Genomic DNA, 138,195 nt, shown 5'->3' on the forward strand with positions numbered 1-138,195 from the left:
GAGCTAGACCTGGGCACTCGGAGGCTCCCTGCTCCCTCCCTCGTCCATGGAATGTGGGAATATAGCTTGCCTTTCCCGCTCCCAGAGGCTGCCCCATGGACACGGCCTTGAGATAGTGATGTGGAGTTGAGAACACCCACACGGTATATGTGACGGAACCCCGTTAAGGGCTCTTTATCAACTTTTACAACCTGGAGGCTGGGCACCGGGATCCATTCATCTTTGTTGCCACCCAAGACAAGCCTCGTATATAAGTTCCCTTTGCTTATTAAAACTGCCACCTACCAACCTGGAGCGGCCTTTCTCTTCAGTCTCTCCCTGCCCTCCTGCGAGGGGGCCAGTTTCAGATTCCACCCGGGGAATCTCCTGAGATGGTTACTAACACACATGACCTTGCATGGACCCTGACTGTAGCAAACAGCTCAGTAGATGTATCTGCTCTGATACAATGAGCCCTGGAGCCAGGCCGATGACCACCGTCTCAATACTGTCCTTAGTGACAGCTTGATCTCTGATAAAACTTCAGAGACATGTCTGTGAAAGTCCACAGTGCTGGCGGTGAAGCAGAACCCTAGAGGTCAGCAGAGAAAGCCTGGTCATCAACACAGGTGAAGCCAGAGTGTATTTAAAATACATCACTGATGGGGCGCCTGGGTGGCTCAGTTGGTTAAGCGGCTGACTTTGGCTCAGGTCATGATCTCGCGGTCCGTGAGTTCGAGCCCCGCGTCGGGCTCTGTGCTGACAGCTCGGAACCTGGAGCCTGTTTTGGATTCTGTGTCTCCCTCTCTCCCTCCCTCCTTCTCTGACCCTCCCCTGCTCATGATCTGTCTCTGTCTCAAAAATAAATGTTAAAAATAAATAAATAAATAAACATTAAAAAAAAAAAACAACAACACATCACTGATTCACCACAGATGGACACAACCCAGTCTGTAAGCAGAGGGCTGCCCACAAGTCATAAAGCAGCCTAATAAATAAATTCTAATTCCCTTTGAGAAGATTTTTTTAAAATTAGCTAAAGTAGAATAAAAGTGGTATTAACTTGTGTTATCAGTTAATCATATTCCTTTGGAAACTTAAAATAGGTGAAACATAAAATCAATTCTCAAACATCATTAGTGATGCCCGTTGGAACTTGAGGGCACCTCTCATTTGCTGCCTGGCCACTAAATGACAGAATGGGGGCTCTGGGATCCGTATAAGGTAGAAATATGGGGAAATAAGATCTGGAAGAGACTTGAGGGTCAGAGAGAAATCTGCTTCCTGACAGAGGAGGAAATGGGGGAGCACAGAAGGAAGAAAGCTGACTCGAGACTACACAGAGGCCAACATACTAGAACCCAGGTCTCCCGACTCCTAGCTCACTGAGAATTTTCTGATGGCAGTAAAAAGCCAGCTGCTATACATTTTTATAATACTTACATCTCGTCCCTGTGGCAGCCAAGTTGACTGTCCTTTTGAATAACTGCTTTTCCAAAAGCTGGTACCATTGTATACGTTGTTCCCAGGGCAGGGATGGGGGTGGCTTCCAGAAAGGGACCCAACCTCTGGTTTAATACAGAAGGGCGTAGGTTTTAGTCACCACTCGGCCCACCATCAAACTGCCCGCCTTCAGAGAAGCCACTCTTCCTCCAGGTATCAGCTTCCTCTTTTGTAAAATCAGGAAGTTGGATTAGACTGTGTTTACAGTCGGAATAACCTCCACTGGAGAAGAACTAGAAAAACCCATCATTGGACTTAATCAGTTTCAGGGAGGGTAATCTAACTAAAATAAAACACAAACTATTTTCTTACATGAAGAGATGATTATGGGGGAAATGCCATCTCTGAATACATAGCAGTTCTTCTGAAACACCGAGGAAACGTCCGGGTGATACCTATGCCAAAATGTGCATAAACTAAGAAAATGATCTTCTTTTTTTATTATTTTTTTTATTTAAAAAAAAATTTTTTTTAATGTTTATTTATTTTTGAGACAGAGGGAGACAGAGCATGAGCAGGGGAGGGGCATAGAGAGAGGGAGACACAGAATCGGAAACAGGCTCCGGGCTCTGAGCTGTCAGCACAGAGCCCGATGCAGGGCTCGAACCCACGAACCGTGAGATCATGACCCGAGCTGAAGTCGGACGCTTAACTGACTGAGCCACCCAGGCACCCCGAAAATGATCTTCTTAAGAGTGGCAAAGCAACTGGGAGAGAATGACAAATAAAACCCTGTTACAAAAATAAGAGCAGTGTAACTTTCTCCCCAGACATCTATCAGCAATTACAGTTAGAAGCATGTGAATAAAGGGACGCCTGGGTGGCTCAGTCAGTTAAGCATCTGACTTCGGCTCAGGTCACGATCTCATGGTTTGTGAGTTCGAGCCCCACATCAGGGTCTGCGCTTACACTGCAGAGCCTGCCAGGGATTCTCTCTCTCTCCTTCTCTCTGTCCCTCCCCCACTCTCTCTGTTTCTCTCTCTCTCTCTCAAAATAAATAAACTTAAAAAAAAAAAGAACACACTTCTTTAAAAAAAAAAAAAAAGCTTATGAATAAAAAAAAATCCAGGAACAAGACAAACGAACACACAGCAACAAAAAAAAAAAACAGCGACAGACTCCTAGATACAGAGAACAAATGGGTGGCTGCCAGAGGGGGTGGGCGTGGGGAGATGGGAGGAAATAGGTAAAGGGGATTAAGAGGTATAAAATAAATAAACAAGTTGTAAAATAAAGAAGTCATGGGGATGAAAAGTACAGCACAGGGAACATGGTCGCCAATAGCATAATAACGCTATATGGTGACTATACTTACCGTGAGCGTCTTATAATATACATTATTGTCTAATCACTAGGCTGTACATCTGAAACTAATATAGGTCAACTATCAAAAAAAACCCACAAAAAAACCAAAAAACCCGAGCCTCTCTTCCTTCTGCCCCCCTACACTTTCTGCTCCCCACCGGAGAGGTGGTGGAGAGGTCAGGGAACAGGACAGGCACCTCCTCAGGGCCCCCCTGCCCATGCGACACCATGCCTGCACATGTGGGGCCTTCAACTACCCAATCCAACACTAACCTATGTTTTGATTTGTCTCAAACACAGGGCATGTAACTTAATTTTTAACTCATTAATTATTTTCCCCCGGCGGATCTTCTAAAAGAAAAATCCATTCTGTTTTGGGTTGGCTTCCTCAGGTTTCAAAGAATTAAAAACGTACCTAGTAAACTATCTAGAATGCAGAATACCGTGACTTGAACTATTAAATGTTCTTCAGATTCCTTCTCAAATTATTTGAATACTTAGACTGAAACAATTGGGATTAATCAAAGGATAAAACCCTTTGAGGGCAGGGGCCGTGTGTCTTATAACGATGCCTTGTAAGAGCGTGAAAACACAGCAAACGCCTGTTGAATGAATGATACGTTTTTCCAGGGAGTTCACTTTGTGATTAAGAAAATAGAGAAAAGTTAACTTGACGGTCTCTTTTTCATTACAATGGTAAAACTGCAAACCCATCAAGTGATAATGACTTAAATGAGAGGAAATGAGAGGAATCTGTCCAAATAAAAGCAAACGGAACTAGGCATAAGCGCCATACTCTAATCGGTAACGTTTTGCACACGGATTCAGGCTAACAATTCTGCAGCTGCTGGAGTGCTGGAATTGAACGATGAAGTAAATGGATGGTGAACGGTGGGAGCCAAGTTTCTCACTGTTGGGGTGGGAGGTTACAGACAAGCAAGGGAAGCCTAGAATGATCCATAGGTAATGGATTCAAGTTGGAGATATCAGTATGAACTTATGTTAAACTTACTTTATAGAGAGATGTTTAAGACACATGTATCTACATGGTTAGTATACACACACATCTATTTCCTTGCTCTGTCAGTTGAGATCTAGAAGCAACGACGCCCCACTCTCAGTGTCCAGATCTTGCTAACACCATTCGTCAGTAAAAGGAACCAAGACTCCGCGGAGGAATGGCTGAATTTAGGACGGGGCAGGAACCTCACAAGATGAACCTACAGCCGCTGGACGTGCTAGAAAGGAAGGAAGGGCTCGAAAGAAACCACAAGGATGAGCCAAGAAAGGGACACAGGAGACAGCTGAAAGTTTCCCATGGCCAAATCTGGAACAACTGGAGAAAAAAAAATAAGAAGGCATTAGATAATAACCCAAAGTGTAAGAGTCCAAGTCGACACGGACATAAGTTATTAAGTAAATAAATAAGGGCGAATAGATCAATCCGCACAGAGTAATCACAAGTCATTTATGTGGAACACTTGGCCCATAAGGTGGAGAATAATGGTCTCCTCAGGTCTTCCTTCCAAAGAGTCCAGTAGGAAGAGGAGGAAAAAGAGTAGCTCTGCATTAACCCGACACAGAGTACCTCAGCCAGGTGACCAAGACTAACACCGCAAAAGCAGTTACGTCACGTTGACAGCACGTACCCTTAACGTGGGATGACAGTGGAGCTTTACCTCGGTGATGTTGCCTCCCAAATCCATAACCCCGGTCTAGTCATGAGAAGAACACGAGACAAATTTGAACGGAGGGACCTTCCACACCTATCTAACCAGCATGCCTCAAAACAGTCAAGGTCATCCAAAATCTAAGGAGAATCTGAGCAACTGTCACAGCCAAGAGGAGTCTAAGGAGACCCGACGGAGGAGTCTATACATATTCCTAATGTATGCAGGGTATCAGATACTACAGATAAGGTGGGGTCCTGGATGCGATTCTGGGACAGAAAAATAACATTAGGTAAAAAATTAAGCAAATATGAATAAACTTATGGACTTCAGCTAACAGTAACGGACTGGTATTGACGGGAAGCCCACAAACGTACCAGACTGATGTCGATCAGTAATAGGGAAAACTGGGTGTGCAGTATACGGGAAGTCTCTATCCTTTCCTGGCGATTTTTCTACAAATCTCGAACGTTCCTAAAATAAAAGGTTGACTTTTTAAAAGTTTATTAAAAAAAAAAAATCCTATAGCAGGGCAGGACGGACGTAACAGAAAGCTTGGCTAGATACGGTGTTTCTACATTTACAAAAAATCTCTTTTGCCACAAGTGGTGTTTTAGTCTCTTAAGGTTTAATCATTAGCCAAAGAAACAAATATTTTAGTTCAAATGGACTGAAAAACAAAATGAAAAAACTTGGATAATTTTACTAGAGAAAAAGATGCTTAGAGCTATTACATACTTTATTGAGCCAGTCTTATTTCTGTCTTTTGGCTAAATGCTTGGTCAAGTCTGAACAGTTGACGGCTTCCAGTTGCTCTTAGAATCGAACCCAAAGTCCTTAGCGTGGCCCACAGAATCCGGCTCCTGCCTACCTGCTTTGGCTGCATTTTAAATTTTTTTTTTTTTAACATTTATTTATTTTTGGGACAGAGAGAGACAGAGCATGAACAGGGAGGGTCAGAGAAAGAGGGAGACACAGAATCCGAAACAGGCTCCAGGCTCTGAGCAGTCAGCACAGAGCCCGACGCGGGGCTCGAACTCACATACCGCGAGATCGTGACCTGAGCCGAAGTCGGCAGCTCAACTGACTGAGCCACCCAGGCGCCCCTTTGGCTGCATTTTAAACTACGCTTCCTGCTATTTTCACTGATTGGAGCTGCACAGTCTTTCTATTCTGAAATCCTTTTTTTTTTCGTTCTAAAATCCTATTAAGTCTCTCTGCTTTCACTCTTCTTGTCCGGTATCTGTTATCTAATGCCGGGCAGCAAACCATCCGCGACACTTGGTGTGGCTTTAATGTAGCCCCTATTCTGTTCACTCAGGATGTTCAGAGTCTATCTGGGCTGGTCTCACCTTGGACACTCATGGGGCAGCTGGAGCGGGGACGGGGGATTAAGTCACACCTGGTGGTCAGTGCTGTTGGCTAGTATGTTTTTCTAGCATACTAGAAAAGTGGCTCTCTCAGGGGGCTGCAGTAGGGGTCCCAGAGTGAGAGGAGCATTCATCTGATGAAAGCAAATCACAAGACCAATCTATATTTGAGCAGCAGGGAACAGACTCCATGTCTGACAGAAGGAGCAATAAAGAATATGTAGACATTTATTTATTTTTTTTTTAATTTTTTTTTTTTTTAACGTTTATTTATTTTTGAGACAGAGAGAGACAGAGCATGAACGGGGGAGGGTCACAGAGAGAAGGAGACACAGAATCCCAAACAGGCTCCAGGCTCTGAGCTGTCAGCACAGAGCCTGATGCGGGGCTTGAACCCACGGACCGTGAGATCATGACCTGAGCCGAAGTCGGACGCTTAACTGACTGAGCCACCCAGGCGCCCCAAGAATATGTAGACATTTAAAATCTATCACGTGTACAATGCTTTTCCTGAAAGCTTTCCTTAACTGTCCCCTTAAAAATAATCTCTTTGGCGGGCACCTGGCTGGCTGCCCATAGAGCACGCAACTCTCAATCTTGGAGTCGTGAGTCGGAGCCCCATGTTGGGTGGAGTTTACTTAAAATTAAAAGAGAATTTAAAAAATGTTTTTAAATTTCTTCAGAGGTCTTTCCTAACATACATTTCTTTCTTCTTTTTTCTTTCTTTCTCTCTCTCTGTTTTTTTTTCCTTTTGAGAGAGCTAGAGCACAAGCCGGGGAGGGGGCAGAGGGAGACAGAGAATCTTAAGCGGGCTCCACACACGGCTCGATCCCACAACCCTGTGATCATGACCGGAGTTGAAGTCAAGAGTCAGATGCTCAAGTGTCTGAGCCACCCAGGCACCCCGCAACCACTATATTTAAAGCAGCTCTTCACCCTACATTCCCCATCTCTCACAATTTCATTTCTCGGTTTGATTTTCTTTCTGTCATTACGATCATCCATTATTTCATTGAGCAGGAACATAATTAACTCACACCTTTGTCCTTTCTGCCACAACACTACAGACAACCAGGTTTAACAGCTGGAAAAGCAGAGCACTTCAGTAAATAGCACTTTAGTAAAAACAAGGTAAATGAACATAAATTTGTCTCTTCTGTCCCCTCCCCAAAAATGACCTATTTTTTAAAATTCAAGGTAGATAAAGTAACCTGAGGTGTTTTTACAAGTCAGTTAATTTAGAGCTTCGGTTTCCAACATTAAGATGACCAGTTTAGAGATTTACTCTTTAAAGACCACCCCACACGCAAATAATCCTTTCGCCTGAACCTCTGGTTTGTTCCAGTTTGTTAAGAAAGCTTACACAGGATAAGGTCTGAGGGACTTGTTTCCATCTACCAAAGAATAGTGGCAGTCGGTGTGTCAGCCCCTGTGGCATCAGGCTCTCCTGAACGCCAGGCCACTGTAGCCCCCAGCACTTCACGGTAGGGTCCCCAAGACGTGGCTGGACTATGGGGATCATGCCTGATCCCAGTCAAGTCTGGTACAGAAGGTCGTACTATAAAGAATGACACTTTTCCACTGGATAGTCTGCTCAAATAAAGGGAGACCAAGTCATTACAGAATGTTTTTCCACTTTATTTTTTTATGAATGACAGACCTACTCAATAATTTTATTCAGTTTATTTAAATAAGGATAAGGCTACTTAAAAGACCTTTACATACAAAAATGTACATTACAAGGTTAAACTCTCTGTACTGAATTACAAAACCTGCACAAGCATTTAATAAAAGAGCACGCTTAAAAACATTTTGACCGTTTTGTAACCTCTTAAAATTACTGAAGTTCCACAGTAGTAAATAGAGGAAGCTCTTACACATGTATGATTTAAGCTACTGGCAGTTTTACTTAATGTAAGTTTTTAAAAGGTCATTGCTATTGAATGAGTCTCTAGACCAGTTTTAGAATCATCTCTCAGAAAACTAAGTCAACCAAAATATTATTTCAAATAATAATTACAATTCTGAGGAATTTTAATACTAGCAAAAATATTATGGCCTCATAGTGGTAGTTGAACCAACTTTCCAAAGTGTCTGGTAGCTGTCTAGATTAATAAAGCTATTTTGGTAAACTGTACTGCCTTTACGGCCACTGGGAAGCAATTTAGGGCCTTTGGTGCTGCAGGGGCTGGAGACTTCCAGAATTCACGCGGCAGTCTATGATCCCTCAAATGTAAGAGGAACGGGGGTTATCCTATCTTCACTCCTCAAAGAATGCGTAGGGCCAGGCATTATGACCCGCAAACCTAAGCCTGATGCTTAGGGTCTGCAGAAAGGAGGATGGAGAATAGAAGCAAAGAAAGTTAAAATATGGGAAAGGAGAGTAAGAAAAAAGAAACCGAGAACAAAGAAGTAGGGGAAGAAAAGAGCAAGACCACCTGCCAGTGGCAGAAGTGGTCAAGTGCTCATAACTACACCTCAGAAGCCACTCACTGACTCGAATGCCATTCGTCTGCCTACCACCACCCCCCCCCCCAAAAAGCTGGCTCTGTTGAAACAGGAAATCGATAGTAACAATATTACAATGATCGTGAGTCAAGAGTATTCCAAAGTCGTTTGCCATTCAACTCAATTCCTTGTAAGCTCTAAAGCACACCAAAGCAACCCTTCAAAACCTAAGATTCCCGACACTTCTGCCTCAAAGTCCCATCATTCAGTAGGCTCCGTCATGTGGAGGAAGACATCTCAAGACTGTATGTAAACACCTTGAGAAGGCACAGCGCTCTGAGATGTCAGCATTAGGTAATACACAGTCCAGGGTTTCCCACTTCTCCACATTTCAAACTCAAAATAGCCCAATAATATGCTGCTATATGAGCATTGATTCTGAATGTTCATAATATAAACTTCAATTTGAAGCAACAATGTTACACAGTTCAGCTGTTATTACCAACCTACTCTGTAAGTTAAATATACAAATTAAAAATTAATTTTCTTGAGTAACTAAAAATAAGTTTCCACTGACTTAAAACTGTCAAATGGCTAACTCTCTCTTAACTAAGAGAGAATGCAGATGGGAGCAGCAGGGACAACTGAATACAAAAATCTGTCATTCTACTCTAAAATCTGCACTTTTAAAATCTCCCTTTACAGTTATGTAGAGGGTTACAGTTGTCCTTCAACAGTATTACATGCATCAGCCCCGCAGGTAACTATGTAGTTACTGATTTAGCACAACATGCAACACATCGTATGTACCAATTTTCTCTCGTATGTATAGATTTATCGACTGGATAAAGGCAGAACGGCTAAAAACCGTAGGGTTAAAGTTTTAGTACCATATGTACCTGCAAGGCTGAATGAATTTTTTGTAAGGCTATTTGAGAGCTGAACTAAAATACTTGCGTTAACAAATCAAAAGAGGAACGAGACTGCTGTCAAAAGTAAAGAAAAGGCAAACCCCAATTTGAAGATCGATCACGTAAGAAAAAAGTATAAAGTATCCTCTGCACTTGGTTAGAAATACAAGGCAAAACGTGGACATGAGAACTCACGGCTCTAAGGTATACCCTACTTTCCCACTGATTCCCACCGTACAAATGGGATGGTGACACCATTCCAACAGGAACACACAACTTCAGTGGATAACTTGTGCGTGTGACAGACAGTCCTGCGGGGAGCTGTCCCCGTCACCCCAGCAGGGAGCCCCGTCCAGCTGGTACTCGTCTCCCATGCTGCCACTCTGGGGTGACTTGTGGCTTCAGTATCTTCTCGTCTTCTGCCTACTCCAGATGACGCTAAGCTTCCCTCTCACCGCTATCCTTCCCGGACTCTCTGAAGTTCTAGAATTCCATCCCCCTCTTCCTACTCTCTAAACCTTCTGCCATCGGGTGCCATCTTGAACAGGACCACACCTGAAGGTTTTACAGTTGGCTTCTTTTTGAAAAGCTGCAGCACCTGGGAAGGAGCGATCCCTGCGCTCAGAGTGAGATCACAGACTGCTCACGAAAACAGCAGGTAGGGCTACTACACGGCCAGGACCTCTTAAAGGGCAGACCAGCTGTGAGAACGACCAGTCGGCTCCTAACAGACCAATCCTGTCGGGACTTCAAGGGAAGGAGCAACAGCAAGCACTGATTTACCTTTTGATTTTTATGGGGAAAGGCAATGTAAGCACTTGGAGAACAGCAGTTTCATCTGTATATTCTGAATAGTTTATCGGCAGCACTACAAATATGCTTTATTGGTGAACCTTGAGGAGTGTGGCAGTATTTACTAAAATGTTGGGATAAACTGTCAAATTCTTTTGCTAGGGAAAAGAAATAAAAATGGTGAACTTCCAGAAGATTTGAGCTTAAACAAAACCTCAAATTTCCCCAAAGACTAAAACAGGCTAATGAGAATAATTCTTAAAAGTCATCAGATGCTTTATACCAGACTTGCAGCTAATAATTGACTAGGATCGCTATAAATGACAAACACTAAGCCACTTGTTGAAAAAGAAATTCCTCCTAAATCAGGGAACAGAATGCAAAAATTAAAAAAAACAAAAAAGGAGGGAGGGAAAAGGAAAGACTTTTTTCAAACCTAATTTGAAACCTCTTTGGAAAATTCCACAATAATCAGGATCTCTGTAAATACTGTCAATATATGTGAACTTGCTTGAAAAACTACAGTTACAGTTATATTTACATTTTTGGAAACTTTCCTTCACGGCCATGTAACATGCTGTATCTTCCTCTTTGCTTCTGGGGGCTTCAGGTTATTCTGAAAAGACATGAACAGAAATCAGTATATACTTGCAGAAATGTCAGAGAATAACTTCAAATGAGCACTCTAAACCACCAAAGTGTACTACTAATCTATGCACAGTAGATCACTGCTGCCATCTGGTGGGAAAAGACTTTAGGAGCTTGGGGAAAAAAAGCAAGCCCCCGGCCACCCTTTTTTCTAGCTGTGGTTCTAACGTCTGCAAATTAGAATCGCCCACGGCACTCACAAACATGCCCAGACCGGGGCCTTATCCCACAACCAATTAAATCAGAATCCACAGGAGGTGGCAGGAATGAAGCTCTGACGTCTGTCTGGGTTTTCAGGAAGCTCCTCCAGGTAATTCTAAGGTGCATTCTGAAAAGCACTGAAGGCTCCAGACCTGCTTCCTTCCTGCCTGCCCCATCGCCTTCCTCAAATTCACAATCCAAGATCTTAACACTCATAAATTAAAAAAATAAATAAAACAAACCTCTGAAGGAGTAAAATTTTTGAGTAGAAAAATGCTTTCTAACAGACCGAAAGAAAAGATCCTCGAGGCTAAGTCTTTATTGTAATATTTGAGGTCTGGATTCTTCCTCCTACCTTTTCTCTTATTCTTCCCTCTCTTATCTGACACCCTCCTCCCACTTCCCACAGAAGTGACTGAAGTCCGTCAGTCTAGAGGCAGCCCGGTGTCAAAGGTGCATGCACTGAGGTGAGACAGACCTGAATTCCAACTGCAGCCTGGCCACTTAGTAACTCTGACACCCTGGACAACTTTATTTAAATTATCTGAGCTTCTATTTCCTCATCTGCGAGATGAGAAAAAGACCTGTGCTATGTCACAGGGTCACTGAAAGGATGAACTAACGTTAAGAAGCATGAGCTGGTCACACTCACAATAGTTTTCTTTTTTCAGGGTCTACTATTTTAGAATGTTGGAACTAGTCTGAGTCTTGATCCTTTGGACACACAATTCCAAGAGGATAATAAAGTCACCGTATACTACAGGAATACTACAGAGACTGAATGCCTGTGTCCCCTCGGAAGTCCCATTTTGAAACCTAACCCCCAAGGTGATGGTGTGAGGAGGCACGGCCTTTAGGAGGTGCTTAAATAACAAGGAGGAGCTCTGATGAATGGGCCCTCATAAAAGAGACCTCAGAGAGCTTACTAGCCCCTTCCACCAGGTGAGAACACAGCGAAAAGCAGCCAGCTATGAACCAGGAAGTGGGCCCTCACCAGACACTAAACCTGTCAGCACCTTGATTCTGGACTTCCCAGCCTCTAGAACTATAAAAAATAAATGTTTGCTGTGTAAGCCACCCAATCAAAGTTGTTTTTTTGTCATACCAGCCTAAATAGACTAAGACAAGAAATAAAAGCTACAAAACTGGATATTTAAAAGTAAAATAATTTTCTGACAAGTCTAGGGAAGGATCAAATACACACACACACACACACACACACACACACAATCTCAACAATTAAACCCTAAGTAAACTCTAAATATATTGCCTATCTCTACCAAATTTGCCAGTATATGAAATCCAAGCATCTAAATGGTTAACTATAACACAGTCCAACACAGTAGATTCCCCTAAACTTCCTCTACCCTCCAAGGATAGGTAAATTTGAGAAGGGGAGGTAAGTGATAAATCCTAAACACTCTAGGGTGGTTTAAATTAAGTGCAAAACAGACAGACTAAAGGTCAAGCTCTAAAACGCTACTTAATAAATATGTGACCCTGGGCAAATTGTTTAACATTCTGAGCTTTGCTAACAAAGGAATATTTTCTTCTTTTAGTTCCAAGATAAAGGATCTAAATGAGAAAACGCTAGGAAAAGTGCCTAAGACACTCTCTTTACACATTTTAAGCAGAAAGAAATCGAGTGTACACAGACTTCAAGCTGTATTACAAAGCTGTAATCAAGACAGTATGGTACTGGCATAAGAACACACTCAGATCAATGGAATGGAATAGAGAACCCAGAAATGGACCCACAAACGTATGGCCAACTAATCTTTGACAAAGCAGGAAAGAGTATCCAATGGAATAAAGACAGTCTCTTCAGCAAGTGGTGCTGGGAGAACTGGACAGCGACATGCAGAAAAATCAACCTGGACCACTTTCTTACACTATACACAAAAATAAACTCAAAATGGATGAAAGGCCTATGCAAGAGAGGAAGCCATCAAAATCCTTGAGGAGAAAGCAGGCAAAAACCTCTTTGACCTCGGCTGCAGCAACTTCTTACTCAACTTGTCCCCAGAGGCAAGGGAAACAAAAACAAAAAGGAACTATTGGGACCTCATCAAAATAAAAAGCTTCTGTACAGTGAAGGAAACAATCAGCAAAACTAAAAGGCAACCGACAGGATGGGAGAAGACATTTGCAAACGACATATCAAACAAAGGGCTAGTATCCAAAATCTATAAAGAACTTATCAAACTCAACACCCAAAAAACAAATAATCCAGTGAAGAAATGGGCAAAAGACATGAATAGACACTTCTCCAAAGAAGACATCCAGATGGCTAACTGACACATGAAAAAACGCTCAACATCACTCATCATCAGGGAAATATATATCAAAACCACAATGAAATAACCACCTCACACCTGTCAGAATGGCTTACATTAACAACTCAGGCAACAACAGATGTTGGTGAGGATGCAGAGAAAGAGGATCTCTTTTGCGCTATTGGTGGGAATGTGAACCAGGTGCAGGCAGTCTGGAAAATAGTATGGAGGTTCCTCAAAATATTAAAAATAGAACTACCCTAAGGGTCAGTAATTGTACTAGAAGGAATTGATCCATGGGATATAAAAATGCTGATTTGAAGGGGCACATGCACCCCAATGTTTATAGCAGCATTATCAACAAAAGCCAAATTATGGAAAGAGTCCAAATGTCCATCAACGGATGAGTGGATAAATAAGATGTGGTGTGTATATGTATGTATGTATGTGTGTGTGTGTGTATATATCTATATATATCTATATATAGATACATATACATATATATATAGACACATGTGTGTATATACACACAATGGAATATTACTCAGCAATCAAAAAGATTGCAATCTTGCCATTTGCAATGATGAGGATGGAACTAGAGGGTATTATGCTAAGCAAAATTAGAGAAAGACAGTATGACTTCACTTATGTGAGGGCTTTTACATACAAAACAGATGAACATAAGGGAAGGGAAGCAAAAATAATATAAAAACAGGGAGGGGGACAAAACATAAGACTCTTAAATATGCAGAACAAACATAGGGTTACTGGAGGGGTTGTGGGAGGGGGGATGGGCTAAATGGGTAAGGGGCATAAAGGAATCTACTCCTGAAATCATTGTTGCACTATATGCTAACTAACTCAGATGTAGATTAAAAAATAAGTTAAATAAATATAGAAAAAAAAAAAAAAGAAAGAAATCGAGTAGACTTTAAAAAATGTTAACTTATCATCATGGATTTTATACTTCCAGGATTCAAACACGAGAAAGGACATGTAAAAAGTAAGATCATTTAAGAGTTCAAGATCTGCTTGTAGCACTGCTCTCCCACCTCAGCTATGAGGCAGACTGCTCAAAGATTTCATTCACATCTCCCATGAGCCCAGAAACTTTTGCACACTTACCACGGCCTCCGCTTCTTCCTTAGGAGCAGCTCGCTTTAACTTCACTGGAGTAGTTCCAACAGGGGACAAAGGTGGGGACTTTGCAGGACCCAAAGGACTTTTCCTATGCGTTAAGTCATGGTTCTGTTTAGTGTCATTATTATTGTGTTCCGTTTTATTGTTCACAGGCAAATTGGAAGACAAAATTAGGGGTGAAACACTGGAAGACGAATTTGGTAATTTTCGAAAGGCATTACTGGTAAAGCTTGCCTGAGGGGGAGGCTTGAGTCGATCATTATCTCCATTCTCTGTCTTTTTCACTTTGATGCTTGTTCTGGTTGAACTTCCATCAAACACAATGAGGGGCCTTTTCCTTAACCCATCCACAGTGCCACTCCTGCAATCACAGAGATGTATTCACGGAAAACATAATTGGAACAGCAAACCCATTCGTTCACAGGAACTCAAAGCTAAAACAATGGCCAAAAAAACATTGCTAAGACTAATCTATTTTAAGTAAGACTACTGGGAATCAAATTTTCTATGTTCACCCTAAATGAAATGGTAATATTCTAGGGCTTTGACGTTTAAAGTATTTACTGACAAGAAACGTAAGTTAGCTTTAATGTACACACAAGATACAAATATTTTGAAAACATCAGCCGACAAATTAACCCTAGGACTTAAAAACAAGATTCCTAAGTAACTAAAAAAAATTTTTTTAAGTTTTAAAAATCACCCTCTAATTGACAGAATTATCTTGACTATGTATCAATTATTACTTTAAAAAGGATAATAACCTAGAAAACTATAGCAAGACTACTACAGTAGCAGTCTACAAACAACGAGACAGAACATTCTGTTCTATTCATTAAAGATCTCTAAAGCCAAGGCATTTTCTAAACTGTAACTATAACATTTATAAAGTTTTAATGTTAAAATTCAGCAAGTCTTCACATTTAGCTTCTGAAAACCAAATTTCCACTCTGAATCACAAAGACAAATGATAAGAGCGTTCATTTGTCCATTATTCATGACACCTCGGGACACAACACATTTGTTCTTGGGGGGGAAAGAAACAAAACCTTTTAATTAAACACGTAAGAATTTGAGCGGCCATTTATTAGGAAGAACACTTTAGTCTTACATCTCCAAGTGTGGTCCAGGGACCAGGGGCACTAAGCATCCTCTGGGGAGCCTGTTAAGAAATGCAGAATCTGGATGTGAGGGCGATCTGGCTGCGACATCTGTCACCCCATCGATCGCCAGGGTTGATTCGGCTGATCTGGCTGGCTAGGCAGGTGTCCCCTTCCTCCTTCACCGCTCCATGTGCGTCCCTCCCGAAGCTGCGCGCTCGAAGAGGATGACCTTCCCCGATAGAGGAGGACCGTTCTTCGGTCAAGGGTATACGAGTAGCTGCGCTCCCCTGCTAGAACCTCCAAACAAGCTCTCAAGAAATGCAGAATCTGAGGCTTCAACCTGTACTGATTCAGAATCTGCATTTTAACCAGAGCCTAGGTGATTCTCCAAACTCACCAATTCTCAGGTCACCACTGAACATTATTTGGTAGAAGGTAAAAAATAAGCTCACTATACACCCACTGTCACCACAGAAGGGAAACAGCGCGTCAGCTTGTGAGAGTTCAACCTAAGAGCCCAGAGGCCCGCTCCGGCTTGGGCACCGTGCTGTAGATCTGGTCCCAGCTCTGTGTGGTCTGGAGGACGTCACAGGAGCTCAGTCCGTCCACAAAAAAATTAATAAACAATTCAACAATACCTGATTGTCTCTTAGATGCTTCCAGCTTTAATGTTTTGATTCTAAAGTCAAATTGTGGTTTTTTTGTTTTTTTGTTTTTTTTAAAGAGCCAAAGATGTCTTCCAAAAGGATACTGAGGGGTTAAAGGAATTTTTATATGAAGTATAACAGTATTGAAAGCTTTGCTTAGAACAGTGTGCCTGAATGTGCAGAGCAAGAAGAAAATACTTTCTTATTAAGAATCAACAGAAGTAAATTGAAAATATATTTGGCCTAACCCAAAGATTTACAAAAGCTAACTCTAATAAGTAGCCTATCCCAGTATATAACCATCAAGCTAAAAGGATCCTCGATCTGAACTGAATGTGTTCCTCATCAAAAAGTGACTGTATTTTCCAAAAGACTAAGAGCATACATGTTACATTCTTCAACAGTTTCCACACTTGGGGGAATAATCTCCTGGTCAATCATGAGTTTTTCTTCATAACTACAAATTAAAACCTCTATTCAACTCACCACTAGCATTTTCCCTCGCTCCCACCCTTCACTGCATCTTTTTCCACAATCACTGGTGTACTGCCTATAGACACTACCTTACAAACAGAAACCTCCAAAAATAAGTTCAGTAGTTAATCAATAGCACTCACATGGGATACAACAGACACAGGAAGAGAAATACACTCAGGGATGTTAGGACACCTTGTCCTCATTAAGCTATCACTGTTAAAGAAAGGTAGCCTTCTTTTAAAAAGGAAATTTATTTGCTGTGGTTTTATCAAGTATTTTCTGAAATTTAAAAACTGTAAATAGTGCCCCCGAAGCTACATGACAGTTCCTTCATTCCTGCATCATTCAAAGACCTTAACGTCTTAACTTGACTCTACCTTTTCTCCCATTTCAGCAAATCTTGTTGGCTCTACCTCCAAAATAAATCCAGACTCTGACCACGTCTTACCAAATTCACTACCTCACTGAAAGTCACCACCATCTACTGCCTGGATCACAGTACAGTCTCCTGTTTGACTTCCCTATCTCCTTCCCCCCACCTTAAGTTACAGCCAGGGTGATGCTGTTGAAATGTACATCATATGGTGTCATCATTCTGCTCAGAATCTTCCAATGGGTCCTCATCTCAGAGCAAAGCCAAAGTTCTTACAACGACTTACACAGCTTTATGGGATCTAGCCAACAATTTCTGCTACTCCCCTCCAATAAACCTCTTTTCTCTACTCTCCCTCAGATTCTCTCCACACCAGCCTTGATAGCCTCTTTATTGTTCTTGGTCTATGATGGGCACACTCCTGACTCTTGTATTCTGCCTGGAATGCCAGCTTGCTCTCTAACTTGTAGGTTTCTCTGCTGCAATGTCTTTTCTCAGTGAGGTTGTTCTTGGCCACTTTACCTAAAATGGTAATCTCTCTCCCTGTTGTCCTTTTCTCCTTAGCATTTATCACTACGTAACATACCGTATATTTTATTTCACTTTCTAAATTCTGTTTCTCCCAATTAAAATACGAGCAGGGAATTCTGTCAGTTTTATTTGTGCTATAAGCACAGTGCCTGGTGCTCAATAAATAGTTGTTGAGCAAATGAATTTTTCTTACCTAAGTTTACCTGGAGAAAAAGAAGAAACACAACACTGTTAAGTCATATAAACCAGAACCACTGAAAAGTACCTTTTAGTCTCATTTTTCGTCTCATGTTGCTCTCTTTTCTTTTCCATCATTTTCCCCCATCTATTCTTTGGCAAATCTCTCTGAGGCAATGGTATTGCATGCTGAACATAAAGATCAGTAAGATTGTCTTTGTTTATTCTTACATCATTTTCAACAGCTATGTTCTTCTGTGGAGAAGGAAACAAAAGTAATTTCAAAATAACATCCTTTGTTTTAATTACTACCTACATAACACGGTAGAACGTTTCTGTTTAAACAACAAAATTTTATAATAATAAAATTTAGTAATTATATAATTTATAGTTTATTTATAATCATAAAATGTATAATATATAATCTTATTTATAATTTATAACCATAAAAATCAATATAATATACTCATAATTTAAATTTCCAATTATTATATATTTAATGTAATTACAAAATTTGTTATTTAAGTCAGAGATTGTTATCTAAGTCTTACACGGACTTACAGGTACTTCAAGTACACCGCAGTCCTATACAGTTCTTTAAGAAGTACTATTACTAAGAGATTCAGCTCTGCAAACATCAGGTTCAGCCGCATCTTAAAGACAATGGCCACACGTTCAGTGTGACAAGGACTGCAGCTCACATCTAGTCAGCCAGCATACCAGGCACGAAGACCATTTCCAGCAGCATCATCTTTTTTTTTTTTTTTTCAACATTTATTTATTTTTGAGACAGAGAGAGACAGAGCAGGAACAGGGGAGGGGCAGAGAGAGAGGGAGACACAGAATCTGAAACAGGCTGCAGGCTCTGAGCGGTCAGCACAGAGCCCGACGCGGGGATCGAACTCACGGGCCGTGAGATCATGACCTGAGCCGAAGTCGGACGCCCAACCGACCAAGCCACCCAGGCGCCCCCCAGCAGCATCATCTTAATCTAGGACGTAAACTGAAAATGGGAGACTGCCTGGGGAAACCAGACAAAAGAATTCCAACAGTGATGACAATTTACTACCTGCTGTCAAAGGTCACCCAGAGTGTTACCATCACGATCAAAGTGTGGGCTGTATATTGTCTCCCATGTCTCCCTAATAATGCTTAAGTTGAAGTTAACCACCAAGATTTCAGATAGCCCTACAGATGGAAACTGCAGTCCCTTACTGATGACCATCATAACAGTGCATCATTACAACCCCCCTTTTACGTTTTCATCAGTCCTTTCTTTATTTTTATTACTTAATTTTTTTTTCATGTTTATTTATTTGAGAGAGAGAGAGAGAGAGAGAGAGAGAGAGAGAGAGGCCCTACTTACTGAGCCACTCAGGTGCCCATCACCAGTCCTTTCGAGTAGCTTTCAGTCACTGTCCATCAACCTTGTCAATATTACCTCATTCTCCCTCATTTTCCAATTTGCTCTCAACATCACGGAAAACATATAGCATAAAGAGGAGTAGCTATGGATAGAGTTTGGATTTAGGAAGGAAAACAAAGATGGTAATGAGATCATGGACTCCTCAACTGCAATTCAGAAAAGCTTGGAAACATGTGCTCAGCTTAACTGGCAAAACAAGCCCAATCTTTGTGCTCTGATAAACTTATCCCACTTACTGTTTCCTTCCAAATTTAAAAGCACAAGTAGTACTTTTCTCTCTTATACTTGACCACCCTTTGTTATCAATTTTCACCCTCTATACACTTAGAGATACAGAAAAACCCTGGAGGGTCTCTTGGATAACATTCCTAGGGAATTCATAGGCACGTTAGTTTGGGACGCACTGCTCCAGGGTGGTGATTCTCAAACTGTGGTCCCTGGACAAGCAGCAAGAACTTGTTAAAAATGCCAATATTCAGGCCACACCCCGGACCTACTCAATCAGACACCCTGGGGATGGAGCCCAGCAATCTGTATTTTAATGAACCCTAGAGTGATTCTGATGTACCTAAAAAGTTTGAGAACTGCAGGTGAAAGGTAACTGATATCAATACATCTGCAGGGCACTTGAGGAAGTTAGAGAAAGAGTACTGAGGAGAAAACACAAGGAAAACTACAAAACAAGCTACTTGAAACCACAAGGAAACTTTCAGTAATTCTCTACCACTTTAAACCAAACTCATCACTTCTTTTGTCTTATCTTTTGTTGACTATCAGAGGCCACATTAGCTCGAAAAGAGGATATGCTACATTGAGGGCCAGGAGTCCTGGTTTCTCCTCCTGGCTGCACCACTTACCGGTGGTGCGACCTTAAATATGTCACTTCACCTCTCCGAGACTCAGTTTCATCTTTAAACGAGGTGACACTATGAAAAAAGGGCGATTTCTCCGATGCTTTCCAGCCCTGACAGTCTCTGATTACTACCCTTCATTGCTACTACGATTCTTCCCCAGGCCCTTGCTCACATCCAGGCCGCGGGGGTCGCCTAGGACTTCTGTGTCAGAGCCATCAAAGACCCCAAAAAAGAGAAGTCCTAATTCCCAGGAATCCCTGATAGTCTAAGGACGTCTCTTTCCCGGATAGGGGCGTGGGGAGACCTGGTCGGTCCGTGTGGAGTGGACGCTGACACAAACCAGGCGGGACAAGCGACGGCGGCGGGTGTGTCCGCTGCCACTCAGGATTACTTGGGGCCGGCTCAAGTCCGAACCTCTCTCCCAAACAGGCCCACCCGCCTCGGCGCGCCCGACCTGCTCCAGGGTGAGGAGAAGGAACTCCTGGGACAGCAGCTCCGGGTGCAGCAGCAGCTCCGAATCAGTGCAACTGCGACCGCCCACATCCCCCGCCATCGTTGTCGCCAGGAGACCCCGGCCGGCTACCCACAAGGCTCCGCGAAGGAAGCGTCCCGGAAGTGATGTAACGGGCGGGGCCTCGTTTGACGTCACTCTTAGTGCGCCAGGCGTCCGCTCCGCTTTTCGCGGCCGGCCGGGGTGCTGGGAGAGATCTTGCGGAGGGGACACTCCTGGGGGCGGTAGGAGCGAAAGGGACGTCCGCAGAGGAGACGACTGGCGTTTGACGCCTTGCAAGAAGAGAGGGGAAAACCAAGTTCCCAGAGAGGGTCACGATTGGTCGCGCTTCTTGTGACGTCCAATGGCAGAGGCCAAAGGGATTCCGAGGGCAGTCTCGCGGGAAAGAGGCGAGGCAGCCTGACGTCCGTTACCCAAAGTATAGCTCTGGTCGCCTCTGAAATTGTCTTAGTTTTTCTTTTTGACCTCTTTGTCCCCTAATCCTCTTCCAATATGATGTAAGGCCAGAGACTTTAATTCCTTGTAACCGCATGGCCTCCCACATAGTAGGCGCTCAAGTATTCACCGAAATAATAATACTCCGAGCTGACCTCGCATATGAAAATAAGGAAACCGCAGGTGACAGACAACAGCTAAACATTTGTTAGACATTTACGATGTGCCAGGTACTGGATTTTATATGGATAATCTTGCTCCTCAGAACAGCACGATGAGGTGTATATTACTAGAATGCTTATTTTCCAGGTGAGGAAACAGGGTAATTTGCTCAAGATCAGAGATTGAGGAAGTAGCAACACTGACAAGTACATTTTCTCTGCACTAATTTCTCTACACTTATGTATATTATTATACATTTGCTCTGCACAAATGACAAGTACAGTTTCTCTGTACTTGTAACTACAATGAAGGAACAGTTTTAGTTTAAATAGATTGTTGCAGGTTCAAATATGATCTAAACCTTGATAATTCAAGAAGTCTTTTCTACTTCTTTCATCTTTTGTGGAAGAGATACATGTTCCAAAACATTAGGCACATCTAACACTTAAACTTGCAGGCATGTTGTAAATGCTTATTCTAAATACTCTATGATGTATCATTTTATTGGAAATTATTGCAGTATAAAATGTGACCAAATCTGAGGATGTTAAAAGATAAACCTTGAAAAAGTTGGGAAATAAATGAGGTGCCAGCTTAAAAAGATAAGGTAAAGCTGAGAACTGTTTTGCAATTTTTCTTAATCATTTATGTATATGATACTTCCGTCTAGAAATTGAATTTCAGAGCTGGGCAGAAACTTAAACGTTAGCCCAGTCCTTTCATATTAGTGATGAGGAAGCTGATCTAAATGAAAGACATTTAAGATGACTTGCCCAAAATAGAACAGAGTTTAGACCCGAGTTGAGGCAGGCATTTGGATGTTCTAATTTGGAGTTAAGTGCATTAACTTCATGGTATTAGGATCATGGTATTTTATAACCAAAATCTGAATACATTTCTTTTTTTTAAAATATTTTGTAAAAACTATTTTAGAGACAGAGAGAGCGCGTGAACAGGGGACGGGCTGAGAGAGAGGGAGACACAGAATCCAAAGCAGGCTCCAGGCTCTGGGCTGTCAGCACAGAGCCCGACACGGGGCTCGAACCCACGAACTGTGAGATCATGACCTAAGCCAAAGTCGGAGGCTCAACTGACTAAGCCACCCAGGCACCCCTACATTTCCCTAACAATAGTGAAATTAGTGTGACTGGTATCCCCATTTCCTTCACCGGAAAGCACATTGTTTTAATGGCAAAAGCAGTTGTCTTGGAAGGAACCTGGCCTTGAAAACTAGAACTTAGTTCAGATTTTGTTCTGCTGCAAAACGAGACGTTGGGTGAGTTACTCAAGTCTCTCAGCCTCAGTCTTATCAGAAACAAACGCTGTGCTAACATCTGTGAAGAATTATCAAAGGAGTACAGATTATATAACACACTTGGCACAGAGCAGGGTACTCATTAACTGGTAGCTGGTTTTTAGAAAGTATTCGACCGTAATTATGGGGCAGTCTAGCAAATTGGACCAAGGGAAGGCTTTGGAGTGGCTCAGACTTGGGTTCTAGCCTGGCTTCAGCACTCACCTAGGACAGATATTCCATGTCTTTCCGCTGCAGTGTCCTCACCTGTAAAATGGAAATTTTAAGGCCACCCCACATTGTGCTGAGATTGGAGCTAGAGTCTGTAAAGTGCCTCCTCTGTAGCCACTACCTGGAGATTTGTTGTAGCCTATTGACTGTCAGCGAAGGAGGCATGTGGCATGATGGTGGTGTAGGTGGGGAAAAAATTGAGTTTAAGAGTCTGAAAATGTGATTATAGGTTCTTGCTGGGCTCTTTCTCCCTGTGGTTTGCTGAACCAATCACCTAACCCAAAGCCTCAAGCTTTTAATCAGCAAAAATGTTTTGCAGGAGGTAAGATCTGTTCTTTTCTCTCCCTCTCTGTTTTTCCTAATTTCCCAGAAGTACTTCTCTGCTTTAAAAATAATCCGTTAAGATAATTCCAGTTGCCTCGGAATCAAAAATCTCTAGAGGGGGTGTCCCCTGGGGCAGAAATAAAACCATCGAGATTCAGAGTGGAGGAAGTAGAATGAGATTCTAACACTCCCCAAAGGAAGGAGAGACTATTTGGTAAAGCCTGCCACACTCCATCCTGGGCAGAGCCTGGGAGAGTGGAGCCTCGGAGAATTTGTGGTCAGGTGACTGTGCTTTAATCCGAGTCTCTGATGTAGGAAGTTGGGGTAGGGGAGAATTAGCATTTCTGACAAGTTCTGATGTGATGTTTCCAATATGTCCAGGCTGAAGAGCCACCTCACAGAGATTTCTGCCTCATCCCAGAACAAGAAAACCCAGACATTCCCTGACCCTCAAGCCAGGCCTGTCAATACGGAAGCCATAAAACTGAAAACCAAATATCCCAGTGGACAAAGAACATCTCCAAGTCCCCGTGATGCTAGGACCTGACATCTCTTGCTTCCCCTGTTGGCACTTCAGAAATTCCCCAACCTGATTAACACAGCCCTGGGAAAGGGAGAGGGCCTCAGTTGGTAAGATTACTGTCACTGCAGCTGAGTGAGGGCTTGAAAAAGAAAGAAAGCTCAGTTACAGAAAAACTTCTATTTGTTACCTATTTGAGTTTGTAGACTGAAGTTCATTCCTGCTATGCTGTTACCTGTGAGTGTGAACTAGTAGCCACTAGTTTTTAAGTTCAGTAATATAAGAATTTTCCCTTTACTCAAAGATCATAGGGTTTTATTCTTTAACATTTTTACTTGGTGCCTATAGTTGACAAGAACAAACTGAGGGAAATCAACAAACACTTCCCTGCCTGGCATCATCACCTCACTGGGTTATGAGTTCTTCTGGGACAAGGTCCATACATTTCCTTTGAATCTCTTACCTGGTCATTAGCACACACGATGCCTGCACTTAGTAGGTACTCAGTAAATGTTGAATGAATGGGTCATGAACAAAATATGGACTGAAAACTTTGGGTGTTGACTCTTCTTGTTGGTAGTGTAATATTTAAGATACTTATGTTCCAGGGGCACCTGGGTGGCTCAGTTGGTTGAGCGTCCAACTTCAGCCCAGGTCATGATCTCCCGGTTTGTGAGTTCAAGCTCCACATTGGACTCCCTGCTGTCAGCGCAGAGCCTGCTTCAGATCCTTTGTCCCTCTCTCTCTGTCCCTCCCACGCTTGCACTGTTTCAAAAATAAAACATTAAAAAAGAAATAAGATACTTATGTTCCAAATATTTTAGTTGTCAAAAATATATTTGAGCACAAATAAAATTAAGGAGCTTCAAAGTGAATGTAACAATTTAAAGAATACTTCACATTTTGACCTGTGTTTTTGTAGGTATTTAAAACCCCAGTTTTGCTTTGAATTTCAAGTAACTACCTTCAGTACCACAAGAATAATGACTATAGTTTTATTGTCACTTCTATTCCTTTTACGATCAGATCATAATTAAGATGCGTTTGCATACTTAAACTACTCATCTCATAGGTCACCCCTTCATGAGCTCCTTGAAACAGTGTTTCATTTTTGGGTTCTCTCCTGTCACCCAACTTCTAGAACACATTATTTTTTGCGTTAGGGGCTGTTTAGATGGGTATTTCTTCCACATGTTCTACTAACTCAGGGTTTCTCAAAATTGAGAGAGTATTAGAGTGACCTGGAGAGCTTATGAAAAACAGTTTGCTGGGCCCTGTCCTGCAGTTTCTGATTTAGGAATTTTGGAGTAGGGACCCAAGAATTTGCATTTGCAGGTTTGGAGATGATGTGGGTACCGTTGAGTATCGACCATACTTTATAAACCATCGCACTAAATTAAGCTGCTTGAGGGTGGGGGCTGTGCCTTTTTCATTCCAGGATCCCCTGCAGCTTCTACCATAGTACCTGGCACATAGGAGTTGCTCAAGAAATAGCTGACTTGAATAATAGTTCAAAAAGTTTGTTGTACTGAATCTAGATTATAGGTATATGAATGTATGTGCATGTATCCTTAAATGAGCTGATACATAGTATAGTGAGCTCTGTCTGCTAAAATTAAAAAAAAATCATTATTGTAACCTTTCTTTGCTTAACTTCATCTTCTAAAATGATACCCAAACATTCGAGAGGTGTACGCAGCAAGTCTGCTTATAAATGAGAGCGACAGAATCTTTGCAGTAAGAGCCTCTTTTAAAAATAACGTAATTTATTAATATTGAGCATCAGGAATTAAAAAAAACTTTTTTTAATGTTTATTTTTAAGAGAGAGAGAGAGAGACAGAGACAGAGCATGAGCGGAGGAGGGGCAGAGACGGAGGGAGACACAGAATCCGAAGCAGGCTCCAGGCTCTGAGCGGTCAGCACAGAGCCTGAGGCGGGTCTTGAACCCAGCCCCGAGCATCAGGAATTTTCAAAATTGGTTGAGTGCTTCCCACATGCAGACAGACACAGCAAGAACATGGTAGCCACATTAGTTGCCCTCAGGAGCTTATAGCCAGTGAGGAAGTAAGGAACCGAGAGGAAGTGTGAGGAGGTGTAATAGGGGATATTAAATTTGGGGAGTAGCTGGGAACTATGAAAGGAGTCAGTTGTATCTATTCAACTCTTAATCGTCATTAATCTGTTAGAATTCATCTTTTGTATATTCTATGAAATACGCCTAACGTGTTTGGTATGGGCCCTAGGGATATTTACTAAATATTAATAAATGAGGTTAATAATTCCTTTGCAAAACTTACGACTTTGATATTTCTTCTTCAGTGTAACCAATCAAAGCAACATGAGGAATTTAGAATTAGTCTGATGCAGATACTTGCATACTTATGAAACAGCTATTTATATCCAGGTATCTGTCATATGTGAAACGGACTTTTCAGAAAGTTCCAGAGCAAATGTTATTAGATGGAATAATGTGCGCATGTGGAGCTTGCCATTTTAAGAATCCTATGGTAAACCTTTCATAAAGGAAATAATTATTTCGGAATTGCCCTTTTCCCCTCTTTTTTGTTAATACACGTTTTCACTTCTACATCGAGGCAGAACATAGGGGTTCCATAAACTGCTCAATCAATAGAATTTAATTTTATATATACGAACGTTCACTATGTTGTTGAATTTTGGGTTCTTAGGCCCGCTCTACTCTTACTACCATGGAATTTGGGACAAATCATTCCGTTTTCTTCGCCTCAGGCAACTCATCTATAAAATGGAGACATTAACAGTGCCCACTTTATAAGGATATGGCAAGGCTTAAATGAGATCATTGCTGTTAGGCCAGTATCTGGCAGTCAGGAGATAGTTTTGTGCAGTCAGGAGATAGTTTTGTGCAGCTCTCTGTACTATGGTAGATTAAAATGGAGAAGCACAAATTCTAGGCCCAGCTGGGTCAGTGATGAGCTGACGACCACTCACATTTTCTTCGTGGGCCTGGGCAAAATGAGACTGGGCTGCATTTGCTCTGATGCCTTCCTGCTCCTGGGTTCCCCTGGCTGCTGGCCTCCTTAGACTTGAATCCGTCCCTTCACTACCGCTTGCCCTTGAAGTGCACTTGCTGGCCACAGCTCTACACTTCTGGGGAACCCGTTCCCCATCTGGACATGGGTACCACTGAGCAGAACAAGCACTGTTTGGGGTTGGGGCATGTGTGTGGCCATGAACTCACAAGGGAAAGGTGAAGGACAGGTCGCAGAACATTGCTTCTTGATGGTTCCTTATTTCCTTCATTTAACTTTATTGCGAGGTCATTTGTTCCCCTTTGAAAAAGAAGAATCCAGTATTTGCCTCCCGGTTCAGGATAACATCTTTGTTTTACAATCCCTGGGAGGCCAGAAGAAAGCTGAGGCCACAGGTCACTGGTGGGTTCTAAAGTAGGGGAAAATCACTGAGAAAATGTGCCTTTTATATGCTAATAATTGAACGCTGACAAATCTGGAGGGAGCTTCTTTATTCATCTTAAAATTGGATTGTATATGTTGAAAAGAGAGGTTCATGGATTCATGGTACCCCAGGATACTTCATTGTGGCTGGAAGAGCTGATGGACTTTGCTAAAAAGATTGGGTAAAATAGACCCAGGACTCCCTTTTAAAATAAATACCTCATGCAAATATACTGCTCTCTCTAGGGATTCCTTTTCGGCCCCAGGGGCCCTGTATTAGCTGTGGGCTCGGGGTGGGCAGCGCAGGCCCAACGGGACATTTCAGCCCCACAGGGAACACCACCAGCCAGTCAACTCAAGCCCAACTTTGTCAGATGATAGCGTGGTCAGGCCTTTCCTAGGACTCCTTGATTGATTGCTTCATTCATTCATTCAGCAGGATTTCCCGAGAGCCTACAGTCCGCCCAGCGCCCAGCGCCGTGTCGGTGTCCGACATTGAGCGGTGAGCAAATCAGGCAAGGCCTGGGTTTTCCTGAAGCTCTGCGTGCCGGTGGGGGAGGAGAAAATACATTAACAACAGTCCCGGGCCAGCATTTGTGGAGCACCCGCTCTGTGCCAGGCAGTGTTCTAAGCGCTTTACACGAATTAACTCCTCTGACCCTGCGCACCGCCCCGAGGCAGGAGCCGTTGTGATCCCGGCAGGTTGGAAGAAACGGGCCCAGGGGGGCAGTCCCACGTGGGCGTCGCGCGCTGAGCCGGGTCGCTCCAGGCCCGGGGGCGGATGGGCGGCAGGGGCCGCAGACCGGGCTGGACGGCGCGGGGACGGCCGCGCTCCCGCCCTCTGCCGGCGCCGGGCGGCCGCCCCACGTGACGGGAAGCGGCGGCGGCGGCGGGGCCGGGCCAGCCCAGGAGCGGCGGGCCGGGAGCGGGCGGCGGGCGGCACGGGGCCCCAGGCCCCAGGGTCTGCGCGGGACGGCGGAGGCCGACGGGCGCTGCGCCGGTGAGTGCGGAGGGAGACGGCAGGGCCGGGCGCGGGGTGCGGCGAGGCGCGCGCGGAGCGGGGTGGGCTGGAGGGCAGGGGCCTTGCGGGGGGGGGGGGGCAGCGAGGTGGTGCCTGGCGGGGGGGCGCGAGCCGGCAGAGGGGTGTTAGTGTGTGTGTGCACGCGTGTGCGGGGAGCAGGTGTGCAGGCTTGGGGGGCCGGGGGCTTGTTGGGGTGAGCAGGTGTGCACGTGCGTGTGGGCTGGGGCAGGTGTGCCCAAGCGTGGGGTCAACGGGTGTGGATGGTGTGGGGTGTGCGTGTGTTTGGGGTAGGGACAGATCGAAAAAGACCCAGTCCCGGGTTTGGGGTAGGCTTTCGGTTTTCCGAGGGGAGGAGCCCAGGACTCCACCCCTGCGCCCCAAGCCCCGCCACCCGGTGTAAGGAATGGTTTTGTCGCTTTAATAGATGTTTCCTGGAGCTCTTGGGATTTGAGAGTTCAAATTCCGGGTCACGTTCGGGCCTGAATTTTTGCCCTGCAGTGGGAGACTGGGCAGGGGTGTGTCGGGGAGGAGGGAAGAGACCACAGGTGCTGGAAGCTGCCATCCCTGTGGGAGTTTTCCTTTCCATTGCTGTCTGGAGGTGCAGGTTGAAGTTGGGTTCTCCACCAGCCTCCTGTGCGTTATATGGGGACGACTTTCAAGACAGAAGCTGTGGTCTTCAGTTGTGTGCACCTGTCATTCCTTCTGTCCAGGGCCTGTTGGGTGACCCTGAGAAAGCCCCCCAGGCTAGTCGCCCTGGGGATTCTATCTGGCTGCTGGAAATGGGGGTTCCTACAGTGCTTTTTATTGCTAATGGACTGTGTTGGGCGCTGGGGTCAAAACGTGTCCCATCAGGATTTAATCCTGGATGAAGTGCTTGTGGGTAGGCACCTGTCCATCCAGAGTGAGGGCAGGCAGCTGCCATTGTGATTCTAGTGACACGTTAAGACACTGACAGAAGTGGGTGAGGAGGGTCCTAGGGCAGTATGAGCTGGCCAATCCCGAGTCAGAACCAGAATGGAGGTCGTGGAGGGGCCTGCCAGTGCCCTCTGCTCCCTCCTGATGGACTTGCTTCTCTCTGCTGCTCAGCTGGAAGCTCCCAGAGCTGGGGTCAGATAGGAAGGAACTTCTGGCTGGCTGCTTCCTTTGCTTTTTTCCTTCCATTTCTGCTAGCTGGGCAGATTCAGCAGTCATTGAAGTGGCCTCTTTGATGTGTGGCACCAGGAAGAGTACTGACCAGAATCCCCTGGAACTTGTCTACAACTAGCCTTCCCCGGCTCTAGTTCCTCTCCGAAATGGGGACAGAGCTGCTCCATGATGGTAATGAGTATGGAGCTGCCGCTGGGAGCTGCCGCTGCCCTGCGCCTGCTGCTTCCTAACTGTGAGCCTTGGACAATTTACTGGTTGTTCTGTGTCTCGATTTCGTCAATCAAAATAGTGGTAATATTGGAAAGCTTGCATGCGTTCTGACAAGAAAATGTGCGTTTGGCACAGGGCCTGGCACTTAGTAGGTGCTCGATAAATTATTAAGAAATATAAATAAGGATCTGGAGCTGTAGGTCTCTCAGCTCTGGGAAGCAGTGGTTTTATGCTCTGAGAAATTGTCAACCCAATGAGTATTGTACTCTGGGTTAGGCTCCTTGTGGGTTCTGAATTCCCAGTTTTGCTGTACACATCACAGGATACGTTTTACAAAGAAATCAGATGAGAGGTGTGCCCCTCGCCTTCGAGTCCTCTGCCTTTCCTCCTCTACTCATGACCATGAACGGCAGCCCTGTGGTCTGACAGTCAGCGGGGATCTTGTCCAACCACCACGAGCTCCTGGGCTGCTTCAGCCTCACCTGACCCTCCAGCCACAGCAGCTTGTAACAGGGCATCTTCCTCTAGTTGACAAGTTTTAAAAGCACAGAGCTCACTATTCTAAAAATGCTACATTTTCTAGGCCTGATTTGCGGCTAGCATTTGTAGTCAGGGAGAAAGAAAAAAAAAAGGAGTTACTGTGGCTTCTTCACGCTGATATTAAACATTTGTGATCCTTTAAGAAAACTTGAGCGAATTTTCCTTATTGGCTTAAGCATCTTCAACTTGGTCTGAATCCAGTCCTCATTAGAAATACATTAAAGTAATCATTGGTGGTGGCCAGGTGTTTGGATACTGCTGGAATAATTTGGCCGGGACTTTACAACTCATCTCCTCTGTGGCAAACCTGACCCGTTTTTCTTTATTAAAAAATGCGTGGCTACTAAATGAATGTAGAAGTAACAAGTTAATTTGGGGCTGCCCCAGACGAGCTTGGGTGCTTCGTGCAAAAGAACAGGCACACTCATTGAGCATTTTGTGAAATGTTGCAGAATTGAGAGCAAGATCTAGTCTCGATAGTCCACCACTGTTGAGTAAATTGAAGACTCAGGAAAATAAGGTATGTGAAAGAGACCAACTGCCTAGCTTCCAGCAGGCGCTTGGTAATTCTTTATGGCTGTTTAAAGGTATTGAGGAAGTGCTCTAAAGGAGATGCCCTTGAGACCCATACTCCCACTCTGGTCCTCTTCCCCCCACCTTCCCCTCCCAAATCCCTTCAGTTATAACTGTTGATGGTAGGATGTATACATATATACATATATATACACACACCACGTGTATGCACAATGGTGTGTGTGTGTAACTGCATACATAGATACCTATATGTTTGTAGTATATATATACACGTATGACGTCTATATACCATATATGTGCATATAGGGCGTGTGGGTGTATGTGGTATATATAAGTAGTTATGTATGTATATACTTTTGTATGTTATGTTTACATGTATCTAAATAATTTTGATTAGTATTGCCAAGGAAAAGGATACCAACTATGAATAGTTACATATAGGTATGTGCCAGGATAATATCAAGGTGACAAGTTAGATGTTAGACCTTAGCTGTGTTTTTTGTTTTTTTTGTTTGTTTCTCCTTTTGTCAGGTACACTTTTGGGTCACTGGAGCAGGTTTACTGTGCTATAGCTAGTCTTACGCTATCTCTGTCAGATGAGTGCAAAGATAACATGAAATGGTTGTCAGGTAGTGTCCTGACTGATAGCAGGAAACATTGTGGCACAAGTCAGTAAATTTGCTGTTGATTCCTGGCAGATTTCACGTTTGGGTCATTCAGCAGATGGCCATGAGAACTTGGTGAAGAATTCAGGGGCCAGCATGGGGTGCCGTTGCAGAAGAACAATTTACGTCACACGAACACATACCCTGTTTTCCTAAGATTACTAGGTTAGTGGAGAAAAGTGTAAAGATATCATATCTGTGTCTGAAATGTAGCAAGGCAGTGCTGAGACTGAACCCCATTTGGTAGGAGTCAGTTATTTGTGACAAAAGTTGTTTAGGGTGCCGTAGAGCAGGTGCCCGTCCTCAGTCCAGACATGGAGCAGTCATTACCCCTGGGCAGGCTGTGTGCGCGGTGCTTCTGGGTGTGGGCTCTTGAGTCAAACTGCCTGGGTTGGAATCAGCTCTCCATGGTCGTTTAACCTTTCTAAGCCTGTTTGCTCTCCTGCAGAATGGAATAACGATAGTACTTGCCTGTAGGCTCCTTGTGAGTATGGAGATAGCACTTGATACACAGTCTGGCACCCATTGCGCATTCTGGAAGTCTTCTCTCCCCTACGGTATTCACCTACAGTACTGTTATTAATACCCTTCCTCCAGAGGAGCTTGAGAATAGTACAGCATAAGTATGTAGTCCAGTCCAAATTCCTATTTTTACAAGGACGCATTGGGCCCAGAAGTTTTAAGATCGTCAACAGGTACCCAAGCCATGAGAGCTCAGGATCCCCAGATTAACACTGAGAATGCCTGCCTTGGATCAGGCTTGCCTTACCACTGTTCGCTGGGTTAGCCCTGGAGTCTCAGTTCTTACAGAGGGCATTGGAAGGTTACATTTCTGCTCTTTTCCAGCTCTGCTGACCCAAAGCCCTACTGTTCTCTATCAGAGTCCTTCGCCTGCCTGCTTCTCCTGAAGCTCATAGGATATCAGATTTTGGACCCAGTGGGAATCAGCTCACATTTACCCCAGTTCTGAACTTGTCTATGGGAAGAAGTACTTCAAATGAGCAAAAGTCCAAAACTCTCCTTTTTGAAATGTATTCTCAGGACAAAACCAAACCAAAACAAAACTTAATTTGTAGGTATTATTCCATACCTGTCATTTTAAGCTAGGACACCAAACTTGAGAAAAATCGTTTCCAAAAGTAACTGCATAAAACAGCTGGTAAAATCGCCCCAGTAACCTGAGGCACGCAGGGTATTCTGCTGGAGTGCTGCCCATTGTGTGCTCCTTTTGGTCCTGTTTGGTTACAGACACTCAAGAGCATTCTGAGCGTCTCCTTTCCTGCTAGAAAAAGGACATTATTGGAGGTCTCTCATTCTCTGTTAGATTAAGGCAAGATAATAAACCAATAAACTGGGATTACATTTGTCTTTTCAACTTCCTGTTTTGAAGGTGACTCTGGGCTTACTGAAGAGTGAGAAAATAGTACAGATCTCACATGCACCCTTCCCCAACGTCCACTTTTGTTAACACCTTGTGTGACCATGGTACAGTGATCAAAACTGGTATGTTAACATCAGTGCTATTAACCAAACTACATGCTCTACTTATGTTCAGTTTTTCCCCTGACATCTGTTTTCTGTTCCATGGTCCTGCTTCTGATCCCATTTCCCCACATTGCACTTAGTTGTCGTGTCTCCTTGGTCTCAGTCTTCATTTTTTATGACCTTAACACTCTCAAAGTGTCAGGGATTTTGTAGACTGTCCCTCTGTGGGCTTGTTGGTGTTGTCTCACACTTAGGTTGCAGTGATAGATGTTTGTGTAGAATACCACAGTGGTGACGTGCCTCAATTACATTTTGACTTAATGTTGGGATGCACTCCATGTTTCCACCTCCCACCCCCGAAACAGCAGGAGAAACTATGCTGAAACTTTACTGGATCCCTCGCACTCTGCCCAGGCTCCAGTACACGATTCCCCTTGCCCGTGTCCCTCGTGAGCCAGGACAGAAATGTCTTCTTTGTCCCCATCGTGCCTCTCTTGCTTCTACATGTACAGTCCCCTGATTACCCTGTTATATTCCTTGAGGATTTGGGGGAGATTGTCAGAGGAGCCAATTTGCAGTTTAAAAAACAAAAATGTCAAGATTTCTTTTCATTAAAAAATTGTTGTACGTAAGCAATGAATCATGGGAATCTATTCCTGAAGCCGAGAGCCCACTGTATACACTGTCTGTTAGCTAACTTGACAATAACTTATATTAAAAAAGTAAAAAATAAGTAAATAAAGTCATTGTCAAGGAGCTTTTGAGCCCTATCAAAGCTCATCTGACTCTAGAGTGGTCAGTAAGATAAGTCATATATTTTTCTTGATCTCAATTGTAGTAAGAGTCAATTTATATCCCAAGAAGAATGCTGATTGGCCCACAAGGCTACCAACATTCATCTTTCAGGTGTGAACTAAAGTTTGGAAACACCGGTGTGTTTTAATTGAACGTCTTACGTCTGCGGACTAAAGGCGATTGTCAGCGCCCATAGGAATTGGGGGTGTTTAGCACTTTATTTTTAGTGGGGGACTTCAATTAACATTTTATTTTGCCAGTTCAGCACTAAGAAAGCATCTGAAGGTAGCTTGCAGTGGAAGAACTTTGGCTAGCAAGATTTGCCTTTTCCCACCCAAGAGAGACTTTTTCAGTCTGTGACTTCGCTGTTCATTCGTTCAGGAACATAACATAGGAAATAGACGTTTCCAGGCCAGAGGAGAAGTGAGTGTCCAGTCCCACCTACCTGCTCTGCCTGATGGCCACGATGAGTGTGGGGTGGGAGGGAGGAGGATGGGCGGGTCAGGGTTGGTGTTCAGTGCCACCAGGTACAGAGACAGAGGCTGGACACTGAACAGCAGGTCCCAAGCCACTGCCCACACTTTTCTGCTTTAGGTAGCAAGCTGACCCGAGTGGGGCTGGCACCGGCACGTGCCCTCCACCCACCCAAGTCCATCTCTTAATGTTTCTGGCTGGCCCAGTCCAGGCATCAGGTCAGCCTCCATGGCTGGGACCAAGAAAATGGGCCTCTGCACTGGCTTCTAACTTTTCCCACCTGAAATATCCCTCAGGACCAGCCTGAAACATCACAGGAATCAGGCAGAGTGTTTTGCTGTGTTGCAGAGCACTCCCTTCTGGACCCTTCCTCCCCTCCACGATGCTGTGCTGTCAGCTCTGCCCTCTGCACTTCCACTGTGTCTCCTGACCACAGGGGACCAACGTCATGACCCGTTGACATGGAGCTGAAAACAGCTGATGAAGCCTGGAAGGCTCTGTGTTCCCTCCCACCCCCTCTCCAAGAGTGTGAGAATGGATGATGGCTTTGCTTAACTCCCTTGTAGGTTTGGTTTTTAGAGCTGATTTTTTTTTTTTATTTTTCGCAGATTTTTCCCCTGTAATAGGTATTGGCTATAGCCTATGGCTTCAGTTTTAATAAGTATGTTTACCTAGGATGAGTGAGAAACTTCTTAAGAAACATTCCCCCCCCCCCCCGTAAAAGGAAAGACCTTTATTAAAATGGCAAAATACAAACTTTTTATAAGTTCTTGTTTTTTATAGAAATACTGCAAATCACAGGGATATTCAGGAAAGCAGGCGCACTTCGACCTGATGCCTGAATTCCTGTGGTCAGCCAGTGAAGGGCTGCGGGTAAGTCTGCAGTCCCCCCATGCACAGGTCCGACACCAACTTGACCCCTGTATTACTTCTTTGCATGTGTGCAAATGACTAGATTTGGCCAATGGGAATGAGGCAGTGTTTTCTACCTTACGGATTATTATGTTGTTAAATTCAAACAAACCACTGTAGTTAATGATAACTATTTTCTAACTAATGGTTTCAGTCCCTTGGAAAGGTACCCAGAGAGTAGTTTGGGCTCAGGATCCCTCTTCACAACTGGTTGGTTTGTAGAGCACCTTGGACACTCGCAGCAGCTAGCAGACTCAAGAATTCAGAACCGAATGTAGCTACATAATAATAAAACAAGAGACTAATGTGGATAATATGAAGAGGTTAATAGCTATAACTTTATAAATAAGAGCAGAAAGGTTGGCTGGAGTTGGATTTTTAAGGGCTGCTTATCTTATGCTGAGTTTGGAGTTCATGTTTTAGGCAGTGGTATACTCTGTGAAGTGTTTTAAGGACAGTATAGTGATGTTTTAGGCATGAGATCCACGTCCCTGCCCTTCCTCATGTATGACGTCAGACCTGCCCTGACTTCGGCCCAAACATAAGGATGACCGCTGGATCTCTGTTCACTCACGATGGACCATCAGACACTCAAAAGAAATTAATATGAATTGAGAAAAATAGCAAATCTGAGTTTAGGTAGAGTGTCCTTTTTAAAATGTAGATGAAGAATTAATCCTTAGCTTGTTCATAGGAAAGCATCTCCTGTTAAAGGCTGTCATACACGTTGGTGAGTTTTTGAGTTTTTACCCTCTAAAGTGATGGCTCCTTGGGGCACATTTAGCCGCACTCAAGAGTTTGCTTCGTTTTCAAGTGTGGACGTCACCCTCCAATGTGAGATTTTTTTTTTTTTGTAGACACACAGGACACCGTCACCACCTTGAGGCTGCACTCCTGTGCACATTCTGTGACCGGAGATAACAGAGCGTCATTCTTTTGGCTCAAGAATAATAATTACTGGAAAAGATCTCATCTTAGCAAGTGTCCCTTTGTCATGGCCTTCTTGTGGCAGAATGTATTTCTTTCTGGCTCAGGTCAGGGGTCTCTATGTGTGTTTTGTTTTTGTTTTTGTTTTTTTATTTAATCTTGTAATGTGGGACCTACAAGCCACTCTCTACATCTAGATGATCTGCTTCAAACCTGGCTTTTGTTCCATGCTTATTCTTTCTGTTTGACTTTTTAAAATGAGGCCTGGCCTTGGTGAGACTTAGTGCAGAGAAAAAGAAAAGGGGAATGAGGCAGTTAGTAATACCAGCCTTCAACCAGTTGAAAAATAAGAGTGGAGTTACAGGTGACCCTTGAAAAGCACAGGTTTGAACTACACAGTTCCACTTACGCTCAGATGGTTTCCCACAAATACAGTGCCCTAGTGTAAATGTTATTTCGTCTTCCTTATGATTTTCTTAGTAACATTTTCTTTTCTCTAGCCTACTTGATTGTAAGAGTCCAGTATATAACACATATACCATACAAAATATGTGTTCATCTGCTGAGTATGTTATCTGTAAGCCTTCCTTCCGGTCACCAGTAGGCTGCTAGTAATTCAGTTTTGTGGGGAGTCAAAAGTTCCACATGGATTTTGGGTTGTGCTGGCGTGGGGGGAGGGTAGCACCTGGGTTATTCAAGCGTCAACTGTACTTGTATGAAAACTGAGGCTAGGGAGAGGTCCAGAAGGTAAGAGGCTGGCCTCTTGGAAGCTGGGACCCCAGAAGGTACAAATACCAACCCTGTCCAGGGCATTTACCTTCTTGGGCATTCCATCACATGTTAGTATTTTCCTCTGCCTTCTAAGAATCCAGGGGGATTTGTGGAAAATACCTGATAGGTTGCCCTCGATTGAACTTTGTAAATATGGGTACAGTAAAGTAAGCACTGGGTTTAGATGAACTGAGAAACTGTAAGTAAACCACTTACATCTGTGATAAATGTTTTCATTGGTGCCATTTTAAACAAGGAACATGCATGCTGTGAATCTTACCGAATTTATTAAGCTGATGTTCTATATCTATTTCCACAGTAAGCTGGTTTGAGGCAATCAGAATTTTAGTGTGTGTGTGTGTGTGTGTGTGTGTGTGTGTGTGTGTGTGTGTATACACATGTAATTTAATTACTATTTAATGACCTTAAAGAAATAGTTACAGTCTGGATTAGGATATAGGGAGTAATAATAAAAGCAACCTCAGCGTAAGAAACAGAACATCGTTAATACCTTTGAAACCCAGCCTATCCTTATTTTCCATGCAGCCTCCCTAGATTTGTGTTTATCATTCCCTTACGTTGCTTTATGGTCTGACTATGTAGGGCTGAGACCCTAAACATTTTATTAGATGGATGGTCAGGTTTTTGAGTCATACAGAGCCTTGTCTATCATTCAGTGTAGAGTGTTCGGCGACTTGCCCTTGAGCTTGAGATCGATGTCTGTGGATAGCTGCACCTCTGGCTGTCCAGCTGTTGAGTATTCCACCCTGTCCAGGGAATGTGAGTAGTTCCCAGCTTCCCTCTCAAAGAAGATTGCAGCCAATGTTCTTGCTTATGGTGTGGTAAACATAAATTCTGTAGGGCATATGCCTAAAAGTAGAGTCCCTGGCTTACTCCCAATGTCAAGGGCTTCTGCATAATGCCAGAATGGTCTTGCCAGTTTAGAAGCTTCCACCAGCCACGTAGAGAGTGATTGCTCCGTGTTCTTGCAAGCAGCTGCTGTCATCGGATATCAAATGTTCTGTCAGTTTCATGGGTATAAAATGAAGTCTCATGGTAGTTATAACTTGCAACTCCAGATGATGAATCCGGTTGAGCATTCTTTCATGTCTGTTGACCATGTTTCCTCTTCTGTGAAACGCTTGTTCACGTGTCTTGCCGACTCGTCTATGAGATTGCTGGTACTTTCTTTCTGTAGGAGTTCCCTGTATCATCCAGGGATCTTTTATTGTCAGATATGTGACATCAGGGTCTTTTCCCATCTTAATTCCTCACTTTGTTTGGGGTGTCTTTTGAAGAACACAGGTTTTACATTTTAATGCGAACAAACTTTTTTCCTGGGGTTTCTGCTTTTTTTTAGATCTTTTTTAAAAAATATTTATTTATTATTATTTTTTTTGAGAGAGAGAGAGAGACAGAGTATGAGCAGGGGAGGGGCAGAGAGAGAGGGAGACCCAGAATCTGAAGCAGGCTCCAGGCTCTGAGCTGTCAGCACAGAGCCTGACCCGGGGCTTGAAATCAATGAACTGCGAAATCATGACCTGAGTGGAAGTCAGTCGCTTAACTGACTGAGCAGCCCAGCCGCCCCTTTTTAGATCTTATTTTAGAAATTCTTCCCTACCCCAAGATCAGAAACATATTGTTTTCCATATTTACCTCTCAAAGTTTTAAAGATCTATACCTAAGTATCTTAATCCATCTGGAATAATTTCAATACATGGCATACAATAGGAATCTAGTTGTTTTTTTTTTTTTCCCTTCTTTGTGGATATCCAGCTATCCTGCACTGATCACTGAACACGTATAGACTCTATATACACCCCATGATATACAGTGCCTCTCTTGTCATAGTTCATGGTTCCGTATGCGCACGTCAGTTTCTGGCACCCAGACTTGTTCTCTTAGGTTTGCCTCATACCAGTACCCTGTTATCTAGCTTTACATTACATTTTGTCTGTTGAGTCAGGTCTCCTTACTTATCTTTTCCAGAAGTGTCTTGCTTTTTTTTGCCCTTCCTCTGCCGTATGAATTTTATAATCTGCTTTTTGAGTTACACACACACACACACACACACACACACACACACACACACACACACCTGTGAGAATTTTTACTGGAATTGCATACACAGACCCTAAGCGTACAGCTCAGTGAATTTTAACAAATGTATATACCTGTGTAACCGATGCCCCAGACAACATCTTGAGTATTTCTGTCACCCCGGAAAGTTTCCTTGTGTCCCTTTTCATTTGGTCACCCCTTTCTCTCCAAGGTAAACACTGTTCTGATTTCTGTTGCTAGAGATGAGTTTTGCCTACTTCTGAACTTCATATAAATGAAAACATACAGTATGTGTATACTTTTTTGTTTCATTTGTGTTGTTACCTAGCAGTTGTTTATTCCTTTTTACTTCCAAGTTGTGTGAACACCCCACATAGAAATGGGTACAAATGGGTGAAACTGGGTTGTTTCCTGTTTGGTGCTATTATGAATAAAGCTACTATGCACATTCTCATAAAAGTCTTTTTGCAGATACTGATAGATCCTCAAGAGAACTGGAAACCTTCAGAGTAATATTGTGGAGTAACAGGATAAATGCATGTTTAACTTTATAAAAAACTCACCTGATTTCAAAGTGATGGCACCATTTTGTTTGTTTTTTTTTTATTGAAGTATATTGACACACAATATTATATTAGGTTTAGGTGTGCAACATAATGATTTCACAATTCTGTAATTCGGTACATTGCTCAGTGCTCACCATGACAAGTGTGGTCACCATCTGTCACCATGCAACGTTATTACAATATTATTGGCTATATTCCCTGTGCTGTACTTTTTCATCCCTTGACTAATGTATTTTGTAAATGGAAGTTTGTACCTCTTAATCCTCATCACCTTTTTCGCCCATCCCCCCCAATCCCCTTCCCTCTAGCAACCACCAGTTTGTTTCACGGTTCTGTCTCTGTGTTTTGTGTTTGGGGGAGGGTTGCTTTTGTTCTCTGGTTCCACATGTAAGTGAAATCACATGGTATTCGTCTTTCTCTGTCTGACTTATTTCACTAAGCATAATACCCTCTAGGTCCATCCTTATTGTCACAAATGGCAAGATAGCATTTCTTACAGCTCACTAATAACATTCCATTATATATTATATATAATATATATAAAGGACATTTCTAAAATTTTAGTAATTCTAATAGATTTGTGAGTTTCCATGTAAACAATGATAGCATCTATAAATATTTATAGTGTTGTGTCTTTGTTTTCAGTTTTTTATAATTGTTCCTTTTTAACTGGCAAAGACTCCATGCACAGTGTTGAGTAGAGATGGTGCATTAGTTTGCTGGGCCTGTCGTAACCAAGGACCATAGACTGGGTGGCTTAAACAACATACATTAGGGGCACCTGAGTGGCTCAGTTGGTTGAGTGTCTGACTTCGCATCAGGTCATGATCTCACAGTTTGTGGGTTTGAGCCCCACATCGGGCTCCGTGCCGACAGCTCACAGCCTGGAGCCTGCGTCGGATTCTGTGTCTCCCTCTCTGTCCCTCCCCTGCTCGCACTTTGTCTCTCTCTCTCTCTCTCTCTCTCTCTCTCTCTCTCTGTCAAAAATAAGTAAACATTAAAAAAAATAAAAAAAAATAAACAACACACATTTATTGCCTCACAGTTCTGGAAGGCAGAAGTCTGAGGTCCTGGTGTCTGAGGGCTCTGAGACACACTATGCTGCAGGCCCTTTCGCCTGTTTCTGGTAGCTCCAGGCGTCCCTGGGCTTATACGTGGCCACCTTCTCCCTGTGTTTTCACGTGTCTTTCCGCTATGTGTGTCCGTTTTGCGTCCAGATTTCCTGTTTATAATGACGCCTGTCACATTGTATTAGGGCTCACCCTAATGACCTCATCTTAACTTGATCATCTGCAAGGACCCTGTTTCCACATAAGGTCCTGTTTGCAAGTAATGGGAGTTAGGACTTTAACACATTTGGGGGGATGTAATCTACCCCAAACAGATGGTAATAGTCTTGTTCCTTGTTCTATGCTTTTTGCCTTTATTTTGGAAATGTGAATTAAACCAACAGATTTTATTACCTTAAGCCAATATCACATGCCATCTTATTCATACTGTGTGTCTGTGTATTCAGTGTGCTAATATTTAATACTTTAGCATGTTGATTTATAAGTGAGAATGATTAGGATTTTCTTTCTTCCCACGTCCTTATCTGGTTTGGATATTACTGTTCTACTTTATACTGGCTTATAAAATGAAGTGGGATAAGTGCTCCCTCCACCCCCCCCCCCCCTTTTTTTAATTCTCCAGAAGATTTATTATTTAAAATTGGTATTATCTGATTCCTAAATGTTTGGTAGAACTTGCTAAGAGAGCCATATGGACACGGTGCTTGCTTTATGGGACAGGCAGTGTCCATGAAAGCCGAACGTAGCCGGTGCTCTTGCATCGCATATAAACTCATCCGAATCAGCTCTCCTGGGCTTCCAGAAGCCTGTCTAACTGTTGTCACAGGTCTTAAGTCAAAAACACGGAAAACATTTCTGAGGCTTATGAGTCTCTGCTGCCCAGCTAGGTATGTAGCAGAAAGAATGGGATTGTCACTTTTGAGCTGAGGTTTAAGAAGCCTAAAGAATCCGAGGCAAGATGCTAAAGCAGGAAGGCCCTTCACCAGGGGCTACAGTCATGAGCATAAAAGACAATTTTCTGTGTACACCTGCACAAGAAAATTAGTATTTTTCCACTAGTGTTTATAAAGACGCTCGCTTGGATTCTGATGTCACCCGTGGCGTGTGTATGCTCTCAGTTTGGTGGAAAGTCATTGCTAATGTTTTAATTTTGTTCATTTGGTCATTACATATTGCTTTGCACTGTTACATGCTTCTTTTCCTCGTCCTTTTTCCTTAATAAGATGGGGATACTCCTGGAAAATGGAAGAGTGCCTTTTTGCTGTTGTTGTACACTGAGAAGTGTTTGTTGCATATATAATGGTATCTGTATTTAAACTGTTGCCCATGAATGTACTGATACTTTCAAGTCTCTTTCCCTCACCAGGTCTGTACTGTGTAGTTTTGAAAAAAATATGAAAAAGTTGATCTTTCATGATGGCTCAGTTGGTTAAGCGTCCGACTTCGGCTCAGGTCATGATCTCACGGTCCGTGAGTCTGAGTCCTGCTTCAGGCCCTGTGCTGACAGCTCAGAGCCTGGAGCCTGCTTCGGATTCTGTGTCTCCCTCTCTCTGCTCCTCCCCTGCTTGTACTCTCTCTCTCTCTCAAAAAATAAATAAACCTTAAAAAAAAAAGTTGATCTTTCAATTAATAACCATTCTTTTAAGGTGACATTCTGTCAGAAAGTTTCAATTTCAAGTTAGTGTGAGATCACATAATAAAGTGTGAATTAAAATCTCTCTGACTTCAACCCCAGCAAGTTGGACTTAATGATAATAAGGAGAAGCGTGGCCTATAGTTTATGTTTTCATGATTTCTATTTTAAGTGAGTTTATCCTGTGAGTTAGAGCATGGAGAAAACTTCCTGCTGCATAAAGGAATAAACCACTTGTAAGTATTAGAATGTTACTTTCTCAGCTTTCAGTAAACCCCCATGTGATTCTGTTTCAGCAGCTGTGAAGTTCATAATACAGTGTGGCTGATAATCAGGAAGCTGTGCTTTGGTTCTCCAGGACTTATTTATCCCCTAGTTCCAAGTTTGTGCCCTAAACAACGTCTCCCCAGTTCCCCCACCCCCAGCGTCTGCTAAGAACCGTTTAACTCTCTGAGTTTGGCTTTTTTAGATTCCACATACAAGTGAGATTGTGCAGTATTTGTCTTTCTCTGTCTGAGTGATCTCACTTAGCATGATGTCCTCTAGATCCAACTGTGTTGTTACAAATGGCAGGATTGCTTTCTTTTTCGGGGATGAATAATATTCCATTGTATATACGTACACCACACTTTCTTTGTCCATTCCTCAGTTGAAAGATTTTCCTGGCCTGTGAGGGGTAAGTCCCAAATCCCTGGATAGCCTAATGGGGTTCCTTTGAAGGTTACTGTGCTTTTTCCCCTGGCTGCTTTTAGAGTCCTTCCTTTCGTCCTTAAGTTTTGACAGTTTCATTTGTAATGTGTCTTTTTGCATTAATCCCTGGATAGCCTAACAGGGTTCCTTTGAAGGTTACAGTGTTTTTTCCCATGGCTGCTTTTAGAGTTCTTCCTTTCGTCCTTAAGTTTTGACAGTTTCATTTGTAATGTGTCTTTTTGCATTGAGATAATAGGGTGATCTGTTTGCTTTGTGACGTCGGATGTCCCAATCTCTCCCTAGGCTTGGGAAATCCTCAGCTATTATTTCTTTAAATAATTTTGTGCTCCTTCCTCTCTCTCCTTCTGAAACTCCAGGTTTTCCAGTATTTGTTCTTTTGAAGGAATCCTATTGATCGATTAGGCTTTCTTCACTCTTCATTCTCTCCTCTTTGTCTTCCCCTAACTGGGTTGTTTGAGAATCCTCACCCTCTAGCCCATGTTTTCTGGCCTCTGTCCTCCTTACTGCAGATGCTCTGTTGCATTTTTCTTTTTAGAGAGAGAGAGAAAGCACGTGGTCAAGTGGGGGAGAGGGCAGAGGGAGAAAGAGAGAATCTTAAGCAGGTCCACGCTCAGCTCAGAGCCAGTTGCAGGGCTTAATCCTACAGCCCTGGGATCATGACCTGAGCCGAGAGTCAGATGCTCAACCGACTGAACCACCCAGGCACACCGCCCCCCACCCACCCATTGCATTTTTCATTTTACTCACTGAGCTCTTCAGCAGCAGAATTTGTATTGGGTTCTTTTTTAATGATTTCCTTCTCTGGTAAAAATCTCATTTTGATCCTATGTTTTCCCAAAGTTTCATTGAATTGTCTTCCTGAGTTTCCTTTGTAGCTCACTGAGTGTCTTCAGAACAGCTACTTTGAATTTTTTATCAGCTGGCTCACAAATTTCGTGCCTTTGAACTCAGTTTGGAGGGTGGTTATTCCGTCATGGCGTGTTTTCCTGGTTTGTTACGTTCGCTGTCGCTTGGCCTTGCTGCGTTCACATTTGTGGCAGCGGACAGCTTCTTAAATCTGTGCGAGTTGCCTGGAGATGGGGCATTCTGTGCACCATAGATGTCAGTGTTAAGTGGGTTTCCTCTCCGTGTGCGCGCAGATTTCCGCTCTGCTCTTCCTGCTCCCTCTTGTGGCAGGACTCTTAAGCTTTTGTGTCTTTGGTTCTTACAGTCCCACCTGCCGGCTACTGGAAACTTCTCCTTCGTTTTCCCCGAAGGAGGCACTGTAGCTCGCTTGTGGTTTCTCCCTGGCCCACAGGCAGCCCTGTGGTCCGTCTGAGCGGCTCTGTCTACTGAGCTTTCCCTGGTGCTGCATGTGGAGGCACGCACAGAGCCGCTGCTTGGTGGGAGGAGGTGTGGGTCAAGTGCGCAGGCATGGGGGGGGGGGCGGGGGCGCCTGGAGACACACTAGTGAGATCCCCGGATGTGGCACTCCCACAGGGCCCCGCTGGACTTCCTGCTGCACACGATACCATTAACGCTCTTTGAAATTCCCATCCGCCTCTCTCCTCTTCCCCTTCCTCCCCGCAGTCATGGACATCCAGCCTCAGTACTATGGGTCCTGCTGGAGAGCAGTGGTGAGCCGCATCTCGCACAGCTGGGGAGCTGGGCACTCATGCACCACTGTCCGCCCCCCTCCGAGGCAGAGGTTGCCCCCGCCTGATAGATCAGCCCCCTGATTCCGTGGCGGGGCGCAGCCCTGGGAAAGTTTCTCTTAGAGGCTGCCTCTGCTGTGACCGAGCTCAGACTGTTTAGTGTCCGGCCTGCTCCTGCGGCCTGCTGGAATCTCCCCTTGGGAAGGCTGGCCCTCTGCACATTCTCTCTCGTGTGCCGATCCGCCCGGGTGGGCATTCTGCAGGTTTCTCCCCGGTCACAGCGAGGGGGGCCTCGGTGGGTTTGGTGGTGCCACTGATTCCGCAGCCCGTGCTGGGTTCTGGCTGCCTGTTGCTGGATGCGCAAGTGGGTGAGACTTCCCTGGGCCCTTAGTGGGTGGCGCTAGATCCCAACACCCACCAAGGGGCCTTTGTGCATGGACGTCTAATTTGTTACCGAAAGAGGGGCTGAAAGGAGGAACATCTTAGCCACCATGATGCTGACATCAGTCTCCTGCTTCTTAGAAACTACATTTAATGTTTTTTAAAGGCCTGTTGTAGGGAACTTTAGCAAGACTTGAGGAGCTGTGGTTACCAGGTAGTGAAACACTATTGCATTTCTTCAATACTGTAAAACCGTGACTTTTTAATAAACCAGATGCTTTTCTTATAGCTCTGCCTCTCCCCTGCCTCCTTCTCTGCCCACCCAGTAGTTAGACTAAATATGAGGTGTGTGTTTGTTTTCCTGTATTCTTCACCGCAGATGTGTTTAGTTTATCCCGTGTGTGAAGTGAAGACAGGCTAGAATTATGTATGGACAGTACACCTTTAAAGAGTTACATCGAGGAACTTGCTTCTGAGTGCCCGAGGCCTGTTTCCCATTCCTTCTGCAAAGGGAAAGGTACAATTCACAGTTTCAACAGTAGAATCGCTCTATCTTGCCATTTTATTTATTTATTTGTTTGTTTATTTATTTATTTCTATGTTTACTTTTGAGAGATAGAGACAGCATGGGAGCGGGGGAGGGGCAGAGAGCGAGGGAGACACAGAATCCAAAGTAAGCGCCAGGCTCCGAGCTGTCAGCACAGAACCCGACACGGGGCTTGAACCCACGAACCGTGAGATCACGACCTGAGCCGAAGTTGGACGCCTAACCTGCTGAGCCCCCCAGGCGCCCGTATCTTGCCATTTTAAAGGATAGCCTTTATTAATGAATCAGTGAAGGCAGAAGTGTTCCATAATACTTAGCTTTCACAGACTTACCATTCATTGGTGTTGAAATGGAAAAAAAAATTATCGCCTGGGTTTAGTTTTGTGGTTCTTTTTGGTCATGACAAATGGATGGTAGTGTTAAAAAACTGTTGGTGTCAGAGACTGAAGCCTGCTTTTCCCTCAACCCTGGACTGTCCCTGGGACCCTGTGAGTTCCCTCAGCCCCAGAGAGACGGACACGATTCCTTCTCTGTGGTGCCTTCTGAGCTTCGTGCTTTACTTTCTTGCCTCTTTTCCATAGTCTCTGCGAGGATGAGCTTGCGTAAACGAGTATGAAACTGCCTGGGCTGGAGGAGGTTGTGTGTTGAGTGAGTGTCTGGCTTATGTTTCAGTCTGTCCTTCAGAGGAGATGGACACAGGTTATACGTAGCTAAGGGCAGAAGACAGCATTATTTCATTTCTTGGTGCGCAGCTTGGGAAATAAAAACTGAAAGTAGGCTGGGGCTCTGAGAGGGATGTATTAAAGATTAGATCACAATCTTGTATCGAGTACTTGCCATGTGCCAGACAGGAAGTATATCGTGTGAGCTGACTTCCTTAAATCTCAAAATACTGTATGGAGTAGGTGCCATTATTACGTTCATTTTACAAACAAGGAAACTGAGGCATGGAGAAGCCGAGTGACTTTTCCAAGGTCACACAGCTAGTAGGGGACAGGAAGATAACTCTGATGGTGTCCAGTGGAAACACCTCATCCCCAGACCTGAGATACCCTCCTCCCTGGGGATTTTACTGACTCAAGGAAAAGGACCGGAATGCAGCTGTTGCTGCCCCTGTAGACCGGGGGGGGGGGGGGGGGGGGCGGTATGAGAAATCATAGCATTCTCCATTCTTTCTTGAATAGTTTCCAGAGGTCTTCCAGCCTTGGCTAGAACGCCTCAAAGGATTAAGGAATTTAGTCTGTCTGGAGGCAGCCCTACTTCTGGGCAGCCTGGAGTGATGGAAAAGTCCACCCAGCCTCTCCTAACTGTACGTTGCTTTGGAACTAGATTTCTCCCTCCTGCTTGAGCAGATCGGGGACCCTGTGTGAGTTGCCTTCCTACTGGCCAAGAGATCAGGGAAAGGCCATCTCGCTCATTTCTGCTGCCTCTAGCTTTGTGGCACGTGAAACCAGAGTCCTCTTGAGAGGAGGAAGTAGGAAGGCAGGGATGAGAGGTCGGGGCAGGGTTGAGAGGTCGGGGCAGTCTGTCGTGCAGGGGGAGTCATCTGTGAACTGACGAGTGACCTTCTCACAAACCTGCTAGGTATCCCCCCTCCTTACCTGCCAGACACGGAGATTTGAGGCACGTCTTTACCACTCTGCATGAACACGTTTCCTCGGGGAGCCAGAGAGGGTGCTGGGAAGAACCCAGAGGAGTTCAAGGTGTGGTCCCTGCCTCCGTGTTTCTGACAAGATCCGAGGGGCAGGATTTAACCACATGGCATAGTTGCGTCCCACCATTCCCTTAAATGCTAAAAAGGGGCCAGAGCAGCTCAGGGGAAGATTAATGAGGATCATTTTTGCCTTTTTCGAAAACATTTCTGTCGTGTTGTCTCCGGGTGAATACGTGTGCTTGTCTTCCGCCTGCAGGTTCATCTCCCAAGAACAATGAGGAAACTCCGTGTAAATCCCAGCTGGGTTGAGAATGGGCAGGATGGCCTCAATTAGGAGCACACGCGTGTGCTCTCCTGCTGGGGTCTCCCATTTGCCTGGTGGAAGGAGACCAGGAAGGAGAGCTTTTCTTCTCTGCACTGTTTCTTACCAGTGTCGAATGGTTTCCTTTCACTGAGGTTGTAACTGAGGAATCAGGTACATTCCCTGTGACCTGCCATGGTTCTGCTTATTGTTCGTTACCCTGAATTAACCTTCCCTTCCCTCTCCCCGCAGGTCGGCCAGCAGACATGATGAGCACCAAGGCCTTCACGTTGGTCTCTGCCGTGGAGCGGGAGCTGCTGGTAGGTGACAAGGAGCAGGGGCACATCGAATGCGTGGAGTGCTGTGGCAAGAACCTGTACGTGGGCACCAGTGACTGCATCGTCTACCACTTCCTGCTGGAGGAGAGGGCGCAGCCCGCAGGGACAGCCACGTTCTCTGCCACCAAGCAGCTGCACCGGCACCTGGGCTTCAGGAAGCCAGTGAGTGAGCTGCGAGCGGCCTCGGCCCTCAACAGGCTGCTGGTGCTCTGTGACAACTCCATCACCCTGGTCAACATGATGAGCCTGGAGCCTGTCCCCTCGGGGGCTCGCATCAAAGGGGCCGTGGCATTGGCCTTGAATGAGAACCCCGTGAGCGGAGACCCGTTCTGTGTGGAAGTCTGCATCATCTCGGTCAAGCGCAGGACCATCCAGGTGTTCCTGGTGTACGAGGACCGGGTTCAGATCGTTAGGGAGGTGTCGACGCCGGAGCAGCCCCTGGCCGTGGCTGTGGATGGCCACTTCCTGTGCCTGGCTCTGACCACCCAGTACATCATCCTGAACTACAACACGGGCGTCGCCCAGGACCTGTTTCCTTACTGCAGCGACGAGAAGCGACCCATCGTCAAGAGGATCGGGAGACAGGAGTTCCTCCTGGCAGGCCCCGGAGGACTGGGTGAGCCCCCGCCAACCTTCACCTCCCGTCTGTCCGTTCCTTTTGCTGTATCTCCGTGAACCCTTGTGGAGATCCGAGAGGGAGCGGTTAGCTGTGACGATAGATACTACACTCCTAAAGGGTGTTTGCAACACTGAGGATATGTAGCAAGATACAAACAGAACCGCGTAACCAGCATTTGCTACAGCTTCCTTAGATTGTTTTGTGAATGGAGGGTTAATGGAATAAATGGAGGCCCATTATAAAGGAAAGCCAGCCTTATTTCGTGCCAAAGAGGAGCCTGCAGGTGGCTCCGGGGAGAAAATCCCTCAAAGTAAATAACTACCAAATAAGAGTCTGTAAGCCTGCCTTACACGAATTTCTCACGCGTGTGGCTTTGTCAGTGGATTGTTTTTACTTTCCTTTATAAAGAGGAGTTGAGCTCTCTCGGAGGCATTTTCAAATGAGAAAACTTCAGTGCTCTGTCCCCAATTTTATCGACTGCAGTTTGATTCCACCACAGTTTCTTGTAGCTAGCTCCTGAAAAGGGCTCTGTTGTATGGCCTTGCTAATTCTCTGTGCTGCCTAATCGAAATTAAGACTCAGAACGGTTAATGGCATGGGTGGCTTGTACTTTCTTTCTGCCGTGGATGGCTCATTTTAGCGTTAGTGTGCGTCTGGGACATACAGGTGCTGGGGAGGGCGGGTCCCCTGACCGCTGGTACTCGCTAACCATAGTTTGGGTGTAGGTGTCTCATTTCAGAGTGATGGGCACAAACATATTTTCTGGTAACAACAAAAGTTGAGGTCATGAGCTAGTGAGCGAACACTGGCTGATTTTTAGGTTTTTAAACAGATTTTATTTTTTTTTAATTTTTTATTAAAAAAATTTTTTTTTTAACATTTATTCATTTTTGAGAGACAGACACAGAGAGAGTGCGAGTGGGGGAGGTGCAGAGAGAGAGGGAGACACAGAATCCGAAGCAGGCTCCAGGTTCTAAGCTGTCAGCACAGAGCCCGACGCGGGGCTCGAACCCACGAACCGTGAGATCACGACCTGAGCCAAAGTCAGACGCTTAACCGACTGAGCCACCCAGGCACCCCAACAGATTTTATTTTTTAAGGAAATTTGGGGTTCACAGCAAGACTGAACAGAGAGTACAGAGTTCCCATATGCCCACTGCCCCCATACGTGCACATCCTCCTGCACTATCCACATCCCCCTCCAGAGTGGTATACTTACGATAATGGATGAATCTACACTGATACATTAACATCACCCAAAGTCCACGTTTACATTGGGGTTCACTCTTGGAGTTGTACATTCTATTGGTTTGGGCAAATGGAGCCATCTTTATGGTGCCATGCAGAGTATGTTCATTGTCTTTAAAACCATCTGTACTGCACCTGTCCATCCCCTCACCCCCAGCCTCTGGCAACCACTGATCTTTCCAGAGTGTCATACAGCATGTTACCTTTCCACATTGGTTTCTTTCGCTTAGTAGTATGCATTGAAGGTTCCTCTGTGGCTTTTCATGACTTGATAGCTCAAATTTTTACTTTCTGGGAAAAAATTCTTTATCCCAACCACCTTCTTCTTTAACAAAAATTTCAATTTTAATGAAAAAAAGTTGTATTATGGAAAGCCTACATAAATATATATAGTAAAGAGAATATTATAATGAACTCAAATGTACCCATTCCTTGCTAGTTGTTTGATTTATGCACCTGACCGTTTCCTCTGCTCGATTATCCTAGCATCCTGGGCATCATAGCACTTTACCTATAAACCTTTCAGTATGTAGTTCTAAGTCACTTAAAAAAGGAAAAAAGAGGGGCGCCTGGTGGCCCAGTAGGTTGAGCGTCCGACTTCGGCTCAGGTCATGATCTCGCGGTCCGTGAGTTCGAGCCCCATGTCGGGCTCTGTGCTGACAGCTCAGAGCCTGGAGCCTGCTTCGGATTCTGTGACTCCCTCTCTCTCTGCCCCTCCCCCACTCATGCTCTGTCTCTCTCTCTCTCTTTCAAAAATAAATAAACATTAAAAAAAAATTTTAAAAAAAAGGAAAAAAGAGGGGCGCCTGGGTGGTTTAATTGGTTAAGCGTCCAACTTCGGGACATGATCAGGTCATAATCTCACTCACAGTTCATGAGTTTGAGCCCCGTGTCGGGCTCTGTTCTGCTTTGGGTTCTGTGTCTTCCTCTCTCTGTGCCCCTCCCCTGTTCACACTCTGTCTCTCTCTCTCAAAAATAAATAAACATTAAAAAATTTAAAAAAAGAAAGAAAGCCACAACACCATTACATACCTAAAAATTTTTAACAGTAATTCCTTAATATCATCAAATATCAAGGCATGCCATATTTCTCCTGTTGGTTACATATATGCAGAGAAACATGTAAATACCTATCTACATAAATTTATGTTTTAAGTATATGTTTATTTTTCAGCTTGATTGAATCAGATTCTGCATGAGGCCAGTATACTGCAGTTGACTGATGTGTTAAGCTTCTCTTGGTCTGTGAGTCCTCTTCCCTCCTTCCCTTTTGATTTTTCCTTAATTTTTTGTTGAAGAGGTTGGATCATTTCACCTATAGCATCCCACGGCCTGCATTTTGATGATTGTAACCCCTTATATTGTTTACTACGTCAGGCTGACCTTCATGTTTCCTGCCAGCCTGTACTTAGGATGACAGGTTTTATCAGATTCAAGTGTTTTTTATTGCTTGTTTTGGGGAGAGAAAAGGCTTCGTGGTGGGACTTCCATATGGTTGTGTAGTTTCTTTTTTTCTCTCCGTGATGTCAGTAGCTATTGATGAGTGAGATGTAGATCCTTAAATCATGGCAGGGGCGGTTGCTAAATGGCAACATTCTGTTTCTGTCCATTCCTCCTCCATACCTTAACTAGATTGCTTCAGTGAGGAAAAACTTCTTGTATTTGGTCGCCCCCAGGTACATTGTGTAAGACAGGCAGAACAAGAAGGTGATCCCTTCTCTTCCAGAATGACACTTTAAAAAGTATCATTACGCTTCATGGATTCAGACCCATATGGTACGTTTCATCTATCTGTGCTTGGTGGGGGTTTATCCAGGTTGACTGCTGAGCCCCCTTCACATGACCCTGGAACTTTGATGTCTTCCTTGCCTTCTGGTGTGACAAGGGGTTCCAGGTTCATTTTGTGCATTTCCTGCCCTAGATCTGGTTTCAGCCATTTCTCTAAGGACCCCTGATGTTTAGAGACCACAGTCTGGGTGCTAGAGCTGCTTGTTGTGCATTGTTTTGAGGTCTGTTCAGTGGACAGGGTTAGAAGGATGCATTTTTTTAACGGTAAAGTCCATTCTGAGATCCTATTGATAGAACCACTTCAGGGCTGCAAGGGCATTGACCTCATCTGTCTCTATTCTTGTATCTCCTTTCAACCACACCAAAAATCTTAGTAAACCCCTAGCCCGACATGGCTGTTCCTTTGATTTATCTCACAGGACACACAACAGAATGACAATACTGACACCATTGCTCCCATAGTGTAATGGCTAGAAAAAGTTTGATTGTTATAGTTCTTTTTGTTCTCAGGGTAGGGCATATATAACCTGTCAGGAATGTACAGTCACATCACTGTGTTCTAAAGTCCCTTGGAAGAGTTCCCCTCTGTGTGGTTATGCCACCACCTGCATATACAGTTCGATTAATTTGTTTTATTTTACTTTGGATATTTAGGAATTGCTTTATTTTATTTTATATTTTTACATGTAAATATTTATAAGGTTGCAGCTCAGGTGGATGCAGCAGGGTATATTCAGAGAACTGCTATCCTGTCTCCTTCACTTACTCTCTTCTTCTCCCGTAGGTAACTTTTATTTTTAGGGTTTATCCTTTCATTTTTAAGGGAAAAATACAAACAGATGTGTAAACATTTGCATCTCCCTCCTTCTTGGCTTTTTTATTTTATTTTAATGTATTTTGGAGATCCTTTTGCCCTATAACACAGAAATATTCCTCATTTCACAGTTGCATGCTCCTTAGTCGTGTGGGGGCACCATGGTTGTTTTAAATCCCCTATTGGGGCATATGGGTTTTTGCCAGTTTTATGGTATTAATAAGGACTTATCTTTTTGTATTTTCCTGATGGATCTATGGGAATGCCTTCTATAAGTAGGATCATTGAGTCAAAGTAGATATGCATGTGACTTTTGCTAGGTATCGCCATATTCCTTTGATTAGAGATTGCCCCATTTTCTAGGGCGCCTGGTGGTCTCGGTTGAGCGTCCGACTTCAGCTCAGGTCATGATCTCACAGCTCGTGAGTTCAAGCCCCACGTCGGGCTCTGTGCTGACAGCTTGGAGCCTGGAGCCTGCTTCAGATTCTGTGTCTCCCTCTCTCTCTGCCCCTAACCCACTCACATTCTGTCTCTGTCTCTCTCAAAAATAAATAAACATTAAAAAAAATTTTTTTTTAAAAGATCGTCCCATTTTCTGTTCTCCCCAGCAACATATGATGATGCCTGTTTCCCCTCAGCTCTGCCAACAGAGTGGAGTATGTTGTCAGATTTTTGTGTTTTTCCCAGTCTGGACATAAGAAATGGGATCTCAATGTAGTTAATTGCATTTCTCCTATTAGGAGCAAGAGTGAACATTTTTCATACATTTAAGAGTCATTTGCATTTCTTTTGATGGGAATTATCTGTTCTTTTCTCTCCCCATTTATTTTGTGTTCTTTACGTATTTAGATACCAACCTGTCTGGTGTATGTTTCAAATATTTGTTTACAGTTTTTGGTACATAAAAGCTTTTCTTCAACATTTCTATATAATCAAATGTATTAACCTTGTTTTTCACTTTATTGCTTCTTGATTTTGAGTCATAATTAGACAAGAACTCTACCACTGAGCCACCAATCCAAGCAATTTTGAGTCATTGTTAGAGGTTTCCTTCTCTTCTGGTTATGGACAGATTTACCCATGTTTTCTGCTAGTACTTTTATGGCTTCCTTTTTTTTTTTTTATAGGCAGAGTATAAGGAATGGATTCAATTTTATCTTTTTCTGTATGACTGTCTGTTATGTCCACAAACTGATGGCAGAACCCACCTTCTATCACTGATTTAGGCAGCTGCCTTTAATGCACTCTCAATCTATGCCACTGGGCCTGTCTCTGGATTTTCTGTTTTGTTCTGTCAGTGTGTTTGCCTGCTTATAAACCAGTAGCTGACTGTTTCTGTTATAAAGGCTTTATAGTGAAAACATTTGACTAGTGTCACTTGTAAGTGCTTTCATACATTACCTGTATACAGCTTCTGTATACGGCACAGCCATCACACCATCGTTACGCGACTTCAGAAACTGAGTTCAAATAAATGAGTGTAATGACTGCAAATGCACCTTTCAACAGGTGAAAGCCATATATTTTCATTTTGCTCTCGTTTCTCCCTGAGGACGGTATGTGCTCACCCCCCGTGTCCTGAGAAACCACTCTTCCCTTTTTGTGTTAGCTTACATCTTCCCATTTTCAGCAATACTTGGTTGAAATTTTCATACTGTGATTGAGCACTGTCACTTTCAACTCTGTATTTTGCTAATCCTTCTTGGAAAATGCAGATGGTTTAGCTACTCCTGACTCCATGTGGCCCCCTCCCCGCTCCCAGCTCAGAGAAGGGGGTCCTCTGACATTTAAAGGGTGCACAAGTTGAAAATAATGCTTTTTTTAAAAAGATGTACAATTTACACATTTGTTACATTTGCACTTGACTCTGACAATATAGAGACAGTAGAATTTGTCACCTGCTTAGCAAGTGTATAATTAATTAGTGTGTGTTAATGACAGTGCCTTCTGTTCCTACGTGGTTTTGTGGCACCTTATGCTGTTTGACCTGGGCCCCTCAATTGCCAGTTCTTGCTTTGCTCTTTTATTCTAGTGATGTCTTCTGCTTTTTGGGTGTGTAGAAGCCTTTGTTCTTGGCCTCTGGTTTCTGCCCTTTTCATTTCGAGAACATTCATGTCAGGGCCTCTGCGCTGCATACTTCCCAGGTCGGGCGATACCCAGCCATAAGCGGGAAATGCAGTCACCCGGATTTAATGCCAAGATGAGGCTGGACCACGTCTTGCTGTCCACGTTCCCACGAGAGTGTGCTGTTCAGAACACGGTTACTTGACGGGAAGTTTCACAGCATCTCAGGCTCGCTGTATGCTGGTCCCTCCGGGGGGTTACATTGGCCAAGTGCCTGGCTGAGTGGCGTGCCAGCACCTGTGCCCTTGGGTTCTTTTCAGCTGGCTGGCTCTCAACACACCGAAAAGTCAGGATAGTGCTAACTGAATTTCCTCCTCCAAAGCTAAGTCCTCATTCCAGATTCTTCATGCTTCCTAGAGCTCTGCACCTCGGGTTTCTCTCCAGCATTTTTTAATGCTGGCTGAATACTTGGGCGATGTAGCTGGTGGGCCAGTTCAGACTGTAATTATGTCCTCTCTGTTACTGTAAAACACTGGAAACGCCAAACCCTGTGCCTTCGGTCCCAAGTTCGTCTACCTCTGGGACAGTAGCAGACGGCTCTTACTGATCGGTTCCGCCTTCTAACTCTGAGTTTTCTCGGTGGAGTTTTCCGTGTCTCCACTGAACTCCTGACTTCTTACCTGCTTTGGAAAGAGCTGAGATCAAAGGGGCCTCACCAGCCTCAGGAGCAGCCAGCCCTTGGTTGCGCTCGGCAGAGACGTTTTCTGGTTTCTGTCCTGTCCTCCTGTATTCTGCTGTGGCTTTGGATGTGCTCAGTGCACCAATTTGTTCCCCTTCAGGAAGCATGCTGCTATCGCCCGAGAAAGCGCTGAAACCCCAGTCTCCCCTCTCCCAGAAGTCTGTGACCTTGAGTTCGTGAAGTGCAAACATCGCCTCCTACCCGCATCCTAATCTCTGTTTCATTTTAGACTCCACGTGGTCGTGTTAATCCCGAGGCCAACAGCCGCATGGTGGCCCTTGACTCACCTTCTGTCTTGTTCCCACTGAGTCAGATGCCAGGTTCCCTGATTCAGCTCTGGAAGTCACTTCCCCTCCGTTTTGCCCCAGTGCTGGGCTGACCGAGACCTCCTTCCTGGTGGTGGGCAGCCTCCTGGCCTCCCCTGGGTCCGGCTCCTTGCACACAGCCCCCGTCCCCACTCCTGCCAGGTTGGCCTTCCGAAGCACCTGTGACGTGTGACAAACACGTTTTGTTACTTACCGCTTTATTGTTCAGCCTGACTACAGCCCGCACGTCCCATTCCAACCCCGACTTGACTTTCCGACAGGGTTCACCCTGTTCTGGCGACACATGCCCTCCCCCACTGCTGCCCCCTGTCCCGGTCACCTTCCTGGTGCAGGCTGCTGTTTGATCGGTGGGCTCTGTCTACACTTGAACTCTGTCAGCACTCAGAAAGCTTTTTACACCTTTCTGTGCCCTGGTCTTTATCTCCTGTGTGGTAATTTTTATTTTACGAATTTCCCTGTACCCCTTCACCACTTGTGAATCCTTGAAACGCTGGTCTATCACTTGGTAGCTATCTCTGTGCTCCATGTAGTAAGAGTTCACTGAATTGAAATCGCTACTTTGTGTTTGCCCTTTTTTTATATCCACAGTTAATAGGTGAGCTTTCTTCTCTGTGCGTGATGCGCTCAGCCAGAGCCACGTATTCTTTTAATGTGTTATATACTCAATTTTATGCTGTTACTAAAAACACTGCAGTGACCATCTTGGTACTTACTAATTGGCGCTAGATTTAAGAGTAGAATCAATTAAAGTGTAAGTGTATACTCAGGGGCTCCTGGGTGGCTCAGTCGGTTGAGTGTCCGACTTCAGCTCAGGTCATGATCTCACAGTTCACAAGTTCGGGCCCCACATCGGGCTCTGTGTGGACAGCTCAGAGCCTGGAGCCTGTTTCGGATTCTGTGTCTCCCTCTCTCTCTGCCCCTCCCCCACTTGAGCTCTGTCTCTCTCTGTCTCTCAAAAATAAAGAAAAATAATTAAAAAAATTTTTTCAATAAAACAAAGTGTAAGTGTATATTCAGTTTTGGTAGATAATGCCAAATTATTCTCCACAGTGTGTTTTCCTTATAGCAATACTGGTGTTATCAGTCTGTAACCTTTAGCCAATCTGATGGATAAAAGTTGTTTTTTGACTGCTTTTTTTTTTTTTCATTTAAATTTGTGCCCCTGGTTATTAATGAATATGAAAATCTCTTTGTGAATTTACCAGCCATTTGCATTTTTTGTCTTTTGTGAATTACTAATTTATAGCCTCTCTTTCTGTGTTTAGTCTTTTTCTTTTTTTTTTTAAATGTTTATTTTATTTATTTTTGAGAGAGAGAGAAAGAGAGAGAGAGTGAGAGTGTGAGGGGGAGTGGAAGAGATACAGAGAGGGAGAAAGAGAATCCCAAGCAGGCTCCATGCTGTTCGTGCAGAGCCTGATGTGGGGCTCGAACTCACAAACCGTGAGACTATGACCTGAGCTGAAACCAAGAGTCGCACACTCAACCGACTGAGCCACCCAGGCGCCCTGAGTTAGTCTTTTTCAAAATGATCTTTGGAGACTTTGAAGGGTCAAAGGGAAATATGTAAGGTCAGAATGGTTTACCTTAGGCAGTTGTAACTCCTTCGTGGGACACATAACACACACACACACACACACATACACACACACAGTAGGCTTAGTGTATTATCCTCTTTTTAAAAAAATAATTTTTTAATATTTCTTTTTTGAGAGAGAGAGTGCAGGTGGGGCAGAGGCAAAGAGAGGGGGACAGAGGATCCAAAGCAGGCCCTCCACTGAGAGCAGCGAGCCCAGTATGGGGCTTAAACCCATGAACTGCAAGAGCCTGACCTGAGCCAAAGTTGGACACTCAACCCACTGAGCTACCCAGGCACCCCAGTGTTCTATCCTCTTGTCAGAGTTTCGGTTCTTGCTACCACTTGCCCAGAGCCCGTAAGTAGCATGTTAAGCAGGGCCCAGCAGTGTTCAGAGCAGTGTCGTTCTTCATGGAGGGCCTCAGCGTGTGTCCGTTGAGAGCAGGGCACATACACCCCTGTGGGTCCTGTGTGATACCCATTTTCAGCAACCGCCTAATTTAGAGGAACAGAGCTATGTCTGTACTTGGTTGGCTGCAGTATGTTTCAGTCTTTGTAACTACAGAAAATTTAGGTGAGTTGACGATTTCATGGGTTTAGGAATTTTGCTCATATGGTATAGTTGAGATATTTCCCCTTGTCCTTAATCTTAAAGCTGTCTCCAGATCTCTTCCTGTGTCTCCCCTGCCCTCTCTCCATCCTGTCTAGTAGAAACCATTTGTCGTTTGCAGTAGCAGCTGACGATTTGCAGGCACCAGCATGCTATTTTAAAGGTGTTTTATGTCAACTCGTTTGAAAACCAAGTTAAAATGAATTGACTTTCCTTCATGAATCTATTAATTTTGGTAAACCCAGTATCTGTGGACTGTATATGTGTAGCTCATTTAGAAATGGCTAGTTTGGTGCTTTATGTACAAGACAGATAAGCAGTCATTTGACGTGGAACTTACAAACACTTAACAGCAGTCTGTCTCGAAGTGCAAATCTGGTTCTCTCCCTGCATTGTAGAGTATGTGTGTCCAGTAGTAGCCTTCAGCTCTGAGCAGGGCCAGCTCCTTATGGGACACCTTGTGGAGTGCCTGGCACATAGTAGGAGCTCAATAAATATCTGAGTGACAGTGTTCAGTATTCATTTGACAAGGAAGAGCTGTAACTTAGAGATGCAAGCCAGTTGGAAGACTGGATATGAGAGAGAGCTTGCGAAGCTGCTTAAATTGTTTGGAGGTAACTTTTTCCCCACAGGTGACGACATGTGCTTTATATACCTTCGTGTGGGTATATGTAAACTTTTTTCAAGTTCATCTTTTAAAATTGTATTTTAAAGAGAGAGAAAGAGAGCTTAAGCAGGGGAGAGGGACAGAGGGGGGGAGAGAGAGAGAGAGAGAGAGAGAGAGAGAGAGAGAGAGAGAGAATCTCAAGCAGGCTCCACGCTCAGCACAGAGCCCAACACAGGGCTCAGTCCCACCACCCTGGGATCATGACCTGAGCCGAAATCAAGAGTCAGGTGCTCAACTGACTGAGCCACCCAGGCGCCCCTAAGTTCATTTTAAGTTAGAAGTAAATACAAGGTAGACATTCAGGGGGAGGTGGTTTTCTACACAAAAATGAAGCCATGTAGGGGTTTTCACACCTGCAGCGTAGGGCATCATCCTTCCTCTCCTGAAATATAACGAAGGAGGGGGTGGTGTGCGTTCTGCCTCCAGACACATCTACGGACAGAAAAAAATGACGTACTTATTTGGAGGCCCAACTGACCCTTCCTATTTTTATAGGCATGTTTGCCACGGTTGCCGGTATATCTCAGCGAGCCCCCGTGCACTGGTCGGAGAACGTGATTGGGGCAGCCATCTGCTTCCCGTATGTCATAGCGCTGGATAACGAATTCATCACGGTGCACAGCATGTTGGACCAGCAGCAAAAGCAGACCCTGCCCTTTAAGGAGGGCCACATTCTCCAGGATTTTGAAGGTACCACTTTACACAGAAATCATAATGGAATTTCGTTATCAACCCTCTTGTGACATTTCTACAGTAAACGTTATTAAGGGTCCATCGGAGCCGGGCCTCATAGTAAGTTTGGAAGACGCACGGGTGACGGTGGTGCAGTCTCTGTGCCCCAGGGGCCCCGAGGTTAAAGGGAGGCGGATATCTGAACAAATAGCTGCGGCAGTTTAAGAGCTTGATAAACACAAAGCAAGGCCAATTGGGAGAGCAGAGGAGGAATTGTTTCCTGGAAATAATCAGGGAGGGCTTTCTGGAGGAGATGGTATTTGAGCCAAACCTCTGAAGATGAGTAGGAGTCAGCCGAGCAGATTTGGTGTGAAAGAACCTTCAGGTAGAGAGAAAGGTGCCTGCTGAGAGGGAGCCCTGGGCTTCAGGACATGCAGGCAATTCCGTGTCATTGGAGTACATCACGCATGAGGAGGCCTGGCATGACACCAGGCTGGGGCAGACCCGGGCAGTCGGGAGGGACCTCCCCTCGTGTGCAGCCGTGAGCTGGGTGAGGGATTTATTTTACTTTTCCTAAATTTTATTATGAACATTTTTTTTTTTAATTTTTTTTTAACGTTTTATTTATTTTTGAGACAGGGAGAGACAGAGCATGAACAGGGGAGGGTCAGAGAGAGGGAGACACAGAATCCGAAACAGGCTCCAGGCTCTGAGCTGTCAGCACAGAGCCCGACACGGGGCTCGAACCCACGGACCACGAGATCATGACCTGAGCCGAAGTCGGCTGCTTAACCGACTGAGCCACCCAGGCGCCCCTATTATGAACATTTTCAAATGTACTGAAAAGTTGAAAGAAAAACAAAGTGAGGCACCATGTACCATTGACCTAGACTCAACACTTGTAAACATTTTGCTGAGCTACTTAAAAACAAGTAAAAGACATCATGCCATTTAATCCGAAATATTTCAGTGTGCAATCTCCTAAGAATTAAGGTATTTCCCCATGTAACCACAAAGCCCTTTTCTCACCTTAGAAAGTGAGCCATGTTCAGATTTCCCCAGTTGTCCTATGAATGCCTTATATGATATTTTCTTCAAACCAGGAACTGATCTAGATTTATATGTTACACGTGCCACTTAAGGATGTTAGGTCACCAAACATCGCCCTTCCTGTTCTGGATGCTGGGGATATAAACTTACTAAGACTCTCGGCCTCCACATTAAGCATGGCATATCCAGTCGGGGGCCCTGACACATGCATCAGGAGTGCGTGTTTCGTAACAATATCACGGTGCCGTGTACATTGAGTGGCAGAGGTGGGCACGGGGTCACAGGCACATAGAGGCTGCCGACATAACCCACCGTAGGTGCAACCAAGGGGAGACTCCTTGGGAAAGGGGACCCCAGTGCAGAGAAGGGACAGCATCTCCTCTGAGTATGAGAAACGTTACTTCGGCCGTGATATAGAAGGTAAATAACCTGGACAAGAGAGCAGAGCGGAAAGACTTAGGAAGATGTGACAGTAATCCAGGCAAGGAAAGATGAGGCCTTCAGGCAGTGGGGCCAGAATGGAACAGTGGGTTCCCGGGAGAGAAAAGCGGAGGATCAGAGAAGGGTTGGCTGATACCCAGTCATCCTTCAGACAGGAAGAGAAGATCGTTCTGTTGCTTGCTGCGGACAGGTGATGGTTTGCTTCAAGAGCATCTCCAGACGGGAGCGGAACTCAAGGCTTCGGAGCTGGAGCGCAACTTGCTTTGCAGCTCTAGCTTTGTGGACTGTCTGCACCGGGTTTCCCAAGTAAAACGAGGGCGATGGGTGATGGGGTTGGCCACAGGTCAAGTGAACTCATGGGGCTGCAAGGAAGTGATTGAGGTCACGCCAAGACCTGGGCATATTAGGGTGGGAGGTGAGTATGAAGTACGGTTCAGAATGTTGTGTCGTATAATTTTAGTTTCCTATAAACTATCATGGAAAGAAAAGAATTCTTAAAAAACATTTTAGGGGAAGTATATCATAATCTTCACTGATCATTTGCCATAATTGATCTGTACAGCTTCTTTGGGCTTTATGTTATGTATCTACTCAACTGATTTTAAATTTACCCACACTTTTGAATAAACGGCAAAAAAGCCTGTCTCGTACTTTGGAAATGTGGTATTAGTGTCCCCCCCCCCCACTTTTTCTGACCATTGGCAGTATGTGAGGAAGAAAAGAGAAGCACTGTAATTGATAATTTCTGAAGGGATTCTGTGTTGAGAGAACTGTGATGAAATCAGTCATCAGATCCGTAACGATCCTATTGGGAAGAGCGTGTGTTCTTTCTCTTTCCAACACTGTTGATTTTTTTCCCAGGAAGAGTGATTGTCGCCACAAGTAAAGGAGTTTACATCTTGGTTCCGTTGCCCCTGGAAAAGCAAATACAGGATCTTCTAGCAAGCCGTAGAGTGGAAGAGGCTTTGGTTTTAGCCAAAGGAGCCCGGAGGAACATTCCAAAAGAAAAATTTCAGGTTTGTAATTAGCTGGTTACAAGAAAGCATGCCTCCAAGTCACCGGTTAAGAAACACTCAGATTTCATTAACGTACGTCGGCCTTCCCGATGCACCACAAGATTGCTTTCATGTCTGTTAGTTTACTTCCTCAGCCCGTTCACATCATACAGATATGGAGGCAAGTTGCAGTCGGACAGCTGGACCAAGGTCTCACTGCAAACAGAGGCCGAGTAATTCCTGTGTCTGACGTATATAACACGTTGTGTTTCTAGTCAACTTTTTTCTTCTGTGGGCCTTCAGAGAGGGGTCGGGGGATAGTTCTCATAAAGGGTAACGACGTCAGCTTCGTTTGTCTCCTAATTTAGAATTTGTGTTTGTTGGGATGGGGTTCAATTTTAAAAGTTTAGATTTATCTAAACTATAGGAAAAGCTTTGTGAGCCATGCTCATAAACTACCTAAGACTGCAGAAATCCATCTGGTTAATTTCCATAGAAGGACACTTTTAATGCCCTTGAGGCACCAACTTTAATGTGGTTGGTATGATAAATAAAACCAATCCAAGAATCATAAGGTATTCTTACATCCAGTGGAATCAGGTTCCCTAAAAATTGCTTCTCGGTCAGTCGTTAGTTAGTTCACATTACTCTACATATTTGAAAATAATGAAACATAGTAGGGTGTGTGTATGCTTCATTGAATATGGAAACTGATCATGAAAAGTTCTCATGACTTAATCATGATCCCTTGATGGTTACCCAGCAGTCAGATTTCCACATGACTAAGTGATTGTTGTGGAGTGAAGTAATGCCTTCTGGCCTCAATTGCTTTATGCTGTCAAATGAAAGAAGACCAGACGTGTAATTTATGGTTATGGGTATGAAAGAGAGCTTTTTTTTTTTTTTTTTTTGAGTATAGTGGACATATAATGCTATGTTACTTTTAGGTGTACAACATAGGGATTCAGCTTCTCTAAATGTTATGCTGTGCTCACCAAAGTGAAGAGGCTGTCTTTTCTATGTTGAAAGATTGATGAGCCTTCCCTCTTTATTCCCGACTTTTTAAATTTTCAGTCCAAGTTAGTTAACATATATAGAATTTAGTGATTCATCGCTTACATATAACACCCAGTGCTCATCCCAACAGGTGCCCTCCTTAAATGCCCATCACCCATTGAGGCCATCCATCAGCCCTCTCAGTTTGTTCTCTTGTATTTAAGAGTCTCTTATGGTTTGTCTCCTTCTCTGTTTTTATCTTTTCCTTCCCTTCCCTTCCCATATGTTCATCTGTTTTGTTTCTTACAATCCACATATGAGTGGAATCATATATTTGTCTCTCTCTGACTGACTTATTTCGCTTAGGATAATACATTCTAGTTTCATCCACTTTGTTGTAAATGGCAAGATTTCATTGTTTTTGATCACCGGGTAATATTCCATAGTATACATATACTAAATTCTTTATCCGTTCCTCAGTTGATGGACATTTGGGCTCTTCCCGTAATTTGATGATTGTTGATAACACTCCTTTGGATAAATACCTACTCGTGCAATTACTGGGTTGTAGGGTAGTTCTCTTTTTAATTTTTTGAGGAACTTCCATACTGTTTTCCAGAGTGGCTGCACCAGTTTGCATTCCAACCAACAGTGCCAAAGGGCTCCCCTTTTGGGGCACGTGGGTGGCTCAGCCGGTTAAGTGTCTGGCTCTTGATCTCGGCTCAGGTCATGATCTCACAGTTTGTGTGTTTGAGCCCCACATTGGGCTCTGTGCTGACAGTGTGGAGCCTGCCTGGGATTCTCTCTCTCCCTCTCTCTCTCTGCCCCTCCTCCACTCTCTCTATCTCAAAATGAAAAAATAAATAAACAGCTTCATAGTTTACTAAAAAAAGGGGAGGCTCCCCTTTCTACACACCCTCGCCAATATCTGTTGTTTCCTGAGTTGTTCATTTTAGCCATTCTGACAGGTGGGAGGTGGTATCTCATTGTGGTTTTGATTAGTATTTCCCTGATGATGAATGACGTTGAGCCTCTTTTCATGTGTCTATTGGCCATGTGCATGTCTTCTTTGGAAAAGTGTCTGTTCATGTCTTCTGCCCATTTCTTCACTGGATTATTTGGTTTTTTGGGGGTTGAGTGTGATCAGTTCTTAATATCTTCTCCCATTCCGTCAATTGCCTTTTGATTTTGTTGATGGTTTCCTTCCCTGTGTTCCTGATTTTTGAAAGTGAGACCAATCTCCTAGTGTTCAGCAGGGGGCAGCAGAGGCAAAAAGAAGAGAGCTCTTCAGTTCAGGACTGGTGCTGTGCTGAGTATACTTGCCTCTGCAGCCTGTGCATCAGCTCCTGGTGGGGTGGCCGGGCTAAGAAGGGTCAGGATCAGACCTCCAAGACTCTGAGGCCTGCCCCTGCCCTGCTTGCTCTCGGCCCCGTGAGCTGTCCCAGTGGACGTGTTGGGTGTCTAGGTGGGCCACACATCGGGGTGCCCCCTCTTTGCATACACACATGTGCACACGTTAAGTGTGCAGCATTTTCTTATGGGAAGGTGCAGTGTTCTTTGATCTTTTCTCCCTCGCCTCTCCTTTCACCAAGTAGCGATGTCCAGTCGATATTTGGCTCATATTAGTCATCGTCTTGCTCAGGTGTCATCCGAGTGTCATCTTAGTTTCTCATTTGGAGTTGCTTCCTTTCTAACATGCTCCCTGCCGTCTCCTGGTTGCTGCAACCTTATATATCCAGACCTGGAAATACACCTTCAGAATATCTCGAATTCACCCCATATTCCCAGTGTCTGTTGCTACTGCTGACAATGCAGACCCTTCTCCTATTTTGTATGAATTATTTTAACTGCCTCCTTTGTGTGTGTGTGTGTGTGTGTGTGTGTGTGTGTGTGTCTGTGTGTGTGTTTGGTCCATACTCCATGCCACTGTGGGAATGATCTTTTTGAAATACAGACTCCTTTGCCCAGAGTGCTCCAGTGGGCACCTCATCCACACTTTTTTTTCCTTCCCCTTTTAAAGAGAGCACATGCGTGAGTAGGGGGCGGTGGGCAGAGAGACAGAGGGAGAGAGAATCCCAAGCAGGCTTCACATTCAGTGCAGAGCCCTACGTGGGGCTTGATCTCACGAGCCTGGGATCATGACCTGAGCTGAAACTAAGAGTCAGACACTCAACCGACTGAGCCACTCAGGTGCCCCTCATCCGCACCCTTGAAGCGCCCGTGGTCTGGCCCGACCCACTTCCATGAACCCGCATTCTGCCTGAAAGGGTAGAGGGGGCAAGGGAGCCAACAGTTCTTGAGCCCTTCAGCATGCAAACACTCAGCAAGGCATTTCAAAACATTTTTAATTCTCGAAACGATTCAGAAGTAATCCACACCACTGTCCGAAGACGGGAGGCAGGACAGCTGAGATGGTTTCGTGTGTGACACCTATCTGGTCGCATCAGCGCTGGCCCCCTAAAACAGTGCTTCACCCTGTGTGCTTTCACACACCTCCGCTTTCTCCTTTGCCTGACTTAGTATTTATGCTCGTGTCCATTACTGGGGTGCACGTCCATACTCGACAGTAAGATTCTCTCTCCATCTCTGCCCCTCCCCTGCTCGCTCTCTCTCTCTCTCCCTCTCTCTAATTTAAAAAAATAAATAAAAAATAGCATGTCAGTTTTGTGTCACTGACTTCTGAACTAGGGAGGGATTTATCAAGAAGTTTAACTCTGGGACCGGGATTAAAAGAAGAATGCTTCTAGAGATCCCGAAGGGCAAGAGTTTAGATCTTTAAGAAAGTCAGGTTTAGGGGCGCCTGGGTGGCTCAGTTGGTTAAATGTCCAACTTTGGCTCAGGTCATGATCTTGTGGTTGGTGGTTCGAGTCCCGTGTCCGGCTCTGTGCAGACAGCTCAGAGCCTGCGGTGAGCTTTGGATCCTTGTGTCCCCTCGCTCTCTGCCCCTCCCCTACTCGTGCTCTGTCTCTCAAAAATAAACATTAAAAAAATTAAAAAGAAAAAAGAAAGCCATGTTTAAATTATAGTAAAGTTTAAGACGTCATAAAGCGGCAGTAAGGAGACCTTATATTATAGACGAAGGCTTGTGCCAGAAAGTTCTCTTGATTTGTGTTGTGTGCTATGGATAGTATTCATAATTAAGGTTGAACTCCTGATACCTGTGGTTTTGTTTTTTTGTTTTTTTCTATTTCACGTGAAACTCTTCGAGTATGTCTCTTTAAGAGACAAAATGTCCCCTTTGAAATGTAAACACTGCACGGTCTGCAGAACTCCCTGAAGTCATAACGAAGTCCTTTATGGAACGATGTCCCATCGACATTGACATTTCCCCAGTTGTCCCATAAGTGCTTATGTCCCACCATTATTTCTGTCCCTGGGGGTCCCCCCCACCCCCGCCAGGCTGTGTGGTCAGGTGACTGTGCCTGAGCCACCTGGGAGGGTCCTGTCCTCCAATTGCCACCACATCTTTCATATATGTTTCCAGGGCCCTTTGTTCCATTTGCCTTTTGTTTCCTAGGGATTGCTTTTGGAAATTTAATTTTGTCTCAGAATTATGTAAAATATTTACCTAATTCAGAAGTCAGATCAACCGAAGTCCATTTAAAGGAAGCTACATTCTTCCCTGTCTTTTGGTGTGAAACTTGCAAGTTTTGTTCTAACGGTGACTGTAATAGTATTTACTTTATAAAAGCCTTTTTGCTTTTCTCTTTTTCTTGCTGGGGGGAGCTCCTGCTGTCTGCTGGTTGCCCACTTTGAGCAGCTTTTGGAAATAGCTGGTAACCTCTTAGCACCTTGCCCTTCTCTCCCCCAGCACCTGTGTTCAGGTAGCATCCCTCTGTTCCCAGCGGGTCAGCGAGCGTATTGCACTTCGGTTTCATCTCCCCATTTCCCCTTCATGTTCGATGGTCGTATTTTCTCTACTGTCTCTTTCAAAGCCTACAGCCGTCTACTGTCTCCCGTATCTTTATCTGTCTTCGTTGAGGGGAGGTATGTACCAATCGCTCACCAACACATTTCATGCTGCTGATTCTCCAGTCTTCTGGTGTTTTGAAGCGATCGATCCTCCGGGAGATATCTCAGGATAAGCACATGAGAACACCGTCCCAGAGACTCTGCATGTTGGTTAACAGTTCACCTGCAGCCTTTATGCTTGCAGGCCAGCGAGGCTGGATAGAAAACGTTTGACTCACACTATCTTTCAATGAGGAACTGAAATGAACTCCACCATTACTTTTCGGCATAAAGCATCGGCGAATATTGGGTGACAGTCTGAATTCCTTTCCCTTCTGGGACTTGGTCCTTTGCCTCGAATGCCCAGAGGAGTCTTTCCTTGTCTTTAAAGCTCAGTTTCTCATCGTTAGCACTTACTGGCACATTGGAGCTGGCCATGGCCCCTTCCACTGCCATCCGCAGATGGCCTGCCAGGCTTTCGGGTGGTTCCTGATAGTGGCTTGGGGACTCTGGCTTCTGTGGCCCCACAGCCTCTTTTCCTCTCTGCTTCTCCCCACAGATTCTAACACCACCCAGTTCCTGTAGTTGGGTGGTGACTTCTCCCCAGCGGCTCGCGCTTTTGGGTTTGTGGGTATGCTGTGTGCCACTCCGTGCTGTTATAAATGTTGTCAGCGAGTTTCTGGTTTTGCTATCCCAGCTGTTTTTGTGTGTTTGTTTTTAACTCATGGTAAAATACACGTTAACATAGAAATTACCATCCTAACCAGTTTTAAGTTTACAGGTCAGTGGCCTTAGGTACGTTGGGCAGCCGTCACCACCAGGCATCTCCAGAACGTCTTCTCCTCTTACAGAACTGAAACTCTGTCCTCATTAAGCACTAACTCCCCCTCCCGCTCCCCGCGGCAACTCAATGCTTTCTGTGTCTATGATTGTGGCCATCCCACGCCCCTCGTATAAGTGGAGTCATGCAGGACTTGTCCTTTTGTGCCTGGGCTTACTTAGCGTGGTGTCCTCAAGGCTCTTCCATGGCATAGTGCCTACATGTCAGAATTTCCTTCCCCTTTGAGGCTGAGTCATACGTTCCATTGTATATATGTACCGCAGTTTGCTTATCCATCATCCACTGGTGGACACGTGGCTTGCCTCCACCTTTTGGCTGTTGTGAGCTGCTATGAAGTAATTGTTCTGTTTTTATGCAGAGGCTGCAAGGTTAAAAGGACAGCCTTGCCACTCTCTTCCCAGATACCTTGGTTCTGGAACATTCTAAAGTAATTTTTTGAAATTTAATAAATTTACATGCATGCACATCCACTCATAAACATGTTCTGCATGGCAAAGCCTACTATACATGAATGAAAAACATGAATTTTTGCAGTATTTGCAGTTTGAAGCACAGAAGGTAGGCTCGTTTCTCTAAAATGTCAGGACCTCCTTCAACATATAAATAAGAAAAACATGAATAGCCCAATGGAAAAATGATATGAACGGATATTTCCTAGAAAATGAAATCACCTGTCTTACAAATGTATGAAAAGATGTGTTGTCTCACTCATACGGAGATGTGCAAATTAAAAGTTCACTAATGCATTTTTCACTCAGATTGTTAAAGACCAGAGGGTTTGATGAGCCCTCATTGAGGGTGTGCGGAATTGGGCCCTCGTATGTATCACTTCTGAGAATGTGAACAGAAGTGGCCTCTGCAGGAGGGCACTTTGATGGTATCTGTCCAAGTTACATGGTACCATTCTCCTAGAGGGGTATTCCATGGATCTAATCACAAAAACGCAAAATAACCAGTGTAGAAGACTTCGTTCTCACATTGTTTGTTCAAAACAAAACAAAACAAAAAAAACAACCAACCAGATGCTGCCGGTGGAGGAGTTATTGGGTCGTGCGGGCTGTTGGGGTGCCACAGAGCCAGAAACGAGAACCAGGCACTTTGTGTGTCGAGGCAGAAGGATGTCTAAAGACAGTGCAGACAGGTAGCACTACTAAATTGGGGGAAAGGGTTTGCTCATAAATACCTAACACGTTTCTGTGTAGCTGCCCGAGAAATCGATAGCATCAATGACCTCTGGGGAGCTGCTGGGTGGGGGCTGCAGTAGGAAGGAGACTCTCCAGAAAGCCCCTTCGAATGTTTTCAAATTTGAGCCATATGACTGTATCACATACATTGTAAATCCTAAAATATACAGCAGAAAAAAAATACATGCATGTGTTTAAAGAAAGAAAAAATCGACGAGCACGTCGGCTTTTGGCCCCAGAACGTCATTTTCCTTCCTAAAGAGCCTTATGTTACTATTTCTTAGTGTATCCTTCGCGAGAGTTTGGACCTGTGCTTTGGGTAGATTTCGTAATGCATGATGAGTTCCTCAGGCCTCCCGCCCCCCTGGCCCCGCCCCCTGACCCCGCCCTCACTGCCCCGCCCCCCTGGCCCCGCCATCCCCACCTTTGGAACTGACCACTTTTCCTGCTCTGCATGCATATCCATTGCACAGCTGCCTTCTGGACCAGCGTTTCCAGTTTGCATTTTCTCCAGACCCTTGCTCTGGGACAGCGATGGGTGTGGGGTGGAAGAGGTTCTGTTTTACAAGTTCACATTAATTGGGTTTCTTCCTTCCTTCCTTCCTTCCTTCCTTCCTTCCTTCCTACCTTCCTTCCTTCCTTCCTTCCTTCCTTCCTTCCTTCCTTCCTTTTCCCTTTCTTATACCTACACCTGACCAAGCCAGCCAGGTATTTAATGGTGTTTCTTAATTGGAGGATTTCTCAGAGCTTTTACTATACTAATATCTATTGTGATCCCCAAGTAGGCATATATCATATAGTTTTATTATTGTCTTTCTGTGAATTCCCAAAAAGGGATATATGTAAAGTATGTTATTTTATACATTATGTATTTGTATTATATATGCAGGTGTGGGCATGCATGTGTGTATATATATGGCATGTAAGTCCTTTTTAGGTATATATTTTACATACCAACATTTACTACACACACACACACCACACATATATATGTATACACACACACACATCTGTTTCCAAGCTTAATCAGGATGGATTGCCTTTTTTTTAATGTTTATTTATTTTGAGAGAGACAGACACAGAGTGTGAGTGGGGGAATGCAGAGAGAGAGGGAGATACAGAATTCGAAGCAGGCATCAGGCTCTGAGCTGTCAGCACAGAGCCCGACGAGCTCATGAGTGTGAGATCATGACCTGAGCTGAAGTCAGATGCTCAACTGATTGAGCCACCCAGGCACCCTTGGATTGCCTTTTGATTAAGGAGAGAATGTCCTGGAAGCTTAGGCAGGCTACTGTTTCACCTAATATATTTTGAGAAAGGTGTTTCTATTTAGGCAATAATTAAGTAAGAAGAGTTTTAAGATAAGTTGAAAAAGCCAGAAACCTAGCACTGAAGTATGTATTACAGGAAAAGGTATGAATACAGTTAAAAATATAACATTCATACCAATTTTTGTTTAAGTGTTGGCTGTACTCATGTTACAGGAATGATACGTATATACCATATATCCCAAGTCCTCTTGGTCTTAACAGAGCATTGTAACCTAATTAGCGGGTAGTCTCATGTCAAGAGTAGGCTGTCCTCCACATTTGTATCTTGTTGTAATGGCTGCACCTGGCAGTCCCCAACAGATCTGCGGTCATTTTCAGTAGGAAGGGGCTGTGCCCATTGGCCGTGCTCTCCTGGAGATAAGCCCACTGGCAAAGCCAAAGTGCTGAGCACTTGAGGTGGGAGGGGGAGCCAAGCCTGACCCTAGAAGTGGGCTTTTCTGCCCTTGAACAAGCCTCTTTCTGAATTGAATAGAATCTTCTGTTTCACAAAATTTCTAGTTACCCAAAGCACGAAAGTTAGAAATCTCAATTCAGAAATGTCATAGTCAAAACATAGGTTTTGACCTCAGTTTCAGAGTACATGTGACCTCCTATACCTGGCTGGTTGTGGCGGGTGGGGGGGGGGGGGTGGGCGCGGGAGGAGAGCTTCTTTTCTGCACAGAGCCCGTGTTGAATGGCACTGCTTAGAGATATGTTTTGCTAATGTACTTTCTTGGCCTGGGACTTCTGGCAGCTGCCTTACTCCAGGGGACAAATTAGTAAGTTAAACAGCTGAAAATCCCACTGTTGAGTTAGCTGTGATGTTGGGGAGATAAACAGACTTTCATCCTCCTGGTCTGTCCCCTGGTGGCCAGCCAAGCCCCAGGTCTGTAGTTCAGCATCACCTGAGCAGAGTGCCAGGGACCTGTCAGTCACAGCAGGCAGTCTGGAAAGGAGACAGTCGCTTTCAGAGCACCCGGAACTGGCTGTGCTTCCTCGTGCTTCTGTCCTGTGCTCCATCCACAGCTCCACATCTACGTGCTTGTGTTTGGGATGATGGGACCTCTTTGCATGCCTGTTCTTTAGTCCACCTATGGCATTTGCGGACTAGACTACAGAGAATAACCCCAGATTCTTGGAGATTGGGAGTGTTCACAAAAGTGGTTTTCATCCCTCTCTAGGAAGGGAAAGAGTAGATCGCTGGCCTTTGAGTCCTGCAACCACGGGGAGTCCATTGTCTTTTGGCTGATTTCTCATCAGCAGGCCAGGGTGTGATCGAGAATTCTTCTGCTGCAGTTGATGGGTCCTTTTTATCCTTTCTGCTAAGTGGATGGTCTTTATTACCTCTGCTTCCAGAGGAGTTGGCATCCCTATGCAACAGGACCTTGACCCACTCCTGTCCGCCGCTTATTGTTGGGGGGGGCATGAATAGGCCAGTTTTTAGGCCACACATGGCTGGTGTCAGGGAAGAAAAACAAAGGCAGGTGGTAAGAAGATGAAAAAGCAGCCTACCTCTTCTGACTTCTCTAAAGGAACTTCTGTGGGAAGAGGGAGGAAATGTTACACTTTTGAAAACTCTTCGAAACTATAACGAAAGCCCCTTGAAAAGCTGCTGTGAGGGCACAGGAGTGACAGCGTCCAGGTGCTGACCATCTGCAGCTCCTCGCTTCTTCAGGGGGTAACAGCACTAACTGCCTGCCGTGTACCTGGGCGACTCCATGAGTGGAAAGAATTGGGCTCTAGCATCAGAAAGATCTGCTCTTTTAAAATCCCGGCTCAGCCGCTTACGACTTCACTAACTTTGGGCTGAGATCTTAACATCTCTGAACAAAGCGTCCCTCCCTCAGGGTTCACGAGTATGGTGGACAGAGCCCTTCAGATCCAGAAGCACTTCCTGAATGGCAGGTGTTGGGGCATGGGGCTGCAAAAATGAATCATGTATATGCCGTGCCTCCAAGGAATTCGTGGCTTCTGTAACAGCACCGTGGTAGGAAGGGGGAGGCATTGAACTCACAGGGTCTGAGACACAATTGGAGTCTTTGTTCATGAGGAGGTGACGGCCCGGCTGTGGGATGGCACCAGTAAGAAAAGAGCAGAGAGCTATGTCCAAAGTACTTGAAACAGAGGATGCTTCAAATCCCAACCCTGACCAAGTTGGACAGAGACGTGGAAGGGGTGGAACTAAAACACACAGGCCAGCTCCCTTTAGCGTGCTTTGCTGTTGCCAGATGTTCCAAGAACAAAGGAGTTCAGTGGTCAAGGAAATCTGGGTAGTACTGGATTATAAAAAATCACCCGGCACCTTGATGGCTGGAATTGTCAGGCTGTAGTGTGTGACTGTGGGGTCCTACAGCTCCAGGAAAGGGAATGTGCGGTGTTTCCGCAGCTTAGTAGGAAAACTGGTTCATTTATCCATTTATTGATTGGCATTGGCCCTGTGCCCTGGGGATACTCAGAAGTGAAGTGTCAGCTCTAGAACAATGGAAGCCGGGTGAGCCGCTCCCAGACTGCCAGAGACACTGGAGCTCTTGATTACCCTCCTGAGCAACCAGAAGGAGAAGCGATCACGGCAGCCCCGTGAGCTAAGGAGGAGGAGAACAGAAGATAAAAGAACACATTTGGGAAGGAAATGGGATTTACAGAAAAGATCCATGGGGAAGGTGAAGGAAGAATGGTCAAATAGAGAACAATTTTACTTCAGGAACAAAGGGGTGATTCTCTCTCTCTCTCTCTCTCTCTCTCTCTCTCTCTCTCACACACACACACACACACACACACACACAAATATTTTCATCTATGTTGAAAACAATTTAATATATGCCATGTTTTCTCTTTACCTTATAACTTCCAGTTTCTGTGTAATAATGAGCATCTAGCTCATCTAGCTTGGGTTATGATTAGAAAGGTAGTTTCTCCCCACCGCGTTGGTTTCAAGGTACGTCTAAGAGATTAAACCTGTCTTTCCTTGCAGGTAATGTACAGAAGGATTCTGCAGCAGGCGGGGTTCATACAGTTCGCACAACTTCAGTTTCTGGAAGCTAAAGAGCTCTTCAGGTAATTTGAGGTGTTGGTAGCAAGCCCTCCTGTGTGTCCCTCTGTGGTCAAAACATTCACCTAGACTGTGTGGCCGTGATGGGAGATGTCGCCGCGCTTAGCTTGTCCCTCATGGGGAAGTGGTGAGGCTTCTTGACAGTAGCAGCCATCACCAACACTCGTTCCTCGCCCCCACCCCTTAGCCTCAGTTTACTTGCCCTGTGTCCTGAGGAGGGCAGAGGCTGACGAGGGTGTGCCCCTAACAATCCCACGAAGAGAGGAGAAGGGAATCCCGAAGAGTGAATTTAATAACGTGAAGAATTCGTAGGAAAATACTGTTGCCCACTTTTCCTTTCCTTTGGAGATTGCACAGGAAATCAGGGAGCTTAGGAAAAGAGCGGGTGCTTCTGGGAAGACTCATGAAAACTCCTTCCAAAGACTTCACAAGGAGAATGTTCATAAGAACAACTTGGGACATACGTTTCAAAATGTCTAACTAGAATAGATTCTGTGTAGTCTGGAATCATCTAAAAGATAAAATGTGTGCTAAGCACCAGAAGAGATCCTTCACATCCAAATAACAACCAGAGCAGGGCACCGCTGTTTTGTCAGGCATCAGACCCGCCACAGCTCCGACCTCCTCCTCTGGCACATGCTTGGTTGTAGGAGCAGGTATCTGAGTAAAGAAGGAACCACTCAGCGAATCACGATGCCCAATGTAGCTTACACTTCGTAAATTCTGTGTGCTGTTACCATCGGTTCCTGGCAGGATCAGTCATTTCGGGGCTTAGATTCTTTGTCCCTTTGGACCTGGGCGCTTTTCCGTCCTGCCTGCTTTGTCCCTGCAGTGTGGAAAACCTCATTTGGGTCACGGGTACATCTTTCTTCTTGGGTTAATTTGCAAAAGTGGGCGAATGGTCACAATATATTCATAGAAGAGTTCGTGGATTTTGTAATAGACTCGTGTAGGGCCTGTCAGTCATTAATAGAAGGTTCCTGTCTTTCATGCTTCAGCCTCTTACTGGTTTACATTGACTGCTGCTCAGTTTTTGTCAAAAGTGTGGCCGAGGGGTGCCTGGTGGCTCAGTCAGTTAAGTGTCCGACTTCGGCTCAGGTCATGATCTCACAGTTCGGTTCGTAGGCTCAAGCCCCACGTCGGGCTCTGTGCTCACAGCTCAGAGCCTGCATATGCTTCAGATTCTGTCTCCCTCTCTCTCTGCCCCTCCGCCTGCCCCTGCTCGCTCTCTCTCTCTCTCTCAAAAATTAATAAACTTAAAAAAGACAAAAGTGTGGCCGAAGGAATTGACGCTTGAGGAAGACACTTCCAAGACAGACGTGACTCCACTTTCCCTTCCTGTGTCCATGACAGATGTTGCTAATAACGTGAATTTTTTTTTCTCATTGGTGTGGGACATGTCCTCAGACTTCCTTCTCAGTTCAGTGCTAGAAGCCCCAACTGCCAGCCAATCATGGTCGGCACGCTGGGGGTCCGTACGCTCTGTGTCTGTTTCTCTAGATGTTACACAGCCTGTCCTTGTGTCCAGTCAGGCCAGCACTTGGCTCAAGCCCCAGAGCCAGAGCGGCAGGGTAAGACTGCACCCGGCTTTTGCGGCCTGCCCATACAAGTCTGGAAACTGGCTGTGTGCCCATTGGGCAGTGCAGGTGCGGCTCCATGGTGTGGGTGGAGGTGCTCTGGGGGACAGTGGAGAGCACGGGCTTGGATCGGGATTTGGCCGGATCTCAAATGGTGAGAAGCTTCCCAAATGGAGTCATGCAGTCATGACCTTTTGAGCTGGATAATTTGTTATGGGCGCGCTCTCGTGCATTGGAGGAGCCCTGGCCTCTACCCACTGCGTGCCAATAGCACCCTCCAGTGGTGACCAAAAGTATCTCCAGACATTGCTAACTTCCCCAGGGAGCAAAACTGCTTCCCTGGAGGACCGTTGCTTTAGGCAGAGGGAACACACAGGAAAGGCTGAGAGGCATGAAGTGTGTAAACTGGAGAGGTGATGAGGTGGCGTTGAAGCCTCGGAACATGAGAGGGACAGTGGAAGCCAAAGCTGTAAGGTCATCGGGAGCAGCTAGGAAGGGCCCTGAATGCCGAGCTCAGAGGTCTGACGTTCATCCTGGGGAGGCCCAGAACCGCAGGAAGTGGGGAGAGGGCAGGAGTGGAAGAAAGGAGGGCCAGAGGCCGGAAGTTGGGGAGGAGGAGACTCAGCTTGAAGGAAGGCGGACGCAGGGAACATCGCAGAAAGTGTAGACCCCGGGCCCTACCTGAGGTTCCCATTCATGTCTGGCGGCCCTGCATCTGTTTCTGCAAGAGGGGCCCCACAGGTAGGGCTGCTTCTGGGCCAAGGTTGAGCCCCGCAGCTCGGTAATGCCACCGCTGTCTTGTTGTGGACAAGATGAGCAGGCGCGGTGGGGACAGGGTCAGTGGTGAAGCTGAGGTGGGATGTCACCAGATGGGCTCCCTGGCCTTCCGAGGGTGGGACACCACACTGGCCATTTCAGCCGCAGCCTCATCTTATGCTCTGAGAGGCCGTCGAGAGTCACCACGGATGCGGCCTCACAAATGCTCTCGCGGCTCCTGTTAGAAGATCTCTGAAGGGGATGTTGTAAGTCATGTTCTTGCGAAGTCCCTTCTTTGTGGATGGTGCAGCACACCTGGTTATAGTTTGTGCCAGGAGAAACGTCGGACTGTACCTCGCCTTTGACCGGACAGTGACATGTTCCCTTCACGTTCCTTTCTTGGCCTCGGTTTTCAGGGAGTCCCGCGCTCCCTTGGTGTTGGGACCGCCTCGGGTGTCTTGATGTTGCATGCCGGCACTGGAGGGGGGCGTGTGTGTCTCTCGCCGTGGTCCCCTCTCTGCTGTCGGAATCGCGTGGTGGCACTCCCCTCGGCAGTGCTCTGCTGGGCTCGCACATCCGGACGCTCGCTCTGACGTGCTCCCCCACACATCCAGCTCCCCGTTAACGTGTGCGGGCGTGCACGCCCCCCCCCCCTCCCCGTGTTGTTTTGTGTGCCTATGTGTACTCTCTCTCTCTTTTTGCTTCATTTAGTTTGACACTGTAATTGCAGAAGCGGCCAGCTTGACGTCCGGGAGCTGATCTCTCTCTACCCCTTCCTGTTGCCCACCTCTTCCTCATTCACACGGTCCCACCCTCCTCTCCACGAGTATGCAGACCTGAACCAGCTGACCCAGGGGGACCAGGAGAAGATGGCCAAGTGTAAGCGCTTCCTCATGAGCTACCTGAACGAAGTCCGCAGCACAGAGGTCGCAAATGGCTACAAAGAGGACATCGACACGGCCTTGCTCAAGCTGTACGCGGAGGCCGACCACGACAGTCTGCTGGACCTCCTGGTCACCGAGAACTCCTGTCTTCTGACAGACAGCGCTGCCTGGCTCGAGAAGCACAAGAAGTGAGTGTTCCCTCCCCACACGCGGCCAGGGGGCCGCACGCTGGCCTTTCCGCCACCACAGGGAGGCTGTTGGGAAGCGGAGACTCATCACGGGACCGCTGTGACACCGTGGTGACAGCCCAGTGCCCCTCAGGGTAGATCCCCCCGGCACAGTCTGCAGACCAACTGGAAGGGTCTTGGAAGGCATTAGGTCTCATACCAGTTCTTTAATGATGCTGACCCCGGCCAGTCAGAGGCCCAGTTAGAAAAGGAAGTGATTCTTAGCCTTCATATCCATAGCGTTCCACATAGAACTCACCCACGCAGGACGCCACGTGTGTGTTGGTAAAATCAGCAGCACACTTGAGTCATTGATGACCGGATTGCACAGATAGATAGACACCCGCATAAATAAAAAGGGGGACTTGGTCTTGTTGGTAAAAGTTTATGGCTTAAAACTCTGCTTTTATTATGAGCACGAGATGGTAGGCAGCCGCCCCTTGCCGTACGCACAAGGGCGGTTAATTGTAGTGACTGATGTGGGAAGAAGGGCCCGTGTCGTCTTCATTCTGGGCAGGTGCGGGAGGGCTTTCTTCAAAAGTGTTGGATGATCCCTAGAGTCCTGCAAGCAGTAAGATGCTTTATCTGTGGTTTCTGTTGTGTATTCGAAGTAGCAGAAGTACTGACGAAATCCCACGGAAACCGCAGGGGTTATAGTGCTGGATCCCGTTCAAATGCCAGAGACAACTCGGGGCTTGTGATCGGCCTCAGCGTGGGTGTTCGCTCCTCCTGGCACTTTCCCTCAGTTTCCCAAACACGCTATGGGAGGGCGTTATTTTGTTTCAGAACCAGAAAATAACACTGATGCCTCATGGTGGTGACTTGGAATGGTAGGGAGCAGACAGGGTAACTGCCTGAGAGGCTAAGGAAAAGAGGAGGGCACCAGCGAATAGTTCGTTTTCTTACGAGTTTGCTCTCGGAGGGAAGAAATCCAACATCCCCCTGTGTTCGCTTCTCCCAGTCCCCAGCTGGGGAGGGGGATGACCGGGAGCAGGACACCCCAGTGGAACTCGGGAGGCTGGAACAGTTCACCACCCGGGCAGTGTCAGTGCCGTCGCTAGTCTTTTCCACTCGCGAGGGAGAAAATGGGTGGTGGAGACAGGAGGCCATGGAGGCCCTAAGTCATGAAACCTGAATTGAAGCGCAGGGCCTAGAACCCTGGGTGCCCTCTCCCAGGGCTCACCGCCCCTCCCTGCTGTCCTCTGCGGTGGCTGGGTGCTCTTGGCCCGTATTGCTGTCGTTCGTATTCAAACTCCTTACCCCTTCTTTCCGTAATACCTCAGACGGCACACTTTCCGACCACTCTTTTAATACCTTGTGATGGTTGACGGTGATTATCTGAAAAGATACAGAATCGTATTAACATTTGAGGAAATTGTGAAGCCATTCCAAACACGATTTTCCATAGCATAATTATTGTTTTATTTTTCAGCTTATGCTAGACTTGAATACGATCCTTTTTTGGAAGTTGAGGGGGCATACGTTTGCACACCCGAAGTAAATAAACAGAAATGAGGATCTTTTTGTCCTTGGAAATTTGTTGTTGAACTCAATACGAATACGAGGGACCGGGGCGAGGGGCGGGGGGCGGGGGGCGCGGGGAGGCTGTCGCTGGGTGGGCGCCACCCGCAGCCGCTGGCGGAAGAGGGTGCACTTAACGCGGTGTCTCCTTTCAGGTATTTTGCACTTGGACTGCTCTATCATTATAATCACCAAGACGCTGCGGCAGTGCAGGTTAGTGCAAAAGCGTTCCAGCATTACTTAAAAGCCTCTGTCATTTAGCTCCGTGTTACCTGGGGAGGAGATTCCCAAGTTGGCGGAGGCTATTTTGCCCAGTCTACACCCCTTTTTACAGAATAAGAACAACAACTGTTTTAGAAAGTGACCTCCTTGACAAATGTCAGCCAAGGGCTTTCTTTTCCTTGTCTTTACGTCTCTTTCAAGGATATTTTCAAGACTGAGTTTTGAAAATTTAAGAACTAAAAATACAACTTCTTACTGAGCCACAAGGCGTGGGGCACCACTGCCTTATTGGAAAACTAAGCCTGCGAATATCAGCTTATTTATAACCTCCGCCGTTAATGACACTAACCGTTGCCAGTGGGGAGAGTAAATCATTATCCCCATGTCACCTGTGACAGAACTAAAGCTGATCAAGGCCAGTCACTGGCCCAGGGTCACAGCCTTGCTCCGTGGTAGAACAGGGATTTGAACCACGATTCCAGGTGGCCCTGGCAGGGATACTGCACCTGAGATAAAAAGGCATCAATCCCTAGTCTCCTCTGTCTCGTCTCGCCTCTCACGCCTTGTGACAGACGTCATCTCACACTGTCAGGAGACCTTCTCCCCTTCTGTCACTTGGTATGCACTGGTATCGTTCTTTTTCTGTTGTTTTGAGAGTGGCCGAGAACATTGGCAGTAGTCCCCAGGCTAACGTCAGCCCTATGACTTTGGCAAAGCTACACATGCAATCACTGTCATTAACCTGATGGCAGATGAGGTTAAAAAAAAAAAAAAAAAAAGGTTTCTGTCAACACACCCAATGGCCAAGGTAGATTTGGGCGTCAAGAATAACATTTTTATATTGTAAAACACATGGCTATAAGAATTATAGCTTGATGGCAGTCTAATAATAACAGCGGGGCTATAGAGTGGGGTTTGCAAAATCCAAGTGATACGAAATAAATCTTTGTATATGGCAGAACTCTACTGTGAAGAAAATGACATGTTTCCGTGTATGTGTGATTAGGTTATTTGGTTTGAGGAATACAGTGTGGAAGAAACTGGGACCATAAGAAAGGTTCATATGCTAATATCAGAAGTACAGTCTACACCAGCAGCCCTGCTTCTTGGGCCTCTTGCGGGTGGTGTGGTCCTGAAGTATGGCGCACTCGGCAGGTGGGTGAGGTACAGGCGATACGGTACAGGCTGAGGGGCCTCCGTCATCTCTTCCACTCCCTTGTGATGCAGCCTCATCCCGGGTTTCCGAAAGTAAGCTTTGGTTTACACAGCGGGGAAGTTTCTAGATGAAATAGCAAGGGACTTTTATTATTAGCAGCTGTCATGAGCCCCTGTGCACAAGACAGAGCACTAGGGGACAGAATCACCAGTATTTTTGAAAGCACAGTGTCTGACCCTCCTGGTCCACAAAGGACGTCAAAGTCCAGGATCCCTGTGGTGGGGAAGGTGGAAACAGCCCCGCCGATGGAGGCAGGTAGGTTTCGTCTGCATCAAGATGCTGTCAGTGATCGTTTTATCTCATGAAGAAACATTTTTAATACATCTACGTCTTTCCACCTATTGTGTTTACTATTCGTATTACTATGATCTCATTAGAAAGGAAAGAAAAAGAATTTGGTGCTTTATTTTCTTGATGTCCTGGACACCGTTTTCTATATTGCTTTATTCCTCTGAAAAGCTTAAAATTCGTTTAGGCCTTCAAAGTTTAAAATTTGTCCTACTACTTTAAAGGATCAAAAGGCCAAATAAGTAAACGTGTGCCCTTCCATAGGTAATTCTGAAAGGTATGTGACCTTCCGTTTCTTTTTGTTCTTTACTCCTTTCCAGTTATGGGTGAACATTGTGAACGGGGACATTCACGACTCCACTCGCTCAGACCTATACGAATATGTCGTTGATTTCCTTACCTATAGCTTAGACCAGGAACTCGTGTGGAAGTACGCTGATTGGGTCCTGCAGAAAAGTGAGGAGGTTTGTGCTTCATAAATGCATTGGGGGGGTGGGGGTGGGGGGAGTGATTTTAAATGATTGATTTTAACAACAACCGTCCATGTTGTTCCTCCCCTTCTAATGGCTCATCTTGAGCCTTTGGAATGCCCAGTCTTAGGAAGTTCTGCATTTCAGCACTTCTGAGATACACTGTTCCGCACATCAGTGTGGGGCAGGCCCCTTCTGTAGAAAAGCAGAAAGCGTGGCCGGGGTTCCTTCGCATCTTCTGAAAAACGTGTGTGTGAACTCCCATGCCTGACCAAGTGTGACCCTTCTGATTTCTGTGGGCTGGCGCAGGATCAGATGGTCGCCTTGCAGGGCGTGGTACCCCGCCTGGGCCACACCAGGCAGACCCATGTCCTGTCTCTGTGCCGCACCCCCTGGCGTGGCAGTCGTGGTTCTGGAGGTAGGAGGGAGCCCTGCGCAGGACTTGCCATCTTGGAGGCTGAGGAAGGGCAGCAGTGAGGAAGCACCCGAGGAAACTCCTGCTGGCTGCAGGGTGTGGGGGGAGTAGCGCATAAGCTCAGGACTCCTCTGTGAAGCCACTGGAGGACTGGAAAAGAGATAGCATCTCAGCCGTCACCGTTAAAAACACACATTTCCTTGGTTCCCCTTGGAGGAGAGAAACTTAGCTTCCTGACTTGGGACCTTCGTCTTAAACGTAGAGTTTTCTGCATGTCACATCTGCCTTTGAAAAATCCGAGCTGGGGTATGTTCTCCATGGTAGTCTCTGAACTGGGAGGTCTGAGCCCATGGGCTTCATGTGCTTTTAACTCCCTCTTTACTTGGCCTCTGTGCACACACACCTACAACATACCCTGACACACTCAGGCACACCTGCAACATGGATCCAAAACGGTTGAAAGCTTTGGGCTCCTCCCAGTGCTAATAGATGGTATCAGCATGTCATTCCCAGGATTCTGTGTGCCTGGTGATGAGCCAGCCACTCGACCTGTATCATTTCTTTCAACAACGCCACAAGGGGGAATTATGAGGAGAGCAAAGCTCAGCTCTAGAAACTTCCCAAGGTAGGGGCGCCTGGGTGGCTTGGTCGGTTGAGCGTCCGACTTCGGCTCAGGTCATGATCTCACGGTCTGTGAGTTCGAGCCCCGCGTCAGGCTCTGTGCTGACAGCTCAGAGTCTGGAGCCTGTTTCGGATTCTGTGTCTCCCTCTCTCTCTGCTCCTTCCCTGTTCATGCTCTATCTCTCTCTGTCTCAAAAAAATAAATAAACGTTAAAAAAAATTTAAAAAAAAAAAAAATGAAACTTCCCAAGGTCGAATAGTTGGTACAGCACAGACACAAATCCAGGCTTATAGAACTCAGACTTCACACTCAGAAGAGCGGTGCTGTATTTCTCGTGTGTGTGTGCGCACATGTGTGTGATAGAATGCCCAGGGGAAGTACAGCATGCCTTTACTTGCCTGCCTGACCCATTAGCATTTCTGTTGAAGATGGAATTGCCACAGGGAGCTCCATTCAACAGGCACAGGAAGGCCGTCTGGAAACTTGCTCAGGGACGGGCCTTGGATCTACATAGATGATCCACATAGTGGATCCCTGTGTGCAGAGAACTGAGTTTACTGAACATTCAGTACTGTATTTGTTCTTTCACTTACTGGCCAGCAAGTGACCATCCTTGTCTGCAGATCGCCTTAATATTACAGAGTTGGTGCCTCTCCGGTTAATTAATGTTTCATTCTTTAATTTCTCACCTTTAAATTTTTTTTTTATGTTTATCTATTTTTTTGAGAGAGGGAGACAGAGTGCAAGTAAGGTAGGGCAGAGAGAGGGAGACACAGGATCTGAAGCAGCTCCAAGGCTCTGAGCTGTCAGCACAGAGCCCAATGCGGGGCTCAAACTCACGAACTGTGAGATCATGACCTGAGCTGAAGTCGGACGTTCAACCGATGGAGCCACCCAGGCACCCCTAATTTCTGACCCTTTTAGGAGAAATTCCGATGAGGTGTATGAGGTTTCCCGTCTTTGTGCTGTGCTCTTTGGTCTTTGCCAGTGCCCCACCCCATACTGTTTTGCTGTATCTCCGTGTTTTTGACAACAGTTTTCCCCAGACATAAATGTCCATCGATTAGAATAAACATAAGATGGCATCCGGAGAAGGAAATAGCTAAATTACTATTCTCCTTTCAGGTTGGAGTTCAAGTTTTCACCAGGAGACCTTTGGATGAACAGCAGAACAGTTTTAATCCCGACAGCATTATCACTTGCCTTAAGAAATACCCTAAAGCTCTTGTTAAGTATCTGGAACATCTGGTCATAGACAGGAGACTGCAGGTGAGTGCCTTTGAACTTGGACTACCACGAGCAGGGCTGCCATGTCCTAGTAGTAACTTAAGAGAGAGAATTTGACCGGAAAGCGTGTTGGCAGATGGTTCTAATGTAATATCTTAAATGTAGATGTTTTTGGTGTTCTAACGTAATAGTTTAAATGCCCTGCTCCCCGGATGCTCAGTCCGTGCTCGTGGATGGTCTAGAGGCCCGGAGGCTAATGAAGGAGAGGCGTGTCGCCTTTTCTTTGCCCTCCATCTTGTATCCATCCAGCTCCTATTTTTTGTCTCCTTTCCTTCCTTGTTTCTATCCTCAAGGGAAATGAGAGGAGCCGTACCTTTTTGGGAAATGCCTAAATCCCGTGGCCCTTCTCAGATGAGAAGTGACCCTTTTATATTTTGCTCGCAGAGTTTAAGTCTGCCTTCCCCGTATTGGCGGTTTCTGAGATGTTTCCGATCCAACAAATATGTCCCGTTCAGTGCCCTCGAGCCCCTGCCCCGGCTTGCCTGGGCACAGGCCTGGTGTCGGGAGCGCCCGCTGGCTGGGAGCGCTCCGGCTTCCCGCCTGCCAACGCCGTCATCTCCCGCAGAAGGAAGAGTACCACACACACCTGGCGCTCCTCTACCTGGACGAGGTGCTGCAGCAGAGGCCCGGCGCCAACAGCAAGGGTGCGGAAGCGACGGAGACTCAGGCGAAGCTGCGACACCTGCTCCAGAAGTCTGACTTGTACCGAGTCCACTTCCTGATAGGTGAGCAGCATCCCGCCAGCCTCTCCTTGACCTGCTCACCTTGGCAGGCGCGGATGAAGGCTCTGCCATAGCTCCTCGTTTTGATGGGGCGATTCCTTGGGCCTCTTCTGGCACAAAGTCAGCCGTCTTGGAGGGTGGGGCGAAGCCTCTCAGGCCTCCACCTTCTAGAAAGGGACATTGGCCCTTTAGCCAGGGACACAAAGCTGCCGGTGGCGGGGAGGGGCGGGGGTTGGAAGGCCGCTTATCTGTCGAGCCTACCTTCGCTAGGCTGCCTTATTCCTCTTCGGCCCGCTTGATTCTCAGTTCCTTCTGATGGCACCAGCGTTTGGGCGAGGCTGTGCCAGCTAGCACCGTCCCCAGCAGCCCACTCAGATTTCTCGAGGCTCCAAACCGTGAGCTCTGAGCCACAGGTGTCTTGGATGGGAGCCTGGTTTTCATTTCCTTGGGGTGCAGAGCCCACGGTTTTTGTGTTGCGTAAAGTGCCACAAAGCAGCATAGTGCTTGCACCTGGTAGAATGAACTAGATTCTTGATGTACTTGAAATAGTAGAGTTTTCAGATTGGTCCTTACTGGCATTAGTAATGTATTTCTCCTTAAATGTGCAGTGTTTTTTGACCATAACTACAGTTGGTTCTCATTATTCGCTGTAGTTATGTTCTATAAAGTCTCCACAGACATTAAATTACTGAATCCTGAACAGTGCTATCCAAGAAATCAGGGTCAGCTTCCTGCAAACCTCTGCTCACATTTTTGTCAACTGATCAGTACATAACCTTGTTTTATGAGTGCTTCTGTTTAAAGACACCTCATTTAATAGGTATTGTTGATTCATTAACATTGAACTCAAGGCCAACAGAACTCCAGCTCAGGCTTGAACGAAGCTCATTGAATACACACATTTTCTCTGGAAGGCACGTCACAGCCTTCCTGTGCTTGGAAACGGTAGGCCCCACTTCGGCACTGTGCTTGGGACCCATTCTAAAGGGCAAAATTACCAGCAAAAAGCACAAAAACGCAAAAATCGTGGCACTGCACACACCATGGAGAGGACCGTTTACTGAATGAGGGCCTCAACAATAAGGCAGAGCATCACCTTATGGGCCCTCGGCTGGGAATATGCGTGTCAGGTGGCTCGAATTTTGTGCCGCCCTGTGCATGTCCGCAAATGAGTGTAGAAGCACCACAACTGCCGACTTTGGGGTTACAGATAAATTTTGGTGAGTAGGCAAATTCATGAATACAGAATCTGAATAATGAGGACTGACTGTATACACCAGGCCCAGGTCAGAATGCTTAGCGTGCGTTAGGACGCTCTCCACAACGACCCTCTGAAATAAGTCCTATTTTTAAAAATTATTTTTACTGTTGTTTTTACAGGGGTGTCAAAGCTTACACGCCTCCGGTCACACAGCTCACGGACAGTAGGTCCAGAGCGTGGACTGGGGTGGTTGCCACCTCACATGAACCACAGAAACTCGTTGTGGCCTGTGTTTGCACCAGGGCTGACCTTCAGCCGTGATGCTCGCCAGCCACCCTGGTCCCTCATGGCCGCTGTCCGTGCTTTTTGGGCGGGGCCCACGCTGTATGGTTGTTAAACAGTTTTACTGTCACCCCTGACTTCCGTCATGCTTCATGCTTTACAAGTCTCTTCGTGCAAATCTCACGCTGCTCATGGGTTTGTTGATCAGGTTCTCGGTCAGCTAACATTTGTGAGCGTGTGTAGAGTATCAGACGCTGCACCGAGGATATAAAGGTGGATGTCACTCGGTTCTGGCCTTCAGTTTAATGAGCACGCACATAGTGGCCGATAGCAGCTCTGCGTGGGGTGGAGGGGAGGGAGCACGGAGAAGGTGCTGTTTGAGCAGTCACAGAGATAAGCCAGGGCTTGCAGATAAGACTGGGGAGCTTGCAGGAAAAGGGGTGTCCGCCAGGGCACTGTGGAAGAACACTGGAAGCTGAGAGACTCACTCTTTACCCTCGTTAGGTGACTTCGGCGGCGTCTCCCTGGGCACGTTGTAGTAGCATTTCTTGTGCAGCCTGCCCGCCCGGGGTGGCCGAGAACCAAATACAAACGGGATGATAGATGTGGAAGGTGCAGTCACTGCCATGGCTTTTCTCAACCAATCTGCGCCTCTCCCGTGCCCTACATGTGGTTGCCACTCAGCAATTATTTGGTGACCTTTCCTTGAGGATGACAAGGATGCACGTTGCAGCTTCTGTGTTTAGTGCTGTAGGTGACACATGTTGTGGAACCAGCCGTTTGCTGCGGGTGTCTGCCGTGTGCCTCAGGCCGGAGTGTGGCCACGCTCCTAAGTCCGAATGCCCAGAATTCCAGTATTAATGTTGGCCTCTGAAATAGGAGCTGTCCCTCGAACATCCTTCTGCAGCAGGAAGAGATCTGACGTTACCTTCCTCGGTTGCCGAGGGAGCGGAAAACAAGGGGCCTCTACCAGTGAGACACAGCCCGCTGCGGGCAGGGCCTCGGTCAGAACTTTCTGTGGTGGTGTCGTGTTGCTCATAGCCTGGCACCTTAAATTGCAGGAGACACAACAGCTTTAGAGTAATGTCGATATGGATGGTTAACAAGAGGGACCCATACTCCTTTCTGTGAACTGTATTTTCAGTTGGAAGACAGGGGCTCGCCACACGTTTTTGGCAGGGCGGGGTTCTTGTCGGAACGTAAGTCAGCGTAGTGCCTTTCCACTGTGGTCGAAGATCCCGTACTGGGAAAATGGGAACAGTGCTGGATTAATTAGAAGCCTGAAGCCGTGATACTCCCGTTTGACCAGGGCCCGCTGAGATGACAGGTCATTTGTTTCCTTCAGCCGCTAAGCATTATGAAAAATAACGTATTCTGCCGTTAGGCTCTGCCTATAAGTAGGGTCCGGCCTCCCCTTTGGGGACGCCAGATCTGCAGCACGGAGGTAAAGGCAGGCCTCGTGTGAACCGTCTAGGTGGCCGGCTCCGCTTTACCCCTTCTTAGGCTGAGAGCACCCGGGGGTTGGGGGCAAGCCGGGGCTGGCTCTAACCGCTGGCTGCTGCCGCACAGATAGAGTCCGGGGCGCCGGCCTCCCCATGGAGAGCGCCATCCTGCACGGCAAGCTGGAGGAGCACGAGGAGGCCCTGCACATCCTGGTGCACGAGCTGCGGGACTTCTCGGCGGCTGAGGACTACTGCCTGTGGCGCTCCGAGGGCAGAGACCCGCCGTACCGGCAGCGGCTCTTCCACACGCTGCTGGCCATGTACCTCCAGCCCGGCCCCTCCGTGCCCGAGCTGGCCGTGGCCGCCACGGACCTCCTGAACCACCACGCGGCCGAGTTCGACGCCGCCCGCGTCCTGCAGCTGCTGCCGGGCACCTGGTCGGTGCAGCTCCTGCGCCCGTTCCTGACCGGGGCCGTCAGGGACAGCGTGCACACCCGGAGGACCACTCAGGTGGCCCTCGGCCTGGCCAAGTCCGAAAACCTGATCTACAAGTACGACAAGGTGAGAGCTGGGCTTCAGAGAAACGCCCACAAGTGGAATAGCTGACCGTGTGGGAATTGTTTTTGCACTCTTGAGGAAGCTCCATACCGTTTTCCAGAGCGGCTGCAAGAGTTTGCATTCCCACCAGCAGGGCACATCTTCCTGTCACGGCCCGAATCCCGTCCTGGGAGCCCCACCCTCATGACCTCACCCAACCTCTGTCACCTCCCAGAGGCCCCCAGTACATCACATTGAAAATTAGAACTTCTGCATAGGAAGGGCCTGGGAGAGGGGGATACAAACGTTCTGTCCCCGACAGTCCCCAGTGTATATCCCTTTCTGGAGGCTTCTCTCTTGTGAGACCCCACACTCTATGCAGCTGGCAGGGGGATCTTTCCAGAGCAGGAACCCGATGTGTTCCTCCCCTGTGGAAGCCTTCGTGAGTCCCCAGTAGAGGAGTTGAGGCCTGGAGGGTTCCATCTCCTCTCCTTTGGTCTGGCCCTTTCCGTCTATTGCTGCTTCCCAGGACATGTGGAATCTCCCAGATGTGATAGGTTGCTTCACACATACAGGCTTCGTACCTGTGGTGCCCCCTGAGATGGTCCTAACCCTTCCTTTTATGCCTGGTGAACACCTACTCAAAACCCAGCCTCGGTATTTTTTCTTTTGTGAAACCTTCATATCCCTTCAAGCAGATAACTCCCCTCCTTCGCCCACCGCATGTTCGGCATGCATTCATAATTGTCTCCCTTCACCATTAGACTCTGGGTTCTTTGAGGGCACAGAACTTCATCTGTGTATCTCAGTATCCCTAGAGCCAAGCCTGGCATCTCAAAAGTGTTTAATAAGTGTTTGTTGAGTGACTGATGAAACTCATGAGTACAGGGTGAATTCACTGAATTGGTAATTGGTCCTGCCGGTAGGCAGAGTTGCCTGGGTTGACACCAGTGAACGGTGCAAAAAGGCTTTTTACCTCGCAGAACTGAGGGGGTTACAGCCCGGTTTTGTTCGCTGCCTTTAAACAAATGAAATTATGTTTTCTAGGACCAGGCAGGAATGTGCCATGAATGAACCATATGGCTTTGATGGAGTCCCTTATTTGTGCCTTACATTCCCTGTTTGCAAATGAGAGGGCCAAGGAATTGGATGATTTACACAGCTTTATTCAGCTCTAACATGACATGACTTTCCAACAGGAGTTGGCTCAAACACAGAGCTCAGAGAACGTTTGAGAGAGGGCCTGTTTAGAAATGCCCGTGGCCGGCGAGCAGCAGTTACTTTTATAAAATAAGAAAGCAGTTTTGTAGCATTTTTTTATCTCTCTGGTTCCTAGGGACGTTTTTGTTTATTTTCACCTCTAATGTTCTGGTGGGTTTTTTTTTTTTTTTTTTTTTAATGTTTATGATTTTTGAGGCGGGTGGCAGAGGATCTAAAGCAGGCTTAGCACTGCCAGCACCGAGCCCGATATGGGGCTCAAACTCGCAAACTGTGAGATCGTGATCCGAGCCGAAGTTAGATGCTTAACCGACTGAGCCACCCAGGTGCCCCTCCTCTAATATTCTGTTCAAAGAAATGGACGTTAAAGCAGTCCTCATGAGTAGTAATCATCCACGGGGTAATGCATGTCCACTCTGAAAAACTGGTATAACTCTAGCTGACAGTGTCCTCGGTCTTTTTTTTGCAGATGAAGTTGAAAGGAAGCTCAGTTCGGCTTTCGGACAAAAAGCTCTGCCAGATGTGCCAAAATCCCTTTCGTGAGCCCGTGTTTGTTAGGTATCCAAATGGTGGTCTCGTCCACACCCACTGTGCTGCCGGCAGACACACGAACCCCAGCCCCCCCGGCCCTGGCACACGGACTTGAGGAGGCCCACCCGAGGGCGTGAGAAGGACCCTGAGCTCTTTACCAAGCCTGCTGGGTGCAGAGAGCAGAAGCCGCTGCACTTGTGCCAGCCAGGACGAAGGGGTGACATCTGGGTGCTGGGGAGACGTCGGTCAACGTGAAACAGGGGCTCTTCACTGCTGACCACTCTACATTGAATGTAAATGGAAAATCCCACAAATAGAGACATGTTAGGGTTCGCCCGTCCCGGTACTTTGTAATCCAAAACGAATGCCTACTTTGAGAGAAAAATGAGCCTTCTCTCTGCAGTGTGGACATCCTGGATTCCCCCACTCCGGTACCCTAGTCTCCAGATGTGCATTTGCACTGGGAACGTGCTCCAGGGTGGCACAGGGATGAAAAGCTCGCTCGGCAGGGTGGGGAGCCGCACGGTCGCGAGCAGGGGTTGGGGGGGAGGGGGGCTGTCTGTTTCCAGGATTACCTCGTGGGCTCCGCCTTTGCCCTTAGCTGACCTTGGGGAAATCTTTTTGTTCTTTCTACTTCCCGTGTGACTCTCAACCCCTAAAGGATTCTGCCTTGTTTACCCGAGCACCCCCTTTCGGGGGAATTTGTATGCTTCTGGCTGCCTCGCCAGTGAGGACCTGTCGGAAAACGGTGTAGCCCCAAGAGAGAAGCCGCTCGCCCCATCTGTAAGAGGACAGTGGACGGGAGACCTGTGGCAGGTGAGGGCCCAGGTTTCGGTCCCTGTACTGTCATAACAGCTGCCAATTTGAAACTCTGCAATTGACATGTTTGACTAAAAAGTTTTATTTGAAGTTCTGTCATCTCTGCAGTTTTTCTCTTGTTTAGAAATTCATCCGTCATATCCGTTAGGGACATTTTTTTTTTTTTCCTTGTTAAAATGTACCTCCTACTGAACACTCGGGAAATTAAAAGGGAAGCGTTACGAGCACAAGCCGAGCAGAATTTCAGGAGAGGCCGGTTTTAACCTCACACCCTCAGCAGGACGGGCAGCGGTGACAGCTGCCTTTGCCCGTGACCGAGGTGTCTGTCATCTTTCCTGCCGGGTGCTTCTGCACACCCCGATGAGGAAGTCCAGTCAGGCTGCCTTACCTCCCAGCACTTTACACGCCTGCTCTGAGGTTTCCTGAACTCACAGGAGGAGTCCCTCTTGTTCACCACAGACTGAGTCATTTTGTGTCTCCGCCTAACGTCGTGGAGGAGCCGAAGCCGTCCCTCCTTCGCTGCCCTGTTTTGAATTTCATCGTTGGGATTAATGATTCTATTAAGAACTAACACTAGACACTTGTACCCCCGCTGTAGCATTAGGGAAACAAGCATTATTAGCTCGTGTGTCACAGGAGAGGACCCTGGAACAGAGCCTCTCGCCGTCGGCCCGGGCCTTACAGAGCAGGGGTGAAGCGCCCCTTGTCCGTTGTCTGAACAGTGCTCTCCTGTACTCGTAATGGTCAGTATTCTTCGTCCTTCTGTGATTCCGAGTGGCCCAAGAAAGCAAAGGCGCCTCCGCGTTCTTCCCTGTGTCTCCGTCTAAAGAATAAATGAAGAAACTCTTGCAACTCAGCCACACACTGCATACGTGGGGATGAAGCCCAAGTCCGGTCATGAGTTTGACAGCTTGACCCTGTGGATGACTGTTCCGGGATGGTCATATTACTGTGCACGTTATGGTTACAACTCACGAGCTCGTGTTTATTCCTCCAAGAACAAGCCCCTAGCACGTACTGTGTCACGCTTCTGAAAGCGCTGTTTCACTGGACACGACGTGGGTAAAATCTTGAGAGCACCTTGTGATTGCTCATTCCTAACTTGGGGACACTAGTCTCCGCTCTCTCCGAACACTGGTCGGTTTTTTTTGAAACGTTTCTCATCCTTTAGAATGACGGGGATTAAAGCTGAGTGGCCTCCTGTGTTCAGAACCGTACCTCGTTCTCCTCTTTCTCTGACGTCCACAGGCCCTTTTTTGCAAATCAGATTTTTAAAATACATAGTTCTCTCTAAAGGCCTGCTGTTTTGTGACTGTGCCATTGAGTGGAACAATTAGAACATTGCTCAGCCCTTTTCTCCCCTCATTAGGTTCTGTGTAACCATTCTAGTTAAAACAGCATGAGCCGAACCCAGTTGGCATTAATATTCGAGGGGCAATACTGTTAGATTTTATGAACTGTTTCTCTGCTGTTGCCCCGCAGGTGTTCATATGGGCGTGTCCTGTAGGGTGTGGAGCATTGGGCCTGAGCTCAGAGCAGGATGCCTCCTGCCCATGACCTTGGTGAGTGCAGAGCAGCTCAGGAGGCCGTGGGGTCACACCATCAAACCCATGCCCGTCACACAACGAGGGTAGCCCTTGCTTTTCGCTTGCTCTCCTACGGAAACTTTTGTCCTTGCAACTTTATCCTTCACCCCTGGTCGGGTCCCAAATACACAAGATGTACAAATGTAAACTTGTTGATTTTATTAAAATTCTTTTAATTCTTTGTTCTTTCTGTAATTTTTTTTTTTTTTTTTTTTAATAAAAATTATCTCGGTGAAGTGGTGCTTTCCACTTGGTGCAATACCTAGTCCAAGGAGTTCCGGAACTTACTCATCCGTACCTCGTGGCTCCTACCTGCACCTGCAGAGGACTTGCATTGGCCACCTCTGAAATTCTTTGTTATCACGTTACTAAATTTTATAATTTTTGAAATGTTTTTTAAGTGTATTTATTTTGAGAGAGAGAGAGTGCACGAGGGTGGAGCAGAGACAGAGGGAGAGAGAATGCCAAGCAGGCTCCCCACTGTCACCACAAAGCCCCAAGCGGGGCTCGAACCCACAAACCGCAAGATCATGACCTGAGCCAAAGTCAGTCGCTTAACTGACTGAGCCACCCAGGCGCCCCGTTACCACTTTACTGAGTTTTAAATGGTCCTCTTCTGTGTTTATCTCCTGCATATTCTCAAGGTGCTCCTTGACATCTGTTACCTTTAGATCAATCATACCCTGAGAAATTTAGCCAAGGAGACTTCTGGCAACTTCCCACATACTTCACCTTTCAGCCAAATGCCCTTTAAGTAGACCTGTTGCCGGTGGATTTCTAACTCTGAACATATTCAAGGAGTAGAACTTTTTTGTTTGTCTCACCTCTAAAATTTTACTTCATCCTTGTTCATAGCAAGTCTTCGAGAAACCCTGTCAAATGAATTTCACAGCATATTCCCATATTTCTTTTTTTTTTTCTTTAATGTTTATTTACTTATTTTGAGAGAGAGAGCACAAGCAGGGGAGGGGCAGAGAGAGAATCCCAAGCAGGCTCCACACTCAGCGCAGGGCTTAACACTAGGCTTGATCCCACAACCGCGATATCATGACCTGAGTTCAAATCAAGAGTCAGACGCTTAACTGAGCCACGTAGGCGCCCCTACCGTGTTTCCTTTTTCATTATAGGTGCTGTGTGAGCCCTGAGGAGAGGCTGTGTTAACACAGCTGATCGTCCCTGAGTGCTCTATCCCTGTACCGCATGCCATTCCGGCTGGTATCACGTGTGGGTGATAGTGTGGGTGAGGTGTCAAATCATCCGCATCTCAGACTGAAGACACTGAGGCACAGGTTGGTGGGATGATTTTCTTGGGAGGACAAGTCCAGCCAGCTAGAGTTCAAGTCTCTGCCGGCAGAGATCCCCGCCTGGTGCTTCTCAAGCCACGAGAACCTGCAACCTAGCCAGCCTTGACTGTAGTATTCACACAGTGATGTCACTGCTTTCAGAAAGTCATAAAGCAGCAAGTTTAAGATCCTTTCCTTATTTCTGTGTTCTTGGTATCCTGTGGCTCAGCGTATTAAAGAGTAGAGGGGAGCATGCTTAGGCTTACAAACCTGCCTGGAAAGGGAGAAGTGGTAGGTTCCCACTGCCTACAAGAACATCGCAAGGCCAAGTGGCTGAGAGAGCGTGAGTTGATGTCCTAAATGTGACTGTTGGTAGAAGCAAAGACTGGCGCCTGACTTCGTGAAATGGGCTGTGACTCGTGTTAGATTAATTAAATACCAACTACCACCCCCGTTTGCTCCTGGCAGGTCTGTCAGCCTCAGCGTCTGAAAGGAAAATGTACGAGAAGCTAGACCATATGGACCAGAGGCCCTTTCACCTTCTCAAAAACACTAAATGGCTGGAGCATCATCTAAACGTTTGTTAATACCTTGTTCGGTGATAAGCACTGGAATTAATGAAGCCTGCTTTTCGTTAGCTTGCACTGCAGCCAGGGAAGGGAAACAAATAGCTATAATTCAGTCTGCAGTCCGGAGCCGTAAATTAGCTAAATGAGACGTGTGGCAAGCTGGGGCTAGAAAGCAGCATATACAAATCAACGGGCCAGGTGTGGTTCCGAAGGAAAATGTCACCACTGGATGCAGGGGAGCCTGGGTCTCGTCAGGCTCCGACACTCATCTGTGGTCCTGGGCCAGTCACATCCCCTAGACCATGATGGTGTCATCGGTAGACTGGAGTTGGAGCTGGGTGGCATCTGAGGACCCTTCGGGAAATCGGCAGCGGAGCAGGTACGGTCCAGCCTTTGAGCTGCCCCAGAGGCTGTGGGGTCTCAGGCTGTGCCCGAGCCCCCACACAGTCCTTCACCGTTAACAGTTCTCTTCCTTTAGCGAGCATTTTCCATTTGTCTCACTTGATCCGCTTTTCAGTGGTGTCTCCAACTAAGCCGGGGAGGCAGGTTCCTAACCTCATCTCAACAGGCAGTGACGACACAGCCCATGGCACGGGTGGTGCCCGTCTGACTGATTCCTCCTGGCCTCTGCCTCTTCCACCCACACACGCGACTGCCCCCCCCCCCCCACCTCTGCCATCAACGTGGTCAACCCCCACATCTGTTCCTCAAGTGGTTTTCAATGCACCGCTGATTTACGGTCAACTGTTGACTTAAGCTTATAAATAAACCAGAATGCTAAAGTTTTGCTTTTTTAGAATTAGCTTTTTCCCAGTTACTATACACGTCTAAAGGTATTTGATTTTTTTTTTGCTTTCATTTAATTTATAAGAATGTATTCACTTTTTTAATGTGATAGTCAAACTCAATTTTCTATAAAAAAAAAAAAGTTACCATATTACTAAAATGGCTGTATGTAAATATATTTTCCATGTGCTAGTCTTCTTGTCATTTTTGTGTTTCTTTTTTTAAATTAAAAAATTTTTTTTTTTTTAGAGAGAGAGTGAGAGCAGGGGAGAGGGGCAGAGAGAGAATCTTAAGCAGGCTCCATGCTCATTGCGGAGCCCAACACGGGGCTCGATCCCATGACCCTAGGATCATGATCTCAGCTGAAAGCAAGAGTCAGCTGCTCAACCAACTGAGCCACCCAGGCACCCCTCCTGGAATTTTTAGTTATAAAATTCACATAACGTAGAGTTAACCCATTATGTTTCAACCGTGTACCATTCAGTGGCATTAAATACATTCACGATGCACTCACCATCCATCTCTACAACTCTTTGCTCTTCCTAGACTGAAACCATTAAACACTAACTCCCCATCCTCCCTCCACCTCCCTGGGAACCACCATTCTACTTCCTGTCTCTGTCAATTGGACAACCAGGGACCTCGTGTAAGTGGAATCACAGTATTTGTCCTTTTGTGGCTGGTTTATTGCACTTCACATAATGTCCTCAAAATTCCCCCATGTAGCACGTGTCACAGTTTCCTTCCTTTTTAAGGCTGAATAATCCTCAGCTTAATGGCTTTTAAGTCGTATATTTAGTTGTACGAAGTGTGCGTACATAGACCATTTGGTGATATGTATTTTATATAAAATTAGAATTGCTATATAAAATAACAATTTTATACATTCTTATCCACATCTAAGATACAACCCTGTACCAATCATCTAAAAGTCACCCACTTACTGTCCTGATCTCTTCCATTGGGTTCAAAGAGACCCGCAAACAGCTCACAAATGGCCATATGTGGGGTCCTTTGAAAATGGGTTCAGAATCAACACAGATCTTGGTCAACAAGGAACGACACAGCTTTCCCCAGCGTGAGGTGACACTGTTCACCTGCAAGAATCTGTGTAAAGCTTGATTCAGAACCAAGGCCCAGACTAGCTTATGTGACAAAGTGGCCAAAGCCAGAGCAGCTATCCTACAAGCCAGAGCCTATGACGAGCAGGCCAGCAGAGGGCAAGGGGGCTTCCCTAGCAGGCCTCCTATTGAAGGTGTGCTCGTTTTCCATGATTTTTCCAAGCTCTCTTTACACAAACCTCTGGAACATCTTCTGGGGAGGGAAGGAGGTATGCCTGCCCCCAGATTCCTGGTCATGCCCCTTAGGCTGTTGTTCAAATATGGCTCCAGTTCCTGCTTCAAGTAGGTCCCAGGAGTGTGGAGCCTGAAGTTGAACTCAGGGTAGGAAGGAAGGGGGCACTCTCCTCACTTTCCTGGGAGAGCAAGAAAGCGACAGCATACGGGTGTAGACAGCATGCAGTGTGTAGTACGCGTCTGGGCCTGGGATGGTGAGAGCTGTATTCCCTGCTTCTTCCAAACACACGCACCCGGGGAGCTGCCGCGGCAAATGGGAACCAGCCTGTTTCCGTTGGTCAAGGCTCCCGCTGCCGTGAGGAGGCTTGGGGCTGGGGACTTTTAGCATGTTTCCGCACCTGCACTGCAGACTGTTGTTGCAATCCACGGCGAAGGTTATGTCGTCACAGGGCAAGGCTGGGTGTCTCAACACCTCAAGTGCAAGAGCACGATCCCTGCTTCGGTAACTAATCTCACGCAGTTTGAACGTCAGCAACGTTCATTTGGCTGTGCCAAATTCCGCTTTGTGCACCTACTGGTGTAATTTCCAGATACCTTGTGTTTGTGCAACTACCAGAAAATGAGCTGCTTCCTAGCAGCTGACGGGGAAGGTCAGCCATTCCCAACCTGCCGGGCTGTGCCTGCACGCACGTGCAGTGGGCCAGAAGGACGCGGGAGCTGTCCAGGGCCCTCCTCGGTGTGGAGCTGTGATCCCTCCTGGGGCAGTCACAGCCGTGGCGACTCACTCCAAGTTACTACCCTGTTCACGCAACTGCAGAAATAGAACCGACCTTGCCACAGAGGGAGGCAGTGGCTAAAGGGCTCACGTTACCAGGAACTGTATTTAATGCCGAGGGGGCAGTTTTCCCTTCTCAATCCATGATTCCATCATTCATAACACTCAATCATTCATTCGTCCCCCAAGCGCATGTTGGAAGATCGCTCTGTGCCAGGCATTGTGCTAAGCGCTGTGGATAAAATAGCGAAAAAGACACATCCGGTCTCAGCCCTGCCGGAGCTCACCATGGAGATTACGACCCAGTGGGACGAATGCCAAGAGGAGGCAGTGCAGGTCCGCGGCACAGACGAGGAACCCTCGGTAAGAAAGGCAGCGCTCTGGGCAGAGGGAAGAGCAGAGCCAAGCCTGGAGGTGGGGAGGATGATCGCCCCTTGAAAATAGAGACTCAGTTTGCAGCCCGGGGAGAAGGCAGGGGGTGATGCCAGATGAGGCTGGGGGCTGAGGCTTCATCCCGCTTCTCAGCAGAAGCAAAAACACAAGTGACTGTGCTGTGGGAAAACCAACTGTCCAACCACCACCAACTCTTAATCTTCACATAGTTCCTAGTGACGTGGGAAGGGACCCCACCAAAAAGACAACACAAATTGTTTTAACCAGTTTATTTGGAGAATCCTTCGTTTTAAAATGTAGTGTATTGGGGCTACTGGGTGGCTCAGCGGGTTGCGCGTCCAACTTCAGCTCAGGTCATGAACTCACGGTTTGTGAGTTCGAGCCCTGCATCGGGCTCTCCGCTGTCATCGCAGAGCCCGCTTCAGATCCTCTGTCTCCCCCGCCCTTTGCTCTTCCCCCTCTCACGCATGCACATGCTCTCGCTCTCAAAAATAAACGTTAAAAAAATAAAATAAAATATATGAACAGAAGATTTGAGGTATGGTAAAGCCGGAAGACCAGGAGATGATTGCTATTGAAAAGATAGTTTGGGGGGCGCCTGGGTGGCTCAGCTGGTGAAGCAACCGACTTCGGCTCAGGTCATGATCTCTCAGTCTGTGAGTTTGAGCCCCGCATCGGGCTCTGTGCTGACAGCTCAGAGCCAGGAGCCTGCTTCGGATTCTGTGTGTGTCTCTCTCTCTGTGCCCCTCCCCAACTTGTGCTCTGTCTCTCTCTCAAAAATAAACATTAAAAAAAATTTAAAAAACAAAAAAGAAAGAAAAGATAATTTTGATATTCAGGTCCCGGGAAGAGGGGCTATGCCACGCCATAGGGGTCACGCGAGGAATCACCAGCGTTGGTCAGGATGTACAAGGAGTGGGTGGGTGGGTACTGTGTGCACTAAAGAGTCTTTATTGTGGTTCCCAGGGAAGGAATGGGTCAGGCAGGGGAAACAGGCTTAGGGTCGGGTAGTTTGGATTTCAGCAGGCTCGGGGGTATAGAGGCTGGATGTCTGGTCCCAGGTGCTGGGCTGATCAGGGCAGGGGGACAGTGGTCCAGAGCATGAGAGCCCGAGAGGAGGTGGTGGGTGTGGGCTCTGAATTGGTGATTTGTATCTAAGAGATGCACTGGTAGGCGAGCTGTATACTCCCTCTGGGAATTAACTAGCCCTGAAAGTGGCATCCTCTCCACGGGCAGCAAACCATCAGAAGACAGAAAATAAGAGATGAGCTTAATACTGCCTTTTGATTAGGCCACCAGGGGCAGCCACAACTGTATTCTACTCTGCCTCTCGTTCAGAGAATTGAACTTAAACACTTAATATGCTTCTAACAGCAGGGTAAAAAAGGTTGTCTTAGAGAGTATAAAGATGAGAAACGGAAAACAGAAGGGTCTGGAAACGCTTCCTAGGCCCAGCCCACCAGCCAGCCAGACTTCTGCTGTGTTCAAAGGGTGTCTCGAGTCTGGCTGACTCAAGCTGGCCTGCGATTGCCACAAATAATCCTGTCAGCCCAAATTGGTTTCTGGAGAGGTGTAATATCTTTTTTTTTTTTTTTTAATGTTTATTTTTGACAGAGAGACAGAGCATGAGCGGGGGAGGGGCAGAGAGAGAGAGAGAGGGAGACACAGACTCCGAAGCAGGCTCCAGGCTCCGAGCGGTCAGCACAGAGTCCGACGCAGGGCTGGAACTCACGGACCTGAGATCATGACCTGAGCCGAAGTCGGACGCTCAACCGACTGAGCCACCCAGGCACCCCGGAGAGGTGTAATATCTTTAACAGTTATTTCTGTGACACCTTTCTACATGTAATTACTGAATATATATTCATTGGCCTTAGCCTTTGCAAAAGTGCAGAGCTCTTGAATAATGCCTCCTTGGTCAAAATGGCTGCGTGTTTTCTCTCCCAGAACCTTGATGTCCCAATTCATGACCCAAGTGAGGCCCAAAGGAGCCTCTGCCCAGCTTGTTAGCGGAGGGGCCATTGGTGGTTAATGGGAAGTGCTTTATGACCTGCCCATGCAGTTTCTCAAGTTGTTGGCAATTCTTAAGTACATCTGGTGAGAGAGTAAATTGCCATAGACTTCCTAAAAAAAAAAAAAAAAAATGTATTGTCCTAAAAGCCACCAGTTCCACTTTTCGAGTTTATTTTAAGAAAACAGTCAGTGGCTTGGCGGAGAAATTTATGCCAAGGATGTTCATTACAGCATTTTTAAAAAATAATGAAAAATAGAAAAAAATTATGCAAAAAACAGGGAGTACTTCAGGTAATTAGCTTATGGTGCATCCACACAATGGAAGATCTCCAGCCATTAGAAAGCACTTCAAAACACCCACAAAAACAAAAACAAAATTTTAAAAACCAAAAATACCAGGCTACAGACTTTTAGTGTGGTATATAGCATGATCTGAGCTTTGCAAAAGAAAATATACACTTTTTATATTTATTACATATGAATACAATTGTGGTTTTTTATTATAAAAGATTAGAACATGTTTAATTTTCTTTGTGCTGGGGTAAAAAAAATTCAATTACTGTTTTCATCTCTACAAGCAGCAAATTATAACTGAAATAAAAAACCTATCATTGAGATTTTTTTAAAGTTTATTTTTGTAAGAGAGAGAGACAGAGCACTAGTAAGGGAGGGGCAGGGGGAGAGAAGGAGAGAGAGACACAGAATCTGAACCAGACTCCAGGCTCTGAGCTGTCAGCACAGAGCTCGACGTGGGGCTTGAACTCACGAACCATGAGATCATGACTTGAGCCGAAGTCGGACACTTAACCAACTGAGCCACCCAGGTGCCCCATAAAAAATCTACAACTGAAAAAAAAATTAGTAGATATGATTTTTACAACTTTCCTTAAGGCCAGCGAACATTCATTCATTAGGATGGAGACTATATCATTCTTTTACAGAATCTAAATCTAAACTTTAATAGTATCCTCTCATATCTAGTTGAAAGCTTACCCATATGTATCTATTGTATTGTCAGAAGGAGACAGAAAGATTGGAGAAAACCAGAGAAAGGGTCGGGGAATGAAGAGGACCTCTAGGCAGAAGAGGCTCACACAAAGTGTAACAGAGATTGAACTCCAGGTGACAAAATATTGTGGGACATCCTCCCTGTCAGGAATGGGGAAGAAGGCAGGAGTCTCATCTGGGCCTGAGTGAACCCAGAATTCCCCCAACCACCATGCAGGTCTCAGGTGGATGCATGTTGGAAGCCCCAGGGCTCTCCACAAGGGGGATGAAACCTTCTGAGTAGCTTGGACTGACCGCTTCCAGAGAGGCCCAGCAAATTCCAGAAAGTGTGGGAAGCACTGGGAAGAAAGAGCCTCCTGTTTCCCATAATGTTTCCCCCTTGCCTTTGTTCACACTTTGAAAGCAAACTCCGTTTTCCATTTTTCCTTATGCATTTTTTAAATTGTTCAGTCTTGTTTGTCTTTTATGGCGAGGTTAGTGACCCTGTCTTCGTGATTTAATAAAACATTGGAAGACTTCGTGACGCGACAGAAAAAGACTGCGACAAGGGAATAGGGCAGCAGCATTTCAGTGCGGGAGGAAATGAGAAATACAGTCCCTCAAGGACAGTTAATAAGGAGCAGCAAATCTGTCTTTTAAAATGCTTCTGAAAATGAGCTTGGCTATTTCCCCCCTCAACTGCAGTGATTGGCGAAGGCAGCAGCTAAGAACACAGAGGGGGTGGAACGCACAGATCCAATGCAAGGGATCTATTCTTTCTTCTTCTTTTTTAATGTTTATTTATTTATTTTTGAGAGAGAGAGCATGGGGGGGAGGGGCAGAGAGAGAGAGAGAGAGAGATATAATCCCAAGCAGGTTCTGTGCTATCAGTGCAGAACCCCCCTACGTGGGGCTCAATTCCACGAACCATGAGATCACAACCTGAGCCAAAATCGAGAGCTGGACGCTCAACCAACTGAGCCACGCAGGCGCCCCAAGGATCCGTTCTTATTACCCCGGGGTCTTCGGGCATTTATCTGAGCACCTCAGAAGGCTGAACTTGTATATTAGTACCCTCAGATTTGTGATCAAAACAAGGTAAAGTTCTGGTCACATTCAAGTGTTTCTCATACGGGTAAGTTCTTTCTGCTCCTATCAGACTAATCAGAAAAAAATAGGGCGCCTATCTGTAGGGGCGCCTGGGGGGGCTCAGTCGGTTAAGCTTCTGACTCTTGATATCTGCTCAGGTCACTATCTCGCAGTGATGAGACAGAGCCCAGAGTCGGGCTTTGGACTGTCAGCGTGGAGCCTGCTTAAGATTCTCTCTCTCTCCCCCCCTCTCTCTGCCCTTCCTCTGTGCGCACTCTCTCCCTCTCTCTTTCTCTCTAATAAATAAATAAATAAATATTAAAAAAAAAAAAAAGAAAATATATTTGTGCAGTAGCCCCTCCTGGTTCGCTCTCTGAGCCAGGCAGTCTCAGGAAACTCTCTTGTTCCTCTCATATCTTGTCCTGGATTCTCCAGGATGAAAAATGAGGGAGCAGAAGGTAGACTGGAACTGTCTGCTAAAGCAACTTTGGACACCTGCCTCAATAATGCCGGTGCAACACACACAGACACACACACACCATGCTTTTGCCTTCAAACCTCCTTTTATTCTTACAGAATCAAAACGCCAGCCTCCCAGCTAGGGTTCCCAGGCCCTCCGTTTCCGTGGAGAGTTCAATCGCCTCAGCCCGGCCTGTGCCCCCGCCCTCACCCTCTTGCCACGGGCAACCAGTCTCTACCTTGCAATAGGCACAATTTTGAAATTATGCTCTTGCCTTGAACATATTTAACTTCTTAGAGTTGGTCTCCATCACTGTTGACTGTTGTTTGAAATAGTAATTTTTTTTTATCCTGACCAAATTCATTTCTTTGTAGCTGCAAATGTTCTTTTCATTTTTTTTTTTTAACATTTGAGAGAGAGAGAAAGAGAGAGCAGGGGAGGGGCACAGAGAGAGGGAAACACAGAAGCCGAAAAAGGCTCCAGGCTCTGGAGCCAGACTCAGGGCTCGAACCCACGAACCATGAGATCATGACCCGAGCTGTAGTCGGATGCTTAACCCACTGAGTCACCCAGGTGCCCCTGTAGCTGCAAATTTTCAAATAGTTTATCTTTCATGTTGTTCTTCTTTTGTGTCTGAAATATTAAATGTGGCCGCTTTCTCTCCTTATGGCACAGGCATAAATGCATGCAGGTTTTCTCTGTGGATGTAGGTCCCTTTATGTTGACGGCTAGAGGTGCAGAGACACCACTGTTGGGTTGATGCAGTAGAGGTGTTTTTATTTTACAATGAGCAAAGCTCACTTATGACATTTGTGCTCAGGATTTCAGAATTTGTATGTGTGCTAGGATCCCTTGTTTTTCAAAATCGTGGAATATTTTGGCAGAAACTGCTGGGAATCCACCAAATCCTTCTCCCCTTCCATGCTAAGAAAGCTGTGGCTGGGCACATCCTCTCTCCCCACTAGGCAGGGACTCCATTTCCCAGTCTGCTGTGCAGCTGGCTGTGGTCATGTGACTCGGCTGTTGGCCAGGAAAGATCAGGGGAGTGTGATGTGTCTTATGCCATTGTTCCTTTCCTCAGGAGGCAAACCCAGCCACAAAGATAAGGACAGTGCCCCGGAGGGTTAGTGGGAAACTGGATCAAAGGAACCTGATAACTGAGCAACCCCATAAGCGGAGGTCTCACCTAGCTGCCCCGGGACCAAGGGAAGCAAGGTTATTGTCTTAAAGCCATTTTCCTTTCTCCTTCCTGCCTCCCTGTGGTCCTAACTATGCTACTCTGCTCTCTGCAGACCTCAGAACCGCCCTCGGAACAGCCGCATGTGCACCTTAGGATGCTTTCCCAGGCATGGGAATGGGGGTGCATCCACTAGCAGCCCATTCCACTAGCAGTGCTGGGAGGCCAACTCACCGCCCAGGGAGAGCTTCCAGTAGAATGAAATGGTGCAGTGCCGGCCACTGAGAAATTTGCCCTTTGAAGTCAAACCCATGCTCCGGGCCTCGCTGCATGCTGTGTTCTTGTCAGCTGAGCCCTGAAATCTTAGGATTTGGACTGAAGAGCCAGTCTCCGAAACAAATTTCTACGCTTGCCCCCAAAGAACAAATCTTCGCCATAAAACAAGTTGGCAATACAACCGTGATCATTATGGCCACCGTTCATTCAGCCTCTACCCTGGACCGGGCCCTGAGCTAGATCCTTTATACACATTATTTCACTTATTCTTCACGGAGGCCCCCTGGCTGGAGTAGTTCTGCCATTTAGGAGATGAGGAAGCTAAGGTGCAAAAATGCTCCATGACTTACCCAGAATCCCACGGAGAGCAAGGTGGCCCTGGGGTCTGGACTGTCCCATCCCAGAGCACGCGCCCTCCCTACGCCACTGCCCGTGCGTTTCCATAACATCAAATGCCTGGTCTCTGGGCATTCCCCCAACTTCAGAGGGCCACACTCTGCTTTGTGGCACAGCCCATACCTTATCCATCACTCTGAGCTGAAGCAAGCAGAGCCATGTAGGAAATACTTAACATGGTGGGGGTTTTAGTCCAAAAAAAACATGTGCTGTAAATGATGTTGGGGAAAACGTTCCCAGGGCTCAGTGCAGCAACGTGGGAATTGATCTAGATTTTTTCTTGCTCAGCTTGGCTATCAGAACGTACTAGCGAAACTTTGCTTTTATTTCGCCCCAGCCACAGGGAATCAAGATTCAAGACAAGAAGGCACTGGATTTTTAGGGGTAGTCAGTATTAGTTTGACAGTCTGAGGCTAGGCTCTCCCCAGGAGCTTCTGAGATCATTGTTACCACAGTCACTGCCCAGGCCCCACAGAAAAAAAGTCAGGTGCCCCAGGGCTAAAGAGAAGATATAAACCAAAAGCCAACAGAGGGCTTGACCGCAAGCCTCAGGGAAAGATGTAAGAACTTGGTAGTTATGCACTACTTTAGGAAAGCGAAGTTCATTAAAGGCTCATTGAAGTGGAGAATTCTGAAGGTGGCAGGCTGAAGTCAGAGGTGAAGACTAATTAGCTGGAGGTACTTAGTGGGGCCATGAATGATTTTTAGTTGGGAGCTCCAGTTGTGACCCCCCCATTGTTTAAATAGTCTCCCCATTGTCATCTTATCGCGTTAATATCCTATAGTCATTTGCGCTTGGTTAGCAATTTCAAGGTTCTAGATTTCCTGAAGTTGTCCTAGGAGGTGTAGACACCAGATTTGTGGCTTACTATTGATGGCCCTGGTGCTAATTCTGGTAAGGACATAGTCTTATACACCGAAAGAGCAGTAATACTTTATTTAAAATATATACAAAATTATTATTTTAAAACATATATATTACTGTCCAGCATACGTCATATAACACTGAGTGATATAAATTTCGATACCTTCATTCATTCAGTGTGTGATTTCTCTTTTGCTCCTCAAGAACATTCTCTTAAATGACCCCCAGAGGGGAGGTGCCCAGTGGCCTGTTACCCTGGCTGGTCTGGCTGTGTTTTTTGGACACCACGGAGGCCACGCTAGTTGCCTCGTGGGAACTGAAGGCAAACCATGGCCTTACTGGGTGCACTAGGGACACAGAATCGATGGGACCCACCTCAATCAATCACACACCGATTGCCAGACTTCAGTCTCTATGTCTCTCTGTCTCGTCTGAATACAAAAGGATGGGGAGTGGGTGGGAAAGAAGTGGTATTTTCTTCACAGACCTTCCTCTAGGCTTAGATTAATGTAAATGGTGTTCTCTTTCTTTGCCTCTGTCACCAGTACCACAGGAAGAGAGCATTAGTTGGCCTCTTAACACAATCTTGGAAAAGAAATAGGAAAAGAGACACAAAGAGAGCTTCTGTGCTGTTAGGCCAAGTTGGGAGTCACCATCATCCTAAAATAAATTGGACAGCTGCTTCTGCTCATAGCCCATGCCATATTCGTCACTAACCCCCCCACAGTGCCTTGCATCCAGTAGGCACTTAATAAATGCAGGGTATCTGGTGACTCTGAGTAGAAAACATATACATTTAGAATCTGAGAGAGGGGCACTGGAGATCATCTAGACTTCCTTCCTCACTTGGCAAATGGGGACACTGAGACCCAGAGAAGCGAGGTAAAATGAACACGCTCGCGTGACTGGTTCCCTGCAGAGTTGGACTCGGAATCAGATTTTCTGAATCTCTCCTTAAACTTCCCGTTCTCTTCGGATCTGAAACTCTGAGGAGCACTCGGTGGAGTCAGCGGCCCGCCTGAACTTGAAAATCATCCGCCAACATCGGAAGCTCCTGGTAGCGATGGGTGGCCCTGTGCGCACGGCGGCCAAGTGTGCAGCACAAGCAGAAAGGTCCCCCTCCAGGCAGCTTTAGTCGTGGGCTCCCAGGCCCACCTGGGGTGGGAAGCCCCAGGTTGGGGTAGGTGGCCCAGACTGCAGCAGTCAGAGGGGCGGCTCTGAGTGAGGTAGGAGGAGAGCTCAATGGGGAACTGGGTCTGTGTGTATGATGCCCCCTGCCGGCAGCCCCAGCGCTGAAGTCCATGTAGCAGCTCACAAAACCTGCAGCCTCAGGGAGTTGAGAGGAAACATGTAAACAAAGCCTACTGACCGCTTCTGAATCTGAAAGCAAGTCACTACAGACACTTGCTGAAAAGATGAATTTTGGGAGGAGTGGTTTTCTTTCTTTCTTTCTTTTTTTTTTTTTTTCCTGTAGGCTGGATGGATGGGATGAAACAAAGGGAGAGGCGGGGAATAGTGGAGGGAAAGAGAGAGGACAGTCACAGTTACGGCAGGCAGGGAGGGTGAAGGGCTTCAGGGCACAGGGGACAGAGCTGGGCCAGGTAGGAGGGGCTTGGTACATGCACGAGCCCTCAGCTGAACGGCCCCAGATCATTCTCTGGGCTTCAAGCCACTGAGGCCTCCCATGTGTCATACTGGGGAACTAACTAGCACAGGGGCTCGCTCTGCTTCCCAGCATGATTCTGGTTTATAGAAAGGATGATTCGGCATGATCAGAGATGTACAGCCGACCAACACGGAGATCCTTGCTTGTTTCCCCACGTGCCACAAACATAAGTACCTGTTAAGAATACTGGCGTCAAATAAAATGAGGGGTAACCTGTGAGATGACAGCTACTGGGTTTCTCATGTCAGAATATGGCACCACACGGGGCGCCTGGGTGGCTCAGTCGGTTAAGCGGCCGACTCGGCTCGGGTCATGATCTCGCGGTCCGTGAGTTCGAGCCCCGCGTCGGGCTCTGTGCTGACAGCTCAGAGCCTGGAGCCTGTTTCGGATTCTGTGTCTCCCTCTCTCTGACCCTCCCCCATTCATGCTCTGTCTCTCTCTGTCTCAAAAATAAATAAATGTTAAAAAAAAAATTTAAAAAAAAAAAAGAAAGGCAGAATATGGCACCACAGGGTTTCTCTTAAGCAGGAGCACTGGAAGCCCTTTGGACAGAGCCTTCCTCCCTGACCCCTCCTCTTCCCTAACTTCCTGCCCACACAGCCCACCCCATCCCCATTTTGTCCCAACTACCTTCCAGTTTCCATCAGACCCACATACTGCTCTCCTGTAGCAAGAAAAAAAAAAAAATTCATCTTGCCAACTTGAAGCAGCAGCTTATCTGGTAACAGAGGCGTACCTTTGTGCTTACAGGGCCACCGGAAATGCTGGCTAGGGCCAAAGTGCCAGGACTCTGAGCTCGGTCCTGGAACCTTCCGCGCGCTCCTCCCTCCCGTCCCTTAAACCGCGGACTGGTTTTCATTGCACACATAGACGGTGCTTGGCTGGATTCTCCTTCTGATCCGCTCAGGCACTTTGGGGAGGATCTGGACGGTCTGGGGCAGCAACTCTATGCAGGCCTCGCGGAATTTTTTGATTCTCCAGCAGTAGACGATGGGGTTGAAGACAGACTTGAGGTAGCTGAGCCACAGGACACAGGCGCTGGTGGTGTAGAAGGAGGAGCTGCAGTAGAACCCCCGGCTGAACACGGACAGGAGGCTGTAGACCGAGTGCGGCAGCCAGCAGAGCGAGAAGCCCACAAAAAGGATCAGGATGGTGGTGCAGGCCTTGGTCTTGAAGCTCAAGTCCAAACTGACCTGCTGTTGTCGCTGCCGCCGCCGCAGACCGGCCCTGGTGAGCTGTCTGAGGTCCAGGCTGTCGGACTGGTTGTGCACGCGGATGGCGTTCTTGCGCACTGTGTGCAGGATGCACAGGTAGGAGCACAGCATGACGCCGAAGGGCACGAAGAACACGGCCACCACCAGCGCCACCACGTAGGCGCGCTCCGCCGCGAACTCCGTGTAGCCCAGCACGCACTGGGGAGCCCGCGCCGGCACCTCCACGAACGTCCGGCCTGCCAGCGAGGGGGCCGAGATGCAGAACGACAGCGCCCAGGAGACGGCGATGATCCTCTTGGCCCGCCGCGGGTTCAGCCTGTCCTGGCGTTGGACGATGATAAGAAAGCGGTCCACGCTGATGATGAGCAGGATGGCGACGCCCTCCAGGACAAAAAACCAGTATAGGGTGGCGGAGAGCCGGCAGAAGTAATCCCCAAAGTGCCAGTGGACCGTGATCAGGGTGACGGCCGTGAAGGGCATGCAGCATAAGGACAGCATAATGTCGGAGAAGGCCAGCGTGGCCAGCAGCAGGTTGATGGCGGAGCGCATGGCTGGCCTCTGATACACGATGATGCAGACGACAGCATTGCCCAGGAACCCCACCACGATCATCAGCATCATGATTATTGCCAAGGATATCCTGAGGGGGGCGGGTGGTGGGGTGGCCCCGGAGTCGGACACATTGCTCCCGTTCAGCAGCAAGTACTGGTAGGTCTTGATGGTGGAGCTGTTGCAGGCCATCATGGGAAAAAACTTGGAGCCGGGACAGAAACGACTGGAAGGGCTCCCCTCAGCGCTTTGGTGGCTGCCATTTCCTGTCTGCGGGTTGCATGTCTTGGATCTGGAGGATACTGGAATGGTAGAGAGAGCCGTTTTCTTTGGGAGCACTAGCCAGGATTTGCAATTCATCAATCACAGCCTCATCATCTGCATGACAGCCGACTGTGTCTGCAGCCTCCTACTTGGATGCTCTCTGTAGCCTAGAGCAAAGACGAGCAGGGGAGAAAAGGGAGTGAGACTTTCCAAGCACGTTTTGAATAGAGCAGTGTTTAGATTTTACAAGTATTCTAAACAGAATGGAGAGAAAGAACGGCTCGTTGATTTGCCATTCAGGACAAGGCTTGGTATTCACAAATATTATGAGTCTTGTCAAGTAGCCTAGGGAAATCTAATCAGACCTACTTTATGGGGATGAGGACGTGAATCCAGCGTTAGCCAATATTTCTGTGATGAGCATGCATTTAATAACTTTTATGATAAGGAGCCTGGCCAAATGAGCTTTGCACAGGCCAGCTTCCATTAGAATGCCAGCTTCATGAGGGCAGGGGTGTGTGTGTGTGTGTGTGTGTGTGTGTGTGTGTGCGTGCGTGTGTGTGTGTGTGTGTGTTGTTCTCCGCTATATTCCCAGCAGAGAAAGAACGGTGCCTGGCACAGAGAAGATGCCCAATGTCGAATTGAAATTAACGAATAAATGGTAGTTGATGCTGCTACTATAATATTTGTTTAACTTTATTTTGAGAGAAATGTAGATTCACATGCAGTTGTCAGAAAAAAATCCAGGGAGCTCTCAGATGCCCTTCACCCGCTTTCCCCTAATGCTAATATCTTAGATAACTGTAGTGCTGCCGAGGATTAGTTTTGGAACTGCCGATGGGAAGGAGGAAACTCTCCCTGAAGATAAGCTCTTTTCAAAGACAACATTCAGTTTTATTTCATTTCTCATAGGTGTGGTCAGAACAGTGTTCGGTAGCTCAGGAATGGAGTCAGATTGCCTGGGCTGGGTAAAGCCTGCCTCCGCTACTTTCTGGCACCCTCTGGCAGGTTAACCTCTGCTTGACCTCGGCTGATAGGACCTCCTCATCTGTAACATAGGAGTAATGATCAGGCCCCTACAGAGGAGCTGCAAAGATTGGGAGAATACCCATAAAGTGATTTTCACCACGCCTGGATCCCAGACGGCATTCGATCACCCACAGCCCTGAAGGAAACCAATTACAATGTTACAATTGGCTATTGCTTCATTTATAGGTAATACCTGTGGGTGCACCTGAATCTGCCGTATACCTGCCAACAGGTGACGTGGCTCTACCCAGAGTGAGGATGTTTATAGTACGTTTCCCGTTCCCTCACTCCTCACCATTTCCAATACAGGCATGCCTTGTTTTACGGCACTTCCCTTTACTTTACTGCACTTTGCAGATCACTGCGTTTTGTTTGTTTGCAAATCAAAGGTGCGGGGCAACCCTGTGTGGGACGAGTCTATCGGCACCATTTTTCCAACAGCATTTGCTCACTTTGTGTCTCTGTGTCACATTTTGGCAATTCTTGCAACATTTCCAACGTTTTCATTATTACTGTGTTTGAATTGCTGCGATCTCATGATAAAACTTTAATGGGTGAGGAGTTGCTTCTTACGGATGAGCAAAGAAAGTGATTTCTTGAGATGGAATCTACTCCTGGTGAAGACGCAGTGGAGATTTTTGAAATGCCAACTAAAGATTGGGAATATTATATGAACTTAGTAGATACACCAGAGGCAGAGTTTGAGACGATTGACTCCAATTTTGAAAGAAGTTCTACTGTGGGTAAACTGCTACCAAAAAGCATCACGTGCTCCAGAGAAATCGTGAGAGAGAGTCCATCAATGTGGCAAACTTCATCTTTGTCTTATTTTAAGAAATTGCTACAGTGGCCAGCATGGCAGTGGTGGGGGACAGGAGGAGGAAAAAAAAAAAGACATTGCCACAGCCACCCCAAACTTCAGCAACCACCACCCTGATCAGCCAGCAGCCATCAACATGGAGACGAGACCCTCCACCAGCAAAAAGATTGTAAATTACTGAAAGCTCAGATTATGGCTAGCATTTTTTATAAAAGCAATAAATTAAATTATGCTAAATTAAGGCATGTACATAGTTTTTTTCAGATACAATGCTGTTGCATACTTAAGAGATTACAGTTTAGTGTAAGCATAACTTTAATATGCTTACAGGAAATTATAATATGCCAGGAAACCAAAAAAGTCATTTGACTCACTTTGCTTCGATATTCACTTTATTGCAGCGGTCTGAAACCTAACCTGCAATAGCTTCGAGGTGTGCTTATATAGCTGATTGGACTGGGCAGATGACCCAAGGGCAGCTAATCCAGAGCCTGGCCACTGATGGCAGAGCTGAAATGCTCTCACTCGCTCAGCGGGAAATGTGACCTAAGAAATAGTGGGTCACTAAAGCAACTGCCCAGAGGGATGTGACAAAAGAATACACAGAAAGAAGCCTTAAGGCCTCAAGGGTATGGTGGATATTCTACCAATGCATCTCTAGAGTTCCTTGCCACTCTCTCCCCTACCTCTGCCTGGGAGACTGGGCTCCCTTGGCCTCTGGTATGAGGGGAGGGACGGACGGTCTTTCTTGCTCTGGCTACCTTCTACCGGGTTGTGGTTGACAGTGGTTTATTCTTCTCCAAAGCTCTCAGCCTCTCCAGGCAGCCTCTCCTACAGCCCAGCCCTCTCTGCAGGTTCCCTGCTGTTCCCTGCCTCAACATGTAGGTTTAGGGGTGACTGGGCTTCCCGCGGCTGCTAGCCCAGGATACTTCTCCAGCCCTCCTGGGTTTCCCTTAACCTGGCCTCTCCTTTGACAAGAATCCCTTGATCTCTTTCCTATCTGCACCCTGATAGATACAAGGGGTCCTGGCAAACCAAAGCTACCAGGAAACAGAAACTAAGAGTAAGTAGCTATTAGGAGGTGGAGAATGGTTACATATGTGTGTGTATAAGGAAACAAACATAGGCAAATCTACCTCAGTTCCTGACAGGTTTCCAACTAAAGTTGTGTTTCCATATGTCTATCAATATTTACTCCTTTGGTTTTATTGCATTTTTAGCTTTTTGCTTTCATGTACCTGTTGGCCATTTGTATGTCTTCTTTTGGAAAAGGTATAATCAAGTCCTTTGCCTATTTTTTTTTTCCATCCGATTGTTTTTTTGCTCTTGGAGTTCTTTACACATTTTTCATATTAATCCCTTATCAGACACACGGTTTGCAAGTATTTTCTCCAATTCTGCTGGTTGCCTTTTCATTTTGCCGATTGTTATTTTTCCTGTGCAGAAGCTTTTTAGTTTGGTGCAGGGTCCCACACGTTTCTTTTTGCTTTGTGTCGCTTGTTGGTGTCATATCCAAAAAATCATTGCCAAGACCAATGTCAAGGAGCCATTTTCTTATGTTTTCTTCTAGTAGTTTGAGGTCTTACATTTAAGTCTTTAATCCATTTCTGGTTAATTTTTTGTGAGTGGTGTGCCATGGGGGTCCAATTTGATTCTTTTGTTTGTGAATATCCAGCTTTCCCAGCATGTTTATTGGAGACTATCCTTTCCCCACTGAGTACCTCTTTTCTTTAAAAAAAATTTTTTTTTAATGTTTTTATTTATTTTTGAGACAGAGACAGAGCATGAGCAGGGGAGGGGCAGAGAGAGAGGGAGACACAGAATCTGAGGCAGGCTCCAGGCTCTGAGCTGTCAGCACAGAGCCCGATGTGGGGCTCGAACTCATGGAGTGTGAGATCATGACCCGAGCTGAAGTCGGATGCTCAACCGACTGAGCCACCCAGGCGCCCTTGAATACCTCTTTTCAAATTATTAGTTTATTTATTTTTATTTGAGAGAGAGAGAGAGAGAGCGCATGAGAGAGGGAGAGGGACAAAGGGAGAGAGAGAATCTTAAGTGGGCTCCACCCCCACAGCAGAGCCCAGTGCAGGGCTCCATCCCACAACCTTGGGATCATGACCTGAGCAGACACTCTTGACCTCCTGCGTTTCGTCTTCAGAAGCCCTCATCCTGCCTTCTGCTGATCAACCCCCACTTCTTCAAGTGCCTGCAAGAAGTGTCTTTTCTTCTAAGCTCCTTATGGTCCGCGTTAGAGAGAAAGGGATCCCCCCCGTTCTCTGGAAGTTTTCAGTAAGCCACCTTGCTTTTGCGTAAAACCTACATTAGTCGGGGTTTTTGCTAACGGAAAGAAATCCGAAGAGGAGTTTGCTTTTACCAAAACAAGCCAAAAAGCAACAACAGCATTCACTGTTGTTTTCATTGGTTTTCTAGGGAGTCACCCCAGAGGGTAGTGCACACTGGACCCCGTTCTCCGGAGCTACCCTCAGCATCTCAGCATCACACCGCCAGAGCTCTGGCCTGCGTCTGTGAGCATCTGGGCCTTATCTCCATTTGTTCTGTGCATCCGCCAGCAAGATGTGTCCTCAGGTATCCGAAAAGCCCAACAGCAGTTATCTTTAAGGTCTGGGAACACCGCAAAGTTGTTCCCATAGAAACTACAAATAATTGCTTCTTCTCCGGACAGCATTTCGGCTTATGAAAGGTGTCACGGGAACACTGTACTTCCAGCTAGTGGGGGACACCTGTATCTCAAACTGAAGGGAGCAGTGATGTACAATCCACCGCAACCAAAACTCTCGATTTCTGCTCAGGTCATGATTTCAGGGTCGTGAGATGGAGCCCCACATTGGGCTTCGTGCTGAGCGTGGAAACTGCTTAAGATTCTCTCTCCCTCTGCCCCCCTCCCCCACTTGCACTCTCGCACGCTCTCTCTTTCTGAGGACATAGAATAAAATAAAGATTAGAAAAGTAAGGATAATTTAGCATTTCGGTCACAGCCTTGTTATTAATATCCCAATCAACAGCACTTTTACCAGCAAGTTAAAGATCAAAGTAACAGGTAACAAGTGAACAAGGAGTGTTCTACTACTGATTTTTTTAAATTTGAAACAGCACTCGCCATCGCTCTGGTGGTTTTCACTCTGAGGAACGGGAGCCATGGTGTGAATGATAAGCCGAGAAAGAAGCAAGCTGGGAACAGAACCGATTTGAGGTACTTATTATAGATCCTATCCAAACCATCTCATTCTAGAATGGGGAGGTCATGCAGGTGTTGGAAGATAAACAAGCCAAGGAAAGGACAACCAGCCTGTGCATTGACTGTGTGCTCTGGGGTGAGCAGAAGCACACTGATGATATCCTCAATGAGCTGAGTCCGTGCAAAGGACAGAAGGTGCTTTTGACCCTGAGCAAAAAGGAAATGCTGCCATCCATACACTGACCTTACTGCAATGTTTCCTCAAGCTCCTTCAACCACACCACCTCCGCTGTCCTGTCACCTTGCCTCTACACGGCAAAGACTTCTTCCCAAGCCCCCAGGGATGCCCTATCTTGCCATCTTCACGCCTGGAAGAGTAGCTCTGATAAAGTAAAGAGATCTCAAGGTCTTAAAAGCACTAAAAACATGGAGCCAGGGCTGGAAACCAGGTTTTGGGTACCAAGACACCAAAAGGGGGACCAGTCTGGTCAGGACGATGGCGAGAGTGCGGGCAGTTTCAGGTCTGTGACATTCGCAAGCACGGGGAAAAGAAAAGCAATCCCTCACCCCAAACCATCCAAGATGAGGTGCAGAAAGCTTTGTGATGGAATCACACCCTGTTCTCCTTTCCAGCAGCTGAAGCATGGTATCTTTCCAAACAGAGCTTTGGTGGTTGATAACCGTGAGGGGAAGGAAGGAATCTTTCCCTCTGCTCTCTGCATATGGCAGCTCCATGTGGAATCACCAGCTGGTGCCCTGAGGCGTCACCCTGGGCAAGGGCCCTCAACAGGTTGCTGGGAAGCACTGGTGACTCTGATGGCTTGCCAATGCTGCTGTCACACCCGCTTGCCTCCGCGATGCCATCCCCTTCTGTCTGTCTTTGCTAACTTTTTCTTTACATTTATTTATTTATTTTGAGAGAGAGAGAGCGAGCATGAGTGAGCAGGGGAGGGTCAGAGAGAGGGAGAGAGAGAGATAGAGAGAGAGAGAGAGGGAGAGAGAGAGAGAATCCCAAGCAGGCTGCATGCTGTCATCACAGAGCCCGACATGGGGCTCGATCTCATGAACTGGGAGATCGTGACCTGAGCGGAAACCAAGATTCAAACACTTAACTGACTGAGCCACCCAGGCGCCCCTCCTTACTAACTTTTAAACCTTTTTTTAATTATGTGGTGCCCGAGTGGTTCAGTCAGTTAAGCGTCTGACTTCACCTCAGGTGGGTTCGAGCCCTGTGTCGGGCTCTATGCTGACAGCTCAGAGTCTGGAGCTACTTCAGATTCTGTGTCCCCCTCTTTCTCTGACTCTCCCCCACTTGTGCTCTCTCTCTCTCTCATCTCAAAGATGAATAAACATTAAAAAAATTGAAACTTTTTATTATGATATGTTTCAAACCTATAGAAACATAGAAAAAATAGTATACCAATGCCCCATTTAACGGAGCTTTTGAGATATGTTTTTCCCACTCCCTTCCATTTATGTGGGAGGCGGCTTTGCAACTCCTTCTCCCTATACATCTCCTCTTCAGGCTCTTGTTCTCAGTCCCGCGAAGAGACTCTGCCAGGTCTTCTTGGAGAGACGAGGCCAGGCTATGAGGTGGAGGAGAGCCCTGATGAGCAAGGAGAGGACACACCGAAGAGAGCCTTCTAGAGGACAGGACGGCCGAAGGGGGAGTAAGGATTCCAGGAGGCTCCTCTCCAAGCCTTTCCGAGGATTTGACCTCATCTCATAAGGATGGACCTAACCCGGAGATGAGTCCCTGATAGGCTGTTGCCCTCTGTTTTGCAAAGCTCCAAGTTCGGGCAGTGAATCTCATCTTTAGCTGGGCATAGGACGGCTTAAAATTGATGGGAAGGGTGGAACCCCCAGGGTCTTTCTTCATTTCTCATCCTCGAGGTCAGCTATGAAAAGATCGATCAGGCTATAAACTTGAAACCCGGAAAGCCATCAAGCCTGGAGGGAAGAGGGGAAAACAGTGTGTGGGCCGAATGAGAAAGACTGAGCAGAGGATGGTGGGAGTCAGGGGGCAGACACTGGTAGAGCACTGGGCAGTTGCCACGTGTACAAGGAAGACTTCCTGGCAACTGGGGTGGTCAAGCACAAGCATGGGTTCGCGATGGAGGGCTCCGACCTCCTTCCCTGACGCCTTTAAAACAGAATGCACTCCCTGCAGCAGTGAAAAGCATTAAGTAGTCCAGACCAATCCAGAAAGTTCATGTCACCACCATCAGGCTCGTTAGGAAAGTGAGTGCATCTTCCTACAGGGCAGTGACTTGGTATGCCAGAAGTGAGCTCCCTTGCGATGACACCTGCCTGTCCTTCAAGCACAGCAGTCACTGGCCCTTCCCTCTCCCCACGTGGCTTTGTACCTGTACCTAGCAGGACATCCTGGCCATAAGCTTCCCAGGGTGAGTTGCCCATCTGCACCTGCCTGTGCAAGTCTCAAGGTCACCCTTGAGACTTGACTGTGTGGTTGAGGCCCTGCCCAGTGTATGCTCCTGGGGGCGGGGCCGTGAACTCCTCAGGGAATGAAAGGCTCCTTGTGCCATGCCAAAGAGAAGTAGTTCTTTTGAACTATTTTACACAAACAGTAAAGAACTCAGGTACTCACTGTATGCACAGGCACATCTAGATTTTAATTCACAGATTTAAAAATACACATTTACATATATACACATAGGTATATATGCATACAATATATATTATAGCATGTATATAGATCTCCAATAGAATTTTCTGGTTTTGCTGGCTCTACTCAAGCCAAAGGGCAGGAAGTTTGGTGGGCCCATTCTCTGTAGTTGTTAATATTGCTTCGAGAACCAATTGGTGTTTGTAATAATGGATTTTTAATTCCTACGCCGGAAGAACGTGTCGGGTCCACAAGCGCCAAATCTAAGAAACAAAGTCAATTTTGGCAGATGGGAAAGTTCGCTGTTGAAACAGCTTGACTCCATCATTACCTGCAACCCTGTCACCTGTCTTTTTGATGCAAACTCTCAAACAGATGGTATATTTCAATTTCAATAACTTTATTGGCAATGAAAAAATATGCAAGAGCTGCCGAAGGTAATACGTCAAGTAGCTGTGTTTAGAAACAGGTGTTACCCCGCGTGTCTGAATTTCTAAGAAAAGGGAGCTGAAGGAGACCAGATTTTTTTTGTTTGTTTGTTTCTCAACTCGGGCAGGACTCGTGGGGGACGTTTTCAAATAGAACAGAATTGGGAAGCTTTTTAAGGGAGCAAGTCTTTAATTGATTATTTTTCTTAGTAGTGCCTAAAATGTATTACGTGCCAGGCTAAGCCATTTTCATGGCGCAGGGGTTCTCTGCCCTTACACTATCGGCATCACCCAGGGGCTTGTTTCAAATGCAGATTATCAGGCCCTGCCCTGACCTACTGACTCAGAGCTCTGGGGGCGGGGCTCCGCAATCCGCGTTTTAACAAAGTGCCCAGGGAGTTAGCTGTTCTCGGTTGTGGGAACCACAACCATAGCTTATCTCACTGAACCTGGCTTTTGACCCAGTGAAACCGATGACCTTTTCCCTACCTGGAAAGTAGTAGATTCACCCCGGAGCCCTGGTTTAATCCCTGGCTACCACTTCCATGATATAAGTGGTGGTTTACTTAAGACTTAATATTTGCCACAAGTTAGCATTGCGGAGCAAGGGCAAGGATGTGTTTCAGCAGGAACAGAGAAGAAGCAAGGGCGGTGGACGTAGGGACTCTTTGTAAGAGTGGCAAGGGCTGGAGTGTAGCAGCGCCCCAGGCAGTCATGAACACCAGGCTGCTTCTGACCCGGATTACACTCTGTGGCCCAGATGGACGAGCTCCCACTGATGCTTTTGGAGCAAATGTGGATGGGACTTACTTGTCCCCTCTATTGAAATTCTGCTGGCTGCAGATGTAGGATTTAATGCTAGATCCGTGGGAGACACAGTGTAGCCTGGGGATTTGGCCCCTCACCAGTCTCTATTCAATCCTTGCTTCTTCCCCAGGACACATACAGAAAATATTTGTATGGAATACTAGAATGACCATCAGAGGGCTAAGAAGGTAAATGCCTTAGACACACCAGTAGCCCATTCACTGCTCCAGGGCCATGCACCCTAGTTGGGAAACTCTAATCTTAAGTAGCCAACTTTTAGGGTTCCACATATATATACAGCATCTAATGCAGACTGAATTTTTGCTCTGATCAAAGAAATAATAATAACATCTCGTATTTGGATAAGATAAAAAAATATACAGAATGTTCTAAAAGTATGTTCTCATTTCTTTCTCATAGCCATCTGATGATAGATTATTATTCCCATTCACAGATGAGGAAACCATAGAAATTCAGCAATTTGCTTACAACGGTACAAGCAGAGGGACGTCTGGGCGGCTCAGTCAGTTAAGCGTCTGGTTTTTTATTTCAGCTCAGGTCATGATCTCACGGTTTCTGGGATTGAGCCCCACGCTGGGCTCTGTGCTGACAGTGTGGAGCCTGCTTGGGATTCTTTCTCTCCTTCCGTCTCTGCCCTCCCCCACTCGAGCTCTCTCTCTCTCTTTCTTTCTCTCTCTTTCTCTCTCTCTCTCTCTCAAAAATAAATAAATTTAAAAAACAAAAAGGTGGCACAAGTGGAAGGGAACATCTTGTCTTCTCCCCATAGGCTCTTATCCCCTTTCCTTTGTCCTGGGTAGGACCCAGGTCAAGGATACCTTAGTGTCCTCTGGGTTTTGTTGTGTGCACGAATTCCTTTCTCCAGATGCAGATTATGATTCAGATCAACTACTCTCGATCTAGTTACGAGAAAGAACGATTGCTGTTTTAAGTATTTCTGAAAAGCCCCCAACAACCCACCCGACACTCACAAACTGTGTTTCTACGTAGGTGTGTTACCACCTTTCTTTAGAGGAAGCCACTGTGTATTACTTGCTTAGAGTTATTAGCTACCAAGCGCATCTTTGAGAATTTTATTTGTGCATTTAGCTGTGAAAAGCCAACTTCTTATTTTGCCTTCTGAACTAGTTTCGAGGTGTTGCATCGAAGGTAGGGTTTTTAAAGTCCCTGATCCACGTATGAAGATTTTGCCGGAGGCACAAAGCATATGGCACTTGTTTAAAAATGGATCTAGCTTGGTATTTTAATGAAATCTGAGACACTTAGCACTTCTTCAAGATGCCAGAAGGAAGACCTGCCAATGCCGGGTTCCTCCAGGTAGAACACGTGACGTCCCAAGTAGCCTGCACCTGGGGCTCCCAGGACCGCAGTGGCTTACTCGTGTTGCAGAAAACCTGAGGCCAGCACTTCCAACTTCTCAGGTTGTGACAGGGCTGCCTTGCAAAAACTTTTTCCTTCTCGAAAATCACATCTGCAGGCACCCTTCCTCCACTTTTACTTGGGGGGGGGAATAAGCCCCCCAATAAAGCCATTTTCGAACTTCTTTCTCTATCTTCTGCAATTTTTCTAACATGGCACGCCTCTATTCTGAAAACAGAACCAAACCCTAAATCTGGGTAAAAGTGTGCCTTTTCATTTGTAATAAAGACAGACACAGCTTATGTATTTGATTAAAATTATTTTTGATGGTATTTTGCTGTTTCCAAATAGCTTTATTGAGACATAATTTACATATCATAGAATTTTCTCATTGTAAGGTTATAATTCAGTGATTTTTTTTTTAGTCAATTTATAATGTGTGACTGTCCTCACCATCCATTTAGAGCATTTCCACCCCCCCCCCAAAAAAAGATCCCTCGTGTCTGTTCTCAGTCACTTGATTGAATTTTTCATTTTTCTTAATTTATTCATTAAAAAATGTTTATTTATTTATTTTGAGAGAGCGTGGGGGAGGGACACAGAGAGACAGACAGAATCCCAAGCAGCCTCCATGCTGTCAGTGCAGAGCCCGACATGGGGCTTGATCTCACGAACCGTGAGATCATGACCCGAGCCCAAATCAAGAGTCAGATGTTCAACTAATTGAGCCACCCAGGCACCCCAACTGATTGAAGTTTTTAATAGTGATTTCAGTCTTTTTTTGTCCCCCAAAGGTGAGTTCCCCAAACCACCCAAGAACTTGCCAGTTCTAACGGAGGGCTGGTCACCCTAGAAGCCTCTGCCCTTACGTTCTTGCCCAGGCCCATGACATATGGTGGAAAATGGTATTGAAGAGGCTACCTTCCTAATCAAGATGAAAAATCAATTAAATCATTCTAGTCCTGGGGCGCCTGGGTGGCTCCGTCAGTTAAGTGACCGACTTCGGCTCAGGTCATGATCTCGCGGTTCGTGAGTTCAAGCCCCGGGTCGGGCTCTGTGCTGACAGTTTAGAGCCTGGAGCCTGCTTGGGATTCTGTGTCTCCGTCTCTTGCTGCTCCTTCCCCACTCCTGCTCTGTCTCTGTCTCTCAAAAATAAATAAACTTTAAAAGAAAAAAATTTTTAAATCATTCTAGTCCTTTGGCCCTGGCCCACGTTGACATTCATGACCCTGACTGAACAAGTATTAGCTGGGTAGGGAGCCGGGCAAGCTTAACTTATTTACCCATGCCTCTGCCAAAATACTAACCAACTAATGAAAAGTCAAGATGAACAAATGAGGTGCAAGGGGTAGTGGAACCTGGGCAACAAGGTAAACTCCAGAAGATCTAAGCTATGACCCTGGGCTCTGCTCCTTGGCCTTGGAATCTGGAGAACAATTCCCAACTTTTCAGCCCCTGATTCTACTTCTGTACCTACCTCCCGGGGCTGCTGTGAACATTACATGTTTATAAAAGCCCCTTGCAAATCACAAGGCAGTAGGCAAGGTCAGGGAGGGGTCCCTATCAAGGCAGGTGGCAAGTACAATCCCATCGCACAATACGCTAGATGGGAGGGACAGTCTCAGTCAACTGTGGGTACGTGGGTCCCTGGGGGTGCTGTCCTGAGGTTCTCCTGAGGGTTTTGCGTCTAAATAAATTCATGTTTTAATTCTTTTTTAAAAGTGTATTTATTTATTTTGAGAGAGAGAGAGAGAGAGGTGGGGGTGGGGGCAGACAATGGGGGAGGGGCAGAGAAAGAGAGGGAGGGAGAGAGAATCCCAAGCAGGCTCCACACTGTCAGCACAGAGCCCCACTCAGGGCTCGATCACACAAACCATGAGATCATGACCTGAGCCGAAATCAAGAGTTGGGCACCTAACCGACTGAGCCACCCAGGGACTCCTGAATCAATTTGTGTCTGAATGTTTGGCATTTATGCTTTGCGAAATGTTTCCTGACTCCATCACCGGTGCCATTGAACTCTCAGGAGGTCGCAGTGAAGCGGGAACGTGGCACGCGGGTCCTCTCTTTTCAGTTCCTCCAACTGGGATCTCTGTGGCTCTTCTCCCACAGAGGTGGAGGTCTGGCAGAAAGCACAGCTCTGGAATTTCAACCCCTTCTGTCAGCAGAGTTTGAGCCCCCTGGTATTTAAGGTGTGTCCTGTGACAGGAGCCAATTTGCCTGTGGCTTTGCTCATGGTTAATGAGCTAAGAGGGTCTACATAAAAATAAAACAACCAGGGGCGCCTGGGCGGCTCAGTCGGTTAAGCGTCCGAATTTGGCTCAGGTCATGATCTCACGGCTCTGGGTTCGATCCCTGCATCAGGCTCTGTGCTGCCAGCTCGGAGCCTGAAGCCTGCTTCGGATTCTGTCTCTCTCTCTCTCTCTCTCTCTCTTTCCCTGCCCCTCCCCCTCTTGTGCTCTGTCTCTCTCTCTCTCTCAAAAATAAATAAGATGTAAAAAAATAAAATAAAAATTATTAAAACATTTAAAAAGGGATTTGTCAACTTCTAAGTTTTGTAAGCCCTACATGATTTCCAGCAGACAATTTCAAATGAGCCCGGCTGCATATGGCTCTTCTGCTGTTATACAAACAAAGGCCACCTATACGATGGCTGTGAATACAAAGGTGACATTTCATTGCTTCCTGGGTTTCCACCTAATAGCAAACACCAAACTGGAAGTGTTTTTGCTTGAATGATGTGTTGGATAGAAGGGCAGTGTCTCCCGTGAAGCAGAGCTTCTAGAATCCAAGACGTTGGGGTGTGACATGGGGGTAGCACTCTAAGTGGGGGGGACCTCAGAGTGGGTCAGACTCAGCATTTGGTCTTCCTGTGAAGTCATTCATCAGGTGTTCTAAGTGTTTATATTCTATGAGCCTCAACTACGTTATCTGTGACATGGGTAGAATAACACTCATCTGTATGTGTTGTAAGGACTAAATGAGAAAAGGTGTGGAAAACATACACATTTTGTCTTTTGTTGACTCTAAGGCCCACTGATTTTAAGAGGCTTCATTATTTTACCTACATTAGCAAGGTATAAACACTTCCAAGTAAACCCTGACTCAGAGCGTCTTTGGTAATTCTCAATTTTTTAAAATTTAAAAAAAAATTTTTTTTTTAACGTTTATTTATTTTTGAGACAGAGAGAGACAGAGCATGAACGGGGGAGGGTCAGAGAGAGAGGGAGACACAGAATCTGAAACAGGCTCCAGGCTCTGAGCGGTCTGCACAGAGCCCGACACGGGGCTCGAACTCACGGACAGTGAGATTGTGACCTGAGCCAAAGTCGGCTGCTCAACCGACTGAGCCACCCAGGCGCCCCTTTAAATTGTTTTTTGAGAGAGTGCAAGCAGGGGAGAGGGACAGAAGGGAGACAGAATCTTAAGCAGGCTCCATGCCCCGCGCGGAGTGTGACAGGGGGCTCTCTCTCATCACAGACCGTGAGATCATAACCTGAGCCGAAATCAAGAGTCAGCCGCTTAACCGACTGAGCCACCCAGGGGTCCCACAGTGTCTTAATGGCCGTCCTGTGCCACACAAGAACTGGCGTGTTAGTTTTTGTTTTGCCTATGTCTTGCTAGCAAAACGCAATGCAGCTTCCTATGTGTATTACAAATATTTAACATTTTCTATGTATTGTGATGTTTTGACGTCTTAGAAGACCTTCCTGGGGGAGGAGATCTGCCTCTCCCAGGGCTAGCCAATTCTTAGAGACAGCAAAGGGCCGGGCGGGAGCCTGCCCTATAGGCAAGCTGACCAGTCCAGAGCTGGACGTCCTCCCTCTGGCCCCACGCAGCCTGGGGCTGCGTGAATCGTCCCAGGGCTAGGTGTCAGGGACTAGAAATCACCGCGATAGCCCAGAGCTCGCCCAAATGATTCAAACCAGCCAATCCTATGGTGTTCACACTGCCCTGCCTTGGCCTTCCCAGGAAACCCCAATATAGGCAGTGGCCTAAACCTTCCTCTCGCTCCTGCCTCCTGACTACCTGGTGTCTTCTCTGTGTCGCCCTGTGTGGGGTACCTGTTTCTAGGACCTGGGAGTATAAGACACTGTCTTCCCGAGCCCCTCTGTCTCCTTTGGTGGCCACACCTGACTCACCTTCTCATAAAGAATACAAAGCCATCTGCCTGCGCACTTCTTCCTTTCTTAGGCCCTATGAAGTATTTGGTTTCTGTGTGGTGGGAGCATGTGGAATTCAAGTAATTCCTGGGATACTGATGCGAAATGCACACCCCGCTGTGGTGTTTTCATGTGTAACTTGGTGGGCATGCCAGAACTCTCTGTTTTGTCACAGAATTAGGATGTAACCTTTTTGAAAGCAGTTTAAACAGCCTGGTACCAGCGATGCTCATTACTGGACTGCGCATTGGAGTGATAACACCATGAGTCATTGTGACCACCGCCCCCCACCCGGCCGCAGACAATGGCGCGTAGGTGACAACCACCACAGTTATGCCAACGACCACAGTTGTAAGATGCATCCCAGTCTTAGAGATGTTAGAATGTGAAGAAAAAAAAAAAAGAACACTTGAAAAGCAAAACAAAACAAACAACAACAACCCCTCCCCCCCCCCTCCCAAAAATGTGTGTCTTAGTCATGACAGATTCTTTGTTTGACCAAACTTTAGTCAGGCTCCTGAACCTCCTCTTAGACCTGTCTGCACACTTCCTTGTAAAACTTGGTTTTTGCAAGAACCTGGCTAAGTCAGTTTAGCAGGAAACCCCCACCCTCAATATTTGATCACCTCATGTCTGATCGCCTCAATATCTGACCAGGTTTGTCACCCTCCACCCTTCCCCAAGTGATGTCTGATCCCCCTGACCTGCCTTCAGCAAGATTCCTGTCAGGTGGGCTTAGCCAGAACCTCCCTTACCCCTGATGTTTCTTCTCAGGAATTTTCCACACACTGACTCCCACCCTGCTCCCTGGCTGCAAGCCTTACCCTCCTCCTCCACCTCGACCTTGCTGTGTTAGAGACTGAGCGCCATTTCTCTCCCCTACTGCAAAATCCCCCTGCACCAGACCCTGTACCTATCTCAATGGTCCTGGATAAAGTCGGCCTTGCCATCTTGATCAGGTGCCATTCAATATCCACTTGATCCTTGAACAATACATGTTTGAACTGTGAGGGTCTGTGCAAATTTTTTTGATAAATACAGTACAGTACCATAAATGCATTTTCTCTTCCTTATGATTTTTGTTTTTAGTTTTTATTTATTTTGAGAGAGAGTATGTGCCCATGAGTGGGAGGAGGAGCAGAAAGAGAGGTAGAGAGAGAATCACAAGCAGGCTCTGCAGAGCTTGGTGAAGGGCTTGAACCTATGAACCGTGAGATCGGGATCTGAGCCGAAATCAAGAGTCAGATGCTTAACTTAACTGACTGAGCCGCCCAGGCACCTCTACTTATAATTTTCTTAATAACATTTTCTTTCCTCCAGCTTACTTCATTGTGAGAACACAGTATGTAATACACATAACATACAAAACATGTGTTAATTGACTGTTTATGTCAGTAAGGCTTCCGGTCAACAGTAGGCTATTAGTAGTTCAGTTTTTTTGTGGGAGTCAGAAGTTAAGCTTAGCTCCCCTAAGTGCCTCCTTCAAGGGTCAAATGTATGTGTATTTCATCAGTTCAAACGAGCTATGTTAGTAAGTTCTCTGTACACATTAGAAAGAGACAAACTCTCACACTATGCTGTTTTCTTTTTCGGTCATTTCACGAGAAAGAGCGAATTTGCATGTAAAATCCTGCCTTTGGCCAGATTTCCAAAACCATGGGCAAGAAATTAATTTATTCATTTGTTTAAGAAATACTTAGTGAGTGGGTGCCATGAACAGGCGTGGGGCATCCAAGGGTGATCTCTGCCTTTTAGGAATTTATGGTCTCGTCTGTTTTTCCCCAGATGCGGTCTGTGGATGAGCTGCCCAGAGCTGGCAGGGGCTGCTTGTTGAAAGGGCAGATTCTGGGGCCCAACCTCAGACCCCACTAGGGCAAAATCTCTGGCTGGGGACCAAAACTCTGCTCTCATGGGACTCACAGTGCCCCAGTCTTTGAGACTGGCAGTGGATGGTAACAGATAATAACAGGCAGATGACACATTTGGCTCTGCGGCACACTGCACAATCTGTCTCCCGCCTTGGGCCAAGGGAATCCGTGATCTATGATACAGCCTTATACCTGTGCCAGACTCCCGAGGAAATGAGAAGCTTCGAAGATCGTAACTCACAAGGTTGTGCTGGGGCATCCATCACCCGCTCCTCCTGCTCTGAGACAGGCGTGCTGAATTCTGCTGTGCACACTTGTTAAACCAAAAATGTTAGCCAGAAAGTGCTCACACTAGGCTGACAGAGGAGGTGACATTTGGGTGTTGGCCAATGGTGGGAAGACCGCATCCCTGGGGAGTTCCTCTATTGTTCTGACCACCCGGACACCCCACAGCTAGAGGTAGGATGTCCCATGGTCTAGCTCATCAGATGATCATCTAAAGTCACCCAGAAGCGACCCCAGTTACAACGGTTGCTATTCTAGGGGTTAACATTGGCAGGCTGCTTTGGAAAGCTTCTAGAAGTGTTGCACAGTGGTTAGTGCTGTGCACTTTGGAGTTGGTTTTTACAAAATCGATGGACTGCAGGAAAGCCCTTAGCCTCCCCAACCTCATTTTCCTGCTGTATAAAATAGGGACAATTATATTCATTACCCAGAGTGTTGTAAGGAATTGATTAAATAAAGCAGCCTATAAAATGCTCAAAAGAGTGAGTGAGGCTATTACTGATATTATTATGATGATATAATTTTCTTCGTCTTCTCCTCCCAATTCTCATCCTCCTCCCACTGCTCCTCATCCTAGGCTCTGCGGTCCATAAAGACTCGGTGCTCTCGACCCACCATAAAGACTGGGTGGGACCGCCTCCCTTCGAGCAACTACTGAATCTGACCCGAGGCCCTGTGGATGCTTGGCTCTTTGGTTTGGGGATTCTATTAGTCTCTGTGGCCGCTGTGGCAAAATTACTACAAGCTTGGGTGGCTCACAACAATAGAATTTATCTTCTGGAGGCCAGAAGCCCGAAGTCAAGTCGTCAACATGGCCATGCTCCCTCTGAAGGCCCTAGGGAAGAATTCTTCTTTGTTTCTGATGGCCTTGGCTGTGGCTGCATTGCTCTGGGCTCTTCCAGTCTTTTTTTTTTTTTTTTTTTTTTTTTTTTTTTAATTTTTTTTTTTTTAACGTTTATTTATTTTTGAGACAGAGAGAGACAGAGCATGAATGGGGGTGGGGCAGAGAGAGAGGGAGACACAAGATGGGAAGCAGGCTCCAGGCTCTGAGCCATCAGCCCAGAGCCCGACGCGGGGCTCGAACTCACGGACCGCGAGATCGTGACCTGAGCTGAAGTTGGACGCTTAACCGACTGAGCCACCCAGGCGCCCCCGGGCTCTTCCAGTCTTAAGGCTACCTCTTTAAATGTGTGGTCACTCTGGGGCTCGAGCTCCTGTGTTTGCCACAAGTACTAATCAGCATTTGTTTTTGGTTTTAGGAAGTTCTTAGCAGAACATCTGATCTCCTGTAGGACCTTGATTCAATCAGGAAGAAAGCAGAGAGCAACTATAGGATGAGGGGAGGCGTGGGACAAATGGTGTGCTATTTATTTAGTTTTAATTTTGCGAGATATGCTTCACATATAATATTGTATTCGTTTCCGGTGTACCACATAACCACTGGATATTTCCATATGTTGCTAAATGATCACCCATAAGTCTAGTTAATATCCATCATCACTAAGTTACAGTTTTTTTCTTATAATGAGAGCTTTTAAGATCTACTCTCCCCAACTTTCAAATGCAGGTGTCCCCCACTATCTGAAAGCGGATTGTTCCTGTGAAACCTTTCTTTTTTTTTAAAAATGTTTATTCATTTTTTGAGAGAGAGAGAGACAGGGCATAAGTGGGGAAGGGACAGAGAGAGAGGGAGACACAGAATCCGAAGCAGGCTCCAGGCTCTGAGCTGTCAGCACAAAGCCCGATGCAGGGCTCGAACTCATGAACCACAAGATCATGACCTGGCCGAAGTCAGAGGCTTAACCGACTGAGCCACCCAGGTGCCCTGTTGTGAAACCTTTCTTAAGTTGAAACAATGTAAAGCTAAGAAGCCATGCCATTAATTTATATGGGGGAAAAATGTTGAGTATTCCTAGACCCCCAAAATAGCTTCTTTTAGGCTTTTCTTATACGGTAGGATACATCTTGCTAATGAAGGCAGAAAATAAATAGAGATAAAGCATAGATGCTCACAGATACAGTTCAAAGCTCTGGGTGCTTCATGCTGAGATGCTGAGTATGGTTCCTGGGGAAGGAGGTGGGAGGCGCCACTCTCACCAAGAGAAGTGAATCCTGCCTCTCTAGGGGCCGCAAGACAGACGCTGTCTGCTCTCACCCTATTTATTCAACCTACTACTGAAAGTCTCAGCTCCAGCATCCAGACAACAAAAAGAAATATAAGGCATCCAGATTGGTGAGAAAGAAGTCAAACTTTCACTATTTGCATATGACACGATACTATGTATAGCAAGCCCTAAAGACTCCACCAAAAATCTACTAGAACTGATAGATGAATTCAGTAAGGTCACAGGACTCGAAATCCATGTACAGAAATCTGTTGCATTTCTATATACGGGTAATGAAGCAACAGAGAGAGAGAAGTCAAGGAATCGATCCCATTTACAACTGCTCTCCAAAACCGTAAGTTACCTAGGAATCAACCTAACGAAAGAGGGGAAAGACTTATAGTCTGAAAACTCTAAAATACTAATGAAGGAAACTAAAGATGACACAAGGATATAACCATCTGCGTCGTAAAAGTCATTCTGCTGTACGTTACCTCTCCAAAACTTACTCTGGGTAGTTAGAAGAGCACATTCCGGGGCAAGCCCTGACCTCCGGGATCAGTGCTGAGGGTGGGCTCCAGGGGCTGCATTTCCAGCCCCCACCCAAGTGTCCACGTTGTTTCTACAGCTCCTGTAGCAGATCTGAAATTTACACTGCTCTAGAGCTGACACCCCACTTCTGGGAAGGAGTGACCTAGGAGCTATGGGAACAGAAGCAAAATGGGAGGTGGGAGGTTCCGGGCACGAGCAAAGGGTGAGGTTCAACGTCGGCTGCACTCTGGTGACTTGTGCCTCTCCCCGGGGAGACGTGATTGCCAGAGGGGAGGCCTGGACATTGGGATTTTTAAATCCCCCCCTGGGTGATGTCCTGGAGGGCAGCCAGGAATGAATGAGAACCCCGTGTTACAGGATATCAGATAACGTGAAAACTCGGAAGAAGACAACGGATTTGTCCTTAGGAAGCAACACAGCTCCGTGAGAGAGGGGACTCAGTAACAATGTGGAGAAGGGGAACGTATTAACTAGATTTTCTTAATTTCTATATTCTCATGCTCTGGAATCTGGGGCCTGGCCTACTGACCCCAGGGAGACCGCCTCTCCCAAGGTTGGCCAGTTCCCTAGAGATAGCAAACAATTCATCCATGAGCACGCATTTCAAATACAAATCACCAATCCAGAGCTCACCCCACACCATCTCCTTTATGGGGCTCCCACACTCTGGGCCCCTGTCCACCTGCCCTGATCACCCCAGGCCAGGTACTGGATAGCCCTTGTGTCCCAGAGCCCCCTCAGGTCGCTCAAACTAGCCAATCCTAAGCTTGCGCGCCCTGCCTCTCCCATTCCTTCCCATGGAAACCACAAGAAAAGCTCTTGCCCACTTTCTCCTAATCCCTCTGCCTCCTGGACGACCCTGGTGCTTCCCCAGGCAGCCTCCCTTGCTGTGACGTGCCCCCTCCTCTTCGGACTTGAGAGCAAGAAACTACCTTTGCAATGGCGGTCATCTCTTAAATTTGGCCTTACTACCCCTGATAATAAAACACCTCTAATGTTTAAAATGGGGAGATGAGGGGCGCCTGGGTGGCTCCCCTGGTTAAGCATCCAACTTCGGATCAGATCATGATCTCACAGTTTGGAAATTCGAGCCCCACATCGGGCTCTGTGCTTCCAGCTCAGAGCCTGGAGCCTGCTTCGGATTCTGTGTTTCTCTCTCTCTCTCTCTCTCTCTGCCCCTCCCCAACTTGTGTGCACATTCTCTTTTTCAAAATAAATAAACTTAAGAAAATAAATAAAATAGGGAGATGCAAGCTAAGTGCTCAGCACTGCCTTTCCCCTGGATACAGAACGAGAGGAACGTGACAACTGTCTCCTGTGGTTGTAGCTGAGCCGCTGAGAAGGTGGCCGTGACAGAGCTTTGGAAATTAGACCCAGAAAACACAATGAGCCCTCTTGCCTCGACCATCCAAGTTAACATTGTAAAGGGAAAACTATGACACGAAGTTCATGATGTCCTTTAAAAAAAGTGGTAAAACCCACAAAACACAGTGTTAGCATCTTACACATTTTTAAGGTTTATAGTTCAGCAATGTTACCTATATTCACATTGTTGTATAATCTCCAGAACATTTGCATCTTGCAAAACTGACGCTCTGTACCCATTAAACACCTCTCCTTTCTCCCCTCCCCTCAGCCTTTGGCAATCACCATTCTATTTTCTGCTCCTATGAACCTGACTGCTCTAGGGACTCCGTATAAACGCATTCTTTCCTTTCAACACATATTTCTCTTCTGGTAGGAGTGGGTTGGGCAGAGCAAAACAAGCCCAAGAAGAGGAGAGAGGGTCTCAGGATGTAAATCCGAAAGGGGCTGCTGGTGGTATTAGCTACAATTTACCCAGAGCCTGGATGGGGCCAGGTATTAGCCGAATACACTGTCTCATTTAACCCTGACCACAGCCCCCCAGCTAGGAGTTATTTCTACTTAGGGGGATTGAAGAACTGGCCTGCCCAGGGAGGCGGGGCTGATAAGTGGCCGAGTGGGTATCTGCACACCCCTCCAGTTAACATCCTTTCATCCCTGGGCTGGGGGACACCTGGGAGTCACCGCGCCTGCTCACTGGCATCCTGCAGTGGAGCCACTCAGGGAATGCCTGCCTGGATCTCCAAGACGCGGTCCCTGGTGCAAAAATCTGCTAAGAAGTACTGCCACCAACCTACTGTGGCCCCTGGGAGCAAAGAGGCTGACTCTGGAGAAATGCCTGCCCATTCTCATCCACGTTCTTGTTCTGGAGAAACTAGGTATACAGGGAATCACACTTCCAAGAAACCCCATCAGACCAATGGTAATTACTGCTTTTTTTTCTCCCTTTTTTCTTTTCTTCTCCTTCTCTTCCTTCCTTCGTTCCTTCCTTCCACCCTCCCTCCTTTCTTTCTTTCTTTCTTTCTTTCTTTCTTTCTTTCCTCCCTTTCTTTTTTCTTTTTCTTTCTTTCTTTCTTTCTTTCTTTCCTTCCTCCCTCCCTCCTTTCTTTCTTTCTTTCTTTCTTTCTTTCTTTCTTTCTTTCCTTCCTCCTTCCTTCCTTCCTCTTTCTTTCTTTCTTTCCTCCCTCCCTCCCTCCCTCCCTCACTTCTTTCTTTCTTTCTTTCTTTCTTCCTCTTTCTTTCTTTCTTTCTTTCCTTCTTCCTTCCTTCCTTCCTCTTTCTTTCTTTCTTTCTTTCTTTCTTTCTTTCTTTCTTTCCTTCTTTCTTTCAGAGAGAGAAAGAGAGAGAGAGAAAGAGAGAATCCCAAGTAGGCTCCACGCCCAGCGTGGAGCCAGATGCAGGGCTCGATCCCACAACCCTGGGATCATGACCTGAACTGAAATCAAGAGTCAGACGCTCAAATGACTGAGCTACCCAGGCGCCCCCATTATTGCTTTTAAATGGACTACCATACATGGTCCCTCTGAGTATGTGGCACAATTTGCTCATACTTGTTTAATTTACAAAACAAATAGACCCTGTGGTCACCTTGAAAGGCTTGACTTAGAAATGCCACCTCTAGGAATTGATTCTCGGGAAACAATTATTGATATTCACAAAGACTTAGCCACAAGGATGCTTATGGCAATGCTATTCATAAAAGGCAGAACAGTAAGGCGGTCAGAGGGGTGGGACCTCGAGTCTCAGCCCTTGGGTTGGATATTAACTCTACCATTTGCAAATCGCTATGCAGCTGGGCGAGTCTCATGCCTTTGGTTTCCTCATCTGAAAATGGGCATAGTGAGATTTCCCTGTTTCCTAGTGCAGTGCCTTGAACACGGTGATCCTAGATCAGGCCAGCTTTTATTACTTCTGCTTTTGCCATACAATGTCCTAAACCAGAATTGTGTCAGGCATCAAAAATCATGCTGTCGAGAGATATTCAATGGCATGGAAAGGAAAAATGTTCACGAAATATCAAATGAGAATGGAAAGTTAAAGAATAGCTTACAAAGTTTGATCCTTCGTTCATAATTGTATGCGTTAAAGGCAAAGACCTTTTATAGCGGGTCTCCTTGGCTATCTCCCTGCCTCTACCCTCCACTTCCCACATCGCCTCCTCAGCACGGCAGCCTGGGGTTCCTGGTAAAACGTAAGTCTAGAAAGACCAACCTCCAGACCCAGCTTTCCTCCGTGTCACCCTCTCCCCCTTCTCCCTCCTCTCTTACTCTGCTCGTCCACACTGATTTCCTTGCTGTGCTACCAAAAAATGGGGTATGCGCCTGCCTCAGGACCTTTGTACTTGCCTTTCCCTCTGTCTGAAAAACTCCTGCTCCAGCGACCCTCATGTCTCCTCCCTTCACCTTCTTCAAAAGTCACCCTGGCAGGGGGTCCCTCCCTGTCCATCATATCCACAATGTTAACAACCATCCACTGATTGTTTGTGTCCCGTCTCCCTTCTAAGCACTTATCGCGAGAAATGGGAAAGGGATCCTGTCGGTGCGGGTCACTGTGGTATCCCCAGTACCCATTCCAGTTTCTAGAACTTAATAGCTGCTCAGTAAATATTTATGGAATGGATGACTAGTGCTTATTTGCTTCCATTACTATTCCATATGTTTGAATCTTTCTGCAGGGAACTCACCTTAGCTTTTTTCTAATAAGAAGAAAGGTTGGTTTAAAAGATCAGTAACATTGTATGTGTACACGTTGATTTGATATCATTTCTGTTTTGAACTCCAGATACATGGATGTGATGGACAGGGATAGAAGACAAGGACCGTGAGGTGGAGGGAGGGAGAAAGAGACAGGCAGAACCTACCATTTCGGGCCCCTTCCTAGACAGCAGCCAAGTACTTTGCTAAATCAAGGGGCTGGAATTTAATACTCCTCCTTATCAAGAAAGCCAGTCACCAATTTAAACCTAGGGCCAAAGTATTTCAATACCAGCTGCTCCAACTTCTAATAATTTTCAACATCTTTTTATTGTTCAGGCTTCTAATAACATCAAACACAGGCCTTCTCCAGCATGAGGAATACATTTAGTTCAAAAGCAGCCAAGATGGAAAACATTTGGAGTTACGTGGCCAAGCCACAGGGGTGAGACGGCCCCCAGGTTAGCGATTCCATGCCGGCTTCCCCCATATTCAGCCCGGAGAAGAGGTTCATTCACCATAATGGAGGCTCAGTTCAGATTTCCTGAGATAATGTTTAACAATCAGCTCAAACACACAGACCCGTTCTGTGTTAACCTCATCTGGATAGTATTATCCAAAGGTCTAGAGTGTATAGAAGATGATCACTTGACTCTTACTTGGAGGCAAAGATTATTCTAGAGAAGGGACTGTGAATATCCCAGGGTCTGTCTTTGCTTTTTTCGTGTATCTTCCCTAACAGATATCCTCTATTCCAAGTTTTCAAACATCCTCAAGGTACTGCTTGTTCTACAAACCCAATCCCCCACCGCATCTTGAGCTCCAAAGTCCATGGAACGTCAACTGTTGGGTACCTCCCACCAGATATCCCAAACCGGAGCTCCGCATCCTTTGCCCCAAATGGGACTCTGCCCACTGCTCTTTATCTCAACAACCAGTGCCGTTGTCCTCCCAGTGACCAGAGCAGAACCCTGGAGTCACCACTGACCTCCTGTTCCCCGCTTCATGCTGCCAACCAATGACCCGTTCTCCATCTTAAGAATCTCAAAAATGAATCCACTTCTCTCTGTCCATAGTGCCACAGCTTGCATTTAGGGTGTCACAGCAACCAACCAGCCCTAGGCTGCCCCTCCTCACTCTCACCACAGCCCACCCCCTGCTGCAGCTGGAGCATCAATCCATGAAGGAAAGTAGGCCAGCTTGCTCGTGGCTTAAAGCCCAACAGTGGTTTCCTACCAACCGTGAGAGAAAGTCCAAGCTCCTGATCAGGATTTATAAGGGTGTGCAGAGACTCACGAGAAGGTTGTAAACTCAACTTTCGGGGTCATAGTCAGCCCTGAAAAAAAAAAAAAAAAAAAAACAACCCGGAACAGAAATAGAGTACTTTGCGCGTGGTAAGGGTGAGCGGTTCGTGACCATTGTTTCATGCACATGTTTGTGTCCTGGGTTATGACATCGGATGTATTTCTTACCACGGGTTGCAGTGAAGACAGGATTGAAAAACGCTAGGATTCAAGACCTTTCATGATCTGGCCTTGGGCAAACTCTCCGGATTCCCCCTCTGCCTTCTCCCTCCGCTTGCAACATTCTCTCGGTACATATGGGAGTCTCCCTGAAGCCCTTTGCCTGCCCTGCGCCCTCCTCCCTACTCCACCTTGGCTTTGCATGGCTAGTGCTTAGTCTTTGGATCTCAGCTTAAATGTCCCTCATTCATGGAAGACTTCCTTGATCCCTAGGCAGGGGTAGGCCACCTGCCATTTGTTCCCCCAACATCCCGTTCTGCCCCCATGTAGCACAGGTGACACCAGCACAGTCCCCATTTTATGTTGATTTCTAGCTGTTGCCTCCATTAGGGCAAGAATTACATTGATCTTTTCACCTCTGTGTGCCCAGCGCACGGCAGAGCGTCTAACATATAGCAGGTGCTCTGGGACTACGTGTAGAACAAAAGTCATTAATCTAAGGGTTATTTATCGAAGGTCGCTTGAGCCCCTCTCAGGTGCAAGACCCCAGGGACATATAGAAACAGACAAGGCAACATTATTGCCTTGAATTCAAAGATAACACGTCCTGACATCTACAGCAGGATTGTGTCTCCCCTAGAGAATGGCTCAGAGACAAGTTCATGAGTAGAGCATCCTCCAGGGTGATGCTGGAGGAATAAGGGACACTCTTTTGTGCTCCAAATAAAAAAACAAACTTCCAGCTCACATGATTTCAGCATGCGATTTCCAGCCTGAAAATAGATTATTTTATATGAAATGTTTATATGGAAATTATATTCCATAAAAAAGTACATAGGAAATAAACACGAAATCTGTGGTTTACTCTGAACTTTAATATTTTGGGGCAACGGTAAGGTGTCATTAGGCCTAAGCCAGACACAAGGGCTTTGCCAAGATTCTAATGCATCTACCCAGGGGAAAAAATACACTCTACATATCAGTTACTCACAGCTCATTAATTCACACTCATTCCTTCTTAATTCTTTCTTTCTTTTTTTATTTTAACATTTTATTTATTTTTGAGAGAGTACAAGTGGGGCAAAGGCAGAGAGACAGGGGGACAGAGGATCTGAAGTGGGCTCTGTGCTGACAGCAGTGAGCCCAATGTGGGGCTCGAACTCTTGAACCATGAGATCATGACCTGAGCCGAAGTCACATGCTCAACCGCCTGAACCACCCAGGAGCCCCAAATTCTTTCCGAAGTCAAACGGTGTTGAGCAGAAGGGGAAGGGTCTGCAAAATTCTTGCCCCTGTGACTAAGAGTTTGAGAGTGGAGGAGGAGAGGAGGAAGCGGGGCTGGAAGGATATTCTCTGACTTTGGCCTTGGTATGGTGGAGACAGGGTTTGGGGTCAGCCAGCTGGGGTCAGGACTGGGGTCCTGAGCTTTGCCCTGCCCTGCTGCCTGGGTCACCCTGGTCAAGGCACTTAATTTGCCCAAATCACATTTACTTACATGAAAGGAGGGGCAATACGGTCTGTGCCTGAACTTGCTAGAAGAATGAAGACAGACAAAACTTCGAGGCTAACTATAGTGTAGGTTCCCAATACGGGTGCCCCTAGCAAGCAGGGTTGGCTGGGGAAATATCCTTACTGGTGATGAGGCAGGGGGCAGGTGGGGTCTCTAAAACAGAGAGGGAGTCCCTGAGCTCCCCGGAAAACTTCGCCAAGCCAAGGAGGTGGGGAACTAGGATCAGGCAACTGTCAAAAACCCGGGGCTGAGGCGTGGTTCGGAGCAACGGCCGTGACAATGAAAAGTCGCACTGCCCAGGATTAAGGAAATAGAACTTATTAAAACCATTAGGCCACATGACATACTTGTTCATTTGTTTCTGTTTCTTTCTCCTTTATGTATATTGTGAGCTTCTGTGTCTGGTAAACATCCACCCCCAGCAATAAAAGTTTTCTTCAGTGACCACATCAGTTTGAGGAAATAATTAAGGAGTGAATAACTCCTGCTTTATTATTCCCTGTCAGCCCTCCAGTCAAGCTGCTTATCTGATGTAAACGCGGGCAGGAGCGTCCCGGGATGGCGTGTTCTCCATTTCCTGATGTGCTGGAAGCTTGGAAGGAAATGAGAAGGGAGGCCGAGCCAGCTGGACCCAGGGAAATCAAATACCCGTCGCCTTTATTCAAAATAATTTTAGCCGATACCTTTGAGAATGCTAATGCAAACCATGCGAGGGAGTCTTTGCATCTTTTCAAACATTTGATATGAAACATTCACAAAATAGTCATTGGGCTTTGAAAGAAATGTCGTTTGTTCTCTGCAGAGAAGTCTGGAGGTCAGATTTTCAGGGAGTTTCTCTAAGAAATTTGCGAAAGTAAGAAAAGCGAGAGGCCCTCTCGGCCTTTCTAGTTTGGGGGGGGGGGTTGGTGAAAGGTGGGGCAGATGGCATTAAGGGGAGTAGAAGGGTGGGTAGGTCTTCCCTCCAGACCAAAGTGGGTGTGATGTTGAATTTTTTGTCAGCTTGACTAGGTCATGCTACCCAGATATTGGTTGAACATTATTCTAGATGTGTCTGTGACAGTATTTTTTAAATATTTATTTATTTTTGAGAGAGAGAGAGAGAGAGAGAGAGAGAGAGAGAGAGCACAAGCTGGGTAGGGGCAGAGATAGAGGGAGAGAGAGAATCCCGAGCAGGCTTTGTGCTGTCAGCACAGAGTCCAACGTGGGGATCGAACTCATAAACCATGAGATCATGACCTGAGCTGAAATTGAGAGTCAGCTGCTTAACTGACTGAGCTGCCCAGGCACCTGTGACAGTATTTTTTTTTTTTTTTTAGATGAAATTGACATTTAATCCAGTGGGCTTTGAGTAAAGCAGATTACTCTCCATAATGTGGGTGGGCCTCATCCAATCAGTTGAAGGCCATAAGAGAAAAAGACTGACCTTCCTCCCCAAGAAGGAATTCTGCCTCCAGCCTGTCTTCCAACTTGAGCCACAACATCAGCCCTTCCCTGGGTCTCCAACCTGCTATCATGCCCTGCAGAATTCAGACTTACCAACCCCTACAACTGTGTGACTCAATTCCTTAAAATAACCGCCCCCCCCCCCCCATACATCTTATGGGTTCTATTTCTCTGGAGAGCACTGATTAATAACCCAACCCAGATATGAAGAACATTGTCAAGGTAAGAAAGGAGCCAAGGAGGGGGCTGTGATCATTACAGATCTACTAGAATATTTGTTGACGGCACAGGTGGAGTTAGGTTAACATCTGAGTAGTGAGAGTGAAAAGAGATTCACGTGCCTCCACCAGGCTAGGACATGGCAAGCTGGTTCCGAAAGGTCCAGGGTCACACATCTATCCATTCACCCATTGATTCACATGACAAAATCTGACTACGAGGCACCCTCTAGGCACCGGGAGTCAGCAGTGAACAAGGCAGATCCTGCCTTCCTAGAGATTACAGTCTAGGGGGAAGGAGACGATAAATAAATAATTAAGGATAAGAAGAGAAGTAAAGTAAAAGGATGAAGTTTGATGGGCTGCTTCTCTTGGAGGTCTTCGATGTAGCGGACACTGTGCCAGGACAGTGAGGGAAATCAAGCCCTGCCCTCAAGGAGGTTATAGCCTCCTGCCAGAGGACAACTACTTAACGGGCAGTTAAAGCGCAAGCTCTGTACAGGGACCAGGCAGCATGCCGTGAGGCCATCAAGAGCCCTGGGGCACTGAGGAATTGTTCCTGGAGGATGCGGCCCCCAAGCCTCAAAGCACGGATAGCCCTCCTCGGGCCTTCTGTTTAGGGAACATTCGTGCACCTGTGAAGCCCTTCCAGATGGGCTCTCAAGGGCTCCTTCTTGGATCAGACACTCTCTGGACATTGCTTCCTGGAGTCTTTACCTACTGCGTTAATCCAGACCACAAGGCTGCCTCCTTCATGGATGTGGATTCACGCAAGGCTGTATTGTTTCTAGTCTAAGATGTAGGAAACATTTTTCTCCTGTATCGAAAACCCCAAGTCCATTAAGAGGATGGGAAAGAGGGAGAGCTTAACATTGGAGTCCTGGCAGGGAGGGCAAATCAGACTGGAAGAAGCCAAATTGTTAAACTACTATGGTCTCTGTGGTCTATGCAGAAATCACCAGAGGGAAGAGCCCGGGGCTGGCTTTGCAACAATGGGACTTCTGAGTTAAACAGAAAGTGTTCTCTGTGGCCAATGACTTAATGGAAATTAAGACTGCCCACACTGAGTGGAAAGTGATGGCCCTTCTCTGCCATTATTAACTGTTCCTGAAAGGTGAGGCTTCATCCAGCATTAGTAACATTTGTAATTTGTCTGTCTTCTTCAGAGTCCTTTCATTTGGCTCAAGTGCCTGATGGAAATGTCCTCTTAATTGCTAGAGTTACAGTGGTAACGAAGCACCTCTGCGTCTCACACAAAATGACTGTGGATGAAGCCCAGCGGGAAACAAGCAAAACATTAGTAACTGCAAATGGAATTAGTGATTGCACCCTTAGCAAGAGCAGAGACTGCGAGTGAGAAAAGAGTTGGCTTTGTGAATATTTTATCTTCTGGACTAGACATTATTTGAGAGTACACATATGTCTTTCTACTTTTGTATTCCTGCCACTGGAGTTAGTAGAGAGATTTATATGTGAGTAAGCACAAACAGTCTTTATTAGATTAAAATGCATGATAGTAAGCTCTTAATTTTCCACATCAATGGCAGAAACATTTGTGGATAACCCGGGTAAAAGTAATAACAACAATATAAATAATAACTACACCCTAAAGACCTAAACATAAAACCTGAAACCATAAAACTCTTTAAAAAAGACATAGGGGAAAATGTTCATGACATTGGGTTGGGTAATGATTTCTTGGATTTGACACCAAGAGAACAGGCAACAAACCCCAAAACAGACCAACAGGAGTACAGGAAACTTAAAAATCTCTGCACAGCAAAGTCTATAATCAACAGAGTGGAAAGGCAACCTATGGGATGGGAGAAAATATTTTCAAATCGTGTATCTGACAAGATTTTAATATCCAGAATATATGAAGGACTCCCACAACTCAACACAACAACAAAAATAGCCAGATTAAAAAATAAGTAAAAGATTTGAATAGACAGTTCTCCAAAGAAGTTATAAATGACCAAGAAGCTGATGAAAAAAATGCATGACATCACTAATCACCGGGGAGATGAGATTCAACACCATAATGACATATCACCTCACGCTCAGAGGATGGCTACTACTGGAAAACCAAAACCAAAACCAAATAAAACAGAAAGTAACAAGTGTGGATGAGAATGTGGAGAAAGTGTGACCCTCGTCCACTGTTGGTAACTGCCGTCATTGCAATGGAAATCAAGATGGAGGTCCCTCAAAAATTTTTAAATAGAATTACCATACGATTCGGCAATCCTATATCTGGATACATACCCAAAAGAATTGAAAGGAAGATCTCAAAGAGATTATTGCACACCCATGTTCATTGCAGCATTATTCACAACAGTCAAGAGATGAAAGCAATACTTGGGATACCCAAGTATCCATCAATGAGGAATGGGTAAAAAAATGTAGTATATGCATCCAATGAGGTATTATTTAGCCTTAAAAGAGAAGGGAGTTCTGTCATATGCTACAACATGGATGAACCTTGAGGACACCATGCTAACTAAAATAAGCCAGTCACAATAAGACAACTACTTTATGATTCCACTTATATGAAGTATCTACAAGTAATCAAACTCAAAGAAACAGAGAGTAAAACAATGGTTGCCCGGGGCTGGGGGGGAAAGGGAAGTGGAAAGTTGTTCAATGGGTAAGGACTTCCAGTTTTGCAAGCTGAAAAGACTTCTAGAAACCTACTGCACAAAATGGGAATGTGCTTAACGCTACTGAACTGAAAACAAATAAACAAACAAAAAAACTGGGTAGGATGGCAAAGTTTATGTTATGTGGCACAACTAAAAATGGAAACATTTCACAATTCAAAAATGCTACCATTTACTGATCACCACGTAGCAGGTGACAGATAAAGCTCCTCACCGGTATTATTTCAGATTAATCACGGCAATGCATCCTGCTGTGGTTGAGACTATTAACTCGTTTTGCAGAGGAAGCAACTAAAACTAAGAGGGTAGCAATGTGCCCAGTGTCACATGCTTAGAAAGCTTGAGTAATGTGCCTTAAATGATCCCGCTGATAAATGGCTGGTCTGGGTGAGATCTCACCGCGGGCCCATCCCTATAAGCTAGTGCATCATCCTGTGGGGCAGTCAGAGAAGCCCGGCTGAGTGACGTTTTCCCACCCAGATGTGAGGCTCAGTCTCTGGTACTGCTGTGAGGCCAGCTGGGTGATGGGGAAGGAGGCGGGCTACAAGGCTTTTTTGTTTGCAAGATGGGATGAGTGATGGTTCTTGTGCACCATGAGTACACATTAAAAACAACTTTTTAAAATTAAGATATAAATGACTTATACTATTATATTCGTTTCAGGTATACACATAGGGATTGGACATTTGCAGGGAGTATACATTTCAGAGTCAATGCAGAGAGTCTGGGGAACGGTGGCGAGGGGCCATATTTTCCTGGTCCACCCAGCTTCCCTCTCCCATGATCCATTTCCTCTCTGGAATCCTGTCACTTCCTGTGATGTCACTTCCTGCTTTCTGCTGCAGGTCAGCGGAAGTAAAGGAGAACAGAACGGCCCCAGGCCACCTCCCAGAGCACCACGGTGCATGCGTCTGTGCACAGACTGACCCCTCACGATGAGGGCTGAGCTGTCCTCGGTTTGAGGTCATCACATCTTTATAATAGGACTCTGTCCAGCAATTCTCTTTTCTGTCTCTTGCAATACCTAGTTTCCTTCACTATTGAATCACTCCCATTCAGCAAAACTGTTTTTTGTTTTGTTTTTGTTTTGTTTTGTTTTTTTTGGAGGACACCCATTGACCTCCGCAGAAAGATGTTCCTAGCGTGTTTGGTGACCAAATGAATCGTTTCAGCAATCCTCCACTGTTTCACACAATTATATTCAGTGATAATCACCGTTTTCTTGATTCATTCTCTAGTTTTAAAGCAATTAACAATTAAAAAAAGAAATTTCCATTGTAAGACTATTCGAATTCAATATATTTCGTGATTGAAATCTGCATTTATCTGAAGGGTCAGGAGACTTAAGTGGGGTGAGGTAAGGGGAGATGGCATCTCCGGAGCCCCTAAATGGCCACTTCCAGAGACGACTTATAGAGTCGGGCTCCCTGGAGGTCTTCAGAGCAGCACAAGACCCCTCATTCATCCCAATTCTGCAGAAAAATACTCTCCCTGGAGTTCGGAATCTCCATTTCTGACTGTCTTCTCTGCTTGGCTCTCTCAAAGGCTCCCTTACACAACATGCCTAAACCAAAGTCATGCTCGTCCCTTCTAAACAAGAGCTTTTGTCTCCCAGTCTCAGCAAATGGCCCCATCAGCCACCCACTGCCTG

The 138,195-nt window shown here is 46.2% G+C and overlaps 3 protein-coding genes and 1 non-coding gene across 13 annotated transcripts; 1 reads left to right on the plus strand and 3 right to left on the minus strand.

Annotated features, from left to right (window-relative positions):
* Positions 1 to 7,449: 7,449 nt before the first annotated feature.
* CA3H2orf49 (chromosome A3 C2orf49 homolog) lies at positions 7,450 to 20,431 on the minus strand. The gene is made up of 4 exons (XM_042931875.1): positions 20,286 to 20,431; positions 17,640 to 17,806; positions 14,229 to 14,604; positions 7,450 to 10,594 (listed from the first exon to the last, which is right to left on the minus strand). Exons 1-4 carry the CDS (start codon positions 20,382 to 20,384, stop codon positions 10,538 to 10,540), a joined length of 699 nt encoding a protein of 232 aa, XP_042787809.1. The 5' UTR covers positions 20,385 to 20,431; the 3' UTR covers positions 7,450 to 10,537.
* A 158-nt stretch (positions 20,432 to 20,589) lies between these two features.
* On the plus strand, positions 20,590 to 90,064 carry TGFBRAP1 (transforming growth factor beta receptor associated protein 1). Of its 10 annotated transcripts, none has more exons than XM_042931866.1 (14): positions 20,868 to 21,086; positions 22,694 to 22,786; positions 46,737 to 46,955; positions 47,034 to 47,735; positions 58,063 to 58,257; positions 60,592 to 60,746; positions 71,979 to 72,061; positions 75,120 to 75,461; positions 77,177 to 77,234; positions 79,068 to 79,211; positions 81,380 to 81,523; positions 82,107 to 82,266; positions 85,316 to 85,749; positions 87,413 to 90,064. In XM_042931866.1, exons 4-14 carry the CDS (start codon positions 47,048 to 47,050, stop codon positions 87,587 to 87,589), a joined length of 2,580 nt encoding a protein of 859 aa, XP_042787800.1. In that variant the 5' UTR covers positions 20,868 to 21,086; positions 22,694 to 22,786; positions 46,737 to 46,955; positions 47,034 to 47,047; the 3' UTR covers positions 87,590 to 90,064. The 10 variants fall into 10 exon arrangements, with proteins under 10 accessions (XP_042787798.1, XP_042787800.1, XP_042787799.1 ...); XM_042931865.1 differs by having other exon boundaries at positions 20,868 to 21,007; XM_042931867.1 differs by lacking the exon at positions 22,694 to 22,786 and adding an exon at positions 27,180 to 27,245 and having other exon boundaries at positions 20,868 to 21,007.
* On the minus strand, positions 48,729 to 48,813 carry TRNAQ-UUG. Its single transcript has one exon. It is a non-coding gene; the product is annotated as a tRNA-Gln (tRNA).
* Positions 90,065 to 104,745: 14,681 nt separating the features above from the next.
* GPR45 (G protein-coupled receptor 45) lies at positions 104,746 to 105,879 on the minus strand. The gene has a single exon (XM_042930196.1). The coding sequence runs from the start codon at positions 105,865 to 105,867 to the stop codon at positions 104,746 to 104,748; it is 1,122 nt and encodes a 373-aa protein (XP_042786130.1). The 5' UTR covers positions 105,868 to 105,879.
* Between the last annotated feature and the right edge of the window lie 32,316 nt (positions 105,880 to 138,195).

This window comes from Panthera leo, chromosome A3 (assembly GCF_018350215.1).
Source record: "Panthera leo isolate Ple1 chromosome A3, P.leo_Ple1_pat1.1, whole genome shotgun sequence".
NCBI classification, from domain to species: Eukaryota; Metazoa; Chordata; class Mammalia; order Carnivora; family Felidae; genus Panthera; species Panthera leo.

Coding starts and splice junctions, on each gene's coding strand:
- CA3H2orf49 (XM_042931875.1), bottom strand. CDS start 20,384: ATGGCGGGGGATGTGGGCGGTCGCAGTTGCACTGATTCGGAGCTGCTG. Junction 17,807..20,285: donor TTCTCCTCACCCTGGAGCAG/GTCGGGCGCGCC, acceptor CCTTCTCCACAG/AAGAACATAGCTGTTGAAAA. Junction 10,595..14,228: donor AGGAAGAAGCGGAGGCCGTG/GTAAGTGTGCAA, acceptor ATGTCTTTTCAG/AATAACCTGAAGCCCCCAGA.
- TGFBRAP1 (XM_042931864.1), top strand. CDS start 20,873: ATGGCCTCCCACATAGTAGGCGCTCAAGTATTCACCGAAATAATAATA. Junction 77,235..79,067: donor AAGACGCTGCGGCAGTGCAG/GTTAGTGCAAAA, acceptor ACTCCTTTCCAG/TTATGGGTGAACATTGTGAA. Junction 85,750..87,412: donor TGATCTACAAGTACGACAAG/GTGAGAGCTGGG, acceptor TTTTTTTTGCAG/ATGAAGTTGAAAGGAAGCTC.
- GPR45 (XM_042930196.1), bottom strand. CDS start 105,867: ATGATGGCCTGCAACAGCTCCACCATCAAGACCTACCAGTACTTGCTG.